Consider the following 143,855-nt stretch of genomic DNA (forward strand, 5'->3'; position numbering starts at 1 on the left):
TGTTAAATGAAGTTCCCAAGTCAAGAATATATATTCTGCTTTCCATTGATATATAGGATTTTACTATTTCCAAAATGTTTTCATGTACATTTTATTTCTTCTTTTTAAAAAATTTATATACATTTTATTCCCCCCCAAATTTCACATTAAAACAATTATTTTAATATTTTTAAAAAAGAGTTTTGAGTTCCAAATTCTATCCCTCCCTCTCCTTCCCTCCTCCCTGAGATGGTAAGCAACCAGATATAGGTAATAAATGTGTAATTCGTATACGTTTTCTGATGTAATGAGATGCAACACACTTTTCCAAATAAAACTTGGTTTTCAAACATTAAAATAATTGTTTCTTTAAAAAATTCTTGAAAGGGATAGATTTGCTATTAAAATAGACCTTACTGATGTTTCTTTTTTAATTATTATTTTCTTATAAATGGAACTAAAGAAAGTTTTAAATGGATAATTTTTTAAAAATAAGAGATGATGTGATTATGGGCAAGTCACTTAAACCCTCTGAGTCTCAGTTCCTCATCAGTAAAATGAAGATATTAGATTAAATGGCCTTTGAAGTCCCTTTCACTTCTAAATTGGGACATAAAACTGCCCTTCCCCAAACAAGACTCCTGTATCAAGAAAGAGGGTAAGAGAGAGAGAAAGAGGGGAAGGAGAAGGAGAAGAAGAAAGGAAGGGAGGGAAAGAAAGGAGAGACAGAAAAGAGAGAAAGGAAGGAAGGAAGGAAGGAAGGAAGGAAGGAAGGAAGGAAAGGAAGAGAAAGAAAAAAGAAAGAAAGAAAGAAAAAGAAAGAAAAAAGAAAGAAACATTGCCCCTGCTCTTCCTCAGGTGTGTATTTTTCAAATCTCAGGATACCTTAGTATCTGTCACTCTGGTCTTTCTCATGATGCACAGTTACGTTGCAGCTTTATCTCTGTTTCAGTCGGTTACTTTGTCCCACTTGTTTCTCCTCTTGCACACAAGTTAGCGGCACAAAATAGCCTGGGCGGCCAGCTAGCTGGTTAGATGCTTCATGCATCATCCTAATCTCACTGGGCAGTGGGACACTTGTGGGAACCCACTAGAGCTTGTGCTCTGCCCAAGTTTTTGGTGTGGCAATTACCAGACAGTTTTCCTGGACTGACCTAGTTTTTTTTTTTTTAATAGTTTTAATTCTACGTAAAGTTTGGTTACAGAATTGTCCATTCATGTAAACATGGGGAGCCTTGTGCTCTTGGGGAAAGGGCACTCTGTCTCTAGAGTGAGAGGTTGTTGTCATTTAGTCATTGTGACCAACTCTTTGTGACCCCATTTGGGGTTTTCTTGGCAAAGGTACTAGAGTGGTTTGCCAGTTCCTTCACCAGTTTGTTTTTCAGATGTGGAAATGGATGCAAACAGGGTGAAGTGACTTGCCCAGAGTCACATAGCTAGTAAGTGTTTGAAGTCAGATTTGAGCTCAGGAAGGTGATTCTTCCTGACTTCAGGCCTGGCACCTTATCCACTGTACCACCTGGCTGCCCTGGAATCATAGGATCTGGATTCAAGGCACTTATTCACCAATACTAATAAGCACAGTGCCTGGCACATAGGGGGCACTTAAAAGATAGTTGATTAATGTGATGGATTAAACATCTGTCCTTTTCTGTAAGTTACTTAATTTCCCCAGGCTTTATCATCTGAAAAATAAGAGAGATGGACTCAGTCTGAATTCTGTGGTCCTTTTCAGCTCTAGACAGATGATTCTATGACGTCTTACTATACCAGGCGGACAAGAGTCAGGCCTGTGGCCAGCCAGGTGGGGACTGTCTCGAAGGTAGAACTCTAAGATCACCTTTTTGAGGCTGCCTCTCTGGTTCTTCCCCTGGGTATTGTATGGCATTGATGAGGGCTGGAAAGGGGATGTGAGACCCCCACAAAGACCGGGGTACCATGGGCAGGTCATCTTGAAAAGAATTCACGAACTCAAGTATTGTTGAAGTCAAGGTAAAGATTTATTACACTTTTAAGCAGGCAAGAGTTCTTGGGGAACCTGCAACCTAAAAGGGGTACAGGGAAAGTTTATATAGGATTGCTTGTACCAAATATGCTAACTAGATGTTTTGGGACAGGATTAGGGAGGGGTAAAGGAGTGGTCAGTTCTTAAAGGAACATGCACTTTTGGTATCTACTGTGCAGGTATTTTACCCGAAATTCACTGGGAAATAGCCCAAAAGGGAGCTACCTGGAGGTGTGGTTTTAGGCCTGAAACATCACTAAGTCAGCCAATGGTCAGGGATGACCAGGGAAAACCAGGCTTCTCTCGTCAATGTCTTGTTAGACAAGATTAATGTAAGGGAGTATAGGTATGTCCAAGTCTAGGATACATATGATTGGTCAGTGAGCAGTAAATGTCGTTATGACCCAGGGCACAGCCCATTAAGCCAGTATGCAGCTGGCTAAGCCTAATGAGTTCTATAGGCATAGCTGGCTACTATAGCAGGAAGGGAGATAAAGGTTGTTGCTAGGGCAGGCTCTGTCCTTGAGGAGGAAACTGCCTGAGATAGCATTTTGACGCTAGGGAGAAATGTGATTTTTTTAGAGAACTGTGATTTTAGAATTGGGGACCAAATACATGCACCCAAGCACCCCATCAGTACCTGGAATCCACCTGGAATGATTTCAAAAGAAAAATGTGCCATCACAAACCATTAGCATAATAATTTCTGGATGTCCAGTGAGGAACCTCCTAATGCCACTCAGTGAAACAAGCTCCCTGAGGACAGGGCCTGCTTATTTTCCCCTTTTTGTTATTCTCAGTGCTCACGTTAACATTTGTTAGTTTCTAAAATCATAAATAGCAGACAATAGTTGATTGATACTGCCCTGACAAAATCACAGGTCTGGTTCACAAATCAAGAGAAAAAAACAAAAGACAAATATAGCTCCAAATAACTATTAATAACCAAAAACTTAGGAATGGAATTGTGATTATTATATTGTCATAATTATATGTAATAATATTATTATGTCATATATTAATAATAACAGTAACCATGAATTATAATCAATTTAACATAAATTATAGTACTTGACAATTGCTTTATTATACATTATAATCATATTTCAATTATTTAATGCATTATAATTGATATAACACTATGAAAATATTGATATAAATTTTGTTAAATTATAAATTTTAATAATTCATCAGGTGGCACAGTAGATAGAGCATCAGGCCTCAAGTCACAAAGACCAGAATTCAAATCCAGCCTCAGACATTTGCTAGTTGTGTGACCATGGGCAACTTGATTAATCTCTGCCTTGGTTTCCTCATCTGTAAAATGGGACTAATAATAACACCTTCCTCACTGGGTTGCTATAAGGATCAAGCGAAATAAAAACTATAAAGCTCTTAGCACAGTGCCTGGAGCATAGTTGGTACTGCATAAATGTTAATTGTGATGATGATTACCAGTGGTGATATGTAGCAATCTTTCTTTTTAATTTAACTAATTTCATAATTAGTAGGAGAAATGCAAAGTAAAATAATTTTATCTCCAACCCTGTAAATTTTCTCTTTTTTAATCATCATTATTTTTAATTTATTATTTTATTTTTATTACTACTACTACCATTTTTTTAAACATTCAGTTTTTTTTTAAGTTTTGAGTTCCAAATTCTATTCCCTCTTCCCTGAGACAATAAGCTATCTGATAGAGGTTATGAATGTGCGATCATGTAAAACATTTCCATATTAGTCATTTTGTGAAAGAAAACTCAAAGAAAAAAAGGAAAAAGTGAAAAATAGTGTGTTTGGGTCTGTATTCAGATGACATCAGTTCTTTCTCTGGGGGCAGATAGCATTTTTCATCATGAGTTCTCTGGGATTGTCTTGGATCATTATATTGCTGAAAATCGCTAAGTCATTCACAATTATTTATCATGTAATATCACTGTTACTGTATACAATGTTCTCCTAGTTCTGCTTACTTCACTTTACATCAGTTCATATAAGTCTTTCCAGGTTTCTCTGAAAGCATCCTGCTTGTCATTTCTTATAGAGCAATAATATTCCATTACAATCATAAAATACAACTTTTTCAGCCATTCACTAGGTGATGGACATTCCCCCAAATTTCCATTTCTTAGTTACCACAAAAAGAGTTGCTATAAATATTTTGGTACAATTAGGTTCTTCCTGCCCTGCTTTTTTTTTTTTAATCTCTTTGGAATATAGACCTAGCAGTGCTATTGCAGTATCAAAGGGTATGCACAGTTTGATTGCTCTTTGCGTATAGTTCCGAATTGCTGTCCAGAATGGTTGGATCAGTTCACAACTCCACCAACAGCGCATTAGTATCTCAGTTTTCCCATATCCCTTCCAACATTTATCATTTTCCTTTTCTGTTATATCAACCAATCTGATGGGTGTGAAGTGGCACCTCAGGGTTGTTTTAATTTGCATTTCTCCAATCAATAGTGATTGAGAGCATCTTTTCATGTGACCATAGACACCTTTGATTTCTTCATCTGAAAACTGCCTGTTCATATCCTTTGACCATTTATCAATTGGGGTACTACTTTTTTTTTTTTATAAATTTGACCCAGTTCTCTATATATTTGGGAAATGAGGCCTTAACCAGAGATACCTGCTATAAAATTCCCCCATCCCCATTTTGTACTTGGTTTTTCTAATTTTGGTTGCATTGGTTTTGCTCTTGCAAAACCATTTTAATTTTATATAATCTACTACCATTTTATATCTTGTAATACTCTCTCATTCCAGCAAGGACCCCAGCATACACAGGAGGGCCTGCTTTACAGGTTCTTAGATCTGCTTTTCTAAAAGGAAAGCAACTTGTGAGGGGTCAACAATCTACTAATGTACTACGGTCATTTGCTAGAATGTATTGTATACCTAATCTTTTCCACTGATCCAACACTTATTTCTTCTCTAGTGCTAGATTTTTTTTTACCAGATTGTTTTGATAATTACTACTTTAAGACACAGTTTGAGATCTGGTATAGCTAGGCCACCTTCCTTCTCATTTTTCTTTCATTGATTATCTTGAGGTTCTTTATCTTTTGTTCTTCCAGATGTATTTTGTTATTATTTTTCCTAGTTCTAAAAATAACTTTGGGTAGTTTGGTTGGTATAGCAGTGAATAAGCAGATTAATTTAGGAGAATTGTTATTTTTATTATATTGGCTCCAACCCAGTAAATTTTCACAGATGACAAAAGAAAGGAATGGTCAATGCTGGAGGGATTGTAGAAAGATACTGATAGGCTATTGGTGGAGCTGCAAATTGGTCTAACCATTCTAGAAAACACTTTGGAAGGATACTAAAAAAAAAAAGTGTTTAAAATGTTCATGGACCCTTAAACCTAGAGAATCCACTGCTAGTCATAGAATTGGATGTAAGTGAGGGAGAGCTGTGCAAAGTGACTAGCTTCATTTCCTCCTCCAGAGCCATCTCAGAGGAATAGTTAAATAAATCGTGACCCATGAACATAACAGAATATTGCTAAGCACTAATTTTTCTTATAGCTGCATATTATTAATCTGTAGGAAGAGAAGCATAGGAATATTTATATGAACTGATCCAGAATGAAGTAAACAGAACTAGGGAAACAACGTATTCAATAGCTATAGCAATGTAAATGGACAGAATTAAAAATGAAATTGAATATTGTATATTTCACTGATGTGTTGATTACTTTGGCTGACTCTCTCTCTCTCTCTCTTACAAGGGTTGACTCTGATGAGGGAAAGTATAAATTATAGATTTATAAATGAAGGTAAAGTAGAAACAGAAGAGATCAATACAAATTGCAAAGAAAGGCAGATATTTGAAAAAAAAATTTGTCCAGTTGCCTTGAATTCTTGACTCTCTCTGACAGGATCCAGGCTACCTGCTGGGTTGTTTGTCAGTGTCAGTAGGCAAGGCTGGAGGCCAGCTACCTAGAGCTGCATGGTTGAAAGTCATTTATAAGTGTCTTTTATGGCCCTGTAACAAATCCTGGTTTCCAATGGGCTCTGCTTTAAGGGTTAAATGCTGACCTCTTTGTATGATCAGGGCAGTCTCTCAGTGGAGGTTTATTCTGCTTTGCCTGAGAGGTCAGAGCTAAGTTACAGGGTGGCAGATTTCAGCTTAACGTAAGGAAAAATTTCCTAACAAACCAAGTTGTCCCACAATCCAGTCATTCATTCAACAAATATTAATTTTTACCTAGCGTACTGTGCCGGGCAGTAGGGGAGATGAGAATTTTAATTAAGACATAGCCTCTGCCCTCAGGAAACTTGTAGTTCATATCTCATACGTGTAGAAGACATAACCCAGGAAGTTATAATGCAAAGTATTATCTGGAAAGGGCATTCAATTTATAGATTTGCATAAGTATATTTATATGTATATCTATTAATCTATGCCTAGTATGTAGTGAGTGCTTAATAAATGTTTATTGACTATCGACATATAGATCCCTTCCCACTCGATTCTATCTTTCCCCTTAGTTTCCAAAGTGATTGTCTTTGTGTGTTTGTCCTTAGTTCTCAAGGAGGACCATAACCATGACATCAAGATGATGACATGACTTGCAGTTGACTTTGATTTGAGTGAGGGAGGGCTGTGCAACGTCACTTTCTCCTCCAGAGTCATCTGGGTCCAGTAGCTTGATATCCATCTCCTATGGATGCCCAGGATGCCTATGAGATGGCCCAGGATGCAACGTGAGACCCTGGCCCTTTCAGGCTGAGGTCTTATTAGACTCCCACTTTGAGTGAAATACACCCATTCAATGAATAGGCCTCTTTAAGTAGTTATTCAAGAGATGGCCCCTTTTAATAACACAAACAAACAAAAATAACCAAAAAATCAAACTGGGAGGAGAAGACTTTTGGGGATTCCTGGATAAAAGAGAAATAGTTACTATTTAGTAAGTAATATCCCTTAAGCCTAGATCTGACTCTGTGGTCAATAAAGGCTGGTTATCTCGAGTAGCTGGAATGTTCTGCTTCCTAACTCCTGCTTCTTAGCTTTCCTGGTTTCCTTCAAGATTCAGGTCAAACCCACCTTCTGCAAGAGACTTTTCCTGGGTCCTTCCCCTTCCCCTCCCCACCCCGCCAGAGTTCTGAATTTACTCTCCATTTTCACAGTATGTTTCTTGTGTATGCATAGTGGTTTGCAATGTCTTCTCCTCCATCAGGCCTGATTTTATCTTTCTTTAAGCAAGTGCTTTGTACATGAATACTTGTTGATTCATTGCTGTGTGTACATGTTGTTTTCCCCATACAATGTCAGTTCCTTGAGGAACAGGCAGGTACTGCTTCATTTTTTACTTTGGTATTCTCAGTACCTAGCACAGTGCCTGGCACATAGGAGGCCCCTGATAAATGCCAACCGTATAGCAAATGGGCAGTCCTCTTCTGCCAAGGAGTAGGCTGTCTCAGCAGCTTTCTATAACTAGAGTGGCAGGGACAAAGATAGTATGGTCCCTTGTCAGAGATGCTCTGGAAAGGATTCGTGCATCAGGTCAGGGACGTGTTGGCTTGGAAAGATCCTTTCATGATTCCATCTTTGTAGCTTGTTCTCACCTTTGCCTTCCTGGGTTCTGGGGGGCCTTCTCATCATAAACACTTGCCAGGTAGACAAAGCTGAGAAGCAGGGTCACTGTAACTCGGGCCTGCACTCATGTGTTATCCCTAGGGGCAGGTACCTGTCCCTCACCTATTACGCTGCTTAGATCCCTGGCTCTCAATGAAATGCTAGCTGATCCCCTCCGGGCATGGTTCAGTGATCCTCTTCACTGCCACCCTGCCCCCTTCCCTTGTTCCTAACTTCTCTCTTTCTCTGCTTCTCCTGTGTCTTCGTTACTTGTGTCATTGCTGGAAAGTGCCTGAGAACATAAAAAAAGAATTTTACAATTTGAAGAGACCTTGAATTGTGGAACAGGGCAGTTGAAAGGGCCCTTGGAACATCTAATTCAACCCCTTATTTACAGATAGGGAAAATGAGGCACAAAAAGTGGTTGGAAACTGATCAGAACTGGTTGAGTTGGAAGGGCACTATCTGTAGCCATATCTCTTCATGATGGCAGGCTGCATTTTCCAGTGAGGTCAGAAAGACAAGCTGGATCCTGGCCATCTTTCTCACGTGAATCGATCATCGCTCATGTACCTGGCCCCTGGAGCTGACTCATCTGACCTTTTACTTTTCACACCATAATGCAGGTCTTGAATTTTGACTTTTTTGGGGGAGTGGGAGTCATGGGAGTAGAAGTGAAAATGTTAAAAATGCATGAGAACCTCTCAGAGGGAGGGACCCAAAAGCCAGAGGTTCTTCCTGCTGGGGCCCTCCTTCTCATCTTTACTCTTAACTGCAGTCTGTTTCCAGCTCTTATGCATAGTTTGCATTCCACACCCAAGAAGGAACATTTATTTATATAAACGACCACCCATTTCATGTCTGTCTCCACTAGGTCACAGAAAGCAGAAGCACTTTTTCCTGACCATTCCCCTTCTGTATTCCCAGACTTTTTTTTTAACTAGACATAGTTTCACATTGACAAGTCTGAATAATTCAGTCACTTCCTGAGGCTTTAACAGGGTATCATTAGAGTAGGCTGTATAATGGATAGAACACTGGAATGGGAAGGAGACCTAGGTTTGTGCGCTATGTATAACATGAGTTGGCTGTGTGACTTTAGTCAAGTCATTTCCCTTCTGTCCTTCATCTCTAAATGACTGGATTTGATGATTTCTATGGTCCCTTCCAGCTCTGACATTCTGGGTTCGAAGGACCCTCCTAGGTCTCATATTCTGTGTTCTAATCTCCCTCCCAGCTCTGATATCTTCTGTTCCTAAGGGCCCTCCCTCCCTGCTCTGACATTCTGGGTTCTAAGGGCCCTTCCACCTCTGACATTCTCTGATATCCTGTGTTCTCAAGGCTCCCCCAGCCCTGACATTGTATTCTCTAAGGTCCCTTCTAGCTCTGACACTCTTTGTTTTAAGGGGAAATTTTCACCAAAAAAAAAAAAAAAAAGGTTAATTAACATCCTCATACCTCTGACTCCAGGGCTTAGGTCATGACTGTGTTTTTCCACTGACAAGTGGTTGTTCTAGTTGGGATGCCCTTTCAGCAGACAGGAAGTTACAGAAGCAACTGACATAAGGAGATCCTTCAGGTGGACTGACTGCTTGTTTCTGTTGCATCTGGTCAGAGAGCATGACCAGGTCACAGTGCAGAAGAGGCAGCCCTGGGAAGGAATGCCAGGTGGCCAGGGAGAATTGGTCAGAGCCTGGGAGGTAGCTAGGGCTCGCTGTCATTTTAACAAATATTAGCAGTCCCTATTGAGAGCCTGTAACATCTCAGGCATTTTTGCATATGAGATATTGAGCAAGACTCCCTTAATTGGTTAACCCAGTGGTTCTTAATCTGGTGTCTGTGACTTTGAGTATATGCATATGTGTATAAATGTATATATGCATGTGTTTATTATGTACAATATCTACATGTGTGTGGATGATGCGTATATACATGTGTTCATATACACATGTGCACATATACACTGTACATTTACATGCATGCAGTACGTGAATGACTGTTTATACATGAATATATAAGCATCTACAGATGTATACCTAGATGTTTAGACACATACCTGTATCTATATAATATATTCATATATAAATATACATATAGGGACGAACCCATATGTCTGTTATGTATATATTTGCATTCTAAATGTATATACTTCATATTTTAATAGAATTTATTTCCTTTGTAACTATGTGGACATCATTTTATACATTTAACAAAATGATTCTGAGGAGTGTATCTACAGGCTTCATGGGGGTCCGGGACCCAGACGAGGTTAAGAGCCTGCAATGGTCCTGCAATAAATTTAGGCAAGAAGCAAAATAAACATATAAACAACAGGAGAAGACAAACAAATCCCGATTGTGAAATATAATTGGCATCTGATTTTGTTTTCTTCCTTTCTTCTTTCATATCCCTTTTCTAGACACTTTATTACTATAAGGAAACCACTAGTGGCATGAGATCAATCAGAAAACTTAGAAAGCAGAATGATACGACAGAAAAAGCACTTCACTGCGAGACAGGACAACCAGTTTCTATTGACTAAATGACACCTGAGGCAATGCCCTTCCCTCTCTCTCTAAAATGACAGGAGGTAAAATTGGAAGATTTTTGAGGCTGTGTTCTAAGGCTCCTGCCAGCTCTGACATCCAGTGTTCTAAGACCCTCCCAACTCTGACATCCTGTGTTCTAAGGGCCCTCCCAGCTCTGACATCCTGTGTTCTAAGACTCCTCCCAACTCTGACATCCAGTGTTCTAAGGACCCTCCCAGCTCTGATATCCTGTGTCCTAAGGCTCCTGCCAGCTCTGACATTCTGTGCTCTAAGGACCCTCCCTGTTCTGACATTCTGTGTCCTAAGGACCCTTCCCTGCTCTGACATCCTGTGTTCTAGGGGCCCTCCCAGCTCTGACATCCTGGGTTCTAAGGACCCTCCCAGCTCTGACACTCTGGGTTCTAAGGCCTTCCTCAGCTGGCATTCCTTGTTCTAAGGACCCTCTGAGTTCTGAATTCTATGGTTCTAAATTTGGAACTTCAGCCTTTTTCTTCAAGAGTCAGGTGGCAGGGACCTTGGGGCAGACTTAATAGGTCTCATGTCTGCAGGATCTCTTTGCATTTCTCTTCCCTCTGTACTTCCCTCATCCTTTTGGTAATGTTTCCCCTAGTAGTCATCCATGAGCCTTATCATGTGCCTAAAATGAGAAGAACTGGGAGATGCCATTGAAATAGACCTGCTCACATGCAAACTGGGCCCTTTCCTTCTTCCTCTGACTGAAAGGATGGGCCCACCAACCTACTTCCTTTCCTCATCATGGCCTGGCTATGTGTTGAAGGGAAAGCTATTTCCTAACTCCCATTGCTTGCCTTGGACCGCACTGTGGGTGGGTGGCCAAGTCCAGAACAGAGCCCATCTGTGCATACACCCAGTCCCCACATGCTCTCCCTACGTTCCCTGCTCATAATGGGAACTGTTCATTCTATTTGAGTCAATGGAAAGTCTTCCTGGACACCATCTCACTTCTGTTCATGAATAAGTCATTGGAGAGGATGAATAATTCAGTGATAATCCACCCAGCATGTGGCACATTTGGACTGAAAAGAGGCAGGATTCCTATCCTTTGTCGAACTCCTTAATCGCATTAGAAACAGTGATGACAAGCCAGGGAAATAGAATCCTATGCCTTTCTGGAGCTATAAACAGCACATCCATATACAGATGGTAAAGCTAAAGAAGATAAAAATTGATTAAATTCCATTTCCAGGAGTTTGGGGGAGATGGTAGTACTGTATTCTACAGGATCTGTTTCAGGATGATTCGGAGTCCAACTCTGAGCCCTCTGATGCCCAGTTCAAATGCAAGATGCTACAGTTAGAGGTGCTCTGAAATTGGCATTGGGGATTTACCTTGTAGCTGGTCACTTCATTTTGTGACACCCACCTTGCACCAAAACATGCTTACATTGTTGTGATCACAATGAGGATGATGATAGTGATAACAGTGATGGTGAAAATAATAATATGTAGACTCCTGGTGAAGACGAATTATTTCCTTGTTTTGTTTTTGTATTTCCAGTTCCTCGTACAGGGCCTTGCAAATAGTAAGTGCTCAATAAATGCTTGTTGGTTGATTAATGCTTAGATGGAACATTTATGGTTTGCAAAATGCTTTACATGTATTATTTCATTGGAATGGAAGAATTAGAGCATTTGAGTTTTTAGGCTGCCAGGAAACTTGGAACAGGGCGGTGTGTGGCAGTGGAAGTCTTACTGAGAGAGTCATAGGTTAAGAGCTGGAAGAGATCTCAAGGACCATCTAGCGCAAACCCCTAGTTTTACAGATAAGGAAACTGAGACCCAGAAAGAAAGCATAACTTGCCCAAGGACATACAGCCAGGAATCAGCAGAGCTGGGATTTGAACTCAGCTCCTCTGACTCCAAATCCAGAGAATTTTGCACCATACTGAGGCCATCAATACCAGCTTGGAGGTAGATCTATCAGCTGACCCTTGATGGCATTTAAATCTGTTTTCTCATTCAGTTTGAATCTGCACAATACCCCTATGAGACGCAGTGCAATTATGATGTCCATTTTACAGATGGAGAAACTGAGTCTCAAAGAAGTGGAAGGATTGAGTTATGGTCACAAGCTGGAGAGGCGGCAGAGCTGCCCTTGAACCTGGGTCTCCTAACTTCAATGACCGTCTTTTTCCTGCTGTGTTTCACAGTGTTCCTCAGATAATAATAATTTAATAAATAATAAAAATTTCATAATCCCTGGGCTGGCCACCGTGGAACATGAGTCTTTTTTTGGTCCATACATTCACAGACTGAAAATATTGCAGTGCCCTAACCAGACTGAGTGTTAAAATTCATCTCAGGTTAAATTTTTTTTTTCCTTTTGACTTAGCCACATTATAGCCAATGTCATCTTTTCTCCATTTGGAGAATTTGTTGTTGTTTAGTTGTTTTTCATAGTGTCTGACTCTTTTGGGGTTTTCTTGGCAAAGATACTGGAATGGTTTGCCATTTCCTTCTTCAGCTCATTTACAGATGAGGAAATTGAGGCAAACAGGGTAAAGTGACTTGCCCAGGGTCACACGGCTAGTAAATGTCTGAGGTCAGATTTGAACTCAGGAAGATGATGAGTCTTCTCCACCACTGCTCCACGTAGTTGCCCCTGTTTGGAAAACAGCAATTTGTAGAACATGTATAGTACATGCCATGTTCAGATAGCCAGCAGTCAGTCACACCAGGTCTGATGGACAGGCCTCTGGCAAGCAGGAGCTGTACATATGTGTTGGCTGCACAGGTGGAGGCCCATGCTCCTTGGACAACCAAGGATAAGGGTAGCAAAGTGGTGGTCAACCTACAAGGCAGTGGACAGTTAAGAGCACGGAGTTGGAGAGGAGCGTTCACAGAACAGCAGGTCAAGCCAAACTGAGTACCCATGAGTAGTCAAACTGCATTTAGGCAAAGAAAAGTGTCCAGAGGATCTGGTTGTTAGACAAGCCAAAGAAGCCCAATTAAGGGAGACTTGGAGCTGGAAATCAGTTGTTTATCAATTTTACTACCTGGCAACCTCTTCCCTTTCTGCTTCCCAAAGGAAATTTTGAACACAGAGCAGTATAATGGAGGCAGGTAGGTGGAGAGAGCCCCAGGCCTGGAGTGAGGAAAACCTGAATTCAAATCCAGCCTCAGACGCCATGTTTACCAGCTGCATGAGCCTGGGCAAGTTTCTTAACTTTATCTGCCTCAGTTTCCTCACCTGTAAAGTGGGGACAATGACAGTACCTACTATATGAGATAATAAGGGCGTAGCACAGTAAATAATGGACATTGGATAAATGTCAGCTATTACTGTTATTGAAGCTGGAAGGGACATCAGAAGTCAACTTGGTCAACTCCTTTTTACAGAGGAGGAAACGGAGATCTGGACATGTGAAGTGATTTGCCCAAGACCACGCAAGTATTAAGTGTTAGAGGCAGGATTGGAACAGATACAGAGAACCATTGCCGGGTCTCTGTTTGAAGTTTTTCCAGCATAAACAGAGATGCAAAGGAAGATAAGCAAAATAGGAGAGGCAAGGATACCTAAATAATTAATGAAAGCATGTGAAATTGATGGATTGAATTTCAATAGGCTAAAGGTCTAGATCCAAGGAAGTATGTTGCAAAGACAGAGGATTTCTTCTTTGCTTTTGTATCCCCAGGAACTAACATAGGGCCTGGTACATTGTAGATGCTGAAAGAGATATCTAGCAAGAGGTGACATCTGAAAGAAACCTAGATGATCCCTAAAGTTCCTTTTGACTCTAAAGACTATGCTTTAAGAACTAGAAAATAATAATAATCACATTTTCAAAACACTTGAAAAACCATGATTAGGGATATTTTGAAAACAGACACAAATTCCTTAAAGAAATTTGGGCTGACCAGAGCTTGAAAATCTGTGACCCGTGCACCAGCTAGCATGGGTTGTTCTCTGTTCCCTGGACATAATTTGTACTTTCTAGTCATTCTGACTGATGAGACTGTTCCATATTTCCCATTCTTCAAGCCCCAACTTGACTGGCCCCTCCTCTAAGAAACTTTCACTGATAACCCCACCCAGAAACGATTTCTCCTGTCTCTGATCTCATAGCATTTTGCCAACACCCTGTTCAAGTCCCCATCACATCTACCTGACAATAGTGTAATGGTATCCTTTTATTTTTTTGAATTTATGACTAGCTTTTATTTTTATATAATTTCCATTTTTCAATGCATCCCTGTACTTCCCACTCCCACTTCCAGGAAGACAAAGCCAAAAAAGTGGAAGATGGAAGGGGAAAAACAGTTCAGCAAAATTAACCAACATAGAAAAAGTCTAAAGTTATAAGAAAAAAAATTTTAATTAAAAATTACATTTGGTGTTCCACCTTTATGATCCTCAGCTTCTATACAAAGACTGTATAGGAGCGGAGCAGCTAGGTGGTGAAGTGGATAGGCTACCTGCCCTGGAGTCAGGAGGACCTGAGTTCAAATCATGCCTTAGACACTCAACTGTGTGACCCTCGATGGGTCAATATGTATGTTATTCTCTTATTTTGGCTACTTCCCTTTGGAACAATTCATGTCTTCTCATGTTTCTCTATATTTATCATCTCTTTAACCTAAAGCACAGTAAAATTCCATTATATCCATTAGTCACAATTTGTTTAGCCGTTCCCCCAATCAATGGAGATCTCGTTTCCAGTTCTTTGCTATTACAAAAATGCTGCTATAAATATTTCGATGTTTACTGGGATTTCTATTTTTTTTTTTTGGCCTTGACCTTCTTGGAGCACACGCCTTCCAGTGGAATCCTTGAGCTAAAGGCGTATGGCCATGTTAGTCACTTTCTTCACTTAATTATGAAGTTGTTTTTTCAGAATGGTTGGGCCAATCCACAGCTCCACCGATAGTGTATTGACATGCCAATCTTTTTCAAACCCCAGCAATGCTGACTATTTCCAATTTTAGCTGTTTTGTCAACTTGCTGGGTGTGGCCCGAAATCTTAAGAGTTGTTTCGATTTTCATTTCTTTAATTACTGATTTGGAGCATGCATGCATGCATAGAGTTGTTAATGGTTTACAATCCTTTTAAGAACTGTTCATTCTTCTCTTTTGACTACTTATATGTTTATATTTGGTTCCTATACATTTGCTAGTTGTCTGTATATCTTGATTATCAGACTTTTATCAGAGATATATAGAATAAATATTTTTTTTGCTGGTTGACCACATTCCTTTTCTTCCCAATCTCTTCAATAATTTTCTTCACACAAAATTTTTCCATTTAATGTAACAAAGATGATATATTTTACCTTTTATAGCTAACTCTATTCCTGGATTGGCTAAGAATTTACCTCTTAGCCATAGCTGGGAAAGATATGATGTGCTTTTCTAAATTTTTAATGGTATATAATCTTGTTGATTATTTAGGTCACATATCTATTTTTGACTTATTGGGTCATACGGTTTATAATGTTGGTCTGAACCCAATTTCAACCATATTCCTTATCCAGTTTTCCCAGGCTTTCTTATCAAATAAGATATTTTTTCCCAAGGTGATTCATATTTTGGGGCTTACTGAATATAGGATTATTGAGTTCAACTATTTCTGTTTCTTCCTTGTTCTGGTCTGTTTCAATCTACTTTTAAATTTTTAACTGGTACCAAATAATTTTGCTTTATCATATACTGCAATAGCCTATTAATTTGTATGCCTTTCTCAAGTCTCTCCCTCTCTCCTCTTCAATTTTTCCTCTATATGTCGGCTAAAGCAATTTTGCTAAACCGTGGGTTTGACCATGTTACCACTCCCCACTCCTTCTCTTGCCCCATGTAAAAAACTTTAATGGCTCTCTGTTGTTTCTGGAATGAAATATAAATTCCTCTGACTCTTAAAGCCCTTCATAACCTGGCCCTAATCTACATTTCCAGCCAAACAGACTTTCTTACTGTTCCTCACAGGGGGACACTCAGTCTTTGGAGACTTTGCAGATGTAACAGGGATTACAGTGACCCCTACTACCTGTAGCCCAGGTTTATTACACTTCACCCCTCCCCCAGGATTTTTGGCTACCCTTAAGAGACTGGGGGAGCATCTTGTCTCTGACCTTGGCTTAAGCCCCTACTTATTATGGTACCCCAGTTTCAGTGATCCAAGTACTTCAGTTCCATTTAATCACTTAACAGTCAGATTGGTTTTTGCAAAGGAACATTTACTTCAGACACAAGAATAAACACACAAACATTTCCTCCCCACCCCCACTTCCTTGGATTCTGGGGAGAGGAGGATTAAGTTGACGGTTTAACTCAGTGCCTACATAGCACAGCCCCACCCAGTTCCATGTCTAAAGCCCCCTCCCCCCCAGTTTTTGTCTTAGCCCTGGTCTTCTTAGGGCTCCCCTGCTGTGCCTGCAGCAACATCCAGCCCAGAATTCTGGCTCCAAGGTGGTCATGGCTTAGAACTGAAAAGGCTAACTGAAGGAGACCAAAACCTCCAATCCATTTCTTGGAGCAGGCCTAAGGGAAGAGGAAAGGTGTACCTTCCCCCACCAAGTTTAGGACTCAATGGCCAAGGTTGCAGATGAACAAGATCTTCAACCGTGGATACTACCAGAAAGAGAGAACAAGCCTCTACCAGACTCAGCCATTCTGGCTACAGCTCATGGAAAGAGGCTATTCTCTATCAGATGAGCTGGATGGTACAATGGATAGAGTTCTGGCCCTGGAATCAGGAAGGTCTGAGTTCAAGTGTGACCTCAGACACTTAATAGCTGTGTAATCACTTAACCCTCTATTTCCCTCAGTTTCCTCAACAGTATACTATTTGTAAACAGAGTGGTACAGGGCCTGGCACATAGTAGGCCCTTTATAAATGCTTCTTCCCTTTCCTACCCATATAGCAGGAAATCGCAGATTATCTTTTCCCAGTGCTGTATGCCACCTGGGAACTTCCACTTTAGATGATCTGAGCATTTGCCAAAGTCAGATCACATATTTACTGCTCCTCATTCTTGGAATTCACTACCTTCTTATCCAGACCTCTTAGAGTGCCTTTTCTTCAAAACTTGGCCCCCCCTTTTCATGAAGCCTTTCCTGATCCCTGTTAGTGCCTTTTTCTCTCAAAATTACCTTGTGGAGTTGGGTTTTTTTTTTTTAAATACAAAGATGTATAGACCATAGATATAGGTATACACCCATTGTCTCAATAAAATCTCAGCCCTTGCAATCAGAAATAGTTTCCTTTTATCTTTGTTTGTCTAGGACATAACTCAGTGCCTGGCATCTAGAAACATTTGACAAATGCTTGTTGATTGATTTATCAATTTATCTGCAATTCAGGTCCTTGCTTCCTATTATGGTTTATATATATATATATATACTTCTCTCCCCTAGTAGATCCTAAACTCACTGAGGGTAGGGACTGTGCTGGATTCATTTGTTTTCTCCAAAACACTGTCTATAGGACCATCCCGGAACTCTGTAGACACAATTACGAATTAGGAATTGTAGTAGAAATCAAGAGAATCTACTCCCTGTTTTTTGAAGGATCAAGAAACCAGTTACAAGGCTCCAAGTGCCCACGGAGTTGACTAGATTTGACTGGAATTCCCTGGGTTGTATTTTGGGAAAAGACAGATGATGTTCCAGGAGGAGATGGTAAGGAATGAGGCTGGCTATTAGATCCAGTGAGCAGAAGCTGAGATTGCTTCCTGAGATCAGGTAGAAGATGAACCTAAGAGTCAGATGGTAAAAAAAGAAAAGAAAGGAGGGGAGGATTTCTTCCCAGAACCAGCAGGGAAGCTAGAGATTGTGTATTAGACCTAATTCACACAGGGATGGGGCTAACACATGTGATATCAACAAGCCTAGTGGGGACCACTCTGCCATTTACAGCACTTTGACACTATCAAAGAACAATGAGGCATCATGGCACAATGGAAAGAATGCTGGATTGGAAACCAGAAAACCTAGGTTCAAGTCTTGGCTCTACACCTTACTATGGACCTTGGGCTAATTACTTAACCTTGCTGTGCCTCATTTATAAAATTAAGGAGTTTGACTAGGTAGCTTCTAAATTCTCTTTCAACTCTAAATCTGTGATCCTAGCAAAATATTAAAAAGTGCTGGCTTAGAAAAGGAATAATCTTTATCATTACTACGGGCATAATGACTAGCATGAGTTCCCTGATCAATGTGATGAATTTGCCCAAGAGGAAACGTAGCTAGGTAGTGAAGTGGATAGAGCACCAGGCCTGAAGTAGGGAAGACTTGAGTACAAATCTGATCTCAGATACTTCCTTGCTGTGTGACCCTGGGCAAGTCATTTTAGCCTGTTTGTCTCAGTTGCCTCTTCTATAAAATGAGCTGGAGAAGGAAATGCAAACCACTCTAGTATCTCTGTCAAGAAAACCCCAAATGGGGTCACAGAGAATTAGATGACTGAAAAAATGACTGAATACCAACTTAGAGGAAAGCCTTTATGTGGCACTCCTGATTCACTTTCCCAGGGAAGGTGTGGCCATACTCCCTTGGTACCTGTTGGAGGACAGGTTTCTTTGAGAGGCCTGTACCCAAGATGAATTGATTGCTTAACTCCATGTGAAAGATGTACTTTTTGAGAGGAGGCCCACCTTTGTGTTCTAGAAAAGGAGCCAACAGACTGCTTTTGACAGTCTAGTGGCTCAGTGGATAGTGCACTACCTGTGTACAAATCCAGTCTCAGATATTTACTATAGCTATGTGAACCTGGGCAAGTCATTTAACCCTGCTTGCCTCAACCAAAAAAAACAAAACAAAACAAAAAAACGAACAACCAAAAATAGTGCTTGGTCAGTGCCTGGTATATACAGTCGGTGCTAGATAAATGCTTATTTTCTTCCTTTCCCTTTTTTCTCCCTGGTTGCCCCCCTCTCCTGCTTTCCATGTTTCTTCTGGAGGGATGCTGAGAATACAGCAAAAGAGGAAGAAGAATTGTAATGAAGGATTATAGATTAATGAGACAGGTAGAAAACCCAGTGGATAGAGGATAGCACCTGAGTCAGAACCTGAGTTCAAATCTAGCCTCAGATACATACTACCTGTGACCTTGGGCAAGTCATTTAACCTGTTTTTCCTCAGCTGTAAAATGGTGATCCCAGTAAAGGAACAAAGAAGATCATATTTGTAAAGCACCGTGCAAACCTTGCTAGCTATTCTTAAGTCCTTTATATGTTTCTGTGTCTGTGGATGAATCCTTTGGTCATCTGCATTTTCTTTTTGTTGTTGTTTAGCCACTTTCAGTTGTCTCAGACTTTTCATAACCCCTTTTTGGGGTTTTCTTGGCAAAGATACTGGAGTGATTTATTCTGAGTTTATTTTTTTTACAGATGAGGAAACTGGGTCAAACAGGGCTAAGTAACTTGCCCAGGGTCACACAACTAATAATTGTCTGAGGCTAGATTTGAACTCAGGTTCTCCTGACTTCAAATGCACTCTGGTGCTCTATCCACTGTACCACCTAGCAGCATGTTCCATAGGATGAAATGTTGAATATTCATGTTAACTTGAACACCTGTATAGTTTCTAGGGACCAACATTTGTGGAAACTCAAATTTACATGCAAGCTATATTTGGAAGTTTCCCTGAGTAAACTTTGGGTGGAGGGGAAAAGGGGCCTTAGCAACCTTTTGAGGTTAGCACCAAGATCATACCTGGTTCATGTGAGTGACCTCAAAGATGGGGGATGGCCATAGGTTACACTAGTATTCACACTTGGAACTGCCAAGACAATAAAAGAAAATCCAGGCCTTATATTTACCATCCTCTCCCCCATCTCTCCTTCCCCAAATTCAAATTCCCCAAATTCCTGCACCAAATTCTAAAGATCTGCTTGGGACTGTGCTGGGGCACTTTAGGACATTGCTTTGTTTTGGGACACCTAGAACTTTCTCAAAATTCCTTCCTTTCCCCAACTCACCTACCCACATAATTCCTTCTGGAGACCCAATACAAAATCCTCCCTGATTTTTCTGAAGATTTCCACAATGATTTAAGGAGAATATTTTCATGACTCCTATTTATCCCTCCATATTTCTACCTCCAGGCTTCCCTGCTTTCCTTCAAATCTCAGTTAAAATCCCATATTTTGCAAGAATCCTTTCCCAGTCCTCCTTAATGTAAGTTCCTTCCCTCTGTGGATTATCTCCAATATGTCCTGGTTCTATCTTATTTGTACAGTTGTTTGTATGTTGTTTCCCCCGTTAGACCATGAACTCTTTGAGGATCCCAAGCACTTAGCCCAAGGCTTAGCACAGAGAAGGTGCTTCATAAGTGTTTGTTGACTGACCACTCTACAAAGCATTTTGTTCCCAACAATCCTGTGAAGGAGGTGCTACATGTATAATGATCCCCATTTTATTAATTGTAGGTTCCTTCTCCAGTGTCTCATTGTGGTGTGATGAAAAGTCCAAGGGCTTCAGCAGGATTTAAGCTCTGATGGCTCCTACCAAATTGAAAAGGCACAAGGATTGAGTGTCTATTGCCTAAAGGCCCTGACTCCCTAATTTGGGTGAGGCTGAATTCCAGATCATTGGACACCCAGTGATGAAATTTTTTTGGCCATAACATGGGGAAAAAAACTCTTTTCCTAAAGTGGTAGAGGAATTGTAACCTATAATGTTGGCAGGAATACCATCCCAAAGAAAGGGGTAGGTCCAGGATTGCAACTCAGGTGTCTCAAGTTCCAGTCCAAGGTTCTCTGAACTGCTCCACATTGACACCAAACTATTGGTATACTGATCATTTAAAAAAAAAGATCCAAATTTTTAAAATTTAAGGGCAAATTCAATCTAATAGAATTCCACAGACATTTAAGTGCTTGCAAGGGGAAGGCACAGTCCTAGGTCAGGGATGCAACAAAAGTTGGGTAAAATGGTTCCTTCAATCCATTTACCTCCTTGGGTCTTTGTACTGGCCAGTCCCTATACTTGAAAGGACCGTTTATGCATAGAATCACTCACTTCTATTCACCTTCTACAGACAGTCTCTTCTGATTTTCCCACCTCCAGCCACCACCACAGTTAGTACCCTCCCTCCCTAAAGGCTTACATTTATTTGGCACATACTTATAATATGTACTTGTTGTCTTCCCCTTGAGGATAAGGACTGTTTCATTTTGGTCTTGGTATGTTCTAATGCCTAATGATATGCACTGTGCCTGGAGCATTGTAGGTATTTTATAAATGCTTGTTGACTAAATGTTTTCAATAAACTTACAGTATAGTATAGCAAGGAGATAAAAAATGTTCACACCCTTCTGGGGCCCCTCCCTCAGACTGCACTTACATTTTGGGTCCCCAGAAGGGCAACTGCTACTCCCTTCATGGTTTTAGTCACGTTGCCCATTAGCCTTGACTCAATCAACAGACACTATTTAACTTTTTAGAAAAGATCACTTGCTAAAAAAAAAAAAAAGTATAATAAGAACACTTGGTACAAAATATTTCCCTAATCCTACAAATATTTAGGGCACACTTTCCCACATGGACACACAGGTCCATGAGAGAGTGAGCTCTAACTATAATGACCACATGTGGTCAAAAGATAAACGTAACGACTGTAACTGTATGTGTCCTTATTTGTCCTGGCTGTGTATCACTTTGCTCTGAGTTGGATACTTTTTCTCCTACTGGTCCAGTCTCTGGAGGACCTGGTCAGTGGTGTGTGGAGGTGGGTCATACTCTTTCATCACTATCCATCCCTTACTGCTCTTTGATATAGGTACAAGACTCTGACTCTTCAAAGTTCTCTTGATCCTGGAGTCTTCTACCAATGGATTATTTTGTTCCTGGATTGATGAAATGTTGAATTTCTTTGGTAAAATCCCCAGCCAGTCAACTAACAAATATTTCTTTAGCTTTTATTTGGTGTGAGGCATTGAACTAAGAGATGGGAATATTAAGACAAGCAAAAACATGGCTCCTAACTTCAAGTGAGAACTCACATTCTAATGACAGAAACAACCTGCAAATAATTGCGCATTCGAGATACATATAGTTTAAATGGAAGGTAATGTTAAAAAAGAGGGACCAGTGACTCGGGGGACTGGGAAATCTCTGCTACAGAAGGTGGGATATGAGCTAAATCTAAAAAGAATCAGGAAAACTGAGGACATGGAAGAGAGGTGAGGAGAGGGGGCAGGACATTCCAGGCATTGGACACAGCCAGTGCAAATGCATGGAGTCCAGAGATGGTATTGTGTGTGTATGCATGTGTGTGTGTGTGTGTGTGTGTGTGTGTGTGTGTGTAAACAGCTCAATAATAAAGTGCATAGAGTATCATATCATATTGTATAATAAGATGGGAAAGGTAGGAGAAGGCCAGGTTGTAAAGTCTTAAAAGTTAAACAGAAGATTTTATATTTGGTCCTAGAGATAATAGGGAGCCACTGGAGAGAAAGGGAAATTTTCTTTATACACAGATACTTTGGAGATGGCAAATAGCATGTGCTTAATATCTGTTTGATTGATTAATTTTTAGGTATGATGTGGGCAATGACTCAAAGGTAGGAGGAGATTGGGTGAGTTTAGGGGTCAGAGAGTAGCTCATTTTACAATGAAATGAACTTTGCATCTGAATGTCAGATGGGGAGGGGTGTCACTCCCAGCTCTACTAATTGCTACCTGTGTGATGATGGGGAAGCCCATTAACTCTTTTAGACTCAGTTTCTTCACCTGGATGAAGTTCTATCTTCTTCTTCATCCCCTTATCCTAAGATAAGAGGATCAGATCAAACCATCCCTAGCATCCTCTCCTATTATCCTGCAAGAAATAAAGCTGTAAAGGTAGGTTGGCATCAGATTCTGGACAACCTTGAATTCTGGATAAGAAAAGGTTAAACATCATAAAATATGAACAAAGTAAAAGATAATTTATTTTGAAAGTAAAGATTTTAAAAATCTTGCCTGTGTCTTTTATATTATGATAGATACCCACCATTGGCGCCTCTCCTATAACAACAAAAGAAAATTAAACCTGAAGTTTAACAGAATCAACCAAACACAACAATGCATCTGGGAGCATAGGCACCATTCCACACCTGTAGTCTCTCACTTCTCTAAGCAAGAGGAGGAAAAATTTGTTATTCATCAATCCATTTCTCAGGCTTGAGATTGGTCATTTTGAGTTATAATTTATGGCCACGCCCCTCTAACTCTGGGTTTACACTGAGTAAACTACCCCCTGGAAACTGACCCTCCAAAAACACTTTAGCTCATGATGCCTCCAGTCAGTTTACTCTGGGAAACTTCTCAGTGTTGTTCATGTCTAGGTCTCCACAAATGCAGATAGCGGCATCCTCTTAGCTCCCATACCAACTCTCTAGGTAACAATGGTTGTCATTCAGTCTTTTTCCAGTTTTTGTGACTCCATTTGGGGTTTTCTTAGCAAAGATACTGGAGTGGTTGACTTTTTCCTTCTGGCACAGAGTAAGCACTTAATAAATGCTTATTTCCTTCCCCATTAAACGCATGCTCCTAGGGAGCAGGGATTATCTTTTTGCTTATATTTCTATCCCCAGAAGTTAGCACGGTGCCCGGTATACAGTAAGCATTTAATAAATGCTTGTTGCATGCTTGCCTGTTGCTTGAAGAACTCATAGTAATAGGAGACAACAAGTCCAAGTTTGGGTCTTTTACTTCATGCCTTTGTCTCTTAACTTTCTTCCTGCTCAGGGGCCACATGGGTGACCTGTTGTTAATTATTCCCTGTTTATCATATATGTAGCTTGCTTTGTATATTCTTCTTTGAATGTTGTCTCACCTTAGATTGTAAACTCTTTGAAGGCAGGGACTATCTTTTGCCTCTTTTTGTATCCCTGGCACTTAGCACAGTGCCTGGAGCATAATAGGTACTTTGATGTTTATTGATTGACTTACTTAGAAAAAGTGAAAAAGAAAATCGAAGGCCTGCAAAAAACTCTGCTCTTAGGACTGGAGGTGTGCCAAAGGAGAGCCACTGATTTCTTCTGGGTGGGGGGTGAGCCCTATCCCCCACCAGCTGCTCTCACCAGAAGAAAAAAACATGGGGAAAAGGTGTAAACTTCCAGAATCCTTGATGAATTCAATCAACAAACATTTATTAAGCTCTACCATCTGCCAGATACTGGGATGATCCTTGGAATGTAAAGAAAGAAAAAAACAAAACACCAACAAAACAGCAGTCCTGGACTCAAGGACCTTATAGTCTAATGGGGAAGATAACATGTAAACAACTGCATGCAGACAAAATATGGACAGGATAAATTGGAGATGATCATAAGAGGGAGGGGGATAATATTAAGGAAGACTGGGAAGGGTTCTTACAGAAGGTAGGATTTTAGTTGAGACTTGAAGGAAGCCAAGGAAGTGAGGAGGTGGAGATGAGGAGGGAGAGCCTTCCAGGCATGGGAAACAGTGAGGTATGGCTGAAAGAACACTGGCTCCGTGGTAGGAAGATCCACATTAGGTTCAAATTCCATCTTTGAAACTCGCTGCTTTTATGATTTCAGACAGTCAGTCTGTGTCTCAGGGCCTCAGTTGCCTCAACTGTAAAATGAATAGGTGGAATTAGATGACCCTTGAAGGTAACTTCTACCTCAAAGCTGATGATTTGATTCATTTAAATACAATTTGGGATTTATTAAGTGCCTGCTGAGTACCAGGCACTGTTCTGGGCGCTGAATATATAAAGTAAAAAAGAAACAACTCTAGCCTAGCCTCTAAGGAACTTAGGTTCTTCATACACACAGATAAACAAATACAAGACACGTACAAAATAAAATCAGTCATTAAGGTTGTGGGTGGAGTAGATGAACAATTGGGGGAATTGGGGAATTGTCTTTTGTAGGAGCTAATCCTTGAAGGGAGTTGGATGTGACAAGAAGTAGAGGTGGAGGTAGGGGTAAGGACAGTAGGTAAAGTGCTGGATTTGGAGCCCAAGAGACCTGAGTTCAAATTCAATCTCAGATACTAGCTGTGTGACCCTGGGCAAGTCACTTAACCTCTGTCTGCCTCAGTTTCCTCATCTGTAAAATAGGGATAATGATAGCACCAACCTCTCAGCATTGTTGTGAGAATAACATGAGATAATTTTAAAATATTTTGCAAATCTTAGAGCACTACATAAATTCTATGATTATTATTATTTCAAGCATGGAGGACATCCTTTATAAAGGTACAGAGGGAGGAGATGGGATGCAGAATAAAAAGAACAGGAAGGAGTTATAGAATGCATGACGAAGAGCAACCTGACCTGTTAAAATGGGATGGAATCAGAATGGAGAAGGCTTTATAAAGATGTCAAACAAAGAAATGGTTATTTTAACCTACAGGTGACAGAGAGAAGCTGAAGATTCTCAAGTAAGGGAAGTAACAGGGCCAGAATTGTGAAGAACTTCATTAGGGACTTTAATAACTTTTTTAAAAATAATAACTTTTTTAAAAAATAATAACTTTTAAAAGTCTTCCCACACTTCTAGTACTTTCTATCTGAGATTACCTTCCACTTTCCCTGTATATTTCATGTGAGGTGTGGGGCTTGTTCAGGAGGACCAGCACCTCTAGCGGGAGGGCTTTGCTGAGCTCTCTCCAGGGCTGTTCATCCACCTTTGGTGTCCATCTTCACCCAGCTCTCACCTGTGGCTCCAAGAAGCTGTAGCATATTCAGTGGTCATACCCTGCTAAAACCATTTAGGTAGATGGGCTAAACCAGGTAGAGGGTAACCGACAGGCATCAAACCTGCTGATAAGTTAGGGGGATGTCTACCCCAAACATTTGAAGACTTTCCCCCGTAGAATGGTCAGATGAGAAGAATTTGTTCCAAAGGCCATGTTCCAAGAAGGTGCTGTGGACCTTGGAGTTTGGTTAGACATGAAAGATGCCAAAGTCATCCATTAAATTCTAGGCCATAGCCAGTCATCTTGACTATGATGACTCCGGAAGAGAGAGAAGGAGGCTGATGACTTTGTGCAACTCTGCCTCACTAAATTCAATTCACTCTAAAATCAAAAACATCACCCATGATGTCATGAGTTCCCTTAGAAAAAAAAGGACAAGAGGTAGCTAGGTGGTGAAGTGGATAGAGTACCCAGCCACGTGGTCTGGAGGACCCAAATTCAAATCTTGTCTCAGACACTAGCGTGTGACCCCAAGTGCCTCAAAGAAGAAAGAAAACAGAAAACAAAGAAAAACAACAAAAACAATATTTCTTGTATGTATATCGTTATTTCCCCAACTGAGACTGTGAGCTCTTGGGTTTCTTTGCATTCTGAGTACTTAGCACATAGTAGGAATTTGACATTATCCCCATCACAGATAAGCAAATTGAGGCAAATAGGTTAAATGATTAAACCAATTAACTGATTTCCATCTAGTAAGTTTCTCAGGCAAGATGTGAATTCAGATCTCCCTGACTCCAGTATTCAATATACTATACCACTAAAGGAAATGGGTTCAAATCCTACCTCTTGTTTCAATTCCTTGTGTAAGTTCCTTAACATCCTTGAGATTCAGGTTAGACTAGATGACTTCTGAGATCCCTTTTTCCGATCTGAAACCAAGATAGGTCAATGAAAAGGGATTCTCCCGAGGACAAGAGGCCCCCAGTCTTCCCACTTCAAGAATTCCACATCTGGAATACAAAGAAAGGCCAAAACAAAGCCCCTCCCTCCAAGGAGCAGACGTAGAAAGGATGGAGGGGGAGGGGAGAGGAGAGAGACAACGTGTAGATAAGGAGGCACGCTGGAGCAATACCAAAGATAATCCCCTTCCAGAAGGTGCTGGGGGAGGGGGAGGGCAGGGGTCCAACCTGGAAAAGCCTCCTGCTGGAGGTGGGAATTTGAACTGAACCTTGTAGGAAGCTGGCAAGCCAGAGGTGAGGAGGGAGAGAGCATTCCAGGCGTGGAGGGCAGCCAGTACAAAGTAATGAATTTGGGACCTGGAGGATTATTAGTAAGCATGTTTGAGCATTAGCAAATAGGCCAGTGTAGCTGGATCACGGAGGAAAAGAGATCAAAGGAAGACTGGAAGGTAGGAAGGACTTGAAAGAGCAGTAGATTTTATATTTGATCTTGGAGGTAAAAAGGACACCCTAGAGTTTATTGAGTAGGGGGTGGGGAGAGGTACATGGTCTGCTCCGTGCTATTTTTTAGCCCAGAATTTGTTCTTTGATTTATAATAATATGCATAACTAAGTACAAATGAGTTTCAGTGGTGTAGAGTTTTTCCCCAAGCTGCACTGTATAGTCAATAAAATAATTCTTCTCTCCTTTCCCCTACCACTCCCCACCCTAGAGCGCTTTAGAGGTTGCAGGGCAATACATATTTTATCTCATTTAAATTTTTGTTTTTTGGTATTGCAAAAAAAATAAAGGCTAGTCAAGCAGTTCATTTTGGGAGCTGCGCCAGTCCCTGAATCCTAACCCAGAGATACTTAGTCTCCTTCACAAGCTTCCCAAGAGCACATCCTCTTTCCCCCAAGTTAGGTGGCTGGTAGACTCCCAAACGATAAATACTTCAAGTGCTGACAAAGAGCTCACCTCCCCGTAGGTTGTTTGGGGAACTCCCATTACAAGCTTAATCAGAGTCAAGTCTGGGAGGCAGCCGCCTTTCGGAGTCCTGGTCACACCGCTGACCCTGACCGGCTACTTTGTTCTGCAGTTTACTCGGCACCAATTCCCACATGCTTTCCCATGTTCCTCTGCACTCCCCCTTTTTGTTGCTTCTTTCAGCCCAATAATATCCCCTTACATTCGTCTCCCACAGTTTGCTCAGCCATTCTCCAATCCTCGGGCACCGGCTTTGTTTCCAGCTTCAAGCGAAGGTTTATTTACAAAGCTCTGCATAGCCCTGAATGCCAAAAGGACCTTGAGCTGCGAGGACTCCGAAACCGCAGGACTGGGAAACCTCCGGCAGACTCCCTGGAGGGCTCCAAGGGGGCTGGGACTGGGGGGACGGCATGGGAGGCCCTTCCCCCTCCCTGAGAGCTTTCAGAGAAGCAGTGTCCCCGGGGCAGTGACCTCCGGGATGTCTATATTCCCCTCTGCAAGTCCTAACAGAGACATCTCTTCTCCAAAGACAGCAGCCTAAGAAAGAAAAGGAAACCGACCATTAAACGTGTTATTAAGGGGAACGTTATCGGAGAATTTGGGATGAAGATATTTGGAGGATCTAGGGACCCACTGTTTATTTGAGGGGGTATAGACTTCTGCCGTTCTACGATGGAATATTCATGTAAATGGGATTCAGCTGAATCTTATTTACCAGCCTTCCCTTAAGAAATAGATTTTTGAATCAGGGCTGGATGACCTCATAAATTTTGTTTTCTCTGATTGATTTATGGGCAAAGAAGAGTTAATAGCTCAGCACAGCTTCCTCATTGCCTTATCAATCATATTGCCTCCTAGGAGGGGTGACTTAGCCACCATTCTCCCCTTCCTTTGCTCCCCCACCCCCATAGATTCCAGGAAGCCTTTTCCTGTTTTTGTCCATTGTGTGTAAAAGGACGAAACAGACTTGGGGACCCTTAGAAGCTGGGCAACCCCAGGAGCTGGAAGCAGTTTGGGGGTGTATTTGTCCAATTTTTCCTTTGGCCTGTATGCAGATTTGCAAGTTCATGAAAGTAAGGGAAGACCTAGAGCTTGTCTTTTCTCCTCCCTTCCTCTGGAATTGTTCCCCTCTGGGCAACAGTCATGGGACTGTGATCAGCTAACAAACATTTATTACTCATTGATCCCTGCCTACTATGGGAATGCAGTGGCCAATATATACTACCTCTTCAGGAATAAGCGGAAACAGGTAAAGGTGGACTTCAAGGTTCATGCCTTGCTGAAAACAGTAATTCAAAAGAAGGATCCAGAGGATCTGGGTCCTGGTAGCTAAAACCTTGGAAGTTGGCTAAGCACCTAGTATAGGATCAGGCACTATCTGTTTTCTTAATTGATCTTATCAACCACCCTGGGAGGTAGGTGCAATTAATATCTCCATTTTGCAGTTGAGGAAAGTGAGGCAAGTGACTTGCTCAAGGTCACAAAGCCAGTAAATGCCTGAGGCTGTATTTGAACTCAGAGCCTCCAGTCTCCTGGCCCAGTGCTCTATCCACCGTACCACTTAGCTGCTCCCAGTTCAAATGGACTCTTGAACACATGAAATCAGGGCTGGAAACTGAAAGGGGAAGGTGCCTCAGAATCTAAACTCTGAGAAGATAGATTCAGATCCCTTCCTGCTTTGGAGGTAGGATCTAATGAACCAAGTTGAAGGTGTAGAAACTGAATGAGATTTCCAAAGGAAAAAGTATAACATGGGGCAGCTGGGTGGTTACAGTGGATAGAGTATGAGGCTTGGAATCAGGGTGACCTGATGTTAGAAGTGACCCAACAAGCCCCCAATAGTGAGAAACATGCTTACCTTAAACAAACAACACTACATGTTGTGAAATCAGAAAAGCTTTTATTAATCTTTACAATGACCTGGTAGCCCCCCCCAAGAAGGTTACAGGACCACTACCACATGTTCAGAAAGATGGGGCTTATACTGTTTTCCAAACTTTGGATCTCCTGCGATACTGTTCCCTGGCCATGTGATTACATATTCTCCTCTCTGATAGGTTTTTCCTCACACAGCTCCTAGAGCCTTCTCATTACTTTCTGACCTCTAACCCTGTTCATGCTAAGTCACAACCCTTATCACCTAAGACTGTGGAAAATGGAACTTTCTTGTTTCCCACACCTGAGTTCAAATTTGGCCTCAGACACTTACTAGATATGTGGCCCTGGGCAAGTTATTTAATGGCAATTGTATTAAAAACAAACAAACAAAAAAGTATAGTGAGGGAATAGGACCTTTAACCAAGATCAGGGGTTCTTCACGGAGGTCCTAGGAATTAGTTGTATTTTTCAATATTTTGATAATTGAATTCCTTTGGGATGCATTTAACACAAGTCACCTGAAGAAGTCCAGAATACTTAGAAAAACAACATAGAATGTCTGATGCGATAGAACAAGGATTTACCGAATGCTTACAGTACGTGCAGGGCAGTGTACTAGGGCCTGAGTATACAATATAAAAATGTGTTTCTGCCTTCAAGGAGCTTATATTCTATTGAGGGGAATGTAGTGTCTAAACAAGTGAGTATATGTGTGATAATTTGAGAATGCAGAAAGCAAAGAGGAAAGACTTGTCCTTGGAGATGGCATATAGATTCAGCCTTGAAAGAAGCTAAGAATTCTAAGATAAGGAAAAGAAGTACCTACAGGAGAGAAATTGTGTCAGGGTAGTGGAACAGAGGATGGTGTGTCCTGTTCAGGGAACAGGAAATAGACCAGTCTGACTGGAATGAGAGACAGTGAAGGACACAAACAGGCCTAGGGAAAGGAGGCTTGTTTCAGAAGGGTTGTAACTGACGGAGGAGTTCTAATTTTATCTTGTAGGAAGCCATGAAGGGGGAAAAACATGGAAGCCCTGTGTCTTAGGAAAGGGGAAAGATGAGAATCCAGCACTCTGACTAGGAAGCTGGTATAATATATTGTATGACTTGGAATTAGATAAATTCAGATAGTGCCTCCAAAACTTACTAGGCGAGTGATCTAGGATAAGTCACTTGATTTCTCTTAGTCTTAGTTTCTTCATTTGTAAAATGGGGTCAATAATAACACCTTTCTCCCAGGGTTGCTGTGAGCAGGTATACTACTTTGCAAACTTTAACATATTATGTAGGCAGCACTTATTAGCATCAGCTAGGTGGTGCAGTAGATAGCGCACTGGGCCTGAAATCAGGAAGACTCTTTCTTCCTGAGTTCAAAATTGGCCTCAGATACTAGCTGTGTGACCCTGGGCAAGTCATTTAATCCTGTTTGCCTCAGTGTCCTCATCTATAAAATGAACCGGAGAAGGAAATGTCAAACAACTCCAGAATCTTTGCCAAGAGAATTCCAAATGGGATCACAAAGAATTGGACATGACTGAACAACAACAAAATTATTAGGATCGTGGTCCAGGGAATAGAACCTGAGCTAAGGTAGTGGCAATGTGAGCAGAGAGAAGGGGTGACTTGCCCAGGGTCACAGAGCTAGTAGATAGTCAAGGATGGATTTGAACTAGGTCTTCCTGATACCAGGTCAGGTGCTCTAACCACTACACCACCTAGTTGCCCAAGGACAGTAATCATCAAAAGAATGGCCCCATACACACCAAAATATTTATAATAGGACTTTTCGTGTTTTCAAACATTTGGAAACAGAATAGATACCCATCAACTGGGGAATGATATACAAGTTGCGGTTTGTAAATGTAATGGAATATTGTTGTGTTGTAAGAAACAACGAATATGAAGAAACATGAGATAATTTATAAACTTTTTAAGTAAGCAGAATGAGGAGCATGCTTTAAGGGGAGAGGTCTTGGGGCAAAGGTGTGTCATATATGTTTAATAGAGTCTGAAAAAAATTTATCTAGGATACACTTTTAAGTTGAATCTGCATTACTAATAAGTAATTGAAAAACAAAATAAAACAATATAAACCAAGCCCTGATTTGTAGTGTTTGCTGATTTCAGAGGTTTAAATACTCACCCTGACAATTCAAACTGGTTTCAGCAGAACCCTGAAGGTTGGTCCTCTCTCCAAAGGACAGATCTGTGGCCATGTGAATACAGGCCTTGGTTATCTGTCTGGCTCAGCTTTTGTTTTTTCCATTGTAGGTAAAGGAGATTAATCTGGAGGTTCCAATCTTTCGAGTTTTCAAAGGTCAGGAGACTGAACTTCAGGGAGTCTGGGAGGCCAGTAGGGCAGTGGAAACCCTTCCTGGTTTTGGCATGGAGCTAGGACGCAGTCAGTGATAGTTGAAAGGACTCTTTTGACAGGCATTTGGGTGTGGACTAGGTGAGACGAATGCTATGTAGAAATGGTGCTAAGCCGATTCTCTATAGAGAGTAAAGGTCAACTAAGTGATGCTGTAGATGGGAGTTTGAAAGACCTGGATTCAAACTGTAACTTAGATATTTAGCTGTATGGTATTCTCAGCCTCATTTGCCTTATTCCAAAATGTAAAATGAAGACAATAATATCACCCATCTCCTTGTGAGGATCAATTGAGTTAACATCTGTTTGGCACTTTGGGTAACTTGAATACCTATGTAAATGTTAGATTTTCTTATTAGGAAAACAATATACATTTCACATTGTGCCAGTATAAATAGAAAGTACAATAACTGTTGAAATAATTAACAATGCAAACTGAAAGATTAGAAATTACAATGACCAAGTTTGACCCTGAAGAAGAGATGTGGATAGGTACCTCCTTCCTCTTCCTTGCCAGAGCAGGGGACTGCGGGTATGGGACACTGCATATGTGACACTTTTTCAGATCTGTTGGTTAATTGTGCTGGAAATTTTTTTCCTTCTTATTTTCTGTATAAGGGATAGCAAATGCTCACATGGTGGTCAGAAGAAGTGATACAAGGACATTCTCAGGGTCTCTCTGAAGAACTTTAGAATTGTTTTCTTCATTTGGGAGATGCTGGCACAGGACTTGCCCAATATGGCATACCCTCATCCGAGAAGGTGCTATGAGCAAAACAGAATTGAAGTAGCTCAAAAAAAACTCTAGATGCATAATATGGACTATTTGTGCCTGACCGGTGATAGGACATTCCCAGTTCGTATTGGTCTGATCAACCATAGTCAGACATTGTAACTTGACTTTAACATAGTGAGGTCATTTTGGTCCTCTTCAAGAATGAAGGACAACAACCAACCAATGAGAAATGACTCTCTGGGAGGGGTAGGAATAGATAGGAATAAAATTTATTTTTAAAAATTATTCATACCTTCTGTTTTTATATCACCACCATTTTCTCCCCAACCCCCCTTCCCCAGATACACATCTCTTGTATAAACAAGACTGTATACTGGGACATAGGAACAGACCTGGGTCTGGGCCACTTCCAATAACATGTGCTCTCTGTTAATGGTCTTGGTACTTTGGGATGACTCAGTAAATCTTGAGAAGTCCACTGGTTTCCCCTAATTCCTCATATTAGGGATGTTGGGGGAGAGGGCTGCCATGCTAAAACCTCATCAGAAAGGCTTAACTACTGTTGTAATAAAGGAAAAAAGAAAGATTGGGAAGTAAAAAAAAAAAAAGAAAAAGCAGTTCATCAAAATATCAGGATCTTCAATATTCCGCAAGAGTTTCACCCTGTGTCTTTGTATCCACACTGCTCCACACAGTACTTGGCCCCGTGAGAAAACTTTTGTGAATAGTATTTCATTCATTCTATAAAAATGAAAGGGAGGTAGGAATGTTTTCTTAGGCTTATCATTTCTTACAGCAAAATTATATTCCATTACATTTGTATGCTACACTGTATTTTGCTATTTCCCAACTGACGGGCAACCACTTTGTTTCCAGGTTTTTTGCTACCACAGAAAATTGCTGTCAGAAATTAAAGCTCCTTGTCTCAGGCCTTGACCTCCTGGGCTATCTATGCTCAGCTGTGGTATCTCTGAGGCAAAGGATATGGACAGTTCAGTGATTTATTTTTGAAGGGGAAAGGCAAGGCAATTGGAGTTAAGAGACTTATCCAAGGTCACACAGCTGGTAAGTGGCAAGTATCTGAGATCAGATTTGAACTCAGGTCATCCTGACTCCAGAGCTGGTACTCTACTCACTGTACCACCTAGCTGCCCCAGGTTAGTGATTTTTTGAATGTAATTCCAAATAATTTTCCAGAATGGTGGGTGTTTCTTTTAACTTTAGAGAGTAAGAGCCTTTAGCACTGGTGAGATAAGAGATAGGAAAAAAATGACCAACAATGGTACAAGGGTGGGAAAAAATAGCAGCAGGGTAGAGAGTTGGGAGACCTGAGGGCTAATCTTAGCCCTACCACTGACTTTCTCTGTGTAACCTTGAGCAGCTTGTCTCCCTTTTCTGGTTCATTCTCTGTAAAATGAGGGAGTTGGAGCAGATCATCTCTGTGTTCCCTACCCCCTCCGACATCCTATAACTCAATGGCAGACTGTTTGCCTGTGCTAGGCAATGTAGGGGGATAGGAAGCAGTAAAACACCCCCACCCTTTGCCACTGGGTTCTTATAAGTCAACAAGCCAGACATACATGGAAGTAAAAATAACTAAGAAATAAGACAATTGTCCACTATGTGTTGGCTCATGGTGCAAATAGTAAGCCCAAAAATAGTTTAGTGGGAATGCTTCTTGTGTGCTAGAGTGGTCAGAGAATTTTAGGATTTCATAGCTGGGAGGACCCAACCTTTTTCATGTACAGAGACAGAAATTGAAGCCACTATACAAAGATGCCTCTTCGAGGATCCAGGGGTCCTGGGGCCAGGTTGGGGGCTGTTTTCATTTCAGTAGGCTGGGCCTTCCAGGCTTCCTGGGGAAGATGGGAGTTGAATTGGGCCTGGAAGGAGGCAAAAAGCACAAGAGACTTCATGGGAACACAGTTTAATGGTTAGCCTAGCATCTGGGGTTACCGTTACACATTATCAAGCTTCCTTCTTACACAGCGTTTGTCCTGTCCACTGATACATGTATTCCAAAGTGGGGTCTCCCAACGTGGCCGGATTACAGAAGAGGCCCAGGAAAGGTTAGTTTAGTCCTCCTATTGCCCGATAGCCTGGGGAGTACTATCTCCGCCCATGACTTCAGCATGTTTCTGTCTCCACTGCTTCTCCCTGCTGACTCATTTCCTGTGCTGGAGAAGGCAGAGTTCAGTTTTGCCAGTGAGACTCAGCAACTCATTTTTTTTCTTAGGGATGGAAGAGATGTGGATCTCTGAGACACTGACTCTAAGGATATATTTGTTCATGCCTTTTGAATTTGGAATGGAGGGTAAGCATGCTGTAAGTCCTGAAGGTAGAGAGGGAGGAAAGGACTGAAGAAAGTGTCAGAACCTAGAAGAAAAGACCTTGATTACTAGCTTACTATGAGCCAGGCACAGTGCTTAGGGATGTGGACAAAAAGAAAGGCAAAACTCGGTCCCTTCCCCCTTCTTAGAGTTCACAGTCTTGGGGGGTGGGGAGACCCCTATACATATACAAGGTTCATATTCCATGTAAATAGAAGGTAATCTACAAGAGAAGGCTCTGAGAAAAGCTTCCAGCAGAAGGTGGGATAGGAACTGAGTCCAGAAGGAAGTTGGGAAAGCCTGGAGTCAAAAACTAGGAAGGAGAACATTCCAGGCTTGGGAAACCACCTAGGGGAAGAAGACAGAGTTCCACAGTTAGTTGAGTTCAAGGAAATGTAAGAGGGCTAGTGTAGCTGGATTTTAGACTATTGTAATGCGTGGAGTGTTGTAAAGTGTAAGGAGACTGGAAAGGGAAGAGGGCACTAGGTTATGAAAGGCTTAAAAAAAGATTTTATATTTGATCCTGGAGGTGATGGGGAGTCACCAGAATTTATTGAGTAGGAATGGGAGGAGATGTGAAGCAGGCAGACTCACCATCAGGCTGTTGTCAGCTGTGAGGTGGTAAGGGCCCGAACTAGAGGGGTGGCAGTATCAGAGGAGAGGAGGGGGCCTTAAATGGGAGATTCCTCAAAGGTAGAAAGGACGGGACTTGTCATCTGATTTGCTCTGTGGGGCAAAGTCTCAAACTTAATGTGAATGAATCAAAAATCATTTATTAATCAATTACTATTTGTCAGGTGCTGTACTAAGTGCTGAGGATACAAAAACCAGATAAATTTTAAAAAGAACAAGCTTGGGTTCATTGAAGAGATAGAAGATTCTCCCCTTTCCCCTCAGTCCCCAACCTTAGCCACCCCCTACACTTCTAATCTTTTGCAAAAGTCCAGATCTGTGGGAATAAAACATTGTTTATAACGCTGTATAAAATTTTTTTCAGTGCATTGATAGGTTTTACTGAATTTTTTTTCTATTTTCCCTCTTTTTCTTAAAAAAATTATTTGTTATAATGGATGGCTCTCAGAGGATGATGGGGAGAAGGATACAGGAGAATATCTGGGTAATGTGAAAAACAATAGACTGGGAGCTCCTGGAGAACAAGGACTGCTCTTCCTCTTTCTTCCCAGCAGATGCTTAAGTAAATGCTTGCTAATTAATAAAAATCTTAAAAAAAAAAAAAGATAACCCCTACCATCAAGGAGTTTTCATTCCAAAAGGGGGAGATAGAGTTGAGGTATATGAATGTAATGGAAGACTATTGTTCCATAAGAAATGATGAGTAGGCAGACTTCAGAAAAACCTACAAAGACTTACATGAACTGATGCTGAGTGAAGTGAGCAGAACAGGAGAAGATTGCACACAGTAATAGTCACGTTGTGCACTGAAGAACTTTGATAGATTTGGTTCTTCTCAAGAATGTAAGGATTTAAGACAGCTCCAAAAGACTGACAATGGAAAATGCTATCCACATCCAGAGAAAGAACCATGGAGTCTGTGTGCAGAGGGAAGCAGACTATTTGCTTCCTCTCTCTTTTTTTTCCTTTTGTTTCTTCTTTCTCATGGTTTCTGCCATTGGTTCTAATACTTCTTTACAACATGACTAATGTGAAAATATGTTTAAAATGAAGGTATAGAGCCTATATCCGATTGCATGCCTTCTTGAGGAGGGGGTAGGGGACAGAAGGGATACAATTTAGAACTCAAAATCTTATGGAAATGAATGATAAAAACTAAAACTAAATTAATAAAATAAAACAAACATCTTCAAGATGAAAAAAAGAAGTATAGAGTTGAGGTAACCCTAGAAGGGTGATACTGGAGCAATTGATAGTTCTTCCTAGCTGTCAATGGAACATATTCTTTAGTTTCATTTAAGCTTTTTCTGACTCTCTCTTCCAAACTTGCCCATTAGTTCCATTGTCTTCTCAGTTTTTAAGGTCTGCAATTTCAGAATCATGCTATAGTCTTCTCTTTCCTTCATCTCCAACTTCTAATCAAGTTGTGAAGTCTGATTGAGTCTATGTCCACAAAATCTCTCCTAATAAAGATTTCTTTAAAAATGAACTCAACTGTCTTCTCCAAGACTGCCACTGAAGTCCTGTCACCTTTATCTCTGGGGTCAGAGTTTCCCAGATTTAGAGCTGGAAGGGACCTTAGAGGTCATTTCTTCCTCCCTCCCCCATTTTACAGATGAGGAAACTGATACCCAGAGAGATTAAATAAATAACTTGCCCAAAGTCACACAAATAGTAAATGATCGAGCAAGGATTCAAACCTGGGTATTCTGAGTCCTGAGACAGGGCTCTCTCTAGCTGGTGAACCTTGATGTCTTGCTCCCAGATCCTCAGGTAGGCATCTAGAGCCTCTCACCTACCTTTCCAGTCTCATTTCATATTTCTCCACTGTCTCCATCTGTCAAACTGTTCCTTGTGTACCAGATTTTATTTCCTGATAATGTTTCCTCTTCTTCTTCCCCTCTGCCTCGTTGATTGCCAAGGTTTCCTCAAAGCCAGGGCTCAGGGGTCACCTCTTACAATGGACCTTTCCCGACCCATTCCTTAAACAGCTCCCAACACACGTCTCCCTCTTGAAATTTACGTTTTCTTTAGTTGTGAACTTGTTACATTCTCCAGTCAATTAATCAATCAACAAACATTTAGCAAGCCCTGCTTTGTACCAGACACCATACTAAGTGCTGGGGATAGGAAGACAAAAAAGGAAACTGTTCCTGCCCTGAAGGAGATATTTTCCAGGTGAAAATGGGCTACTAGAGGACAGGGCCTATTTCCTTTTTGTCTTTGAATTTTCACCATTTAACACTGTGCCTGGCATATAGCAGGGCTTCATAAATGCTTAAGAGAAGCTTAATAAATGTTTGTTGCATTGAAACATCCTCAAAGAGGAGTCAATGGATCAAAAATCCTAGAAATTTCCCTTTCTCCCTTAAAGAAACGTGTGTCAATCATCTGAATGTTTCTGGAAATGAGTTGACCAGACTACTCCTTCCTAAGCATTCTTTTCAGTCACCTCAGTGAAGAGGTCCATTGTATAGTTAGGAAGCTATCTTTTAAAGCCTATATACATGTTAATAATGACTGTTTGCAATTTCAATGACTGTGGATTCTTCCTTTACAGCCTCTCATTGCTTTAATAGACAGCGGTTTCTTGAGCCTGTGTAACTAAAAAAAACAATCATCACCTGGTGATTAACCTGCTAGAGAAGAGTCTTTTGACTTAGGCTGGTCCTCCGACAATAATAACTCTCAGTTACATCGAGGCGACTTGTCATGGAAGCTGAACTGGGGGTCTGACACATCTTGGCTGTGTGATCCTGGGGCAAACTGCTTCAACTGTAAATGTTCAGGACCATAGGTGCCACACATGTAGCCTCCAACCCTCCTGAGTGCTGCCTGAACCACATTAGAATGTAATTCCTATCTGATTTTAAAGTGTTGGTGTGGTAATAATAAAAGAAATGTATGAGCATGTGTGATTCTCTAAGTTGTACGGCCCTCAGAATTCCTTATACATGGTTTAGTAGCCCCCATTTCTGTTTGAGCGCAACATCCCTGCTCAAGGCAACTTTCTAAAACTTTCAGTGGCAGAGGTGTCTCATTCTGCATTGCTTAGGGAGAATTTCCTTACCTGGAGCTCTTTGTGCTATGAAATCACAGGTCTGATTTTAAAAATTATATAGACACACACCTATGTAATACATAGCACACAAAACACCCACTATGTACATAAATGCATTCACACATGTACACATACATGTATGTGTTTATGTCTACCTATAACTTTACATGTCATATGATCACCACAACAACCCTGGGAGGTTTGTACTATTATTTTTGTAAATAAGGACACTAAGAATCAGAGAAGTTATGGAGCTTATCCAATAATACAGCTAGACAATATCCTAGAGAAGATTAGAACTCAGGTCTCTGATTTCATTGGTCTCTCCAATATACCACACTGTCTCCTGACAATAGTCACTAACTAAGCTTGTTACCTTGTACTGCCCTCAAAGTTTTTCCCAGTTTGGTATGACCTGAATTCCCCATAATATGGGCACAAATAATTAAAATCCAATATAGAAAGGACAAATGAATAACAACAACATACTGCCCCGAGTCGGAGGAAGGAAAAATAATTTCTGATTCCAATCAGAGTCAAGGGGAGTTATCAAGAAATACTTCAAGGCAGAGGTGGCCTCCATGGTTACATGCTCCAGAGCTAGTTCTCCTTCTTTCCCCAATTTTTTCACTGATTTCAACTGGGGACAATTCTTGTTAGGTCTAGACTCAAGGTCTCCCAGAGTGACAGGATGGCCAGGAAAGCATTCTTAGTACTTTAATGGGGTTTCTTATCAGTGCTCCCATCTCTGATGAAGTTCTCTTGTTTTCTGCATCCAAATAGCCAAAGTACCAAAATAATACTGTTACTACTTTTACTCTGGCATTTGAGATGTGGGGTTGGTAGTGGATGCAGGGAACAAGGAGAAAGCTCCTCTGAGAGGAAGAGCTGGCAGACAGACCTCCCAGAGTGAGCTCTTTGTAGAAAAGATAAGAGACCTTTGTTGGGTATACACATGAATATTGACCCTGGGAGTTTTCTCCCTTCCTATCTCCCCAAGAGAGGTCTGTTGCTAGGGTATGTGATAGATAACCTACATACTACCTTAGTTTTTTCCTGAAATACCTTTGCGCCATTTTGCAACATTTATGAAAAGGGAGATATTTTGATACCAAGACAAACTGTGAGCAGAGATGTAAATGACATCCTTGAATTAAGAGCTACCTTGGCCATTCTGGAGCGAGAGGGCAGGAGGGAGGGAGATGTAGAATTTCAGGGGAAACAGAAAAATCACTAAAGGACAGGACCCAAATAGGGTGGGGAAAGAAACTGGAGCTTGGCTATCCTTGAAATAGGGTGTGCCATTTTTTCCCCCTAATATACAGTTAACATCTGGACTAAAAGACCCCTGGGGCGACAGAGATATCATTGAGCATAAATAGTTTATAGAAGGGAATTCGACACCTTTATCTCCACTGGAAAGAGCTAGAGACTCAGGTAACCTGTTTCAAATCCCCTGTCTGGGGAAGCCCAATATCTGTAAGAGTCAGAGTGGAAATTGAATTTCAGTTTATATTTAAAATGAAGGAATAAACTCACCTACTGGAGGTCCCTCGTTTTATAGGTGAATACATTGATACTCAGAGATGGAAAGACTCTGCTAAATGCCAAGGCAAGTTAGTGGCAGAACAAAAAACTTGGGTCTCTTTGTCTGCTGGTTAAGTATTGTCTCCTGCCTCAACTACAAAGTTGAGGCCAAGTTAAAACTCTTCTCTCAGGACACCACCAGTAATGATGATGGAGCAAAGTGCCCCGTTGGAGTATACCATGGAGGAGCTTTGGGAATTTTGGTACCCCACAAGCACAATCCTTCAGGGTGAGGGTTCTCACTTTTAGGTGCTCAGCTGTTGAGCTGCTTAGGAAAGCCCAACATAAGCAGACCTCAGAAGAGGTGAGAGTATTAGGCTACTGCTGATTTTTTTATAGGATTTGGGCCAGTCCTCTCCTGGTTCTCAACTTCTTCTTCTATGAAATGAAGAAATGAAGTTGGATTAGAAGGTGTCTAAGATTTATTCCAGTTCTGACTTTCTATGTTCTGTTAGAGAGGAAGCATGACTGGCCTGGTGGGAAGAACACCAGACCTGTGGTCAAGCCCTGGGTTTAAACCCTTTTTTGGACACTAGTTGTGGAACCATGGGGCAAATTATTTAATCTCTCTGAGACTTACTTTCCTTATCTGTAAAATGGAGATAGTAATAGTATTTTTACCTGTCAGTCAATAAACATTTATTAAATGCCTGCTATGAGCCAGGGCACTGTGGTAAGCACTAGAGATAGATAGACTATACTCTCAAGGAGCTCACATTCTAATGGAGGGCCTCCCATTTGCTATATACACCTCACAGGGTACAAACAAGATATATACAAAATAAATTGGAAATAAGCAAAAGAGGGAAGGTCCTGGAATTAAGGAACTGGAAAGGTTTCCGTAGAACAGAGTTGTCAAACACTCAGGCCTCATATAGCCAGTGACACTTTTGATTGGGGCTTGAACCAGATTAAAATATAATTGGGAAATATTTAACAAAATAAGTAAAAAATATGTAATAATACATTTTAAAAACTGTCAATATAGGTTCCTCAGGGATCCTTGTGTATGGATTAGTGGCTCTCATTTCTAATTAGAGTTTGATACCACTGCTATAGAAGGTGGGATTTTAGCTGGAACTTTTAGGAAGCCAGGCCAATCAGGAGTTTGAGATGAAGAGGGAGTGTGCTCCAGGCATGAGTGACAGCCTGTGAAAATGCCCAGAGTCAAGAGAGTCCTGTTTGGGAAACATCTAGGAAATCAAGGTCACTGGATTGGGAGGATATAAGATATAAGGTATAAGAAGACTGGAAAGGGAAGAGGAAGCTAGATCATGAAGGGCTTTGAATGCTAAACAGAGCATTTTGTATTTGATCCTGGAGGTGATGAGGGAGTTTTTTGAGTTGGGGGTTCTGTGTCTTGGTCAGACCATGGTTAGGAAGATCTCTTTAGTTGCTGAATGGAGGATGGGTTAGAGGGAGACGAGGTAGGCAGACCCAGCAGCAGGCCATTGCCATAGTCCAGGTGGGAAGTAAAGCCCTTCACTGGAGGGATGGCCCCGTCAGAAGAGAGAAAGGGGAGTCCTTAAGAGATGTGGCAAAGGTGAAATCTGTAGGCCTTGGCCACAACTTGGAAAAGAGGGGTGAGCTTGCGAGGGTCACATGGAAGTACTGTGAATACCAAGGGCTATACAATGTTAAAGCATTATGTAAGTATGTTATTATTAAGGCCCTCCCAGCCCTGACACCCTGGGTTCTAAGGGCCCTCCCAGCTCTGACCTCCTGGGTTCTAGGGGCCCTCCCAGCCCTGACCTCCTGGGTTCTAAGGGCCCTCCCACCTCTGACCTCCTGGGTTCTAAGGGCCCTCCCAGCCCTGACCTCCTGGGTTCTAGGGGCCCTCCCAGCCCTGACCTCCTGGGTTCTAGGGGCCCTCCCAGCCCTGACCTCCTGGGTTCTAAGGGCCCTCCCAGCCCTGACCTCCTGGGTTCTAGGGGCCCTCCCAGCCCTGACCTCCTGGGTTCTAAGGGCCCTCCCAGCCCTGACCTCCTGGGTTCTAAGGGCCCTCCCAGCTCTGACCTCCTGGGTTCTAAGGGCCCTCCCAGCTCTGACTTCCTGTGTTCTAAGGGCCCTCCCAGCTCTGACATCCTGTGTTCTAAGGGCCCTCCCAACTCTGACCTCCTGTGTTCTAAGGGCCCTCCCAGCTCTGACATCCTGTGTTCTAAGGGCCCTCCCAACTCTGACCTCCTGTGTTCTAAGGGCCCTCCCAGCTTTGACCTCCTGGGTTCTAGGGGCCCTCCCAGCCCTGACCTCCTGGGTTCTAAGGGCCCTCCCAGCTCTGACACCCTGGGTTCTAAGGGTCCTCCCACCTCTGACCTCCTGGGTTCTCAGGGCCCTCCCAGCTCTGACCTCCTGGGTTCTAAGGGTCCTCCCACCTCTGACCTCCTGGGTTCTCGGGGCCCTCCCAGCTCTGACCTCCTGGGTTCTAAGGGCCCTCCCAGCTCTGACACCCTGTGTTCTAGGGGCCCTCCCAGCTCTGACCTCCGGGGTTCTAAGGGCCCTCCCAGCTCTGACATCCTGGGTTCTAAGGGCTCTCCCAGCTCTGACCTCCTGGGTTCTAAGGGCCCTCCCAGCTCTGACACCCTGTGTTCTAGGGGCCCTTCCAGCTCTGACACCCTGGGTTCTAGGGGCCTCCCTGAGTTCTCCTGCCCCTGGACTTTACACCACTGCCCATCGGTGTCCTGGCTTGGCTTAAAACCTTTTCACAAGCCAACTTTGCACTTATGTCTCACAAACCAACGGCCTCCAGACTGTGTGCCCGGGTCAGGTCTTTCTTTGACGCGTTTTAAAATAGGGAAGGGGTTGATGGAGTCTAAAGACTTCTTTTTAGTCTGCTTTCCCACAAGGATGATGGCCACAGGGTAGTCTCTTGCCCATACATAAAATGGCCACTGCACGGATTAGAGACGAGACCTTGCTTTCTTAGCACCCAAGATGGGGAACGTTGAGCTTCCTGCCCCTAGACAAGATGGCCGCCCTAACGGGCACCACGCTTCCCGCTCTCTGAGCCGCCACGTACCCACTCTCAAGATGGCTACCGTTAACCCACAAAACCACACTCAAGATGGCCGCTCAGTGGCTCATGAGCGATCACGTGGGTCGACCTTTTTTTCGTTCCTACAGGCTGTTTCCGCCTCAGAGATTGAGAGGCAGCCGTCTGGTCTAATAGTTCTCTCTATTTGCTCTTGGTCCCACCCTCCAGGAGACACATCAACGAATCGGCAATCCTGGCGGGTGTCTGCGAGTCTCGCCCCGCCCCCTCCCCCCAGTCAGAGCCAATGGGCAGGGCGCGCGGGGGACGTGGTCGGGGCGTCTCCGCCATTTTGTGAGTCTATAACACGGAGCCGTTGAGTCGGTTCCTGCTATTCCGGCGCCTCCACTCCGTTCCCTTCGGGTCTCCTCGTGTGCCATGGACGGGTAAGCCTTATTTTCACCCCCTGGAATACTTCTGTCCGCCGCTGCCGTGTTCTTGGCTTTTGCCGGGCGCTCCCTTCCCTCAGCCGCCCGAGCCGCGGGCAGCGCCGCGGGGGCCGCCTCCGCTCCCTCCTCATGGCCGCCCCTAGTCACGCTCCCGAGGCGGACCGGGTGCCGCCGGAGTTTGGGACGGGTGCTGTGACCGTGGGAAGGCGGGGATCTGCGTGTGAAGGGGCGCGGGTCACCTCGCGCAATTCGGAGTTGGGGGAACAAACGGCTCCCCTCCCCCCTCGGGAGTCGGAGCGCGCGTGCGTGGTGTGGAGGCCAGCGCGAGCCAGAGCTTAGCTGCAGGCGCCCTTCTTTACCCCTCATTCCTTGGGTCTCGTTAGAGGTTTTTCTATTCCTCACAGCCCCCCGCTCGCCTCCCTGCCCCCCTCTTCCGGTTGCGTGCTCTTGGCGCCCCTTTTCGCGAACCCACGCGGTGGCTGCCTCCTCGTGCCTCGCCGCGGCCTTTCCCGCTCCGCTCCCGCGCTCGGGGCCCCTCCCGCCTTCCCGCCCCTGGACTCTGTCCCTCCCCGCCCCCACCCGCCGGCGTGCGCCTTTCCGGGGTGGAGGCCCCGGCTCTCCCCCCACCAACCCCCCCCTCCCTGGGGCGGGTGGGGTTGGGGGCGACCCGCCCTGCCCGGAAGGAGACGGGACCGGGGCGGGGCGGGTCGCCGCTTAAGCTGGGCCTCGAGGCCGGTACTTGGCCCGCCCGCCGCGGCAGCTCCGGGGTGGGGCTGCCTTCCTTCCCCCTCCATTCTTAATCTCGCCGTTTTCCCAGAGAAGGAAACTGAGGCTCGGAGTTGCGAGTGGCCGAGAGCAGCCGGGAGGCCCCGAGTCTTTGTGCATTCAGGCCCCCCCACGCCCCCTATGGAGCCTGTCGGGCTCCAGGCTTGGGAGAGGCTTTTAATTTTTCCAAGATGGAAGCCCTTCATATCCATTTCATTACCTTTGACCCGGACAATCAGGTTTTCAAACTTAGTAAAATTCAATCCCTCTGGATAGGTGGGATAGCTTTAGTTGGAATGCCTTCAGTCGTGTCAGTTCATTTTGTGTGGGGCACTTTGTGACCCACTATAACTTAATAACATTTTCATTTAGTTTCTGGAGTACGAAGAACTGTACTTTCTTCTTTTTGTAGATTTAGGAAGAGATTTGACACACAATTCTGCCACTAATGAAATGTTGGGCAAGCGGTCTGATCTCGAAGTCTTCAGTTTCTTCACCTATCACTCGAGGGGGGTGGAACTAGAATTTGATTTCTGAGCTGTAAACCTATTTTCTAATGCAACTTGCCCAGAGATTGGGCAAGTCAGCTGGTACAGCCGAAAAAGCCTTTGCCTAGGCGTTGAGTTGAAGTTCTTGAACTGGTCCCATACTTTCTTTCATGGTAGGAAATCTGAAGCCCTGAGAGGTTAAGGTGACTTCCTTAAGGTCACTCGGGTAGTGACTTACCTAGTGACAAAATTTGCATTAGACTACCACCTTAAATCTAGGGTTCTTTACACACCACGTGGTCCCGAGGTGCTTTTTTGATATCCGTGGGTCCTTTTACAGTTTTTTTTTTTTATAGGGGGAAGGGAAAGAGGCTGCCATAGTATAAGTACTATCACTATGTCACTATGAACTCGAAACGTTGCAAGGTCTTTAAGAAACTGTTCGCTGTACTTTCTGAAAGAAAAAATACTCCCTTTTTACTCCTGAGCTGTAACCGTACTGGGTAAAGAATCCTGATGTTTATGTAGCCAATGTAGCATTTCCAGAGACTTGAATAAGCCTAACTTAAACAAATGATGATAAAGCAAACACCGTTGTGTTGTGGGAGAGAGTGGTATTTTAAATTCACTCATAAGTGAATCGGGTTCAGCGTTGTTCCAAGGTTAAACTTTTATTTATGACAGTTATGTGGTGGGAAAACTAAAAAAGAAGTGTTGTATTCTTGTTAAAAGTTAAAAAGTAAACTTTTGTCAGTAAAAAAGGAAAAAAAGATACATTGACCAGAGGAAAGACATTTTGGGTAGGTAAGTTTTGAAAAAGCTTCTCTGCTTATCTTTGCAATCTGAAAGTATTTTGGCCCTTCTGCTATTGTACAGGATAGCTTGTGTGGGTCTGGAGTTCAGCCAGTTTGAGTTGCTTCAAGTTTTTGCTACACTTTAGACAGACTAATAATCTGACAAGTAACTTAAAGTTAACTTGGACTTTGAGAGATTTGACTTAAGTCAAATTCATTTAAGTGAATCTTTTATATATCTTTTGGAAGAAAGACCATTGTAATTGACTTTTTGGTCTTGTATTTTGTATGCTAATTTGAATTAAGCATCCTTGGAGAAAGTCACACCTCATTCATGGACAATTTTGGATATCCAGTTTTGGACGTTCTTTTTTATTTTTGATCTTTTTCATCCAAGACTTTTTCTTCCCCCACTCAGTTTTTAAACTCATTTTAAAGCTACTGTTGCTTTTCGTGTATGTGCAGAAAGTGTTCTATTTTGGGAAATTTAATATAGTGAGCTCTCCTTTGAGAATATTCCAGGGCTGAAAAAGTGCAATAAGTCTCTAGAATGAGAAATTTCACTATATTGTTTTGACTGGAGTCTGGAATAGGTAGACTTTTTAAAAAAGGCTTTGTGAAAATGAAAACTGGACATTTTTGGAGGGTCCTAAAATTTTTTTTAAGTGCCTAAATGTTATAGGAAAGTGAATGTGACTTAATGTAATTCTGATATTACATGAAGCATCAACGTTTGAGTTTATCTTTTGACATAATGTACTGTATTCTGTGGTTTGTTAACAGATGAGTCCAAGCAGCACTTGGGGTGGGGGATAAATTTGAAATCTCTTCCTGTTGAAACAATTGGAATATTTTCTATAAAGGCTATTTTATATAAAACATTTCCTGTGTCTGAGGCCCTCCTGAGGAACAGGAAGCTGAAAGAAATGGCCCTGATAACTTCCAGTACTCAGGAAACTTCTTTGGTTTTTTCCAAGGCTACCTCCCTGTTAATAGTTCTTTTGAAAACAAAATGAGCCATCTATGGCCGAACCTTCCTATTGGAGAAGAATGTGCTAAGTGTCCCTAGTTTAATGTAGGAAACACAGTGCTACAAATCAGTTTCTTCTTGTACACACATCTGTGGCACAAAACCTGTTAGTAGTTTCTCAGGTGAATGAACCCCATAAGGTTTAATTTGAAGATGTAATTTCAATGAACTTTTATAAATTTTTAATGAACGTTTTTTAAATTGGAAAGAAATTATTAATAAAATAAAGAAGTTGTTGGGTTAGGATGTTCTACAAGGTCAGGCGGTCTTGAGATATGGCTATTATGTATAACAAAAGATTTCTCTGTTGAGATAAGTTTCTATTTCTAGCTTTGCCATCAACTGGTTGTGGGTGCCTGTGTTTAGACAATTTAATGTTTATTCTTCTCAAAAACATAATATGCCAGTTATTTCCTAACAGGAATAATAAATGCATGTTGATCGAGTTAATCAAACCCAACATTACCTGCCAAGAGAAAGGAAGTAGTTGATCCAATTCAGACCTCAGTTTCTTTTTCTGTACAAAGAAGTTGAATGTGTTTGTGTGATTGGACCAGATATCTCCCTTCTCCCGCTCTCCAGTTTGTCACTGAAGGGAAGTGATAAAGTGGCTGGTCTATATTCCCTGGAGCCTCAATATGCTAGTGAGGGTAGTGCTAAAGGCACCTGGTTGAAATCCCTAAACCAACCACCTTTGTGACTTTTTGGAAAGTTATTTAACCTTTATGCCTTGGTTCCTCTTATTTTAAAAAAAGGTTTTTACTAAAATCTTATGTTATAGGATCATTTATGATACAGACTTCACAGAATTTATGGAGAAGGGCATGGAGGAGTCTTGGATATGATGTTAGATAGCATCATGGTTGAATTGTTGAGTCAATTTTAATTTGGATAAAATCTGTACTACTTTTAGTAGATCAAATGGTGGTTGATAGAATTATCATAACTATGAACTTTACTTGCCCTTCCTTTCAGCAAGGTTCTGGTTATATTTCTCTAGTGGACTTGGGTACTTTTTCCTCACTTTGTCCCTTAAGAAAAAGAAAAATGCAAGTTCTGCGCTAGGTGGGGTATTCAGGATTTCCTTTTAGTTTTTGATCTTGGGTCTCCCCTTCCCATCACCTAAACATCTGTGTTACATTTTATGCTCTTGTGTAAGTTCTTCTTTGCTCCTTGTGGAGACAACTGTTCACTTTGACTAGCTTTTTTCCTTACTGCTGTGACTATGCTGATGATTGTGGCAAACCTATCTAACTTTTTTATCCTTTTCTTTCTTTTTTTCCTACAGCATTGTCCCAGATATAACAGTTGGTACAAAGGTAGGCACTTTTCTCACTTTTCTCTCTGTTACACTTGCTGAGCATCTGATCTAGTTTAGTATTAGCCTTCAATTGAAAAGACTGAGAACTCTTTATCTACCTCTCCATTATTTAGGTAGACCTCTTGTTTTATTTTCTAATCCTAAAGGAATGTTCCTGCTCTTCAGCAATTTGAATCTGGGAAATAAGGAATTTTCAAGTCAGAATCTTTTAATTTCAGAAAATGTCACCTGAGCACTGAATCAGCATCATATATATTGGAGTGTTATTCTGTTTGGCTGAACTACATGTCATTTAATTCTTGACTGTATGTTGTACCTTTACTCCTACAATACCTGTTAATTCTTACCTTTTCTTTTTAATTGTAAATGCAACCTTTAGCCTTATCCAATATCTGGAGAACATTTCCTAAAATTCAAAGTGCTGACAGGAAATGCCTTTATCTGTAAGCACTATACATGCTTAATTATTTTTTTTTTTAACTATGAAGGATGAGTGTTCTATCTTGCAATCCCTTTAAAAATGAATAGCTCTTTACCCTGTTATGGTTCATTCTTGATTTTTATCTGAAAAATGCTGGCATTAGTATTATTGTGATGTAGTGAAAAGAGCACAGGTTTTTATAATTCAGTCTGTCACTTAGTTGCGTGATTTTTGTGGTGTCATAAGTTCTAGATCTCAGTTTTCCAGGAAAATAACTTTGTACACTAGATTACTCTGAAGCACAGATTTTTAAGTTTTTTTTTTTTTTTGTGGGGAGGGGAAGAAATTAGGAATTGGGATATCTGGAAGAAAAGACATTTAAAAATAAGGGGGAGCAACTTTGCCATATTTTCATAAACCTGACATTCATGAACATTTTGATGATCCTGACCCAAGGGATTTTCCAAAGAAGTGCTAATTCTGAATTAGCCAAATAACAACTTTTCACTTCAGCACCATGGGGATATTTTACTAGTTTCTTACCCAACAGTTCCATCTCCTTGAAGAATAAGGAATTAGGAATTAGGGAAGGGGCATTCTTTCACTGGTTGGCAACTTGTGGAAGTGAAAGAAAGGCCTGTTTGAGATAGTAAAAGAAATACTGCTGCCCCTTCCCAACTTTTCCTTGTGATTGAATGAAAGAAGCTAAAGGCAAGGGAACTCCTTAATTGTGGATATTCTAATGATTTTACTGGAATGAAGGATCACTAGTTATTTTCACTTTTGTTCAGCCTGGAATACGATTAGAGCCCACTTCCAAATGGAATTGGGGTGTTGTTTTCTGCTCCTCCCTTCATCTTTAGGATTTCTGCTTCTTACTCTATAACTTCAGGGAAAAGACATAATCTACTTAAAGGTGTTCTTAAGAAGTAACAAGGGGGAATGGAAGTAAAGCTTAATGTCCTAAATTTTGTCCAATCAAAAATAATTTAGAAATGACTTTAGAAACTCTTCCAGCCTCATAATCCTCGTAGACTATAAGCTTCCAGAGAATATTTTTGGTTTCATTTCCCTGGTACTCATTAACACCTAGTAGGACCTTAGTGTTTATTGAATTCAACTCCTCAGGTGAGCCTCAAAGAGAAGGGAATGGTTGGAAAATTTTTCATTTCCATTTGATAGGGGAACTTAGGGGTATTAAGGTATGTTGTAGGGGAAATGATTTGGCAGTTAATCAGCTGTTTTGATCCATTTGTGATTGATCCACTTTTACTGGTATCCTAACACAGCTTATTCTAGGCCTTTAGTTGGAAGGATATATCTAGGACCTGCTACAGAGAGGTCAAATAAAGCATTCTACAAGTGTCCAACACTGTATTTTTTTGTTAAATATTGATGCAGTCTAACTTTGGTTTTGAAAAAGAATACTAGTGTTTACATGTTGCACATTCATCTTGCTGCGTATTTGCAGATGCAAACTTCCCTTTGAGTATGGGAGAAGTAAATTATGTCCACTGAAACACTTGTCCTGGAGTAGTCTTAGTCTGCTGTTTGGACTTGGATTCAGCTACTTCTTTGTCCTTAATTGAACTCTAGATACAGTGACCTGGCCTTTATTGTTTTTGTAAAGGGCCAAGTCTCAATTCTGCTGACTAGTAGAATAACAGTTGGCAAGTCATATATAAATTGAGCTAATTTGTTAAATGTAATATTGTGGAAAGTTGTGTTATCTTATTGGTTTGAGGGGGTGAAAATTTTTTTTTGTAAATAAGGAAATTTAAGTGAGTTATATTGTAGCAAAAAACGTGTTAAACCTTATTTCATGTAATTTGGCCAGGATATAAATGCTGGCCATAGTACCACAGTAAAAAATACTGTGGATCCCATAAAAAGTATGTTATTAAAAGCCATGGTAAAATTCTCTGGTTGCACTTGAGGTATATGAGGTGGAACAAATTTTAGAGATTGTATTTAGGTGGACAAGCCTAGAACATTATTTAAAAGGGGATCAGCAATTAACCACAGAAGGTCTGACTATGTGTAGGTTGCCCTAGAAGGCCTAAGGCATAATCATAGACACTTGGTATAGTGAAAAGAAGAAAAAATGACTGGACGCTAGGACACTTGGATTCTAGTCCTAAGTGCATCCAGGGAGGTGGAATGGGTTTATGTATGTCTGTTTTTCTGGAGTAGTAAATCTGGGAAATACCTCAGACAATTTTAGACATAAATACCTGGATTTTGAAATGGTGTTAGGATGTTGCTGTTAATACATTTTAATATATTAATGTAGTAATGTATTATAGCTTTATGATCTTTAGTTCATTACTTGCTTCTGCTTATAAGAGGTTTCTGCTATTTTGGAAATTAAACATGAAGACTTTGGAAATATTTTAAATACAAAAACCACCAAACTAAGGTGGTTTCCTAAGAGCACATAATTGTGAATGAGTCACTGGACCTTGGTGGAACTGTTCATAACTACTGAGGTTACATTGAATTTTGAGCTATTTGAAAAATTGGGAAGACTAGGGGAGGTCCCACAGAACTTAAAGAAGGGCAGTATAGCCTACATTGCTTGGCTTATTTCTGGCAATAGGCTAAATAATGTATGATTTTTTTTTTTAACTCTTAAAATGGGAACCTGTGAGTACATAACATATGCCAGCATGACAATAATGAATTGCCAGACTTACTTAGCTTTTTACCATTTTGACAAGGTTACTAGAGAAAGGTCTTAACTATAATATGCTTGTATTTTGGCAGCCTATTTGACAGTTTCATGATATTCTTGTGGGCAAAATGTGGGTTGTATAACCTGATTGAACAGTTCCAGAAAGGATCAGTTTCAATCTGGAAGAGCTTGTCTAGGAGAAGGCAGCATGAACTGTCTGTGGTCTGGTTCTATTCAAAAGTGTAATTTGAACTTCAGCAAAAGCATGCTTATCAATTTGCAGATGATGTGAATCTGAGTATGATGACTTTGCATCCAGAAAGAGCTCAACAGATAGAACGCTTGAATTTCATGAGATGAAATGTCATTGGGACCAATGTAAAGTGCTTCATTTGGTTTTAAGAATCATTTATATCAAATACAGAGGTTGAAGGGGGGAGGGGCCTGGAGGAGGTGTGATCAAGATTTCTTGAAAAAAAAAAGTACAGGATTTATTATGAGTCAGCAGTGTGACATGTCAGGTAGATAAAGCTCATTTGAGTTTTAGTCTACCTTAATTGATGCATAGAAGCAGATTGTAATATTGCTCAATTGTTAGTTAATTTCTGCCATGTTTTACAAATATCTTCAGTTTGGACGGTGACATAAGGGATAAGACTAAGGAACTGTAAATACTTAGGAAGAGAAAACATTAGTTGAAGTACTGTCATGTGGAAAAATTATTCCTGTACATTTGTTTTTGATTGACCCTCAGAGAGCTAGAATATTGAGTTATATATAGTTGCAGGAAGCAAGGTATAGGCTATGAGTACATTTTCAAATTGGAGGTTAAATTGCCACTAGGGTTCCCAAGAAGAGATTTCTGCAGATGCACCATCTGAGCTATCTTCTCAGTGAGTCATACATTAAGCACTACTTATGTGTATTACAATTAGCTAGCTGGTTGGGAGTGTCAGAGCCTGTCTACTCTTTTAATCAGTTGACTCCTATGCAAAGAACAATGGAAGCTACAAAGATAACTGTATGTAGGCATTGTGCCTTCCTGGAGGTTCTAGTCTAGTAGAGGGGAGGTTTTAACTAAATTACTTGACTTTTGTTATCCTTAATTGGTCTTGTTCTTTTGTCCTTTGGAAGGAATCGAAGTTTCTTGAATAAACAATAGGGGGCAGTATTTTTAAAATATGCTTAGAGGGCAACAGTTTTAGGATAATTTCTTATTTTCAAAATATACATTGTTGATAAAATCTCTGCTTCCAGAGAGGCTGACGGTGGCTGATAGCTTGAGCTCAGGAGTTCCTGGGAGTTGGTGGCCTAAGCTAATTGGGTCTTTCTGGTACCAAGAGAGTAAACTTTCCTCCCCTTCCCCCTCCAGCAGCAGGATGTTGCCAGGCTGTCTAAGTGGGGTGGAGGTCTGAGACAACAAAGCACTGAGTGCAGCTTGCACTTCTGGTGTAGGCATGAGACCTGGGGTTTCTAGCAAAGACTTCTCATCAAGCCAGTCAGACAGAATTGCACTAATGTGACTTGGATGGAGAAACACAATCCTATACTCTTGTTCTCCCTTTTATTTAAACATGTATCTGAAAATTAGTTCATGGTAGTAAGTCTTGTTGCTAACATTTCAATGTATTAATGTAATAATTTTTTATAATAGTTGAAAGATAGAAGCTTAACTTTGTCGAAGGCATCTAGCCACAAATTATATATTTGAATTTTGTTAAACTGGCATGAAAGTTGTCAAATTAAGGGACTCCTTTTACATGATAGTCATCACATGCTATTAAAATGTGATATTACTGTACCATGTACTAAATTTGATTGTTAGGACTTCAGAAAATGGCCCTTTAAAAACACCAAAACAACCAAGGCACTTCATCTGAGTGTGATGTAGCCTAGTTGCATAGAAATGTTTTTGTGATTGAGCCAGGATCTTTGCCATGGGAACAGCAATTATGGTTTAAGGCACTTGGCCAAGAATGCTGTGAGGAAATTCCAACCCTTCTTCTCCCCCCACCTCCCCAATCTCCCCCTTATTGCTGTAGTTCAAAGACTGAAACTTTTTTTTTTTTAAAGCTTGCTGCTGCTTGCCTGATCACACATGTATGCCACATGTTTAATATAGCTCTCTCCCTTCTCCAGATACTTGCTAATTACTTAATTTACAAGCAGTAACCTGTTCTGGGTAGAAAGGGGAGATGTTGAAACCTCTGAAAGTGACTTCAGTGGCTTGAAGTCTGCTTTTTCTTTGACATGTGCATGTTCATTTCATTCTGTTAAATAGAGTTTATAAATCAGTTCATTACAAACTTGGGGTAGAGGATTCCTAGTTTATGAAATTTTTTGATCAGAAAATGTTACTAGACATCTAGTTTTAACTCTTCCTCTATATTCCTCAACAGTTTTTAACAGGTGAAGAAAATTAAGGTCCAGACAGAGAAACAACCGGCCCAAACCAATGAATCCCAGGTTTCCTAGTATACCTTTCTCCTTCATGGTGCACCTTGGTCAGTTATAACTTGGCTTTCAGAATTATCTTCACCACAGCTGGCTTTTTGAAATTTCATACTCCTTTTTGAACTGGAAAGAATGTTACAGTTTTACATTTTGTTTGCCAGTGTTTGTCTTGTGAAAGGAAACCTGTTTTCTTTTATGATGTGTGTGTGTGTATGTATGTGTATGTATGTATGTATGTATGTTCTTTTCAGGACAGGATGGACAAACTCTGCTTTATAAAGGAAGTTTAAATTGAAAGGAATTTTTTGTATCCTGTTGTGCTTAAGGAAGAGTGAAGGGTGAGAGTTTACATCAAACCAGTTAAATCATTAATCCTGTAGAGGTTAAAATGGCACTTGATTCTCAGTGCTCCTGACTGTAGGCTTGGGTGTGTGGACAGAGCAGAAGAACTACATTACTTCACTTTTAGGCTCCAGAATTTTTCTGGCAGTTGAAGGGCCACCACACCTTACATTTGTTCTTAACGGCTGGTTTATTTCATAAGGTGTTTCCATAGTTGCTTAGATTGGGCTTGTTATACTCTTATATTGGAGAACTAGCAACTAAATACTGAAACATGCAAAGATGATTTTTTTTTCCTAAATTGAAGACTTTCTATTACAGTCAGTTCAGTTTTAGAATTAGTAAGGGGATGAGGAGCAGATTTAAGTCAGATTTGGACCCCTACTCTTTCTAGGTTGGTATGAGGTTCAAGTGCTGAAAAAGCCACTCTTTTCAATTTACCTGGAAGGAAGGAGTTTTATTTTGTGACAAGGGAACACTCGAATCGATAGAACCCATGACTGATCTTTTTTCCTGGAAAGGCAAAATTGATTTCAAGGTCTCATTCTATAGTGAAGATTAAAGTATTGATTGCCAAATCTTCACAAGTTTCTAAGCCAAAGTTGAAGGGAAAAACCAAAAAGGAAAATACATTTTACTCTTTCTTGTAATTTCCTGTATGTTCCTCATCCTTCTTGTGCTATATACTATGTATTTGATCACTTTTCTCCTCCCCTGCACCATGCTTCTTTTCCAGTAACAAATTTCTACATCTGACAATTCTTTGTAAGTTGACCTATTAATGGATTTGGTGTGTAACCATAAAAGGCCCTGTAAATCAGCTAGGTTGACCCAGTGGATAAGAGTCTTTGATCCAGGAGTTAGGAAGACCTGAGTTCCATTGTGGTCTTAAACACTTAATAGATGTGTGATTCTGGGCAAGTCATTTAATTTTTATCTGTTTTCAGTTTTCTCATCTGTAAAACAAGGATAATAGTATTACCTCCTAGAGTTGTAAGGATCAAATGAGATATTATTTCTAAAGCTCTTAACACAAGGCTTACTTAGTCATAGCTGCTTTTACTACTCCTTCCCTTAGAGGAGGGAGAAATAAAAGACCAATGATATATCATTGACCAAATATAGTACCTTTGTTTTTATCATACAACTCTTTGGGAGTACAAGTGTAATCTTTGTTTGCCTTTTTAATGAGAATTCTCTTAGGAACCTTATGCTTCTGGCATACTAGATGGAAAAGGTGTGCAAGATTTGAATTGGGAGAGATAAGGATTTGAATTTTGAGTTCTGTACTTAGGAGACACATGGCCATGGGCAGCAAATAGATGTGTTGTATTGAGGGTATATAGACACTACATCTCCTTGTGGGGAAAATGCTGCATAAATGTTTTGTTTTTCTACAGATAGGCCACATCCTAGTTTACTTTATACTTCTTAGATATCTGCAGGAGTTATAAAATAGTATCTGTTCCCTCCCAGAAAAAATATGGCCATTGATTTTAGAATACTGTATGAGCATTTGATCTTAGATTTGATTCTCTGGTTATGGTGGGGTTAGTATACGTAAGTTTTTTGACTTGTAGACAGATTTAGCAATTTCCACTTGATGTATTGCACATTAGCATCAATTGTAGAATCCTAAACCTTAGCTTTGGGAAAAGCTAAGCTGTCACTTCCTAAATACTTTTTTTTTCCAGTAAATGAGGAAACTGAGGTACAGAGAGATGAAGGACTATACAGAAGAATCTTCAGAGGTTAGATTCAAATCCAAATCCTCTTTTCCATTGTACATCAGCACTTAATTCTGACATTTTTTGGATCAGGAGTGGCCTTAGGTGGACTTAAATAGGAGGGAATAAGATAGTTTTTTAATGCTGAGATTTAAAAGTATCAGATGTCAGTTTTCTAATTTGGCTATGAAGTTCTTACGTCCTTGGCTCACTGCCTGCACTTATGAATTAATTTTAGGTCAGAATGTTGATGTTTCATTTCATTCAGTAGTTCTTTGAATTCCTGCTTCATGTATTCCTACCCTCCCAGGAATCCCAGTACTAGTGGGACATGTAGATTATTTAATTATTTCTTTAGCACCAACAGATGCATGAAGGAACAAATTAGAAGGATTGCTTAGCTAATTGAACATTAACTTGATAAATTCTGTGAGAGGAACCCTGAAATTCCTAGGATAGAAAAAGTGCCCTTCAAAACAGCAGATTTCTTCCATTCTGTAGTATTCTGAACTGGATGATGTATCAGAATTCAATTTTGCTGGTATATAGTGTTTGTCACTGTCAGTATAAATGTAAGGGCAGGTTGCTGGGATTTATTTTTACCATAAATGAAAGCTAATGTTTCCTGTGCTTTTAATATCCCTACTAGAATGAGGTCCATAATATGGAACAACTAAGACTTTTTAGTTCCTCTTTCCCTTTTGATAGCATTTGGTGATTTAGGAATGAAGTAATTTTATTGAAGCAACATCTAATATAACTCTCTGCAGATCACAGCTTTCTTCCCTCTTCAAAAACAGATTCTTAGTTGGAGGTAGGGAAAGGTTAAGGGGAATTCTGCCGAGGACGTTGGCAGATTTGACATGTTATAGACATATGTAAAGGTGTAAGATCTGATTTTAACAGAAATTATGCATACGTCCATGCCAGTGTCATCTTTTTTAGTTGCACAGTGGTTTGGTGTGGTGTGGAAAGTACTAGATTTGGAGGCATAGAAATTGAAATTGCTGATTATTTCCTCCTAAGTGAGACCTTAAAACCCCTAATCATCCCTAGCTTCATTTTCTTTATCTGTGAAATAAGGGGATTGTAGTAGGTAACGTTAAAGGTCACTTGGAAATCTGATCATGTAAAGGATTGAATACATTTCTCCTGAAACGTACCTTAGATGGCCCATTTTAAAAGAAAAAAAAAAGCTGCCCTTCTATGGAGATAATGGATATGGTGGAAAAAGGTAGATTTGGAGTCCAGGGATCTCTGCTAGTACCATCAGTTTCCTCAAATACAAATGTAAAGTGAGGGCATTGGACTAGATTTCTTTAGTCTTTTTCATTTTTAATTCCTGGATCTCATCCTAACCTTGAAAGTCTGGATCCACATAGTTGGTAAAGACCAGGATTTTTCTGAGAAAGTGGTAACATTTCGCATTGAGGAAAACCTCAAGGCTTTGAAGGACCTGTTTGGCTTGTTGCTATGGTTGAATTTATTGGTCCTTGTCTAAGGATGCCTGCCTAAAACATGGAAAAGCTCTCTGCTTCTAAGGGGCTCAGTTCCAACTAAAGCTAGTTAACAGCTGTGTTAACAGTAAAAATTGCTAAAGATTTAACTGTATGTAAGATATTTAATAATTACTTAAATATTTTCATCTAGTCATCTTGGTTAAAAAGTTGGTTGATATTCATCCTATTTTCACTTTTGAAAGCTTTTTTTAAAAAGGAAGCTTCCTTTGTTTCCCTTGAAATAAAATTTCACTTATAAAAAGTTTATGAATTTGATAAATTATGACCCTGGTAAAAAGTAAGGCTTTTGGGTTTTTGGGTCTTGGTGTAGTAGTAGGTACAGACCTCAGATAATTCTGAGTACAAGTAAGTAAAATGACAATAAAATTGAATGAGGAAGGATATTGAAGGGAGGTGTGAAGTTGCCCCATGGACTGTGCTTATTTATGTTATGTTCCATTCTGCTATTGACTGAGAAAAGCAAGCACACTAGGCAGTCCTTGACTTCTAAATTGTTGACCCTGCTTTTAGTTTAGTTATTGTGTTAATAAGTTGATGGGTACCCTTTATTCTCAGTGCACAGGGGTAGCTGTTTTGTAGATTTATGACCTCATCTGCTTTGTTTCATAAAACTATGGACAACTTTTAAACTATGGCAGTAACTTTTGAAGGTCTTTTAAGGGAATTTAAGTTAAATTATTCTTAACTACATTAGATACTCACATGTGCTTATCTTACTCTCTTTTTTTATTCCATTTGATTTTCTGTCACACTGAAGACATCTTGTATAATTTGTAATTGCTGCCAAGTGTGTCATGTGTCCACCAAGGTAATACTAATAGTTGGAGTGGATTGGGTGCTTTTTGCAAAATTTTATCAATTATCTGGTAGGCTTAAATGATCTTGCTTTTTCTAAATAGTTAGCAGTAACTTTAAAATAGTGCATTTATGGAAAAAGAAGTAACTTGGAGTGCAAGTGTGTGTCTTTTCTACAACAATTTAAAGAAGCTTTGTAGGAAATGTGTTATAACTTAATCCAAAAGGTAATAAATTAGAATTTAACTTTCTCCCAGTAAAGTCTTTGAATAGCCTTCAAAGTAAACAGGTACTTTATTTCATTCCAGTTTGATTTGTGAAATGATAATCATTTTAGTATTCTCTCAGATTTAGGGAGAAGGGTGGAGACTTTCTTTGCTTTTGCTTAGTTTCTGTACTATTCTATTAGTAGATATTTTCTTCTCTTTATCATTTTCTCAATCCCAAACAGCTTATTTGGGTTAAAATTGAATTAGTGAAAAAGAAGTAAGATGTATTATCTTTTCCACACATTTGAAGGTAGAAACTTAGTTTCTCGGTAGACAAGCATGAACTTGCTTTTTTTCTTTTTGACCTAGTTTGTATCCTAGACACTGGAATGACTATTGAATAAATAGTACTTGTATTTTGAAGTGATACAGTTACCCCACTTGTCACTGGATAGTACTTGATAAAAGAGATAGTGTTTCGAGTAATCTCTGAAAGTGTGACAAAGCAGAGGGTATGGTTTCATTGGAGCTGCTGGAAAATAGGGCATCTTCCTGTTGGCTGCATTGCAGGCTATGGAAATGAAGGTAGCCAGCTTCCTATTCACAAGGAGTTCTTTGTCCCCCATTGGATCTCTGCAGTTTAGCTTTTTATGTGATAATTCAAGACAGCTAAAATCTTTGCATTTTTAACAGAGCATTGGTTATAAGTGGACAAGTGTTTTTTGCATCGTGGCTTGGAACCTCATTGTACACTAATTTATATACCATAGGGCGGAATTTTAAAGAAATTCCAGTGGGTCAGAGTTAGGATTATTAGGAACTTCTGTTGTGGACCACAAATATAGTTGACTTCCAAAACTGACCTGGGTGCTTCAAGCGAATTTTAGCTACTTTTCCTCCCAGGTCATCCTCTGGTCACATACAGGAATACCTGTTGATTCTCCAGTAAGTGCTAGCTAATCACATCATTTTTTAAATAGTACAATGTTACCCACTTTCATTGTCATGCTTACTTTAGCCTCCAAAGAAAGTCTATCATATATTGGGACTTTGGGGAAAATGTTTTTAAAATATTTCTTTTGGAAGTGTCAGTCTTTCTGGCTAATCATTTCCTCTCAGGGAACCTGCATCCTGCTAATCCTTGTGGCTAGTTGACACTTCAGATAACATGTTGAACAAAGGTTTTGGAATCCATTGAAGTCTATTTCAGGGTTTAAACTAGTACTGCAATAAATGCTGTATCTATCTCTTGGTCCTGTACATCTGATTTCAGAATTGTTCTGTTCTCCAAGTACTTTAAACATAATTTAGTAAATACAACTCACCCTTTTCCTTTTTTCTTCCAGCGGGGATCTGACGAGCTTTTCTCTACTTGTGTTACTAACGGACCCTTTATCATGAGCAGCAACTCTGCTTCTGCAGGTAAAATTGCTAGCCAAAGTATTTGGAAACCTATGACCAGATATTAATATGGAGAAGATTTCAATAGCCTGTTTACTCTTTTCATTCATTCATCATTCCAGTTGGTTTGCTGAGAATCTCTTTCTAGTAAATAAGAGCTGCCTTTATATGGCTACTCTCATTTGTTCTTAGCTCAGACTCTTACCTTAGGAACTGAATTTGGAGCATTCAGATATCAGTTTGCTGAGAGCCCACAGTTGATCTAAGAAACTTAGGAAAGCTAAAGGAATTACTCTGTAGAAGCATATAATTATGAGCATGGAAATTAATGAATATTTTGTCCTTGATAAATCACTTGCTTTTTTCTTTTTTTTTCTTTACTTGAAATTCATGGTTTGGACTTATTTCACTAAACTAGATGGTGTAATCTGTAGTCAGTTTTAGCTGGTCCTTTGTGGTCTTAGCTGATTTAGGAATTGTGCTTTGAATTGTACTGCTAGTTTTGTGTAGTTTGACTTCTGAACCTTGAACCTTGAAGGGTGAAGCTTAAAGGGGAAGGCTTTGGTTTTTATGGGATACTGAATCTTAAGATGTTTCTTGATTCTTGTACTTTAGGAAATTTTTAAGAAAAGTTCTTGTACTAAATTTCTTTTTTTTACATGTGAGTAAAGGATAACTTTACATATTCTATCATCTTTGGGTTTTCTAAATAGGTATCTAAAACAGTTTGGAATTTGGTTTGACTATTGGATCCAGAATTTTTCAGTTTTTAAAGAAAACAAAGGAGGGAGAGGAAAACTAGTATGTTGCATTGATTCTTATTAATTCTGGACACCAGGAAGTTTTCATCTAAATGGGGTACTTTCTGGGATATCCACAAGGCAGATTGGGGGATGGTGTGGTTAGACACTAAGTCTAATCAAATAATGGTTTAGACTAACCCATTATTTGAGAATGGGTCTCCTGCCTCAGGATTTATTCTAGTCACAAATGGAAAGGGCTTTTGTGAGGAATGATTTATATGAGCATTTCAGGTATGAAGAAGTATTCTGAAGGATGTATGAGGAACAAGAAACAGAATGTTCTATTTAGTTCATGGTATTAAATTCACATTGTACTGAAAGCCCCTGGAATTTGAGTCCTAGTCTAGAATGGACTGCTAACAGGAAAAAAACCAGCTTTTTTTTTTTTTTAAATAAAACTTCATGTGAACTAAGAGTTGGTCTTAATTGTAGTGTAGCTCACTTAATATTCAGGGCTACAAAAACATTTCTTTTCAGCTAATGGAAATGACAGCAAGAAATTCAAAGGTGATAACAGAAGCACAGGAGTCCCTTCCCGAGTAATCCATGTGAGAAAACTCCCAGGTGACGTCACAGAAGCTGAGGTTATTTCCCTGGGATTACCATTTGGCAAGGTCACCAATCTTCTAATGCTGAAAGGCAAAAACCAGGTATTGATGCTAATGTTCAGTGTATTTGGAATATAATTATGCTGATTAACCTTAGATTTAAGACTTAGAACATTCACCAGATCAATTTAAAATTTCAGCAAAAGCTGTAATTCTGGCTGCAGTCAACTTATTACAGTATTTAGTGGGCCTAATAGCACTTCAGATGCTCCCTTTAACCTGGATGTGGGCATGTGTGAGGGCAGATGATAATTCTTTTCCTCAAACAAGCCTTTTCAATTTTTCTTTAGTCCTGGGGAGAAACTTCTTAGAGCATAGCTCTTCTGTTCTTGGCTCTGCTCCTGACTTTCAAATGTATATCCTCATGTAAATTTTTCTGGGCTTCAGGTTTATCTTAAATATGGTACCTGTAACATTTAAAGTTAAAATCAAATGAGATAATGTGAACATGGTGAAAATATCACTTTTAACAACTGATGCATACTATTAAACTACTTTTCTCTTCCATTTTTGACCTTTTATGTGTCTTTCATTGTTGAGAAAGGCATGGAATCTCAATAACTGTTAAACCTTCTCCTGTCGTCCCCTCCTCCCCCAATGGATGAAGAAACGGAACTAGATAAAAAAGTATACCAAAAAAAACCAGGGTCAGTTAGTAAGTAGTAGGTTCTAACTTAAGTCCTCTTGGCTCCAAATTCAGTATTCTAGCTTAAATCTTCCCTACTTTTGATGTTCAGATAGCACATGTTTTTCTTTCTAAGTGTGCAGCTCTGCTTGGTGGTAGTAATTGTGGAGTTGAGATAGTCATCTCAAATATGGGAAATAGATATAATCCCAGGAAAATTACTACTTTCCAGCCTTGATTTGAAGGGACATGAACAATACCAGTTTTACTGAGTAGATTTTGATAGTGAACCTTAGATTACTATTTTATCCTCTACCAGGTAGCATTTCGAACTGTGGGCCACTCAGTTTTTTAAATTTTTTTTTTTTTTTTTTTGCACTTCCATTCTATTTTCTTTAAAGTTTAGCAAGTGGGAAAGTTTTCTTAAGTCCTGCCACCATGTTCTATCCTGGTGTGGAAGTAATCTTGGCTATACTAAGGAAGATAAACCACTTGTGACCCTCTCTAGACTAGTATAGGCTTTTTCAGTCTAGGCCCTTCTGACTTTTTTCTTATTTGGGACCACCAGGTTACCTACGTGGTGGGGTCATGAATCCATTAGTAAAATGAGTGTCCATGAGTTTTGTGAAGATTTACTTAGTAGTCAGTAAAAATAAATGTCATAGATGTTAAGAATTTTTATGATTTTGTTTTTTTCCAGTGTTAAATAATCTTATTCTCTTGGCTTTGAGATCTGAGAATTGAGTTCTTACTCATAGTCCTGCTATTAAAACACTTTATCACCTTGAGCAAATCTGATCACTTCTGGGCCCCAGGAGTTGATAAGGCCATCTCAAGAAAACATTTCCTCCTCCCTCCTTTTCCCAGTGCACTTGATTGATTAGTTTATGATATATAACCCTGACTCTTCAAGAATAATTCCCTAATACAGCCTTGAGCATTACCAACTCACTGAAGGATCCTTAACTTTTAGGCTTTCCTTGAAATGAACACAGAAGAGGCATCAAACACTATGGTAAGTTACTATACCACAGTGACTCCTGTCCTCCGAAGCCAGCCTATCTACATTCAGTTCTCAAACCACAAGGAGCTGAAAACAGACAACTCTCCAAACCAAGCAGTGAGTATTAATTCTCATTACTGTTGAGTCTCGATCATTTCTCTCCCACCCCATTCACATGTCTAGGTCTCTTACTAGGTATTCGTGGGAATATGTGTTCCACACACAAAGAGAAGGATCAGTGTTCTTTCCCTCCCCAAAACACAAATGAATAGACACAAAGCAAATCAAGGCAGTTGATGAAAGTTTTACCAGTGTAAGGTTTCTGAGAGAGCTTTTGAGCTCTAGCTTCTTAAAGTGGATTTGAGTTGTACCTTGGAAGGATAGGGTAGGTAGCATTCAGATGGTGAAAGCAAGTATGAGTGAGTGATCAAAGGTAATCTCATGAACTCAAAAACCAGGAGCAGGGCAATAAAAAAAAAAGAGATAGGAAGAAGACTTAAACTCTGAGAAAGAGATCTTTGCACTTAGCAAGGAGGGTTGAATAGGTTGGATAGGATCAGATTATGGAAGACCTTGAAAACCATACAGAAGAGTTTAGAGAAATTATGTAGTTGGGGGATTTCCTTTTGGAAATTTCTGTTGGAAGTACTTTGGATTGTAGAATAATAGAGAGGACTGGGAGATTATCCTGAGGCCTTGATATAGGTAAGTGGTGGTGAGATAGCAGGGGAAGGAGCAAATCTAGATAGTTTGGGAATAAGGAAGATTTTGGTCTTGTTGAGTTTGGAGTGTTTGAGTGTTACCCAAACTATTAAGGAATAGTTTGCAATAAGATTTGGAGGCAACAAAAGGTCTGAAATTATTTCAATGAGCAATATAAATTGAGCAAAGAGGAGGGTGGATGCTTGTTTCTTTCAGGTTCCAATACATTCTCTGGCTTGCTGCTTAAAATTCCAAGATTGGTATTGATTGGGGAAGGAAAGATATTTTATTAGAAATACTTTTCTGAAAGATCGGGGAAATGCTATATTTGATTTAGTCTTCCCACCACAATTATATCATGTAATGTTTGACTATCAGATACTTAATTTTTGCTTTGAATTTACATTTATCTGTCTGTTAGACTTCATGCTAGTGAATAAAATTGTAATGGAAATTCTGCAGTTTTCTCCTTGTATCTCCCTGTGCCTTTGACAGGAACAATGAAGAGACAGTGTGGAGCCTCTGTATGATAACAATGACTGTCCTGTGGGTCTACCTTGCTAAAGCTCTCTTATACTTATAGCCTTGGATGAACCCAAGGAAAACACTGAAAATGAAAAGTGATTATGGAAAAGTTTTTGGTGTATTATCTATCTTACGTTTGGCATATTGACCTTTAAAATAACTTTGCCGGTATAGCCTTGAAATTACAGCATTAGAAAGTGTTGCTGTCTGTCCCTGAGGACTGCCTGTCAAATAAGAAGCAGGAGCTGTGTTGTTCAGCTTGGTAGTGGTTGTAGTAGCAGTATGCAAATGAAGAATTGGCTACACATGATGAAATAGTATGAATACCCTGTAGGTTTTGGACATAGTACAAGGAAAGTACTAACCAGATGGGAATGTCTTCCACAGCGTGCCCAGGCAGCACTTCAAGCTGTAAACTCTGTTCAGTCAGGAAATTTGGCCCTCTCTGCCTCTGCTGCAGCAGCCGATGCAGGAATGGCAGTGGCTGGCCAGAGTCCAGTTTTGAGGATCATCGTAGAAAATCTCTTCTACCCAGTCACTTTAGATGTGCTTCACCAGGTGAGATTGAACTATGGGTAATAGTATATTGGAGATAAAGACTACCATAGGTTTTGTTTGTGTTCTACTTAGAATTCCAGGGTTGCCCTTGGGGCACTGCTTCAGGTATGTTTTACCTGTTTAATGCTCCTAGAATAAAGACTGGTGCTGATCCTGGCTTCATAATCCTTCATAAAGTGAAGTTTTTGCGGGGGAGGGGCATCATTGACATATTTGGCAGTATGCTACAGCTTATGGAGCCCTTCTAAGAATATTCATAAATGACTGAAATATTATGTGATTATGAAGGAAATATAGTTAGCAAACATTTAAAAAAATTCTCACCTCAATTAAGAACCACTAGAGATGATTATTTAAAGAAACTGTGTAGTGTAGTGAAAGTTTGCAGATTTTTGCACAGGGCTTTTATTGATATTTCGGAACATTTCTTCTGCTATTTTAAACCAACTTGCTTTCTTTAAAGAATTTAAGATTAGGTTAGGGTTTTCAAGTTTGAATGCAAGTCATAATTGGTCATATCTAGATATTCTATAGCAGATGTAGCATTTGAGCTGTTGGGATAACTTTCTTTACAGATTTTCTCCAAGTTTGGCACAGTACTGAAAATAATAACCTTCACCAAGAACAACCAGTTCCAGGCTCTGTTACAATATTCTGACCCTGTGAGTGCCCAGCATGCTAAGTTGGTGAGTGTATCCATTGTTTAGTAGTGCCTTCTTCCCTCTTCCTTTGAAATGGTTTGACCTTATGATAGGACTTGGTCTGCTTATTGCTCTTTCTCTGTGACTTCTTTCTCTAGTCTCTTGATGGGCAGAATATCTACAATGCTTGTTGTACACTGCGCATTGATTTCTCTAAACTCACCAGCCTCAATGTGAAATACAACAATGATAAAAGCAGAGACTATACCCGCCCAGATCTGCCCTCTGGTGACAGCCAGCCTTCTCTTGACCAGACTATGGCAGCAGCCTTTGGTAAGGATTCTTCCCCATCTTAGCAGCTTCTTAATCTAGCCTGGTGGCACACATTCTGGACTGAAACCTGCTGATAATTGTTTTTATGTGCTAAGTATTAGTAAGAAACAACTTGCTGATATCTGTCACTGGCTAAAAAGTTCCCTGCTGCACAGCTGAAAGGAATGTTTAATATATACAAGAATAAGCCCTGTGAAGCACTTAAAGCAAAAAAAAAACAACAACAACAACAAAACCCCGCCACGCTTCCACTGTCACATTTCAGTTTGGGCACAAAAATTAGGGTTTTTCGGAAGATGAACACCTAAAGAACCCTTGAGCCTAGGCAAGGACAACTTTTGTACTTTATGACATACTGACTTTTTTGACATTTACCTAGGAATTAACGGGGGAAAGAATGTTTAATTTTTTTACACAAAGCAAAGAAATAAACAAGGGCCTGGATAGATGTCTTTATATCCTATACATGACTAGTGATTTTAAATGCCTTCTCTCATTTGAGGATACAATAATAGCCCCCTTCTAATTAGCTGTGTCTAGTGCGCTCTAGTACCATTAAGGATCCTAGAGAAGTTTTATTTTGACTCATTGGTTATTTAAAAATAATACACTGGGGGGAAAGCGTATGGAGAACATAAAAAAGGTGCTTTAAAATTTTGAGCCTCTCCCTTTAAAGCAAAGCATGGTGTATATTCAATACAATCTCTTGTTGTTTGGGATTCATTCTGACATTTTCTCCTGGAGGTTTGTGGGTGCGATGATTAGTATTTCGTTTATTTCTAGGTGCACCTGGTATAATCTCTGCCTCTCCATACGCAGGAGCTGGTTTCCCTCCCACCTTTGCAATTCCTCAAGCTGCAGGTATTCATGAATTTTGTGATCCTCACCCGTAGTTTGATTATGCATGCCCATTTCACTGTAAAAGCAAAATAAAAAACACAAAAGAAACCCCCTCCCCCCAATATACATATACACATACAAACACCACCACCACCACACTAAAAAAACCCCATCAAAACCATGTCCATGACAGTTTAAAAAAGCCAATTTAGAACTATTCCTAATTAAACAGTCCTGAGTGCACAGGTAACTGAGGGAAAGCCAGCTACCTGGGAGGCCTTGCTTAGCACCAGGGTAATCATTGAAATGGTAGGAAAATATTATGGAGGAGGTTAACTTTTATCTTTTTAGTGATGACAGTAAGTGAATAGGAGAGAGCCTTGAAGATGATACTGCTTGTAGTCTCATGTTGGCGAGAGCTTCCTCGCTCACGCCAGTTAACTTGATAGTTTCTGTGGTTCTGGTTCCCTTTCAAGCTTCCAGGGGAGATGGCCTGAACTGAATGGTTGAAGTTTATTCATAGTAAATTGAATAAATGGCCTGGTAAGCAAACAGCATACATGAGATTAAGAAGCATGATGACAATGGGCACATCTAAAGACATTTTCATTCAAGTAGTTTGTTTTCCGTGTGGCAATTCCTTACGCTTTCTCCCATTTGTCTTTGGAAATCATTCTGGTGCCCTTTGGGTGGTTTATCCATGCTGTTGCCCATAAAAGTTGAAGATTGTTTTACTTACATGACAGTGGACCAAGACTAATTGACTCATTTGGCCTCCAGAGAGCCAGTTGCATAATATATCTGTGTTAATGTATTTGATTATATGCATGGAAGAATGGCGTACTCAGCATGCAGTTGGTCAGTATGGTTTACAGACACGCTGCTTGTAATTCTTTTATTTTTCTTCTGTTTTTGCACTCATGGACCCAAAGCTTTGTGCTGTTTGATCGCATGTAGAAATTAAGAATTCTGAAGCTAGTAAGGTTGTGTCTAAAATTAAACAGTAAGCATCATTAAAAGAGTTTTAAAGTAATGGAAATTACTTAACAACCTTAGTATTAGCGTTTTTTATAGGAAACCGGGCTTTTAACCATTATTGTTTGCATGGCACTAGGAAGACTTAAATTACTTCCCTCAGCTGCAGCCAGGGAACAGTAGACTATGTACTGGTTTTATATTGGTTTCTTCTTTTTAATTTCCAGGACTCTCCGTTCCAAATGTTCATGGAGCTCTTGCTCCACTGGCGATTCCATCAGCAGCTGCTGCTGCTGCTGCAGCCGGGCGAATTGCCATTCCTGGCCTCACAGGGGCAGGGAATTCTGTCTTGCTGGTTAGCAACTTGAACCCAGAGGTTAGTGAAGTTTTGTTATCCCTTTTTATTCCAGTGAACTTTTAACTTTCACTTTCTGGAAACTTTCAGAGAATGTTTCACCTTATCTTAAATCTCATTGCCTTTAAGGAAAAAGCCAAACTAGAAAAGCCAGTAGGGTTGGTCCTGCTCATCTGTGAGCAGTAATTTCCTTAGAAATGGGGCAATATCACAAAATCCTGGATCATTGATTTTCATGATTCCAAGGAAGGGGAGCCCTGACCCTTAATTTTATTCTCTTTAATTTTCCAACTGGTGATGGTTGGGACCTCTCAGTTAAACAAACTTCTTTTTCATTACAAGACTTTTTTAAAAAAGTAACATTAAATTAAGTATGAAGAGAGTCTGTTCTGCCCTCTACTCTCTGTAAATGTCTTTAAACCTTGACAGCTTGGCTTTTGTGTACTCCTACCATGTTTTTCCCCCTCTGGTCATTTGCTCACATTTATTTTCCTTTCCGAAGATTGCTTGAAGTTTTCTTATTCTCCCCCTAACACTTTGAAATTTACATTTTCAATTCTATAATTTTATTCAGAGTTGAAATATTTTTTGTTTTTCAATGAAGGCAATCTTTAAAAACAAAATTGAGATTAAAATCAAAAGATGCAGTCTAACCAAACTATGTTATTTTACTTGGTGGCTTTCTGTCCAAATAAAACTTTGGATTGGAAGTCTTAGATTTCCATTAGCACTAGGGGAAGAGACCGAGAAATGGTGATATTTGAAAGTATATAGACTGCATATGAAAGCAAATGTTTTAATTTTATGTCAGATTAATATATTGCCTCAAAGAGCTTGGATGAGAGTAATGCTCAAAATATTTAACTCTTGATGGAATTAACATTTAATCATTATTTCAGACCATTCTTTTTCATCTGTCTGACACGCTTACACTGTTTCCCATAAGGCATGAGATAGGGCAGTTGCTCTCTCTGAAGGACACACCTTTCTTTTGACTTTACCTTTCCCCCTCTCCCAATTGATCTCTTTCCATTTGAGATCATGACTTTATGCACACTGTAGGTATGGAGTAGAAACAATTTTAGAATAATTAGGAGTGCCAGGATTCCTTAGTGATAAGTGATTGAAATTCATTGTTCCTAGTCATTTATTTGGTTCAGTGCTAGATTGGGTTAAATATCTTGAGTCCAATCTGTTAATAGATTTCAAGCAGCTACTTTTTGGTGAAAGGAACCATTGACTATGTCATGCCTTTTTACATTTTTGATTGAGTTCTTTACTACCCATCCAGCTTATCTTGGAGCTAGAAAGTCTGATACTTGTAGTGAAGCTATAAACTAACAGACTGAACCTTGTCATTCATTGCTTGTGTAATCAGTGTTTTTAGAAGCTTATCTTTGTAACCAGTTAGTAAGAGACAATGTTTTTGTGGAGTGAGTTTAATGATGTAGGTGGAATTTATGGGAACCCAAACTGGAAAAATTAAGTTATAATGAAGTATCAGAAAGGGGTCTGGTTATCCCTTTCTCATCCCTCTTTTCCCTGTAACTCAAACTTGACCTATTAGTGGGATCATCTTGGAACTGAGTTTGCTTATGTAGTGACCTGTTTAAAACATTGTACTTTGGGGGAGCTAAAGGAGGAGCAAGCTAGTGCTTCCTTATTAATTGACTCCAGTTTTTCTCAGCTTGCATTGTGCAGTTGCTGCATGCAAAATCTTAAGAGCACTGCTGTTTTAAAACTGTATTCTTTCAGAATCAAAAACCCCAAGAAGCCAGATTTATAGCAGAAATTGTGCTTTGGGCCACTTTTATGAAAAGCAATTTGACATTTTAGAAGTCACTCTGCACCAATATTGTTTCTTGTCCTCTGTGTATATCAAGTAAAGATACTTTTCTTTATCATTGTGTTCCACTAGGAAAAACCTAATAACTTCCTGTAAACAAGTATTGTATAGAGTATTCTTTATCTTACTGATGGAACACTACATATTTCCTTATGTATTTACTGACCTGTGTTTTTTGCTACTTTTTTCTTTTCTCCCCTTCCCCTTTCCCAATTTTTTTTCCTACCCTTGATCCGGAATTTCTTTGCCAACTGACTGCACGGTACTTCTGCTTCCTGTTGTTGCTTGAAACAAACAAAACAAAACAAAACAAAACACACAATAAAAATTCCCCTTCCAAAAAACCCTGCTCTTCGGAAACCAACCTGCCCTTCAATATTAACCATCTTGAAAACTTCATCATCCATCAACCAATTTCGCCATTTCCTGCGGGGACTGCCCTTCCTCGTGGTGGACGATTTGTGCAACCTCCGCTCTCCCCTTCGATTCCTTACCTTCTCCCCTGTCCCTCCGCTGCCTTGCTCTGCTGTTCTCTAAAGAGAGTTACACCCCAATGCCTCTTTATTCTTTTCGGTATGTTATTATTCACACTTTTTATTACTTTGTTTTCATTAATTTGAGATTACTTTTGATGCCTCAAATGTCCAGTTGTTTGCAGTTTGCCATTTTGAATGCATAATTTCATTTGTATTATCATAGTTTGCCTTTTATATTTATTTTACTTTGATCCTTTAGATGTGCATGGTTTACTGCTTTGCATGTCTTTAAGAGGAATATATTGGTAGCATGTTAGATTGACAGTCCTCTTGTAGTTAGGCTTACATTTTAATTTACTAAAATCCAGTATTGCACAGTTCTGCTACATAAAGGTTTCTACAACTAGCAGAATAAATAGTAAAGTTCATTGAAAAGAGACTCATCATTGTGAGTGGGATTTTCTTTTGGGGTTTTTATTTTCCTTTTTGGGCTAATTCATAGATGTTATAATTAGTTTTTCCTAACCTGCTAATTACCTAAGGATTGTTTTTTTTTTTCCTGAATTTTTGAAGGCGTTTATGGTGATGTCCAGCGAGTGAAGATCTTATTCAATAAGAAAGAGAATGCCTTGGTTCAGATGGCAGATGGAAACCAAGCCCAGCTTGGTAAGGTTGCTTCATTCATTGTCCTCATAATCTGGAAAAGCCTAAGAAATGAACCATAATAGGGTAGGAGGGGAGGGTTGCTTTGAGCCAAGGTCTTCTATTTTATATGAAGGGCTTTTTGAAAATTTAAATCATGACTTCATAAATTTAGGGCATTAGTTATTGTAATGACTTATTCTTTGAATTTCTGAATTGATAATAAAGTAGGATTGGTAATGTTATTGGTAATAAAATATTTTGAAATAACCTTCTTATTGGACAATGATCAATCGGTACTTTAAAGTTAGAACCAGGAGTCTAATGTTTAAAAGGTACTGAATAGCATTTCCATATTGGAAATAAAGGGAGGTGATAAAATAACCTCTCATCTCACCTTTTTCAGCTATGAGTCATCTAAATGGACAGAAACTTCATGGGAAACCTATCAGAATCACTCTTTCCAAGCACCAGACAGTTCAACTTCCCCGTGAAGGACAAGAAGACCAAGGTTTGACTAAAGACTATGGAAACTCACCTCTCCACCGTTTCAAGAAACCAGGCTCCAAAAACTTTCAAAATATCTTTCCTCCATCTGCTACCTTGCACCTTTCTAATATACCGTAAGTATACAGCAACATTTGGTGGAATGTCTTGAGTATCTGTTTCAGTGCCTTTTGTTGGGAAGGTGGTTATAGAATTGAATTACAGACCATAGTTCACAAAACATCATTTATATGCAATGGAGTGTTAAAATTCTGGGATATAAAAAGATGACTATGCTATAGTTCATCTATTTAGGAATAGCTTTTCTTTGAGGAAAGGATTTGTAGTACAAGATTAGGAGAGGGCAGTCTGGGAAACTATGAGATTGAGAGCATCATTATTGTGAAGATTTAGAAACACCAGAAATTTAATTTGCCCATCAATAGTCCAAACTGTTTTTTTGGGGAAAACCAGACTGAAAAGCAGCATGGTACGATACTTGATTTTATGTATGATGTAATTGACGTTCTGTTTTATCTTAGTAGAAATTAGGAAATGTCTTTTTCAGAATTTGGTGTCAAAGTAGTTTTGAAGGAAGCATGTTTCTTATTAATGGTCTTCTGCTGATGTTTGATTTTGTGAGGGCTGTTTTCACCTTGCAGCTGGGAAAGGGCTTTGAGTTTTGAATAGAATGAAGGCTTTGTGTCTGACCAGGTGAATAAAAAAAAAAAATCATGAAATTCTCACATTAACCACTGTCCCAGCCACCCCAAGCAAAGGGTTCCTTCTTTGGTCCTCCATTTCCCCCAGTAGAGCCAAAGAAAGCAGCATGATTCAGTGTGTAGTAAGCAGCCAAGAGACCAGTTCCAGTCTCCTGCTATCTGGTTCTTTAACCTTGAATAAGTCAGTTAATCTTTCAGTAGTGGAGTCAATTCTTCAAGGTTATGTTTGGGCTCATTGGAGGACTTGGACTTTTTGTACCAACGTAATCCCAGGTCCTGGCCATCTTGTCAGGGATGGGAGATAATCTCTTGTTCTCTCTTAGGTATTTGTCATTTTCCTCCCAAGATAGAGAATGGGAATGAAGTAAAGGTGACATATGGTAAAGTATCCTTTTTTTCCCCCCCACTTTCAGGCCTTCTATATCTGAAGAAGATCTTAAGATGTTGTTCTCAAGTAATGGGGGAATGGTCAAAGGATTCAAGTTCTTCCAGTAAGTAAATATTAAAATTACTCCTTCAAATTAGATATTAGTATATTGGGAGGAAAACACAGTAGGGAAATGCGTTATAATCATTTCAATTCCTAAAATAGCTTTCCAAAGAAGGTATAGTGGAGGAGTGCTGGACCCCTGGAGTCAGGAAGACCTGAGTTCAAATACAACCTCAGATACTTAGTAGCTGTGTGTTGATGGGCAAGTTACTTAATTTCTTCTTGTCTCAGTTTCCTCATCTGTAAAATGAGCTGGAGAAGGAAATGACAGTCCATGCCAGTGTTTTTGCCAAGCAAACTCCAAATGGGGTCATGAAAACCACTAAATAATAATTTCTGAGCTCTCTAATAATTGGAATCAAAGCTCGTAAGTGCTTACCTGTCCTAGGCACTGCTTAGGTGCAGGAGGAAACAGGTTTCTGAGATTACCTTCCCAACATTTTAAAATGCAATGAAGCAAATTGGTTTTTTTTTTTCTCTTGGCAGAAAGGACCGGAAGATGGCTCTGATCCAGATGGGCTCAGTGGAAGAGGCCATTCAGTCCCTTATTGACCTTCATAACCATGATCTTGGAGAAAACCACCATCTTCGTGTGTCCTTCTCAAAGTCTACCATTTAAAATTTGGGAAGGCACAAGACAGAATGAACCTGACTGACAAGAACCCCAGGGTTTCAGCCTGGTCTGTAAAGGCTGAGCACCTGGAATCACTTCCATCATTCCAGATTTAAAAAAAGCCACTTTAAAAGCAGCTGAAGTGACCTTAAAAGACCAGAGATTTTATTTTTTTAAGTGAATCAGTTTACCTGTTTTTAAAAAAATTAAATCTAATTCACATTGTTAACCTTGCGGTGGTGGGATAACAATCTTGGTGACTGTACAAAAGCTACATGATGAAAAAATCACAAGTTAAGTTTACGCTTTTTTGGAAACTGCTCTGGGAATTTTCTCCCCATCCCCTTAAAAAAGAATCCTAACAAGTTTATCAGGTTTCACATTGATGCCTTTTAATTTTCTTTACCCAGTCAAGCCTTTAAAGACCCCAAACCACTGTGTGATCACTCTGTCGCCTGAGAGTCAGGATTTTTCAAAGTATCTGATGGGTCCCCTATAGCCCATCCTGTCCTGGATTTTAGGATAATGCTCCTAATCCTAGATTCTGCTATCCTGTGCCTTAAACTTTTTTTTCTTTTGGTTGAGTGGGGAAGCAGGGAACTACTGTGTGGTATATCAGCAGATAGTTGTTGAGCTTGGAGCATCTAAGGGGATTAGAAGCTCATTCTGCTCAGAGCAGATGAGAAGTTGGCCAAGTGGATAAAGAAAATATTGGGCATTGTCTCTACTGTCCGAGAATTGTCTCATAATCTGCAATAGTATCATGTATCTTTCCAATGTGTCTCCATCGGTATTCTGTTTCCAGCAGAAGTAAGTGGGGTTGGTTAGAAACATTCAACTGACCAAGCAAATAGGTCTGAGCAAGTCAATTTCCCTTGTCATACATTTTTATTCCAGTGTTGACAGCAGTTGAGCCCCCCTGCCTTTTATGACTTGATCAAGCTTATACTTTCTTCATCATTGATTGAACCCTTTTCGAGATGAATCAGCATGAATTTTTCCAAATTTGTAGGTGAATTTAGTGATTTTTTTTTGGTTTTCTTTTGTAGGGGTAAAGTCCCTAAGTTAGTGATATGTTAAGCTGAGGCATATTTATGACCCCAGTTTGACCTTTATTAAGACCAAGTAGTTCCTACCATCGTCCCTGTTGCTTGTCTTCAGCATTTGTTTGAATTCTTGTATTATACTTTTGATGCAGTTGCTGTCATCTGTGCCTAGCAATATTCCAGTTGACCAAATATTCTAATCTTTTTTTTCATTTATATGCAAAAGATAGTTTAAGTAACTTTTATAGAAAGAGGATTAAAAATGGTATAAGTGTAATCTAAATTTACTCTTGTGGTATTACCCTTGTATACTGTGCTTTTATTTTATTCTTTGGTAATTAAGTGAAATTGTAGGGCAGGAATTTAGTTTTGATTTATCAAGCTGCGGTCATGGCTGTGAGGTTGATCAGTAAAGGGAAACTAATTGGATTGGAAGATAGATTGGGCTAAGGAGATGTAAATGTTCAAAGCAGCAAACTACAATGGCTACTGAAGAGGTGGATTGAGTGAATGGACCCAGGCTAAAGTTATCTATCTCTCTTTTTAACCCACCCCCTCAGATTCAGAACTTAGGGAAGAAACATCTGCAGCAGATGAGTACATCTAGTGGGCTGAGCCAACTTGTACTGTGTTCAGGTGGCCTCACTGCATGGTCCTTGCTTCTCCCCACACCATTCTGCCTTCTATTTTCACAGAATCCAATGTTGCCTTACATCTTCGTTTAACCTTTAACCTGTTTATCTGCAAAACAGATCTCTTAATACATTTTTCAGGGTTTTTTCTGCAAATTGTGGACCAAAGTTTTTTTTTTTCTTTTTTTTCTTTTCTTTTTAAATTGCCTTTTAGTGCTGGTAGTCATGATATCCCAAAACTCTTGGCTGGCCCAGTACTGAAGGTTTGAAGTCTTAACCTTTTTTAGTTCCTCCCTTGAAACTCCTGTGGGTGTGAACTGTGCTGGAAGGAAGGATATGATAGCTGAGTGAATTTGTCTTGGGTTGCTGGCATAAATGTGGGTAGTAGTTGTCTCTCCATCTATCTTGCTGGAAGGAAGTAGTGGGATATTAAATATGCCATAAGAGCAGTGATGTTTTATTGTGACAGTCTTGAAAAAAATTGTTCTTTAATCCCCTGTTCTGGTTTAGCTGAAAGACTCCCAGGAGCAATCAGGTCATCTTTGGGAACTGATGTTTGCAAGAATCTGCATTAGTTTTGTGTGTTTTTTGTTGTTGCTTGCCCCATCACCAACACACATACACACACATATACACATACCTCTCTACTTGGGAAGTCTCCTGCCTTCCTAGGAGGGAACACTTTGGTTGGCCTGCTCTTCACTCACCCTCCGCACCCATGCCCAAGCATTTATGTGAACCCATGTGCACAGCTGGGACAAGATCTCAGACCTCATTTTGGCTTTACTATAGGCTATTTGTTGGAATGCAAGTGAGGAGGTTGGCCAGGGGTATTTTTTTTTTGCCAGATACCGAGTGAATCTGTTGCAAGCCCAGCACCCAGGCGACTTCGGGTCTGTCTTTTGGATCCCTGTGTTTGCATGTAAAGAATGTGAGTAACAAAGGGTGTACATATTTATAATTTTTTTATACCTGTTGTAAGACATGAGGGGGCAGCAAAACCCAGTTTTTTTTTATGGTGAACAGATGTATTGTATATTTTGATAACAGCTATTCCAGGTTCAGTATTGTGAAAGTGGGGGGCGGGTGACCACAAACAAATTCCATTGCCTGTTTCGAGAATGTTTGTAATGCAAAAAGAATTGAATTAAAACTATTTTATAACAAACTTTGTACCTTCCTGTAGCTCTATTATTTACTGTTGGGATTGTAGAAAGCAGTTATTGGCCAGTCTGTACTTTGTGCTTCAATAAATTTCTTCTGTATTCTTTGCTTCTGATTTTCCTATCTTTTTATTGTGCCTGTTTTTGTTTTTGTTTTTTTGTTTGTTTTTTGCTACTGTTCTTCTTCTTAAATGTAAATCCAGCTGCCTCCCACTTAGTTTAGTGGATTTTTAAACTATTTTCTGACATTGTACAATTTTGCAGTCAAGGGGAGCATATTGTTACTTTTGCCTCCCTCGTTTTCTGCATCTGTTGAACTGTTTGTTTCTGCTTGAGTGCCACCAACATTGCACTACTCTCACGTGACAAAAATCAGACGTAGAGTCATGAAGTAATTAGAGTGGATTTTTAACTGACTTGTCCATCTAACACTTCTTAGCTTCGTGATGTGTATGTCTTAAAAATAAACTAACACGTTAGCAATGCAGTGTGATTTAGGAGAAAGGATTCTGTGTCTGGTACCATATTACCAGCTTGGTTTGGGTACTAGTCCTCCCTATTAGTCACTATTAGTGACATTCAGTGAGTCTTCAGAGTCCTCTTCCATGTCTGGAATAAAGCTTCCTAAGCAAGGAGTGTATTTCCTGCTTCTTTTTTTTGTCCTGGTAATTCATATTAGAGATTAATGAATTCTGGGAAGTCTTCATTTTTAGATAGAAATTTTCGAGGGCAGTATGTGGGGAAATATTACCCTTTTCACATTAGTTCTTGGTCTCTATCTTTCTAGCCCCTTCAGCAAGTCCATCTAAAACTCCACCATCTTGATGTGCATTTCATATATGCTTCGTGTGGGCACTGTTTTGCATTCATTTATTCAGCAGTGTTTTGTGAAGCTCCACTTTGGATCTTCCTGTGTTGTTGATTCTCTCAAATCTTGATATTTCACTTTGAGTATCAGATAAGAACTTATTAAAGTACCTTAGTATTTCAAGGGTCTGTAAAACGAAAACGTTGAGTGAGATGACTTCTTTGGCCTCTTCTGGCTCTAAATCTGGTCCTAAATGAGAGCTTTCATTCATTTTAAAGGAAATGTGCTTTTTGAAGTAAATGCGTGAATTTTAGGATGAAGCCCAGAAATGTACCATTAAGGACTAGCATAGAATCCTAGCAGAAAAAAATTCTGAGGCCATCTAATGTCCCTCTCAGTCATGAGGAAGTTGGAATACCTCCTCTACAAGAAGTAATGGTTTACCACTGAGAAGGGATGTGAATCAGTAATTCCTGTGAGCAGATATGGCTATGACAGGTGAGCTACATCTTAAAACCTGGGAAGATGATAAGTGGTCCTTTGATGGCCTATCTCCTTTGAAGGGAGATTTTATTGGAGATTAAACGTTGCATGTTTGCTTTGTAGCTCAGAATGAGTCTTCATGCACCACGTGTGTGGTGCCTTTTTAGTCTTAGGGATGGTCTAGATGACCAAGCAATAGTAATAGTTACAGGGGATATTTTTTCCAGATTTAAGCACTTGCCCTTTTTTTTTCTAATGCTGTTAGTATTGCTCTGTCCTAGCCTCTACAGAAGTCTGTAGTACCAACATTTTGTCCTGAAAAAGTGATAGTAGGAGTAGTGAGGGTTGGCTACTAATTTAGTAGGGGAAGAGTAGTTTTTCTCCCAGGCTTTTCCCAGTTTTCTTTCTTATGAATGATCCTGGAATTCTAGCTATAGAATAACATCTCTTTCTAGACATTACTTCAGTGATGGTTTTTCCATCAGCCTTAGATTCTGGCTCCTAATGTTAAAGACATAGTCTTCATTGAGGAAGCACAAATTTCACATTCCACATAAATCAGAATTTCCAAAATAGATTCTGTCACATATGCAGCAAAGTTTACCAGCAGAGGTTGAGTAATAGAACTACCTGTGTAACTGCTTGTAATGTTATGTAAATCATTTGATTTAATTAATTAAATTATTATGTATGCTAGGTACTGTACCAGGGAGAGCAGGTTGGTATTATGGGGATCCTGTAAGGGAGTGATATAACTACTAGGATAAAGGGAAAGGGACTAGTTTGTGAATTTTAAGTGTCAAGGAGTAGTGTATGTAGCATCAATTAACGGGGTCCCTTATAGTCTTCAGTAGGGGTGATAATGGTCCTATATGATTCTGGAAACTCACTAAGCAGATGTTGAGATGGATGAAGCTGGGATACCAATTCAAAGAGGTTATTGTAATAAATCAGGTCTCTTCACACTTTAAATCTAGAGGTCTCCGAGCAAAGGTGGAAAGGGTGGTGTTTGCTGAACGGGGGTGTCAGCTATCCGTACAGCTTTGCTAGAGAATAAGGAAGGAAATCAAGCATTTATCAAGCTCCTACTATGTGCTAGGCCCTTAAGCTCAAAGCAAAAATGAACCTGGTAGAACTGAACAAAGATTGTGCATCTGTTCTATGCATAGCCACATGCCTTGTGTTGGGCATTCACAGATGAGCAAAAGAAATAAGTGGTCCCTTTCTTCAAACCACAGGTTATCCAGTTGTGGGAAATCAGACAAAATTAGCAGAAGAATTCGTCCCTGACTTGGTTAACCAAAGGGGGAGTTAGTTAATGAAGATGAGAAGAGAAGCAGCATTGCTCCTTGTGGATAAGGGAGTGTCCTGGCAGCTAAGTGAAGATCAGCCTTTGATTGAATCTGCCTGGTACTCACATTGGTACCTTCTCTGAGGACAGCATCATGGGCTCCAGGGCCTTTCAAAAGGAGACTTGGCACAATCTTGCCATTTCTTTATGCTTTTGTCCTCATTCCATTATTCTTTGATAGATTCTCATCCTATCTCTGCTTGAATATATCCAGTAACATACTCAATACTTTACAGGTAATGTGGGGAAAAATTGTAGAAGACAGGACCAACTGAACTATATGAAACATCTACATGTATTCTTTCAGTTTGAACTGAACTCAAGGTCAGGCACTCTTTCAAACTTGCATTTTTATCAACAGCACAGCACCTGGCACATAGTGGGTGCTTAACAAACGTTTATTGACTGAATTGATTACAGGGCTAAATCATGTAGGATATATGTGTGCATGTCACAACGCAAGCGAATATATGTAACAGACAACTCTTTTTGTTCAGTTGTTTCAGTTGTATTTTAGTCCTCGTGACCCAATCTGGGGTTTTCTTGGGAAAAATAACTGAAGAAGTTTGCCATTTCTTTCTCCAGTGAATTATGGCAAACAGGTCAAGTGACTTACCCAGGGTAATATGAGTAGTGTCTGAGGCCCCTGATTCCAGGCCCCAGTGCTCTTATCCACTGAGCCACCTAGTTGCTCCAAATAACAGTAGAACTATGTGCAAAATAGCTAGTTTATATGTGAAGATAAAGCTTATAAGTAATAGGTGGATTACACCCATGATTTGTGCTTTGTAGTCAAAATTAAATAAACATTTAAAAAATACGCAATAACTAATGTGCAGCATTGAACATGCAGTTATATGTGGGCATGTTGACTTGTGTATATCAATATTAGTTTACTTACCTGCCAAAGTATAACCCCTTTACTAAACTCCCCAGCAACGTTATACTGTTCTGGTCAATATCTATAGACTGAGCATTCCTGTGATCATCTGTATTTCCAAAAAATGTTTTTTCCCAATTACATGCAAAAACAATTTTTAAAATAAAGTTCTAAATTCTCTCCCCACTCCTTGAGAAGTACTTTGATAGATTATACATGTACAGTCATGCATGTTGCAAAAGAAAATGCAGGTGCCCTCCCCCCAAAAAAAACCCAGGAAAAATAAGTGCTTTGATCTGCATTAAGATTATCATTTCTTTCTCTGGAGGTGGATAGCATTTTTCATCATGAGTCCTTCAAAATTGTCTCATATTGCTGAGAATAGCTTCGCAGCAAGCACAGTGTTTGTTACACAGGTGCCCTAATGAGTGTTGACTAAAATTGTCTGATGGAGGCAGTCTGCACAACTAGTAGACAGTTTTTTGCTTTTTGTTAAGATTTCATCAGCCTCAACCCTCCAGAAGTCAGTATGTTTATGGGCAGCTAGGGGGTGCAGTGGAGTGCCTGATCTGGAGTCAGGAAGATCTGAGTTCAAATTTCAACTCAAGACACTTAACTATAGCTGTGTGACCCTGGGAAAGTCATGTAACTCTGTTATCCTCATTTTCCTCTTCTGTCAAATGAGCTGGAGAAGGAAATGGAAAACCATTCCGATGTCTTTGCCAGAAAAACCCAAAAAGGGGTCATGGAGAGTTGGATATGACTGATTGAAAAGTGTATTAAGTGCCAACTAGGTGCCAGGCACTGAGGATACAGGAGGCAGAAGACAGTCCCTACCTTCATGGAGCTCACAGTCTATTGGAGGAGACAAGCAAACAATTATGTACAAACAAGCTATATGCAGTATAAATAAATAATTTTGACCGGATGCTTGAATTAAGAAGGGTTGGGAAAGCCTTCCTGTAGAAGGTAGGGTTCAAGTTGGAACTTTAGGAAATGCAGAAGGCAGGAGTGGGGAGCATCCTAGGTGTGAGGGGCAGCTAGTGAAAATACTCAGAGCCTTAAGGGGAATGTCTAAAAGTTTTAGAAATAGCTAGGAGATCAGTGTCACTGGATTGAAAAGGAGGGTGCAAGTGTAAGAATATGGGGAAGGTGGGAGGGGGAGTCAGTTGTGAAGGGCTTTGAATGCCAAACAGGATTTTATAATTTGATCCTGGAGGTGGTTGGGAGCCACTGAGTGGGGGAGGTGATGTGGTCAGATCTGTGCTTTAGGAAAATCACTGGTGGCTGAGTGGAGGATGGACTTGAGGCAGCCAGGCACACCAGCCACTGCTAGCAGTCATCCAGGCATGAGATGGTGAGGGTCTGCATTAGAGTGACTGCAATGTCAGAGGAAAGAAGGCAGCATATTAGAGAAATGACTACAGAGGCAAAATTATCAGGCCTTGGCAACAGATTGGGTGTAGATGGGGAGGGTGAGAGTTGAGCTTGATACCTAGGTTTCCACCCTGAGGTACTCATAGTTACCCCAAATAGGAAGTGGGGGAGGGTTTAGGGGAAACACAATGAATTAAATTCTGAACATGTTGAATTAAAGATGCCTACTGGATATCCATTGTCTGAAAGGCTGTTGCAGGTGTGAGACTGGAGGTCAGCAGAAAGTTTGGGGCAGGACAGGTAGATTTGAGAATCATTAGTATAAAGATGATAAATTTATGGGAGCTCATGAAATTGCCCAAGTAACAGAGGGAGAAGAAGGGGGGGCGTCCCAGGAAGGAACCTTGTGGGATACATGGTTAGAGGACATGACTTGCATGAGGGTCCAGCAAAGGAAAGCAGGATGGTCAGATAGGAGGAGAACCAGAATTGTGATGAAAACAGAGATGAGAGTACCCAGGGAGGAAAGAGTGATCAAGTCTGAAAGGCTGCATATTTACAGTTGAGGAAAGGCCAAGTAATTCACCTGTAGACAAGAAGAGGTTACAGTTTATTGTCTTTATGGGACCTCCATCAGTCTTGGATTATTTGGGGAAGTTGTTCAGTCTCTAAAACTAGTTGTGGGATAACTTTCCATTAGTCTGCTAACTTTGGCAAGGTTTAACTTTACCAAGATTTCTTAGCAAAACCTGTTTTATTGAAGGCCTTAGCAATATATTCAGACATCATACTATCAGTTATATACCGTTGAATTTTCCATTCAAATCCACTTTGGAAAAGATCTGACCTTCTAAGTGTTGTTAAGCAAATTGTTGTCATCTAAGCCAAAAAAAATACTGATACATTTAGGAAGATCTAAGTCCAAGATTCTGTCTCTGACCTCTAAAGTTGGAAACAAAAACACAAGTGAAATATACTTCTCTTTTGTTTGCTCTTAGTCTTAAACAAGAACAACAGGGCTTCAACCAAATGCCAGTTTTAAATCTTCTGTCCCAGGGAGGGAAGTCTTATTATCTCTCTGCTACAATTATGCAGCGATAGGGCCTAGTAACTAGAAATGTAATGGTTAACTACACTTATTGTACTTAAAGAAAAAGTAAACAGAAAAGCTTAAAAAGCAAACAAATTGAAGAAGTGGAAATTTAGGAAACAGGTACCTGGTCTTCAAGGAAAGGAGAAGCAAAAGACCAGCGGGAGGCGGGGGAGGGATTAGCCACCAGTTTTGGGTCTGCCCCTGAGTGAGCCCTGCAAAAACAGGATTTGCCCAAACATGCCTTGTGGCCTTGGAGTCTGGCGTTGGCAACCTCATTGCGATATCGCTATTCCTGCTTCCATGGTGATCGCTCTCCATGGCTTTTGCTTTCTTGGTCTCCAACCAAGCTGTTTGTTTGGGCTGATTCCTCCTATACACTTTGTTCTCGTATTTGTTCACTTTCCTGGTTCTCTGCCTCATATCTCCTTCAGGGTGGGAGGCAAGTTATCTCAGCCCTTTTGTCACAGTCTTCTGTTCAGGGTAAAATCCCAGAAAATAAGGGGGATGTTGACTGTTCTGTCTACTGCTGGACCTAATGTCCTGTTAGAAGATCGAAATGTCACCTAATCTGTTATCCCACCAGGTATCTACTGGGTATACATGAAAGTCATACAAGATTCTTTGAAAGATATGAATAATGGAGATAATATTGTTCAACAACTCTCTGATTAATAACAACAGGCATAGCATGAAATAGGAAACTAAACTTGCCAAAAGGGTTTGCACAATCATGGAGGAAATCCAGCACAGAGTCCAAATGGGAAAGGGATTTCCAGTGGCAAGCTCCTTCACATTCTTCTTTTGTGGATGACATTCACCAATGGCATAAAGCCCTGGAACATGGCTGAACCTCCTAATGGAGATCCATAATTTCTCAAGAACTCATTCAATCTTAACTATCCACCCTGAAAAAAAACATGGATAAAGAATGCCCGTTATATAGACATATGCAATTAAATGGACAACCCAGAGATTTGATCTCTTTCATACATGTATCTAGGATGGACACCAGGGAAGGACTGTGAACTAGACAGTGAATGAATCCTAGAAATGAACAGGAAAAGCAAAGCAAGTTGGAGAGCTGTTCAGTACTTCTAATGACCTCAAACTTTGTCAAAGAAACAAATTCCCACATTTTTTGTTAATATTTCCTTGATTTTGTCAGTGTGACCCTGGTCAAATCTCTTAAAACTATAAATTTCATGGAGGCTATGTGAAGCATGAACTGCAGTATCCAAAGAAAGAAGGCTGGATGTAGCCCAAAGGGCAATGAGAAGGTCCATGGTGGGCAAGAATGGAATGCGACATTTCTCATGAAGAATTTTCCAGGAGCTCTAGTCACACATTGCCAACTACCTATTGGATATTTTGAAATGCATACTCCGCATGCATTTCAAGCTTAATATGTCTAAATATGAAAGTATCATTCCTGTAGAACCCTGAACTCTTCTGTGTTGAGGACCCCACTATCCCTCTGGTCACCCAATTTTACAACCTCAATGTCATCCTTGATTCCTCTTATTTCATACATTCAGTTAGTCATGTAGTTTCTGCCTCCCTTCACTCACACATGTATCACCCTAGTTCAAGTCTGCCCTTATCACTTCTCACCTGGATTATTGAAATAGCATCCTAATGGGTTTCTCTGACCCAAGTCTTTTTTTTTTTTTACTTCATAGCATATTTTTATTACACTTTTCACTTTCACGTACAGTCATTTTGTTAATGAATTAAGCATCTTCCATATATACTGATGAAGACAAACATGATCCCCATCCCCAATTTAACAAAATGATAAAATATATAAACAAGTAACATTTAATCATTTAGTTTTAATTACAAATGAAGACAAATAGGCTCAACTTCAGAAACAAAATAGGTGACCTTTGAGGACGGTGCTAAGAAACGCACATGGCTTTAGTCCTGTTTTGCAGACCACATTTGCCCACATAGAAAAAGTCTTGATCTCTCTGCCAAACAATCTCCTTAGGCTTAAAAAGTTCACTTGCCCTCTTCATTAATTAGGTAGACTAAACTTGAGATATCTGGACTGTTATAAATTAGCTTTTCTTTTTGCATGCTCACTTCTTTTCCATGTATATAAAACCATAACTGAGCGAGGAATGCTTTTTTTTTTTGGTCCCTAGAAAATTTTAGGCATGCCGTAATAAATTTGATCCAATTCTACCAGATACAGCCTCTGCTAAAATATTTTCTAGAGAAAAGATACTACTACTTCACAAAAATTATTCCACTATTGAGCAGTCCTAGATATTAGAAGGCTTTTTTATTGTCTGACTCAAGTCTTTCGATTCTGTTACTTCTTTACACAGGGCTAGTGTTTCTAAAGCCTAGGTTCTATTCTCAGTGAACTCTAGTGATTCCATTTTGCCTCTGGGGCAAATCTTTTTGTGCCTCACGCAGCCCTTTCCCAGCTCTCTCTTATATTCCTGAGAAAATGGAGGCCATTCTCTATGAGCTCCCTCTTCTCATCTTTCAGCCCCTTGATGGTGTAATATCCCTTCTAGGTAACTCCCTAAACTTGTATTTGCAGTGACCAATTGAGGTCCTCAGAGGGTGCTTACTACTATTCAGTGTTCTAAAGATAGCTACAAGGGTGTGGAGTTTCTACTACTGTTGTTCATGAGCCCCCACCAATGTGCTTATTAATGATTATCATCTAGATTTAATTAGCTTTTAGAAAGGATATTTACTAAGCAGATATAACAACAGCTGTTACAAAAACATTCCCTTAAAACTAGGGGCATGCTGAATATACAGGAAATCCTTGAATATACAGGAAATCTGGTCAGACTGGGCTCAAATTTAATAAAAACCTAGTAAGGTCCATTTGCAGAAAACATACATCAATGGGTAACATAGTTACTAACTAGTCTCTAATGACTAAGGATCACATTCTGTAAATGCTGTTTCCTCATTGTACCTCATTTGAACTCAGTGTGACTCAGCCTCCAATGCAGATGGTACAGCTTACAAAGTTGTCACCTGGTCATTTGGATATGGACCAGGAGAAAGAGAGAAAAACCACATTATTCTCTATGCCATTCCCTTTCGAGTCCTTCACTGCTGGATTTGACCACCCCTACCCTGACTAAATTGGCTTGTTCTTTCTGTATGGAGCCCAATGGTGTGTCTAATTCTTTTAGCTAATTAGAAGGTTTCTTATGCACTGTCATCTGTCTTTATTGAATGATCTATATATTTTATTCCTTTCAAATCTGTTAGAGACAGGTTCTAATTTAGTTTTCATTTTTGATTGATTGATTCAGTGGAGCTTAATTTACATTATTTGGGGGTGGTGTAGGATCCTCCACTCTTACAACATCATCACCCACTACCTTCTAAAGAAGTCTCCAGTCTTTGATGAAAACTTAATGGCCTCTCTTCTTGTTTAGACCAGTCTCTTTAAATTTACCCTTGGTCATATTCCCTTCTTACTTCTCCAGCAGATTGGTGTATTATTGTCCACTTGTAATCTTTATCATCTCCTTACCTGCTTGTTCTTTTTTCTTTCTGCTGATAAACATCAGTCTTCTCTGTCTTTAAAAAAATTCCTCACTTAGATCTCTCATTTCAGATAGTTATTATCCTTTAACTCTCCTCCCTTTGTTAGTCAAACTCTTGGGGAAAAAATAGTTTTCACTCATTGCCTTAACTTCCCCTTTCTCTCATTCCTTCCTAAAAACTTCCACATTCTGACTTTCCTAATTGACTCACTATCCCACTCTGGCAGTTTTTTCAAACTTTTTCATCCCTCCACAAAACTCCCATGGCTCCCCCACCCCCAGCTCTCTCAGTTGAGAAACTTGCCTCGTCTTTTTGGTAATTTTTTAAAATTCATTTTAAACTTTAATGCAAAATGAGAAAAAAACATTTTCATATGCACAGTAGAACACAGAGGATTCAATATAATACAAATTTCCATTTCGAGAAAACATAATAAATAATACACATGGTTTTCAAAGCTACTCAGCTTTGCTTCTTGGTAGGTTTTCTTTTGTTCTCTGCTGTGCACTTTTTACTTTGTTTTTCCCTTCCTCCCCTCCCCCCATATTTTACAGAAACAATTGAGACGTTTGCTTTTTCTCCCCTACTAATCTTGGCATTAGCCTTTGCAAAGGTGTAATGATGGGGGTAGGGTGGGGTGGGAATACTGCCATTTACCTAGCAGTTTGGGTGAATTGGGTGAAATGGAGGTTATGTGAAGAAAAGGGCTATGAAATAAGTCTAGAAAAATGGGTAGAAAACAATTTATGGAGGAATTTTAATACCAGGCTGAGCATTTTTTATTTTATCCTGAGTGCAAGCCATTGAAGGTTTTTGAGCAGAGGAATGACCAGTTAGACATGTACCTTAGGAAGAGTGCTTTTGGCGGATTTGTAGAGGATGATTGGGTAAGGATGCAGTCTTGACTCTGGGACTCTTAGGAACCAGAAGTCTAGAGGCTGAATTAGAAAACAGAGACTTTTCTCAGCTTTCCTTTCTTCAGACACCTTCTGCCCACTGGATCTCACAGATAGAGCTATCAGTAAATATTTGCTGAATAAATGTAAGGAAAGCACTACAAGTTACCAAGGCAACAACTAGCTCCCTGGTAAGAATCTTTAATAATGGGCTGTCCTAGGGTACTTGGCTGTCAGAGATAGAAGGGCTCTTAGAATGTAGTATATAGAACACAGAGTGTCAGAGCTAGACTGGCACTTAGAACAAAGGATGTCAAACCTGGGAGAGTCCTCAGGACACAGAATTTCAGGGCTGGGAGGACCCTTAGAACACAAAATGTCAGAGCTGAGGGGGCCCTTAGAATACAGGATGTTAGAGCTGGGAGGTGACTAAAGATGAAATTAAATAGGAATGAATTTAAAATCTTGTTCTTGGATACAAGAAATCAGTGTCACAAGCTTATAAAATGACAGAGGCATGAAAAGATAGCCATTGTTCTGAAAAGGTTGGTGGATTTTCTGTGGAAGGCAAGCTTAGTGAGTCAGCAATGTGATATGGTAGAATATACTCAGTAACATCAAAGATCAGTTATTAGGAACTTCTTACACTTTAGGAATTAGTGGGTCCTCCTACCTGAGGGTCTTTCAGCAGAGGCTGCATCACCCATTAAGAATAATGACCATTTTGGTATACTTGATCAAGAACAGGCAACATTTTCAAGTTTCCTTTCAGTCTCTGCTTCATGTGATGGACTTGGTTGTCTCAGATCTGAAATTCTCTGATTCCATGAATGTTTCCCTTACATTTTGTTTAGACCTGCTTCTCTGCAATTCCTACACAAATTTGCCCCACTCCCTCTAATAGTCCCCTCCCCCCACAAGTAGAACAATCCAATAGTCCAATCTGACAATTTAAGAATTGGAAGGAACCTTGGTAACCATCTAGTACATCCTATACACAAAGGACTCCCCCATATAACCTACCCAACAAGTGGTCATACAGCTTCTACTTGAATACCTCTAAGGAAAGTGACCCCACCACATCCCAAGACAGCCATTTCACATTGGGGCACCTCACTTCTGGTAAATTTTCCCTTATATTAAACCCAAATTTCCTTATTTGAAGCTTTTACTATTGTTTCTGGTTTTGCCTTCTGGGGTCAAATGGTTTAGTCCCTTCTCCACATGTCAAACCTTTGGATACTTCAATTCCTGAGTTTTCTATTCCCAGTTCTATTAACTGATTCTTATATGGCATGGACACAAGACTCTTTAACAACCTGTCCACATTCCTGGACACTCTCTGGCTTATCCACGTTCTTCGAAAATTTTGGCCCCCAGAACTCAACATTATCCTCTAGATGAAATCTAATAGTGCTAGAGTATAGGGACATGATCACCCCCTTGTTTCTGGAAGTTATGACTCCTCAAGTAGTCCATGGTCACCTTAACCTCTTTGCCTGTCACATCTTACTAGTATTGAGCTGACCATCTACTAAAACCTTCCAGATACTTTTGAGAACAACAGATGTCCGTCTGTGCTATCCCAATCTTCTACTTGGGTAGAAACTCTACTGAGTTTTTTGTATATGTCAAGACTTTACATTTATCTCTGTAGGATTTCATTTTCTTCAATTGATCCCAATGTTCTAGCTTTTCAGGATCCTTTTAGAATCTGACTCCATCATCCACTGTGTTAATTATCCTCCTTTTGTGCCATACTTAATGAAGATGCCATCCATTGTTCAGTGACAAAAATATTAAGTAATAGAAAGTCAAGCACAGTTCCCTGGGACACTCCACTGGAGAGCTCCTGCCATGTTGACAATGAATTATTAAACAACTACCCTTTGAGTCCAGCCATCCAATTATTGCTAAATCCATCTGATTGAATTATTGTATAATCCATCTCTCCACCTTCTTCACAAGAATAGTGTGAGATGCTTTAAACAAAAGCATTGCAAAAATTCAGGTAAACTGTATCCACAGCATTCCCTTCATCAACTACTTTATTGATCCTGTCAACAGGAAATAAAGTTAACCTGAACTGACTTGTTCTTAACGAAGCCACCCTGCTGAATTTTTATAATCATTGCTTCCCCTCCTAAATTTGCCCACTATCCCTTTAATGACTTGTCTTTGAATTTTCCCAAGAATGAAAGTCAAACTCAGTGGCTTATATGTAGTTGGCAGAGTGTTCTCTTTCCTTTTTTGAAATTCAGGACAACATTTATCATTTTCCAATCATGTGGATTTCTGAAATCATTCTGATTTCCATTATCCTTTCTTCCCCCTGTATCTTTAGGATTTACTGAGGTCATAATTGACTCCAGGTGGTCACTGGCTCACGTTTGCCTGCAGATTCAAGAGAGTGAGAGGGATGGGGTATTTTCCAGAACTTCTGTTTATTTGAAGGGATGACTTTCAGCACCTCCTCTTCCATAGCCTTTGGGCCCAGTTCTTAACATGACTGTATAGCCCAGGGGGCTATATTAATGCCTTCCTTCATGCCTTGTATGACCTCCTGATTTTTTCCCCATTTCTCACATTTCAGGCAGAAGGGATACCAGTCCTTCCCTAGGCATGTTACTGTTCAGCAAGATAAAATTCCTTCTCACACTTGGGACATTTGGTCATGTTGGCAGGAGGGAGATGAAGGGGATGTGGTAGAACTCCATGATCTTTCAGATATCATTGACAGGGGCTCAGCTATCACACCTGCCCATATTTCATGATCTGAGGATATAGTTCATCTGGGCTAGGTTATTTGAATGCACCAGCAGCAATTAGGTAGTCTCCTACTCTCTGCTTAATTGTTTTGTTTATCAATTGTCTGTTATGTTTATTGTTATGTCTCAGTGCTTCAGGCAACTCTGTAGGTTGCAGAGAAACCACTGCTTTGCATTGGTAGGAAAGTTTCCTTACCTGAGCATACTCTACAGTGATGATCATAGGTCTAGCCCCTACAAAAACCAGCCAACAAACCAACAGCTTCCTTTGTCCTAGTGATAGTCCTTCAGATAAATGAAGATAACTTTCATGTCTCCACTCTATCTCTTCTCCAGGCTAAACAGTCACCATCCCTTCAGCTAGTCTGTGCATGGTGTGATCTCCAGCCTCTGCCATTTTGGTCACCCACCTTTGGATACAGTTCAGATTGTCAGTCATCCTCAGGAATTTCTTCTATGCCTATGCACTGCTGTCTCCTCTCTTGGAATCATCGTTTCCCATCTTGGACCCAGAGGGGATAATAATGGCAATGGTTCAGGGAGAGAGAAGCTGTGTCCTTCCTCCCTCCTCTCAACAGTGCTCTTGGGGAGCACAACCCTACAGCAGTTCAAGAGAACAGAGAAGTAACAAGGCCTGGGAGGGTGTGCATACAGATCTGGAGTTCCTTTATTTCTCGCTTTGTCCTAGAGACAGAGACTTCTTGGTCAGCAAGCAGGTGATTGGTTTCAGGGAACTACAGCAATCTACCTGGTGCTTTCTGCCCATCAAGTAGTTGAGTTGCAGCTTCATTGGGGAGGTGGGATTGCTGGGGCATGGTGGCTTAAGGCTGCTATGGCCTGAGACTTTCTTTGATGACCAGCACCAAAGGAAGAAAAGAGGCTAGCGCTACAGAGGTATCTGGGAAGGTGACATGGAGGAAAGGACTGGAATATGAGAAGGCAAAAAGGCCTCAAATACCTAGGATCTGTATCCAGTACCCCTGATGGATGGACAAGAACGATAGGGAATTTACAGTGGGAACTTGAAAGTTAATCATTTCCTCTTTTTAATCATGTGGAGTCACATTTCACACAATCCTTTTGTTTAAACTTTGAAGCCTACAGGTCCAACAGTGGTGATAATGGTAGGTGTAGTTCATGTGTTTGCAGGTTGAGTGACCTCTGGTGGCCAGTGGAAATACTGCAGCCTTTTTGGGAGGCTGCACCATGCATGACCAGAGAACTAAGGGGACTCCTGAGCTGATGGCTGAAGGAGAGTGTCAGCTGGTGGGCAACTCAGATATCACACTGTCTTCTGGATTGATGGAATGATGCATTACCTTGCTTTCTGTTGTTGTGTAGGCTTAAGGAAGGCAATATATGAGATCAAACAATCAAAAAATATTTATTAAGCGTCTATGATATACCAGACAGTGTGCTAAGTAAGCATTGCGCTAAGGATACACAGAGGCCCAAAATAGCCCATCTAGGTCTGAGAGCACTCTCATCTGACATCTGGACAATGGGTCAATCAGCAAGCCTTGATTAAAGCTTCTGCTATCTTCCAGGCTCTGGGCTAGGTCCTGAGGATATGGATATAAAAAAGATAATCCCTGCCTTCAAGGAACTTACATTCAAATATGTTATACAACATGTTCACAGATGATTGGTGATACATTTAAAAATACACAGTAATTAGAGGGGTTGCTAACAACCGGGGAAATCCCAAAGGAGATAGCGCTTGAGCTTTGAAGGGATCTCTGAAGGAGGCCGGAGAGTGGGGAGAACTACAGCATTCAAGAGGAGGAGGATTGGGAATAAAAAACGAGCTGTGATGCCTCTGGATGTGGTCTGTGACGATAGTTAACATTTGTATACTGCTTTGAGGTTCAAAAAGTACTTTTACTAATACCTCATGTGATCCTCACAACAGCCTCGGCGAGGTAGCTGCTGTGATTATCTCTCTTTTACAGATGAGATAACCGAGGCAGGCAATTAAGAGAGTTCCACTTGGTGCCACAGCTAGTTAGTGTTTAAAGATTTGAACTCATGTCCTCTTAACTCTGGGATCATTTGTCTGTCTACTGTGCTGCCTTTCAAGCCATCTCTTTTGGGTTGCCATGTTGTACTTCTGCCTGTGATTTTTTTTTCTTTCCCTCCGAATTATCTGGCCTCTTCTCTTTCTTAAGATGTCTTAAAAAAATCCATCGTTAATGGTTTTTCACAATCTTTTTATCTCCAGTCTGGATTTATTCTGCGTATACTTGGGTAGGCCAAACTTCTCCTTCACTTGAGTTTCTTAATGGCCATTTTGACTTTCTTATGTAACATAATAAGTATTACGAAAGTAGAGTCCAGGTGTGCTTAACTGGTCAGGATAGATCATTAAGGCAATACTCAGAAACCCATTACATTTTCTGTTTATTTTTCTTGACGTCATCTATAAATGCTGTTAGGCTGATATGGCTTAGTTAAGTTTCCTTCTTAAGTTAGCTTTCTCTGGAGATTCATTTTCCTTTTTTCTTTTCATTACTCTCTGAGCAATCATGCTCTTAATCTTATGATCCTTTTCTGCAATGCTTTCCTAATGAAGCTTGAACATAAAATTAATTTAAAGTTAAAAAGCTTTTGTATGAACAAAACTAATAAGGCTAAAATTAGAAGGGAAATAGCTAGAAAAAAAATCTTTGTAGAAAGTTTTTTTTTTTAACAGAGGTCTCATTTCTTAATATTTAAGGAAATGATTCAAATCTCCAGAAATAAGAACCATTCCTCAATTGATCAAAGCTCAACACATATGAATAGGTAGTTTTCAAAGGAAGAAATCCAAACTATTAACAACCATTTGAAAAAAGGTTCTAAATCACTAATAATTAGAGAAATACAAATGAAGGCAACTCTGAGTCCCATTTCACATCTATCAGATTGGCAAAGATGGCAAAAAAGAAAAATGACAAATATTGGAAGAACTTCAAGAAAATAGACTTATTAATGAACTGTTGATAGTGATGTGAATTGGTTCAGCCATTCTGGAAAGCAATTTGGAATAACCACCCCCAAATTACTAAACTGTGCATACCCTTTGACCCAGTAATACCATTACTAAGTCTATACTCTAAAAAGATTGAAGAAAGAGAAAAAGGATATATTTGTACAAAAGCATTTGTTTGTAATGATGGCATTTTTTCCCTTTACTTTTTACAGGAAGTCTTTCCCAACCCCTCTTAATTCTAGTATATTCCTTCTGTTAATTATTTCCTATTTATCCTATTTGCTTTGTGTATGCTTGTTTGCTTGTTGTCTCCCTCATTAGATTGTAAGAATCTTGAAGGCAGGGACTCTTTTAGTTCTTTTTGTATTTCTAGCGCAGTACTTGATACATAGTAAGCTTTTAATAAGTGTAGATCGATTGACAGTAGTAGTAAAGAATTGGAAACTGAGGGGTTGCCTGTCAATGGAGAGATGGTTCAATCAATTGTGGCAGATGAGTATAATGGAATACTGTTTTGTCATATGAAATGATGAAAGGAAAGGGAAATCTGGGAAGACTTTTAATAACTGAAGCAGAATGAGGTAACCAGAGCTAGAAGAATAAATGATACAACAGCAGCATTATAAAGATAAACAACTTTGGAAGAGTTAAGAGCTCTAATTAATGCAATGACCAACTAGGACTCCTGGTGGTACATGTTCTGCTTCCCCAGGTAATGGATTCAGGATGCAGAATGAGACAATACGTTTTTTGGACATGGCTAGTGTGGGGATTTGCTTTGTTTCATTATGTATATTTTGTTATAAGGGTTTTTCTTAATTCTTCTTTTTCCTTTCTCCCCCTCCCTCATACCAGTGGTGGGGAAGTGAGTAGGAAAGAACATGTAATTCTTGTTAATTGGAAAAAAAAAGTTAAATTACAAAAGTCAAGCTTGTACTCCAATCTCTGAAGGGTCTCAATTGTCAGTTGCTCAAAAGGCAATGGGGAAAATGTGTTTGCAAGTAGGCTGAACTTGGCTTCAAAAAGTGGTGTTGAGGATAACATAAAGGAAACAATGATTGGAAAAAAAGGTGGTTTGTGAGTGAGGGATAACATAGCCAACCTGAGGTTTGGAATGGTACCCAAGAAAGGTTAAAAAACTTATAATCAGTCGATCAATAGGCAAGCACTTATTAAGGTTACCAAATGCCACTTACTATGCTAAGTTCTACAGATGAACTGAAAAAATAAACCTGTCCCTGCTCTTTCTAATGGGAAAGATATGATATATAAAACAGAACATAAAAGTGTGTGTTCATCCTTTGTTGCCGAAGAAGACCATGTCATCAGAGCAATAATGACATGACTTGCACTTGACTTTGTTTTGAGTGAGGGAAGGCTGTATAAGGTCACCAGCCTCACTTTCTCCTCTGGAGTCATCTGGATCCAGTGACCAGATATTCATCAGGATGAGTAGAGATGACCCAGATGAGGCAATTGGGGTTAAGTGACTTGCCCAAGGTCATTCAGCTAGTGCGTGTCAAGTGTCTGAGGTGAGATTTGAACTCTGGTCCTCCTGACTCCTGCACTGGTGCTCTATCCACTGTATCATCTAGCTGCCCCCGAACATAAAAGTACATACTAGGTGGAAGGTAATCTTGGAGATAGTATGCCTATAAAATATGGGGTAAATCCTCTATGGAGCTAAGGATAAGAATCATATAGGATGACAAGCAAGCATGGAAGCCTTCCCACACTGTTGGATCATGGAATCAAGTGGCATTGTTGATTCAATCAGCTTGTGGTCCACTAAGATCTCCAGATCTTTGTCATGCGGACTTTTACCCAATTCTATACTTGGTATCATAGAACTGAGAGCTGTAAGGGACTTGCAGCGATTATCTAATTTAACTTCCCCTTCCTGATTACACAGATGAAGAGGCATGGATTGTTAGAGAATGAAGGAGCCTTAGAGACTAGCTCAGTCTCCTCATTTGACAAGTGGTAGAATGAAAACCAAGAGAGGGAAAGGGATTAGCCTAAATTTAGTGGCTGATTTGGGACTAGACCCTGGTCTCCTGATGACTTCTCTAGGACTCTTCTCACTGTCCCTCACATCCTCTTTAAAAATGCCTGATTTTCCCTAGAATTAAACTCTAAAGCAATGAACTGGAACCACAGACTTCCAAGCATGGGAGGGAAGGGAAAAAGAGGGGGAAGGGTGGAAAAGCCAAGGCTCACTCATGAACTTGACTGGATATGTGTAGGGAAAAATAGAAGGGACACCAGTCAGTAATAGGATTTGGTGGGACTGGTTCTACAGGGCTATAGGACCTGCCAGGGAAGGCCCAGCCACCTGGGAATGTCTGAGCTATGGGCCATAGTAGGAAGGTTGACCTGGGATAACATAGATCAGCAGGTTAGTCCTTGACCTTGGACCAAAGTGACCGTGGGAAAGTCCCTTCCCCGTTTTGAGCCATATAATTTAAGCCTCAGAATATTGAGAGCTGGTCCCAGTCAGAACTAGTCTGTCATTACAGAAAAATCCTGAATGTTCATGGTATCATAATTTTTTCAATGAACAAAAAGCTATTTTTTCTTCCTCCTCCTTCCCTTTTCCCTCACTGGAAAAAGAAAAACACAATTCTTATAACATGTATGGATGCTTAAGCAAAACAAATTCCTGCATTGGCCATGTCTTAAAAAAAAGAATGTCTATCTTATTCTGCACTCTGAGTCCATGGCCTCTGTCAGGAGTTGGGAAGGTTTCCTCTTTGGCTCTCTGAAATCATCAGTTCACTATGTCTTTTTTAAAACAGCCTAGAGAAATGGGAGTAATCCAGGGAGCTCTTCCGGCAAACTTCTTGCCTATGGCCTGTGGATGCTAACCTCATGGAATATTATGAGTCTGAGTATGCATTCCTGATATTTCTGGTGACATGTGCCCTGGCTCTATGCCCTGAAAATGTGGCATTTGTGGTTAGTCCCCAGGGGGTATGATGGGGATATGCCAAAGAGGATGAGAAACCATCTACTCAGTGGACTTAAGAGGAAAAATGGTTCTCCTTCCTTCCCTCCTTCTCCCTTCCTTCTTTCCTTCCTTCCTTTCTCTTTCTCTTTTCCTTCTTTCTTTCTAAACTTTTTCTCTTTTTTTCTCCCTTCTTTCCTTTCTTTTTCCTCTCTCCAATCTCCTTTCCCCTTTTTCTTGCTCCCTCTTCTCTTTTTATTTCTCCTCTCCTCTTGCTCTTTCTGGATTTCCAGTTTGGAGGAGGGCAACCTTTTTCCGTCTTTCCAGCAGTAACGTGCTCATCTAGATGAATCTGAGATTGTACTGCAAGTTAATGACTACCTCTTCTGCTTTATGAACAGCTTATAAAACAACTCTGACCATAGACCGATTAGTGATTGTGAGACAGATATTTCTAGCCTTGGCAGCTACCTCATGAGCTTGAGCATTCTCCAGCTCCTGGATCCAGGTGCTTGTTGGCGAGTCCTAGATGCTTCCTGCTGCTACCCTTTTCTTTCTTCTCTTCCACTGCCAGGAGGATGAGCCACACACAGGCAGAAGACATGGACATGAGTGAATTACTTGGACAGTGCTATGTTGGGTGAAATCTGTATGACAGTTTAAAAAGACTCCCAGGAGAGAGAAATGGAAGCAACGAGCTTTTGTCTTTTGTCTTCTGTCTCTTTTGTCTTCTTCATCTCATGATGATTTCCTGTGAGCCCTTTGTGATGGGTAACTATAGGAAAAAACCGGGTTAAGAGACCAATAAGATGGTGAACTAGACATTTTCTCCAATCCTCACACCTCTCAAACCTCTCCAAAATAGGAATTATGTGCAAGAGATAAAGCAGTTTCAGCTATCTCCATGGTCTGGGATACCAAGAATGCAAATGAGGTAATAATTCAATGAACTAACAGCAAAGAAGGCTGTTTAATAATCCCTAACAGGCTCACTCAGCATCCCTCCCCACTGCCCACCACACAGCACTTGGGCAGGGCTGCCAACTCACTCAAATCTACCCACCCTCCTCCCAGTGCCTTAGAAATCCAAATGTCGGAAGCTGGGGAACCTATAAATTGCTGGGTATAGGAGGGGGCTGAAATGACTTTGAGATCCAACTCCCAGAGAAATCACCATCAAAGGAAGGGGGAAGGAGGACAGAAATCAGTACTTCTATCGCTTACGTGGGCTGCATATTGTGGTAATTAATCTGATCTCACAAGAATCCTGTTGGGGTAGGTTCTGTTATTATCTCCATTTTACAGTTGAGGAAACTGAGGCAAATAGAGTTTAAATGAGTTGCCCAAGTTCACAGAACTGACGAGTATTAGAGGCTGAGTTTGAACTCAAGTCTTTCTGATTCCAGACTTAGTACTCTGTTTCTTGGGCCAACCAGAATATGAGCAATAGGGTAAAATAAGGAAAAAAGACTGAAATTATAAAAGATCTCAGAAGGAAGAAAACTCATTTAAGGACCTTGAACATAAATAGCTAAATCAATAGGGAGGATATTAATAACAGAAGGGAATATGGTTTTCAGATCTGGGAAAAACCTGCCCTCTCCCATCTTTCCAGTTTTCTTACACCTTATCTTGTGCTCTTCAGTCCAATGACACCAGCATCCTGTTTGATGATGGAGCTTAAGAAACTCCACCTCCTTACTTGGAGGCATTTTCCCTGGCTCTCTCTCATGCCTGGAATGTTCTCCCCCTTCACATCCCCCTCCTGGTTTCCCTGGCTTCCTTCAAGTCCCAGCTAAAATCCCACCCTCTACAAAGACTCCTTAATGCTAATGCCTTCCCTCTGTCATTTATTTCCTATTTATCCCATATATAGCTTGTTTATACATAGTTGAGTGCATGTTCTCTATCTTGTTGGACCATAAGCTCCTAGAGGACTTTTGCCTGTCTTTTTTTTTTTATTGTACCTTTGGTGCTTAACATATTGCATGGCACACAGTAGGCACTTAATAAATGTTTGTTATCGTTATCATTCTCAGAAGAGGATCAAGGACATTATTCGAGTGATGTCTTGACTTGTTTATTGACTAACAGACATCTGTGAGTAAAACCCTCAAGGAAAATGAGTCAACACTTGATGAACAGATCACAGAGAGTATGGAACAAAGAAACACTATTCCTGAGTGGTTGAAAGGAGAAATAAGAACTGTGAAAACAAAATGTATGGCAGAAATAATTGGCAGAAGAGAAAAAACTTGAATCCACCGTGGCAAGTCTCATCAAAGAAACAAAAGGGATTATAACTGGTTGGGAATGCAAATGAATGAAGTCAAGGACAATCGGGAAGAAGAGAAGCAAAAAGAAAGAATTTTCAGAGAAAGCATGATCTTCATGCAAGCAAAACACTGACCTTAAAGACAGGATGCATAGAGACAACCTAAATCAGTCAAGGAAAATTTATGAAATGCCTACTCTGTATCCAGCGCTGTGCTGAGTGTAGGGATCTTAAAGATCATAGGTCTCCCAAGGATGGGTTACTGTTTCACTTTTTAAGTTTCTGTTAATACATGCTTCTTAATCTTTTGCTTTAAATTTTTCTTTTGTTGTGGAGGTGGTAAGTAGTTGGAACTACTTTTTATATTGTGTATTTCTAGAAAAGACCTTTTAGTACCTTTTGGTGGAACCCCAAGAACGAGCCAGACAAGTTTTAAAGGGTTTTTCTCAGACTTCTACTCCCGTATGGGGAAAATGAGCCAGAGACAGAAACAAGAGCCTGATGCCCTTGCTTTGAGATCAGCCTCTTTAAGGACACAAACCTGAAGTCAGAGGTGGAACCCCTTACTGTGACAAGGGCATTCCTTAAAGATAATGGGGATAATAGGATAGCATTAATTTTTTTATTTTTGGGGTTTTTTTAGCTGCCATGATGCCATTGACTCAAACTGAACTTGTGGCACACTAATACCTGCAGATCTTTTTTGAGTGAACTATTTCTCCATCCTATATTTGTGAAATTGATTTTTTTGGAAGGAATATTGGAAGAAAACTATTAAGTGCCTGCTATGTGTCAGGCACTGTACTTAGAGCTTTACATTTATTATCTCACTTGATCACAATATCTCTGGGAGGCAGGTGTCGTTATAATTCTCATTTTACAGATGAGGAAAATGAGGCAGAAACTTGTCCAGGGTCACACAGCTAAGTAACTGTCTCAGACTGGATTTGAACTCAGATCTTGCTGATTCCAGGGCTACTGTGCCACACTTAAATATGCTTGACATTTCTCCTTATTAAATGTCAGCTTACTGGGTTCAGCCTATCATACTAACCTATTGAGTTTCTTGTGAATCTAGACAGGGGTAGGGGCTGTAACCTGCGAAGAAAGTGTTGCATAGGTCTCCTTCTAAGATCCTTGTTCCCCTAAGGCTTACAGTCATGGAACAAGGGTCCTCCATCTCCATGGAGGGTTGAGTAGTGGGCTGAGTACTCTGTGCACACATGTAAAGTACACATGAACACTGTGCATGCTTTAGAATGTATTGGAGAAACATGTGGGTTCATGTGTACATAGGCATGCCCATGTAACTGGGACTCTTTTGAGGGGATGGGTTGGTAGGTGGGGATCTCCACACCCTTTGCCTTTTGCTGGAGGGGATTTGGGAGGTCAACTTAAACCTTTCTCTGACACTGATGGAGAAAGTTGAGCCCCTCTAAGTCAAGAAGGCTGAGGAAAGGCTCTATCCACCTGACTAGTGTTGGAAATAGAAGACCCCAGGGTCTCTATCCCCAGCATCCTTGAGGTCTCAGGACCAGGATGCAAGGGAAATTTCTCCAGACACAGAACCTGGTGCTTGTAAATCTTTATTTTTCACCAAACCCTGTATTATATAGTATTTTACAATCAATGCTGGACTCTGCCTTCTAGCCCCCATGTCCCCTCACCCACCCAGACCCATGCCACCCCAGGAGCAGTGCTCCAAGTCCCAACTCCACCCTCCCCTTCCTCCCCTCCCCACCATATTCTATTTACAGTTATCCCTTTGATAGAGTCCACTGTGTTCCCTCCCACCCCGTCAGGAGGTTTGGTATCACCCCTTTCCTCCATGCCGCTACAGGCCCTAAGGGTTAGGGAGGCCAGTGGTTGAAGCAAATTCCCCTCCCCAGTCTTCTTCTTTGTCCCCTACCCAATCCTTTACCATCTCCTGGTCCCCTGGGCAACAGGTCTGCCCATAGCATGAATACCTGATTCTGAGCCCTGAGCACCAAGAGAGAGAGTCTCCCTGGGCCAGGGAGAGCAAGCCAGTGGATAGTGGCTGGGCTTCAGGCCACCAGGGTGGGTTCTTAGTCCTTAAACCGGCGGCCAGCTGGGATCTTCTTGTAGTAACTCTCAGCCTCAGCTTCTCCGTGCCCATCCCTTTCGGACAGTGCTAGGCTGCCAGGCTTGTGCCGAAGAGTAGACTCTCTGCTGGCGGGTCCCAGCACCCCTTCGCCTGGGGTCGGCATCCCCTCTCCTGTGGCCAGGTTGACAGTGGCCACACCGGTGAAACGTGGTGGTTCATCCTGGTCCATGTCACTGATGGAAGATCCAGGGGACACACCAGGGGCCTTGCTGGCCCGGAAGCTGCCCCCAGACCGGTAATCACGGCCTGCCAGCTCCCCCAGCTCATAGGTGTCACTCCCAAGCTCAGCACCTTTAGCCCCAGCAGCTGCCTTCCACTCCCAGGGCCCGTTGCCAGAGGAGAGGTGCACAACGGGGTGGTGGGGGGCATGTGCATCAATGGTGACTATGCTGCCACTGTCACGCTCAGAGGGCGAGCGGTATTGGGAGGAGTCAGAGCTGGCACTTGAGGATGAAGCTGTTTCAGCTGCCTTTGGGCCCGGCGGACCCCCAGGCCCTATGCCTGGTGCCTTGGACATAGCAATGACCTGCAGGAGCCGGGGTGGATTGGCTACGCGTGGTGGGGCTGTGACAGAGGCTCCCCCTTTCTCGGCCATCATGAGCCACTTGGCCCGAACGGCTGAACTGCTCTTAGGGGAGAGGCTGGCGCTTGCTGGGCTACTGGCTGTGGCCTGACTTTCCTCAGGGATATGTACTAATGGAGGGGCACCAGCCCGTGGTGGCAGGAGTACCCGGGGCCCCAGCCCTGCCCTCTCAGCCCCAGCCCGGGCCTGTACGGTTGGGTACAAGGAAGGTGGGATGGGCCCTCCCTCCTCCTCTTCTTCCTCTTCCTCCTCCTCCTCTTCCTCTTCTTCCTCTTCTTCCTCAGCCATGGGCTCTGCAGCCCCTCGGAGATGGCCTGGTCCAACCTCCTCAGCCAGAGCCAGGGCCCGTCCCCCCTCCAGCGACTTTTGCTTCCATTCAGTGATGAGCTGCTTGGAACGAGAGGCATCCAGGGGCACATGGATGGTCATGTGGCGCCGGGCAGGATCATCCAGAGATGGGGTGTTGACCCGGGGCAGGGTGTTGCTGAAGGTGACCATGTTCTCTTTGCCCATGGGACTCCGAGGGGCCAGGAGGTCTACATCGACACTGGCTCTCTTGAGACTGCCCAGCGATGTCTTTTCCCGGGGCACAGGCCGAGGCATGCCTTCTAGTCGGGTCTGTGGGGTCAGCTCATCTGTGCTGACTGACTTGTTCTGATGGTAGACTGAGTCATGGCCTCTCTGGGTCAGAGCCCGTAGGGCATCTTTGGCTGGTGGTGGGGCCAGGGGCTTCTCCAGTGGGGCCCGGAAGTTACCCACTGCATGGCATGCCTGTGGAATACAGAGCAAGTGCCAAATTTTGGGGGGGCTCCATGAGGGCAGGTTTGTGTCTTCCCCTCAGACAAGGGCAGGACCATGTCTTCTCCTTCTCCTTCCCACCCCTTCCTCCCAGACTTACCAGATAGGCAGCAATGCCAGCGCCGATGAGGAAGCCGCTATAGACGTCACTGGGGTGGCTTCGGTGCTGTGTGATCTGGGTGAGGCCGCAGACCCCGGCAGCAATAGCAAAGGCAAAGACTAGGATAGGTTTGAGAAGCTTGGTGCTATCTGAGATGATGGAGTTAAAGTACATCTGTGTGGAGAGATGCTTGTCAGAGCTGGCCCTCCAGAAGCCTGGGGGACAACAGGCCCATGAGCCATGGACCCTCACTCCCAGATGTGCACACCTGTGCACCAACATGCAGAGGATGCTGGCAGGGGCCAGAGGGCTGGGAGGATAGGGTGGTGGTTGGGCAGAAGCCCTGTGCATTCAGGGGTAAATGGTTGGTGGGTCCCTTTGGAAGGGGGGCAGGTCAGGGGCTAGAGAGGGGTACATGGGTGTTGGGGGAGAATACGAGATTTCATGCGGATGGGAATTGAGGCTGATATACCTGATACCAGGAGACTCACTCACCGACACATACACAGCTGCGAAAGCCGAAAGGGTAGCATGCTGGGATGGGAAGGTCTTCCTGCCAAGTGAGTCAGTACCCACATCAGGCTCCCACATTCCCCTTTCCCCAGTCCCTACATCTGCAACCCAAAGAGACTGACCCACATGGCCTTGGAGGTTCATTTCAGTTTGAAATCTAAGATCCTATGATTTGCAGAGTTTTGGATGGCCAGTCAAGAGCCCTGGGTTCTAGTCCTGGCTCTGCCCCTGACTTCCTGTGAGCTCAGTGAAGCACCGTGGCCTTTCCAAGCCTCAGTTCTTCATCTATAAAATGGAAAACTGGGCTTGCTCATCTCTAGGGACCTTCCCAGTTTGGCCTGTCTTTGTTCTGAGCTCGTGATAGGAACATAGATTTGAAACTGGAAAGACTGTTCTGAAACAGAATGTCTGAGCTAGAAGAGACTTAGAGGTCCATCTGATTGGACCTCCTAAATTTACAGGAAAGTGAGGCCTAGGGCAGGGAAGTGATTTGCCCAAGTTTACCCAGGTACCCAAGTGACAGAAACAGAATCTGAATCTAGGTTCTCTGATTGCAAATTTAGAAAATCCCACTGCCCCCTTCCCATTTTCTTTGTTGTACTATGTTATCTTAAAGGTTCTTTGAAATCACATCATAAGGTGCAGTGGAAAGAACACTGAGTTTAGAGTAGAAGACCTGTATTCCAATTCTGACACCAGTACTTAATACCTGTGTGAGCCATTTCACTTTTCTTGGGTCTTAGCTTCTTCATCTATAAAATGAAAGGATTTCAAGGTCCCCTTTCAGGTCTGACATTCTATTTTCAAAGGCCCCTTTCCACTCCAAACCCCATAGTTCAGAAGGACATGTGACTTCATCTCTTTAGGGATTGGTTCAGAGTTACACAGCTGAAAAGTGTAAGATCTTGGCTCCCAGACCAGCACTCTCTTCCCTTTGCCAAGCTCTCTCTTAAAGCCTGAGATATCAAAATAAATATACACAGAGTAGGTTGGGTTTATACCCTCTGCCAGAGAGTAAGGTCCAATCAAATGAGATTTAAAGTCAAGCAGTACTGGCTCCCTGCTCTTGGGGCACAGATGGCCCCTGGCTCGCAGGCCCCACCCCCCCAGGGCAGCAGCTCACCTGGCAGAGAGGATAGCGTGGGTATCCTGGCCAGAACAGATGTCCTGGGTGATGTAAGGGTTGGCATCACAGGAGATGCCTAGCAAGGTATAATTGGGCTTGCAGACCGTCAAGAAGAAGGGGGCATGGTAGCCTGTAGCCAACTGGATGATGTCAGTGACCAGTGCTGTGGCACACAGGCCAAATACATGGACACCTGTGGAAGGAGGAGGGAAGAGTTGGAGGAGGGAAGGGTCAGAGGGTTTGCGTGTGAATCCCACATTGTCCCAAGAAGCTGTCCCTATGTCCATTCAGACCCAGGAGGAAGGAGGCAAATGGAGAAAGGGAGAAAAGTCACAGGAATGTGGTATGGCTAAACCAAGGGCGATCAGAAATCTAGTCGTGACCCCGTATGTGCTGGGGTGCCTCTCTCAGAGGTGATAGGGAGGGAAAGAGGGAATAAGCATTTATTCAGCACCTATTATGTTGCAGGTACTGTGCTGAACTCTTCACAAAAATTATCTCTTCTGATCCCTACAACAACCTTGGGAGGTAGGTTGAGAAGAGTTGCTGGAGTACGGATCTCAGGGTACGGATGTGAGGGGGGAGTGACCTTGGCTCGTTGGACAAGGGCTAACTCTGGCTTTTGCCACCAGGACTCCCCTGCCTGCATCCTCACCTACAAAGCGAACGGTCCGGCGCAGGAAAGAATTGAAGTTGCAGCCCCCAGCATTGATGCTGCCCTCTGCGCTGGTGCGGCCCTTCAATTTGGACTGGAGACAGTACACGATGCCTTCCCCAACCATGATCTGCGCCAGGGAAGAGGGTAGGGGCAAGCCTCAGCTGGCAGACTCTTCCCCAGCCCTTCCCAGCTCCTTCCACTGAGTCCCATCAGGTGTGAGGAAAGGGAAGGTGATCCCTTCCTTTCCAGGTTAAAACCCTCAAATGAAAGAAAATTTCCTTCTTCAAATTCTCCCAGAGCACTTTGTCTGGATCTCTCCTGGTTTGTGAACATATTGAATCCTGTACCTCTTCCTTTCTCATCATTTCCCCTCCTATGAAAAGTTAGGGTTTTTAAAAAATTTTTTTCCCTTTTAAAATTTTTCTATTCCATTCATTTAAAACAGTGCCCTGCACCTAGCAGGCACTAACAGTCTTCGGTCAAGTTATGTTGTTGAATCTCTAAAAGGAAAATTGGACTCGATGATTCCTAAGTTTTTTGTTTTTTCCCAGCTCTGACACTATAAGGACTTTCTCAGCTTTGAATTTCTATGTCCTCAGGTATTCTAGAACCCTGACGTTCTCAGTTCTACGACAACCCTTTCCAGATTTGAATTCTGTGGATGGTGTTCTAAGGTCCCTTTAAGCTCTGTTATTTCTGTGTTCTAAGGTCTTTTCCAGCTTTGACATTATGTGTTCTGAAGCTCCTTCTAATTCTGACATTCTGCATTCTAAGGGCTCTCCCATCTTTGGACATTCTGCATTCCATGGCTCTTCTCAGCTTTAAAATTCAATGTACTATATTTTAAGGTCCCTTCTAGCTTTGACATTCTATATCCTAAAGTCTACTGAAGCTTTGATATTTTATGCTCCATGTTATAAGGTTCTGTTTAGCTCTGACACTCTACTGGGGATGGGGAACATGTGGCCTTCTAGGTCCTTGGGTGTGGCCAAGTTCTATAGAACAAATCTTTTTATTAAGGGGATTTGTTCTGTGAAGTTTGGACCTAGAGGGCCACATGTGGCCTGGAGGCTGCAAGTTCCCCACCCTGCATGTGATAAGGTCTCTCCCCTGTCTGATATTCTCTCCTCCAAGCTCTGGTATCTATTAGTTAATTAACCACCAAGGGCTCTAGGTACACTTACATGTTGCCTTCATAGGTATGTGGTTCTTACCTCTCTACAGGGACCGGTGGGCAACAGAACTGGGTATTCTAGAGAGGTTGTATGAGTAGCCCACTGTCACACATTGGAGTCAAAGGACAAGTGGATGCTAGAACTGAAGTCTCTCATGTCCAAGTTCAGCTGTGCTCCAGTCTCCATCCTGCCAGTCTCTAATCCTCCCAATCCCACCCCACCACAGGATATCCTCAAGACTCACAGATGCCGCTGGGGCAGCAAAGGCCAGGCTTAGGAGCATGAGCAGCGGGATGAGCTCCTCACTGGTTTCCACGTAGGGCATGGACAAGGTCCGGTCGTAGCACTGGAAGCCCACCTTGGCTGGCTTGAAGAGGTCGGTCAGTTCCAGGAAGTACAGGGTCACAATGGAGGAGGCGACAATGGGGAGCTGGTAGATTGGGAAAGAGAGAGGGCTTGGGGTGGGGAAGCTCTAGATCCAGGTTCTAATGCGTAGATTCACTCTAGTCCCTCCATTCTCTCTCTACCAACATCCCAGCCCCTTCCCCCTGCCTTTACCTTCCACTGGGAAACACCATAGACAGGATCTGGTCCACACGAGAAATCCTGTCTCATACATCTACTTCTACATCTCATTATCTCATTAGATCTCCTTTGATCCACACACAAACCCTGGGAGGGAGATGCTATTGTCATCCTCATTTTACAGGTAAAGAAACTGAGGCATAGCTTAAGTGACTTGCCTAAGATCATACAGCTATGCAGTGTCTGAATCTGGACTTGATTTTTGTCTCCAGGTCCAGCAGTTTATCCACTGGGCCACCTCTCTGTTTCAGGGATACAGTATTTGTAAAGTGTTTTGTAAACCGTGAAGCACCATATAAATGATAGCTAGTATTCTTATTGTTGTTTTATTATTATCATTATTATTAATGCATGTGCCTGTGAGGCCCCAGGTACCCTCCCGTCTGTGTTCCCTCTCCCTCTCTGTCCATCCCAACACATGCCCTTCTATTCTACTGAAGCTAGTTTTCTCCCCGTCTTTCACACTGTGGGCTCCTTGGTGTTTTTTTTTAACCTCTCCTGGCCAAATCTGAGCTCAGAGAAGGGAGAAATTCTGGTGGTCAGGGCAGACTTCCTCACACAGGGCTCACACAGGACAGAGGTGCTCACTAAGGACATGGCATTCTCTAAACTGGACCTTTCTATTTTCTCCAATGGCATTGTTCAAGGATTAATTTTTATAATGAAGACCAACCGGTAAACTCTTAACATGTCCTTAAAGCCTGGTTTAAATCAGAAATCCTTACATGACTCTGGTCATGTCACTTGGCATCTAAGTTTCAATTTCCTCACCTGTAAAAAGTACATGTCGGGGGAGGAGTTACACTCTATGACCTCTGAGGTCATTCCCAGGTCTAAAGCCTGAGACCCTTTTATTCCATGATCTGACTGATCCAGCTGCTGATCTCCCCTCTCCTCATTCTGGCAACTGACTGGGTTACTTGTCTTGCCTCCCATTCCTCTGAGGATGTGGTCCTGCTCCTCTCGATCACAAGCATCCTGACAATCTTTCTGGGGAACTGAAGGCCAAATCCTGTGGTGAGTGCCTGGCCACCCTGATGATGTCTGGCTGCCTGCTGGCTGACCTGCCTGACACCACCATTTGTCTGGTTTCCAGGGCCACTACCAGCTAACTAAGTGCTCTGACAGATTTTCTTTCCACCTGCTGGAACATCAGATCTTAGAGGCCTTGGAGATGCTGGAGAACAAAAGACCTCTAAACTAGGGACTTGGGACACCTGGCTTGTAATTCCAGTTCTGCCTCTCACTTGCGTGGGCATGTCCCTTTCTGTTTGTGGACCTCAGTTTCTTTCTCTGTAAGGGGGTTAAACTTCCAAACATTTTTTGGTCCACGTTCTAAGGTCCTTCCCCACTTTTCCATTCTGTGTTCTAAGGTCCCTCCCAGTTCTGACAATCCATATTCTAAAGGCCCTTCCAGTTCAGACATTCTGTGTTCTAAGGTCCTTCCGAGCTCTGAAATTCTGTGTTCTATGTTCTAAAGCCCCTTCTGGCTTTGATATTCCATATTTTATGCTTCAAGGACCCCTTACAACTGCTCTTTTGCAGGAGGAATGGCTGCCTGGGTGGGGTTGCAGTGGCCCCTTGCTGGTCTGAGTCTATCTATCAGTCCCCAAGTCCCATCACCTCCACGAAGTAGAAACACGGTAGGAGTGTCATGCTGTCCTTTGGACCCTTGGCCTTCTCCTTGGCTGAAAGCATGATGTTCTGGGGGCTAGGGTCAGGGCAGTCGGATCAAGGCCCCAAGGCTGCACAGGAAAGAAAAGGGTGAATGTGTGGCCTCCTCCAGGGGACCCAGGAAATGTATGCATGCATGTATGCATATGTGTGTGTGTGTGTGTGTGGGGGGGGGGGACTAGACTGAGTGGATGGTGATGGCAGGCAGGGCAAGGCCTGCTTCTCTGGCCCCATCCCATCTCCTGTTTAGGGATGCCCCATTTTGGGGAGGCATCTCAGAACTGGGAGGGTGAAACCTCAGAAAAGGTTTGATGCATGCCTACCCCAACCTGGCCCAGTTTTGCGGGGGATGGTATGGATGATGGGAGAGGTCCTAGAGCAGCGGGCTAGCAGGGTAGAGGGGGCGATTAGGTATGTGGGAGGATCAGGAGGGTGAGAAGCCCCACGGCATCCCCAAGCAGAGGGCTCTGAGGGAAGGGAGCGGGAGCAGGGGGAGGGATTGGGATGGGAGGGCGTAGCGTCCCATCCCGCGGACCTGCATCGTCGCTGACCTGCCTCCTCGGGTCTCCCCACTTACCTCGGGGGCTCCGCAGGGACCGGCGGGGCCCTCCCAGTCTAGAGGCGGTGGCGGCGGTGGCAGCCGGGAGTTGGAGCTGGAGCTGAAGCTGGAGCCCGAACTGGAGCTCGAGCTGGAGCCCGAGCTGGAGCCCGAGCCCGAGCCCGAGCCGGAGCGCAGACAAAGCGCCCCTCCCCGGCGCGGCCCCTCGGTCCCCGCGCCCCGCGCAGCCCCGCGCAGCCGCTGCGCATCCCAGCCCCGGCGTGCCGCGGGCCTCCGGGATGGGCCCGAGAGACAGGGACACAGGCAGAGGCAGAGGCAGAGGCAGAGGCAGGGGCAGGCGCGGCGGGGCCGGTGGCGGCGGCTGCGGGAGCCCGGAGGAGGGGCTGCGAGCGGTGGAGGCGAATGCGGCGCGGTCGGGGCGGGGCCAGGCTGCGAGCGCCAGGCTGCTGCGGGGCGCGGGGGCCGGGGGGCTCCCTCGGGGGGTGTGGCCGAGCCGTCCCGAGCCCGGCGCCGTCCCAGCTCGCGAGTACCGCGCCCCTGTCTCCGGATGGGGCTGCCCCTAGCTCTGGGCCCCCGCCGCGGGGCTCCCCCTGCTCCTCTCTGCCGGGGTCTTCTGGCCCCCGGCGCTCCCAGGGGCTCGTTTCTTTCCATGTCTCCTCGCCCTGGGCATCGCGCCTTTGCTTTGTGGTGGTGCTCCCAGATCTCCCCACCCAGTGTCACCGTGTCTCCCCTGTCTCTTCCTGGCTCCCCTCTACTTTCTGTGTCTCCCAGTCTCTTCTGGCTCGGTCTGTCTTCATATGTGTTTCCTTAGGATCATACGTTCAGAGATCTAGGTGCCTTAGTGGCCGAGTCCAACCCCCTTATTCCACAGAGAAGGGAACTGAGAGCTAGAGAAGGCATCTGATTTGAGCAGGGTCACACAGAATAAGTGGCAGGGTTAGGATTTGAACTAATGTCCCTGGACCCTCTACTAGACCCCCTCCCCGGGTCTCTCTGGCTCACCCCATCCGGTGTCTATGACTAGCTCTGTCTCTATATGTCCCTTCTTAGAGAAGAGGGGTACAAAGGGCAATAAATCTGGAATCTGCTGACCCTGGGGTTGAAATCCCACCTCAGTAACTTAGTAACGTGGGAAGGTACCCCTCTATGTTGGGGAAGTCACCTCAGTTGTTTGGCTCCTGTTTTCTCTTCTGTAAAATGGACTAGAGTAAACCCCTGAGTAGTCTACGTATAGCTTCTCCTATCCCGTATCTATGTCTCCTGTTTTCTTGGGATATTTCCTCTCCTGGTCTCAATGGCTGGCTCCGTATCTCTCCCCATCTGTTCACAACTCTGTGTTGTGTAAAAGGGAATCTCCCTGCCTGCACTCTGGCTGGCTCTGTTTCTCTCCTGCTTCTTTCCCTCTGTCTTTTCTCATGCCTCACCATCTCTCAGTGTCTCCTGGGGGATCTCCTTGCTCCTCTCTGGCTGCCTCCTGGCCCTGCCAACTCCTCTTTCAGTTTCCATGGTGAGCTCCCAAGGGCTGAGAGACAAAGAAGATAAGTGATGGCTGGGTCTGTATTGAGTGTGTGTGTGTGTGTGTGTGTGTGTGTGTGTGTGTGTGTGTGTGTGTGTGTGTGTGTGGTGTGTGTGTGGTGTGTGTGTGGTGTGTGTGTGGTTGAAGCCCCTCCCCTCCTAAAGGAACCTAGGATGGCTGGCATCCAGGGTGTAATGCAGCACCGCACAGCTTAGTGGTGGGGAGTTATTCAGGGAGTTATTCTGATTTGGGGAAGACTTATATAAGCTGATGCAAAGTGAAGTGAGCAGAACCAGGAAAACAATACATACTACAGTGTATACTGCAGTATATGTATATATATGTATGTATACAAGAGACAGGAGAATGTACCTCTTTCTTTTCTATGGGGACTACAGTACAGAACACTGCATCTGCTGTTGATGTATTGTTAGTTTTGTAGTTTTTCCTCCTCTTTCCTTTTTATTGTTTGTTAGAAGGAATGACTTTCTGAGTATGGAAGGGTTATATAGATTTGAAAATGAAATTATATACTGGGAAATGAAGGTTATATAAAAAGAGAAAAATAATAAAAATTTAAAAGTCATTTTGATAGAGGCTTCCCATTTTCCTCTTTTCTTACTCTGTACTCACGGGGCAGCTAGGTGGTGCAGTGAATAGAGCACCAGTGCAGTAGTCAGGAGGACCTGAGTTCAAATATCACTTCAGACACTTGACACTCGATAGCTGTGTGACCTTGGGCAAGTCACTTAACCCCAATTGCTTCATCCTGGGTCATCTCCAGTCATCCTGATGAATATCTGGTCACTGGATTCAGATGGCTCTGGAGGAGAAGTGAGGCTGGTGACCTGCACAGCCCTCCCTCACTCAAAACAAAGTCAAGTGCAAGGCATGTCATCATTTCTCTGATGGTGTGGTCTTCTTCAGCAATGAAGGATGAACACACACACACACACACACACTCTGTACTCACTGGGGATATGAGGAGAGGTACCCACGTTCAACCCTCACCAATCCTTCCCTCCCCTTGCTTCCTTTCTTCTTCCTTCTTCCTTCCTTTCTCTCTCCCTCCCTTTTTTTCCTCCCTCCCTTCCTCTCTCCTTCTCTCCCTCCCTCCTTCTCTTCCTTCCTTCCTCCCTTCCTTCCCCCTTATGCTTTGACTCCAGAAGTGCCAGGCTTCTAGGTTCAGCCCAGCTGGCCAAGGAATGTGCTCTCTTTTGCCTAAGGGCCTGAGCTATTCTTCCCCTCCTCCCCCATTAGAAATTGTGGGGCTGCTCACTGATGCGGGGGAACCTTGCCTGGCATACCAGCATCCACCTATCACCTAGCAACTGGGAAAGAGGCGGGGACTCATCTGCAGCTGTTGTTATGGTAGCTTGCTCATCATGTCAGGGAGTGAACCCTCAATCCTCCCTCCTCCCACCCCAGGATTCCAATCCTTCCCCATGGGGAGGACCTGATCTTGCTGCTTGGGAAGCTGCAGGACAATAATCCATTTATCCTGGCTCCTGTCCATCTTCCCTTTGGATGCCCACAGCAGCTCTGGGACAGAGGAATCCTAGTATAACCAACCTAGAGAAGTTCAACCTAGTTCACCCTCCTCCATTTTCAGATGGGAAACAGGCCGAGAGAGTGACGGACATCATTTGTCCAAAGTCACATAGCTAATAAGAATCTGAGGAAGAGTTTGAATGTGGCTCTTCCTGACTCCAAACCTGGCTCTTTATCCACTATATCAGGCTACCTCTCAAGGTACCACAGGGCCAGGGGAGGAACATCATCTTGCCCTTAGAGGTCATCTCATTCAATTCTCTCCTTTTACAGATGTGAGACTCATGCCCAGAGTGCTTCACAGATTTATCCAAGGTCATTGCACAGGTATTGAGGAGAGCCAGGACTCACCCCCAAGTCTTCTAATCCCAAATCTCTATTGCTTTCAACGGTGTTCCTCTCTGCCTTGGGAAAAAGACTTCTGCAGAACTCAGTATCATAGCTCGAATGAGAATTCGGTTCCACTGCTTCCCAGCTGAAGTATCAAATTTTAGCAAATCATCTAACTGTGTTTAATTCAACAAGCTTTTATTAAAAGTGCCAAATCTAACACGGTGGAAAAGGGCCTTTGAGGCCATTAAATCCAACCCCCTCATTCTTAAAGATGGGGAAACTGAGGCTTGGAGCTAGTGAAAGATCTGCCCAAGGACACATAATGTGTTAATTGTAGATCTGGGATTACACTCAAGGTTTTGACTGCCTTGCACTGAGCTGCCAGTCTGTGATTCACTAGGGAGCTAGAAGGCTCATGCATAGCATATAAGCAAACACTGAATGGTGTGGTGAGAGAGAATTTAGTTAGAGCTGTGTGAGACATTTCCAGGATTATTATTTGTTGCTTCCCCTTCAGGCACTCAGCTTCCAGCCAACCTGGGCTCCTGACTGTTCCCTGAACTCTGCACTCCACCTCCTGCTTTTGTCTTTTTTGCATGATCCGTGCCCTATATCTGGAATGCTTTCCCTGTGACCCTCTGCTTCTCAGAAATCCTAGCTTCCCTCAAGGCTCAGCTCACCCCCTTAGCTGTTAGTGATTTCTCCCTCCGGAAGTTTTCCTCCCCTCCCCTCCCCTCCCCTCCCCTCCCCTCCCCTCTCGTCCCCTCCCCTCTCGTCCCCTCCCCTCCCCTCTCGTCCCCTCCCCTCTCGTCCCCTCCCCTCCCCTCCCCTCCCCTCCCCTCCCCTCCCCTCCCCTCCCCTTCCCTTCCCTTCCCTTCCCTTCCCTTCCCTTCCTTTCCCTTCCCTTCCCTTCCCTTCCCTTCCCTTCCCGCATAGGGCCCTACACTTAATATATGAGTATTGGATTGGATTGGATTAGATTCTTTTAGTGGGTAGGATGAGAATCCTAAAGTCAGGGAAGGTTCTTGGAGGAGGGGCATCTTGCTGCAGGGAGAAGAGTTTTGGTTTGGAAATAAGATTCTAGTTAGAATTTTGTCCCTGACTCACTGGGGGTCAGTCCTTTCCTCTCTATGAGCCTTAGTTTCCTCATCTGTAAAATCAGGGGTTTGCATGGAGTTTTCTTTGAGGTTTGTCTTTCTCAGCTGTGAAAGTCTCTATGCTAAGTTCCTTTGCAGCTTTGACAATCCATGGTCTGAGTTCTATGTTCTAAGACCCTCCTTCCTCTGATATTCCATGTTCTGAGGTCTCTCCCAATTACAATATTCTATGCTCTGAAGACTTTTGTTTCCTGTCAGTTGATCTGGGCTTGATCATTCTTCAGAAAGTCATCATCCTGCAAGGTCCTATCAGCTCTGAAACTCACATCTCTTTAGCACCCTCTACCTTGGGTCCCCAGCTCCTCTGCATTTCCCATCAAACTACCCCAACATCTTCTCAGTTTCTGACACTGTGTTGTCCTCCCTCATTAGATTATGAGCTCCTTGATTTTTTTCTTAATTTTTTATTTTCAGTTCCAAATTCTCTTCCCCCTACAGCTCTTCCCCTACCTATTGAGATGGCAAGAAATATGCTACCCATTATATGTGAAGTCATGTAAAATATGTGAGCTCCTTGAGAGCAGGTTCTGTCTTTGACCTTTTTGTGTCCTCAGTACTTAGCAGAGTGACTGGCACATAGCAGGTGCTCAATAAATGTTTATTGCTTGTCTACCAGGGAATTTCATATTCTAAGGGCCCTCCCAGCTCTGACATTCTGGGTTCTAAGGGCCCTCCAAGCAACTCTATAAGAGGTGGGGCTCTACTCCTTCACTGACCTGGTTGTCCAGGCCACCAACAAGCCCCACTTCCTGTCCTTGCTATCTATGCTTCTAGTTTCCATGCACTGGGGTGCATATCTACCTGGGCCCCACAGAAACTCCCCATATTTCTCCTAGACTCTCAAGTAGACATCACCTTTCCCTTTCACACCAGGCAGGCAGGTCCCAGCTTTGCTGTTAGGCAGGGTGTCTTGGGCTGAGACTTCCTCTGTTCTGGAGGTCACAGGGCCTGGTTCCCTTTCCACATTCAGCCATTGTCCTTGGGGGGAAGCTCCTTTATCCCTTGTTCCTGTGAACTCTACTTGACCTGAGGAGATGGTCATCATGTGCACAGTGCTTCCCTCCTCTGCTCCTTCCAACTTTGGGATGGATGGCAGGTAAATTTCCCATATCAGGCAAACTTCCTTAAAACAGGTTTCCTAGAGTCCTGGGTTAGGAATCAGGAGAGCTTTCCCAGCTCTATAACTGACTCCTTGGGTCTCAGTTTCTCTAAATGATGCTTTAGACTAGATGATCTTTTAGGCTACCTCCAGCAATGATACTTTATGATTTATGATTGGAGGGAGAGTGCTCATCCAAGTATCTCTTTGCTCCCTCCAGGGACCTCTTCCCAACCCCCTCTTTGCAACTGGTTCTTCTTTCCATAGGTACTCAGCATTCTAAAATGCAGACAGGCCCCTGTCCTGGCCTGGGGCTTTTTCCTTTCCTGGACTCCTTACAGGATTAGGGGCAACACATCTGTGGACCCTTATCAAACCCTAATTTATCTTGCAAGTTTCAGGCAACTTCCATGAACTAGTGGTCTGGGGGGGGGTGGGGGGGGCGGGTTGGATTCAATTTGAAAGGGAAGTCTGTGAAGTAGATAGCTTGAGAGGACCAAAGGTTTGATGAGAGAGATGGGGCTCAGCTGGGATGCTGTGGAGGAGATGGGGGTGCTGAGCAGGGGAGATGTGGGACTCAGTGAGGGGGCCAGAGGACTGATGATATGGGGACCAATGATCAGATGGGAATTGAATGAGACAAATGGGGACTTAGTGAGGAGGTTGGGGAGGTCTGTAGGTAAGACTGGGACTCATTAAGGGGATGGGGAGGCTTATTGGAGGAGATGGAGACTCATGGAGACTCCAGTAAGAGGTATGAGAGAACTAAGAACTTGTAGGAGTTTCATTAAACTCACAGGAGGATGCAGGCACCCCACTGCAGTGGCCTGGCCTGTGGTATTACTTCCTTCTCTAAGATGTTCTATGGCTTTGGCCTAGACTCCTTTTCCAAGTTGCCAGTTTTAGAGCATGGATCAATTCTATCCTGATGATAGCTAAGGATATGAAGGAGGAAGAGATGTCAATACCTCTGGGGCTTGCAGTTGGGAGCCCCTGATACAGTCCCCCTCTGTTCCAAGGATGGGAGAGCCCTTACTACAGGAAGATAGATCTGGTGGGGCCCTCCCTGGAGCTTCCCCTGTCCCAATCTTACAGAAAGGGATGTCAGCCCCTTCCAACTCTCTTTCTCCCTCTAACTACCTTAACCCCTGCTAAAGTCCCTCATTTACCCAAGATAACCCTAATACCTCTCCCTGCCTCAGAGAGGGGCTTGGCCGTGGCATCAGCAAACTCGTCCCTGATCTGTGCCTGCTCTCAACCCAAAGGATTATGGTTCTTATTTGCTGGTCCATGCCTAGCCAATTTTACTCTAATAGTATCCTAGGTGGGTTACAGGAGCATAGGTTTAGAATGGGAAGAAACCCTAGAGGACACTGAGTCCAACCCCATTATCTTTCATAATAAGAGAAAGTTAAGTGACTTACTCAGGGTCACCCAAGCAGTAAATGCCTGAGGTGGGAGTTGATCCCACTTCTCCCTGACTTAGGAGTCAGGGGTCTACCACTCCAATCACTCTTATTTAGTCTTTCCCCTGATTAGGGGAACTAAGTTCATTATTCAGTTTCCTTGAGCTGAGTCCCCATACTGTATCAATTCTTCCTGGGTTCCATTTTCTCCCATATCTACCCTTTTTCTTATGTTGCCATCTTGACTTTCTGGCCTTTGCAGAGGGAAAGAGGAGAATTCCCTCATCATCTCTGTTCTGTGTCCACTTATCTTGAATTCCCTCTATGCCTTTCCTATCTCCCACCTTCCCCTAGTCCTTCAGTCTCAGGGCTTCACTGTTATTATCTTACCTAGCTCAGCTGGAAGGCCCTCTCTCTCTTTTGTATCACCCTCAATCCCTTTTCAAGGATTCAGGAGCCCCCATACGCATTAGCATGTTAAAAAGGATTGCTTTATTTCCCAGAGAAACAGCTGCTATCTTCCATGAAAATACTCATTCTTTCATTTGCCAAGGATTTATGAGCATCTATGACGTACAAGGCCCTGAGGAGGAGGAAAAGACAGTTTTAGCTCCTCCTATTCAGATAAATTTTAACCCCTCTACCTCCAGGCTCCCATCAGCAATCCTGTCCCAATGTATTCATTCCTAGGCTGACAGACATATGGTTGGAAGGGACTTCAGAAACTTTCTTGTTCAACCCTGTCACTTTGCACATGAGGAAACTGAGGCCCACGGTAGTTAATGACTTGCCCCAGGTCACACAGGTAGGAAGCCACAGGGGAGAGTTTGGAGTGCCCGTCCTTAGATTCTAAAGCCAAGTAAGGACTCTTTCCAGGTAAGCAGAGAGGAGTCTTTGAATTACACTCAGATGATCTGGGTTCCAATCCTGGTTCTGAGAGTTACTAGCTGTGTGACTTGGGTAATTCATTAACCTCTCAATTTCCTCATCTGTAAAATGGTGGTAATAATAGTGTCATCCCTCTGTTAGTTATTTCTAATTTATCCTGCAAATACCTTGTTTGTATACAGTTGTTTGCATGTTGTCTCCCCCCAATAGACTGGAAGCTTCTAGAGAGCAGGTACCTTCTTTTACCTTTTTTTGTAAATCCTCAGTGCTTAGCACAGAGCTCGGTACACAGTAGATGCTTAATAAATGTTTACTGACTGGCCAACCAGCACAGGGCTTGGTACATAATAGGTGCTTAATAAATGTTTACTGACTGACTGACCACCTACATTAAAGGTTGGTGAGGAAAGTCTTTTGTGAACCTCAAACTGCTTGAGATAAAAATATTCATAGTCAGAAGATGGAGTCCAATTTCTTCCTGAAGCTGAGAGAGAAATGCATCCTAATAAGGTCACTCAGCTATAAAGCAGTTGAAATGGGCTTTGAACACAGGTTTTCTGGTAAATCCAGTGCTCATTCCCCTGCACCATGCTGACTCCACTTTCTTTGTATCATCAGTGCTTAACGTAGTGCCTGGCATACAGAAGACATTTAATAAATGCTTCTTGACTCACTTTCCCTACCTTGTTTATTCTTCTTTGTAACCCCCTAGCTGACACCTGTTCCTTTTTTAAGTGCATAGTCAATGCTTGATAAACACTGGATCAAGTCACTTCACTGATGGGATTTTTATGTGGTAAAAATTCTCTTCTGGTTAATAAAGGCTGAACTGCCCCAAAGAGTCAACATATTCTTTCTTCTCATTTACTTTTTCACTGGTCTAGACTTTTGTGCCGGCTGAGCTGAGGTTAAATAGGCCTCTCGTCATGTACGCTGTCTCTCTTCCATATGATTTCTTTGATGCGTAATAAAGGACACTCTGTTATTGAAGGTTTTCTCGCACTTGGTGCATTTATAAAGTTTCTCTCTAGTATGAGTTCTTACATGTTTGGCCAAGGATGAGCTCTGACTCAGGGCTTGGCCACATTCATTGCATTTATAACGTTTCTCTCCAGTATGAATTCTACTATGTTTTGTAAGGGATGAGCTTAGGCTGAAGGTCTTCCCACATTCCTTACATTTGTAAAGTCTCTCTCCAGTATGAATCTCTGATGTCAAATAAGGTGTGGGCTCTGGCTGAAGGCTTTGCCACATTCACTACATTCATAGGGCTTCTCCCCAGTGTGAATTGTCTGATGTAGAGTAAGCTGTTCGTTCCATGTGAAGGATTTTCCACATTCATTGCATTCATAAGGTTTCTCTCCAGTGTGAATCCTCTGATGCTTGATAAAGAATGAGCAGTCACTGAAAGCTTTACCACAGTCATTACATTCATAAAGTTATTCTCCAGTATGAATTCTCTGATGTAGAGTAAGGTTTGGTTTCTGTCTGAATGTTTTCCCACACTCATTACATTTACAGGGTTTCTCCCCAGTATGAATCCTCCTATGCTTTTTAAGGAGTGAGCTATGGTTGAAAGCCTTCCCACAGTCACAACATTCATAAGGTTTCTCCTCCATATGAATTCTCTGATGTTTTGTCAGGGATGACCTATCACTAAATGATTTCCCACATTTGTCACATTGATAGGGTTTCTCTCCTGTGTGAATTCGCTGATGTTTAGTAAGGAATGAACTGTTACCAAAGGCTTTCCCACACACATTACATTCATAGAGCTGCTCTCCGGTGTGCATACTCCAATGAAGAATGTGGTGTGAGCTCTGGCCAAAGGTCTTCCCACATTCATCATACTGATAAGGTTTCTCACCTGTATGAATTCTCTGATGTGTAGTAAGGGATGACTGGACACTGAAAGTTTTTCCACAGTCATTACATTCATAGGGCTTTTCCCCAGTGTGAATTCTCTGATGTGTAGTAAGGGATGACCGGACACTGAAGGCTTTCCCACATTCATGACATTCCTAAGATTTCTCCCCAGTGTGAGTCCTCTGATGTTTAGTAAGGGATGAACTATCACTGAAGGCTTTTCCGCATTCGTTACACTTATAGGGTTTCTTCCCAGTATGAATCCTTTGATGCTGGATGAAAGCAGAACAATATTTGAAGTCCTTCTCACAAGCAAGGCACTTCCACAGTTTCCTCTGCTGCTGAACTATGTCTGAGTTCTTCTCTCTTAAGCTCTCTCCATAGGCACCAGATGAGAGATGCCTCTCTCCTTTGGTAACTCTTGTCTGGTCAGAAATGACTGACTTCATATTGGTGCTTCCTCCCAATTAATGGGCTGATTCCCCAGGAAAAGCCTTCTTGTGGGTGACCACCACTTGCCTCAAATGTCTATCTTGGTTTCTCCATTGCACTTGGTACTGGTCTTTGCCTTCTTATGCTTCTCTTAATATAGCATCCTGTGGACCACCTCTTTTGAATCTTTCCACAGTTCTGCTCTTGTATGATTTTTCTTCAAGAATATCCTTTATGAGAGATGACATATTGGTCTTAGACCTTGTCTCCCAACCTAAAAGAAATGGGGAAAGCAAATTAATTCATTCATTCAACAAAAATTTTTTATACACCTACTGTTTTAGAGAATTATGGCAACTATATGGGGATAATAACATAAACCTAGGTAACCACAGTATACAATATTGCATGATAAATCATTTAAAGAGTATAGTAGCCAGGAGTATGCTGGAGCCAGCCAACACTGGTTATCAGTGACCAATTATAAAATTTTCATTTACACCTTGGAAATCAGCAAATGCTATAAATCAGCATTGATTTATTATTTTGCTGATTGTCTCTAGACTTAAGAAAGTGATGCAGAAAATATTAATAATGCCAGTGAGGTTGTACCCATCTACTTCTTTTCCCCTTGGAAAGATGATTGTTAAGCCAAGAAACCCCTGATGTCACTGCTCTGATAAATGAAGAAGTGTCTAGAGAGCTGATTGTTAAACATTTACCAGCTTACCCCTGACGTACTAAATGAAATAGTCCCAAGGAAGCTCAAAACCCAAGTTCTGCTGACACAGCTCCTTTTTCTGGACATCAGGTAATGTGAATATCACCTGCCTCCCTCTGCTCTTCTCCCCCCATCCCCTAGCATAAATCATCCCCAGTCCCCAACCTTGACTTATACTTCAGGTCAGAGTTCCTTGCTCCCTGCCTCCACTGCTTAGTCCTTAGACCCAGCGAAGAACACCATTAAAACCCACCCTGCTTCACCCATGTTGGGCATTTAACTCTAACCAGGACCCTAGTGGACTGCCTTGGATCCATATCCCTCTCCACCTTGGTCCCCTTGTGTTCGGCCTAGAGGCCGAAGGGCTACCCAAGCCCTCTTACCTTTCGTCCAGGTCTTCGGTGATCAGCCGGATAAACGTGTTGAGAGAAGAGACTTTCCAGAGTCGAACAAGGGTTAGGCTTTATTCAGGGTCTTAGTTACATATGCAGGGTGAATTCTTCCTCAGGAGAGAGGAATCCTCCTCCTCCCAAGGGGCAAGGATCATACAGCAAGAGGATGGGAGCGGAAGAGGGGAGGGACCCTCTTCCCTCCAAGGGCCCCTCAGCAAGAAGAGCGGGGAGGGACCCCCAAAGGGGACTCCGCATCCAGAAGAGGGCCTTCAGGCTTTCCTGTCCCTACTTAAGCTCTCCTGCCACATAGTTTGCACGTGAATACTGTGCGTGCTCTCAACCCCTAGCTAATCAACAACAGGTGTGCTCAGACCACGGACCAATCTCAAGGGTGGGATGCTCTCCCCAGCAAGTTTCCCACTGAGAAGAGGTGGAAATGCATGAGATAGCCCGTGTTTCACGCCTCAATTCCCAGCTGTTCCCTGGGGGGCTTTGTGAGAACTCTGAGGTTTAGAGGTCCTCACTTTTACCTGCCCGAGACTGTCCACGTGAAAACTGAGCTTACACCCCCAACACCCTTGGTTTTGTCTCTCCTCTCCATAAAGCTTGTTGGCTTTATATTCTCTTGATCTGCCTTTGCCCTTGTGATGGTGGTCTCCCTCTCAGATACACTAGTTCTCCTCTTAAGAGCATAAGTCCAAGTTCAAGGTCAGAATAACCACTTTAGGAGATGCACCCACATACCAAGTCTTTCATTTAGGGAATGGAGAAGGCAGGGGCTGGATTGGAATGAGAACCAGAGAGCCCAACGGCAGGGACTCCCACCTCTCTGATATGAGGGTGGTGACTGGGGGCCCAGAACCATACCTTGTGCCCCTGGGACTTTTTCCCCTGGTGACACAACTGACAGATAGCAGAGACTACTGGTATTCTAAACCTTCCTAAATCTACATTAAGATACTGTACTTAGTATATAGCACTTTAAGGGCTCTGAAAGTCACTAGTTTTTTGACCTGGGGTAAGTCACTTCACCTATTTGCCTCAATTTCCTCATCTGTAAAATAGGGATAATAGTAACTAACACCTACCTCCCAGGGTTGTTGTGAAGATTAAATGAGATAATATTTGCAAGGTGTTTAGCAAAGTGACTGGCACATAGTAATAAATGTTAGCTATGATTATTATTATGGCTTATAAAGCGTTTTCCTCAAAACCCTGGGATGTACATAGTGAAAGTATTATCATCTCCATTTTACAGATTAAGAAACTGAGGTGGTAGGAATTTACCCACAGCTAGCAACTCTAAGAGACAGGACTGGAGCTTAGTTTGGAAAACAAAGTTTTTTGTGGGATCTAGGTGGGGGTAAGTCATTTGTAGTTGCCTCTGATCAGAGAAGGCTTTTGGAGGAGGTGGTATGTGAGGTGGGTTTTAAAGGATGGATCAGAATTCAATAGGTGGAGAAATGGAGGGAGGGCATTTCAGGCAAATGGGAACAGAGGGAGTGAAGGCATGAAGGTGGTAGGTCTCATGGTGTGTTTGGGGGACAGAGAGCAGAACAACTTGGTTGGTGAACATGGAAAGTAATAACATGAGATAAAGCTGGCCAAATAGGGCAGCACTAGATTCTGGAAGGCCTTGACTACTACGGAAGACTGGGAACTTTCCTTGGGAAATCATAGGGAGCCACTGAAGATTTCTGAGCTGAGGAGTAACATGACCATCAGAGCTCAGAGAGTTTATCCTGGGAGCAGTCATCAAGCATTTATCCAGTGTTTACCATGGACTGGGCCCTGGTAATACACACCATGGCTCTTACAACCCCTATGATCTAGGGTATATCCCTTTTCTTCTCAATTTCCTTATCTACAAGAGGATGTAGGTAGATGAGATAATCTTTGCAGTCCTTTCTAGGCTGAGGTCTTCTCTGATCTTGAACTGGGCTTGGAGCTTTGGAAAACCAGGAATTGAGCCTGAGACTTTGTGATTCCCCTTCACGCACAAGAAGAAACCTACTGCTGCTGAATATACAGGGAAACTGAGGCAGAGGATGTCTGTTGGGAAGAAAGTCACATGGAATAATTAAAGAAGGAGGAGGGAGGGAGGGAGGGAAGGAGAGAGAGAGAGAGAGAGAGAGAGAGAGAGAGAGAGAGAGAGAGAGAGGGAGGAGGGGCAGGCAATCCCTACCCTGCCTAATCAACCTTCCCTTGAGGGAACTGCCAAATCAAGGCACAGAAACTAGAGATTAATTCATCTAATGACAAGGATGTTTTGGGTTCAAGCTCTGCCTCTGATACATAGTGGTTGTATGACTTTGGGTAAATAACTCTTTAGTGGCCCAGGCTACTTTCCAAGATCAGAACAGGGGCTGGCAGATTTTTAAATGCCAAACAGAGGACTTTATATTTGATCCGGGAGCCCACAGAGTTAACTGAGCAGGGGGAGTGATATGGTCAGGTTTATGCTTCAGAAAAATTTTGGCATCTGGGTAAAGGATGGCCTAGATTGAGGGGAAACTTTAGGCAGGGAGACTAATTGATCCAATAGAATAAAAAGTAAGTGCCTATGTGCCAGGCATTGTGCCAAGCACCGAGGGTGCAATTAATAAAAAGAAAGTCATTCCTGCCCATTGCTTACAGTAAGAGGCTATTGTAATAGTCCAGGCATGAGATGGTGAGGTGGGTGTGAGTGCAGAGAAGAGATGTGAAGATAGAAATGACAGGATGTGGGGGATGGGCTGGATGTGGTAGAGTGAAGCGAGGTGAAGATGACACGGCGGGGCCCAGGGCAGTGCAGCAGGGAAATTCAGAATACTGCAAGGCTTGGAGTAGAAAATAATGAGTAGAAAAAATGATCTTGGATGGGATCAGTTTATAAAAGGTTTCGAGAGCCAGAGAGGGAAGTTTAAACTTCAGGCAATAAGGATTCCTTGTAGATTCTTGAGCAGAAGAGTAAGACGATAAAAGGAATAGCTTATGTAGATTCACCTGGTGGTTGTGTGTTGGAAGGGTTAATAGAAGAAGAAGCTGGAATGAGGTGGGAAGGGATCTTTAGAATGGTAATGGTCTGACTAATCTGAAAATATGTTTAATAACAATGCACAAGTAGAGCCTATATCAGATTGCGCATTGTCTTGGGGAGGGGGAGAAAATCTGAAGCTCAAAATCTTATGGAAGTGAATGTTGAAAACTAAAAAATAAATAAATTAAAAAAAAGAATGGTAATGGTTTAGAGGATATGGAGATGAAATTGCCCATCCAGTGTAAATGTCTCATAGAAAAGACTGACAGAATTCAGTAATTAACCAGATAAAATGAAGCAAAGAGAGAAAAGATTCAAAGAACTACTTAATGATTTTTCTAGCCTCAGACTGGAAGGAAGGTGGTACCAGTGATTGAGAAAGAGATTTGGGAGGAAACTGGCTTGGGTGGAAAGAAGAAAAGGGTTTCTATGAGGCAAGAGTGGTGGCACTGGAGTCAAGAGATCAGGGTTCTAACCTCAGCCTCACAAACTTTCTGGCTATATGACAATAGTAGATCCCTTCACTTGTCTGAACCTCAGTCTCCTTCTCTGTAAAATGGGCATGATAATTTTCTTTTTTTGCCCTACATTTCAAAGAGTGGTTGAGGAAAGTTCTTTGTAAGCCATGAAGTCATAAAAAAAAGAGAGCTACTCTCTTCTGTGCAAGGTCCTGGAAAAAATTAGTTTGAGGGAAGGGGGTTATCGAAAAGCAAAAATACTTGTCTGGAGAAGTGAGAGACTGGAGCTGGCTGGGGTGCAGGGGGCACTTAGTGAGAGCAAACCTGATCATTTTCTTATATTTAGGACACACAATGGGCTTAATACTTGATGGCTGTGATGCAGAACCATATTTCCTTTAAATAGTTGGGTGGCTGAGTGAGACCAAAGCCAGCTGTGGATCTTTGAAACAGTCAGTTCAGCTCCCTCAGTCTCCAGTTTTATCTTCAGAATACTGATGAAGAAGACGATTTCTGAGGTTCCTTCCCAATTCCAAAATTTCCTATTTCTATGGTTGACTCACCAGTCTTTTGGAGTGGTATAATTAGGAATAGCTGTGGCAAACCACAAGCCCTGATCTAAGGGCAGAGGAGAAGCAGAGGGAGGAGTGTGACCCATCATGACTAGTTCTAGAAGACATATGAGAATTAGAAAAGGGATTTTTTTTACCCTCCCAAAACAGTGCAGAGTTCAGCAGAGTTTGGCCATGGTGAGAAACAAGAAAGGGTGAGCCCAGGTAAATCTGGCATTACTAATGAAGACTGGGACGGAAAGTGGATGAAAAAAGGCTCCTTAGTCTTAGGCAGAAGAAAATATAAAATGACTCTGTGACTAATGTCAGGGAAGAGAGAGTCATCACTGGAAAGAAGGGAATTAGGTTGGTTACAGGCAGAGGAAAACAACATAAAGTCATGTGGGTTCTTGAAAGACAAGGGAGGAGATATTTTCAAGATGAAGGTAAGGTCAACACAGTTATATACATGGCAGAAGAGCTGAGGAAAGTGAAGACTATGGCAAAGGCACTAGGGAGGGCAGAGATGTCAGTATTATGTCTCCTAGTTAGCTAAGTGTCCTTGGGCAAGTCCCATATGGTTTATGTCCTAAGAGCCCTCCCAGCTTTGACACTCTGTGTTCTAGGGGCCCTCCAAACTCTGATACTCTGTATTCTAGGTGCCTTCCCAGCTCTGATATTTTAAGGGCCCTCCTTGCTTGGTGCTAAGATTTTTCTTAGCACCTACATTCTCTGTTCTATGGTGATATCAGAGAATGGGATTTCTATTTGTGGATCATGGCTTATAGTCTGGTGTTGACAGATTCCTAGACACCAAAAAGAAGATGTGCACAAGGCTACCAACTACAGCTACAAAGAGAAGGAATAAGCAGCTGAGACATCACAAATTCAGAGGAGATAAATTTGAGAAAGGAGTCAGTAGTAAAACCCATGACCTCAAGTATCTCTAGACAAATGTCCAAAGTTTAGGCAACAAATGAGATGAAGTAGAGGTCCTGATGTGATAGGTCAAGCTTGGCCTCAGAGGATTAAATGAAACTTGGCAGAATGAAAAGCACAACTGGATGATGGCTTGGCATGGATATACTGTGTCTAAGATAATAGGTTAGGTAGGAGGGGAGGGCTGGGGTATCTCTATATTAAGACAAAATAATTATGTAAAGAAATCTAGGAACCAGAGGAGGGAAGCATGATGGCTAAGTGAAAATCAAAGGAGGAAAAGTGATCTTGTTATTGGAGTAAACTACAAACCACCTGGACAGAAGGAGGAAACCAACAAGGAGTTTGGGAAAGAGATGACAAGCCTGGTACAGAGCACAGTATAGTAATGATGGGACCTCAGTCATCCTGACCTCTGCTAGAGCTCTCTCTCATTGCCAAAAACAAGGAGTATCTCACAACTTTTGGACTTGCCTTAATTATCATTTCATTCTTCAAAAGGTGGATGAACAACAAAGGAAATTCTACCCAGGATCTGATTCTCATTAATGAGAAGGAATTGATTGCTGGGATGGAAATGATGGGAACCTCAGAGGTAAGTGACCAATGCATCCTAAAGTTTGTGGTAGAGGTGAGGAAATCATGCACCTTAGATTTTGGGAAAGCAGATTTCAAAAGAGTTCAGAGAAAAGATACATACATAGGATCTCATGAAGTAAAATGTTCTATAGCAGTGGTGTCAAATTAAAATAGAAACAGGGGTCACAAACCCATCCTGAAGGTTGCATATTGACTTAGAAAACCACGTTTACATATTTCATTTTTAAATTAATACATTAAAATCAGATAGGAACTATATTTTAATTTGGTTCTGGTCACACCTGGGAGGACTGTGGTATGCATGTAGTCGGTGGGTCATGTGTTTGATGCCTCAGCTGTAGGGGAGGCCATGCTAGGAAGGATGAAAGATTCTCAAGAATAAAATTCTGAAGACATGAAAGGAAACAATTCTAATAATGAGGAAAAATGAGATTTGTCCTCAGAGAGCATTGTGGATGTATAGGGAACTCACCAACTAAATAGGAGGTAAAAAGAAATATAAAAAAGATGGAAGCTGACATTCAAACTCTACTGCAGAGATCACAGCTCTGTTGTTTGAATACCAAATGTACACTTGCCAAAAAGATTATTTATGGAGAACTCGCCCAGAGCAAGCACTCATATGGTGGTTAGAAGAAGTGATACAAGGACACTCTCAAGGTCTCTCTTAAGAACTTTGGATTTGATTGTGTGACATGGGAGACACTGGCACAGGACTGCCCAGCATGGTGAGCCCACAACAGAGAAGGAGCTGTGTGCTCTATGAGCAAAGCAGAATTGAAGTAGCTCAAAAGCAACATGAGATGTGCAAATTTAGAGAATCCACCCCAAATGTTCACACGGACTATTTATGCCTGACCTGTGGTAGAACATTCCGAGCTTATATTGGTCTGATCAACCACAGTCAGACTCACTACAACTTGATGTTAACATAGTGATGTCATTTTGGTCTTCTTTCAGACTGAAACATGACAACCAACCAACCAACCAACCAATCAGCCACTCACTGCCCTCACTCACCTGGCCAGATGACTCTAGAGCAGTCTCTCTTTCTGGCCCAAGGCTCCTTCCTTTGCTCCAACTGGCAGATCACATCAGGTTTAGAAACTAGAAGGCCTGTTTGTGGGACAAGAAGTCAGGCTTGGGACACAAAGCCATCCCATAGCTTTGCCCCATAGCTATTCCATTCATCCAACAACATCATTTGGTAAGTATGTTTTAAACACCCACTGCATGCAGAGCACTATGCTTGGAGCTTGGGTGAAACACAACTGAAATAAGACAGCTCCTGCTCTTATGGGGCTTATAGTCTAGCCCAGCAGTGGGGAACCTGTGGCTTCCAGGTCACATGTGGCCCTCTAGGTCCTCAAGTGCCAAGCTTCAAGTGACTGAATCCAAACTTCACAAATTCTTTTATTAAGGGGACTTGTTTTAGGGGCTAGACTCTAGCCCCTTGCTCTTCAGGGAACAGAAGGTAATAGGGAAGCCCAGTGGAATGTGGGAAGACTTCTGAAGGAGCTCAACCAATGACTTCCCTCTCATCACCAATGGGGGCAACACCTTTGGCCCCTTGGGGGACTCATCAAATTGAGGAAAGAGAAGATGGGAAAACTACAGGCTACATAGTGAAAAATTCTCACTTCTACCCATACAAAGCACAGAATGGGAATAGGGAAGAAGACTGGGCATTTTCACTGCCCTCCACACTTGGAATTCTCTCCCTCCGCACCCTTTCCTTCTGGCTTCTCTGACTTCTTTCAAGGCTCAGCTAAATTCTCAATGTTAATGTCTTCCCTCCACTGATTATCTTCAGTTTATCCTTATATAGCTTGTTTGTACATAGTTGCCTGCATCTTGTTTCCACCACTGGATTATGAATTCCTTGAAAGCAAAGGCTATTTTCCCTCTCTCTTTGTCCCCTGTGTCTAGCAAATAATAGGTGCTTAATAAATGCTTGTTAACTTGATGGAAATGCCCTGGTTCTGGGCCCCAAGGGGATTGGGAAGGTTGGAGCCTTGGTCTCAAGCTCTTCTCCCACTTCTCTGTTCTCATTAGCAAGAGCAGAGAAGAAAGGCCACTAAAAGGAGTGACTTGGGTGGGCCAACAGTGAGTAGTGAGAAGTTCTTCCTACCCAAGGAGACCAGATTCTTGAGGTTCTCCAGCATTACTTCCCTGTACAGCTCCCTCTGAGCAGGGTTCAGCTGCACCCACTCCTAGGAGGTGAAGTCCACAGACACATTCTTGAATGTCAAGGATTCCTGAAACACAGACCATGTTTCTTCTCACCCAGGGGCCCCAGGGGTATGAGGGAGAAGGCTGAAGGTCATATCATGGTGGGAAGTTGGGAGGAAAGAGGACAAGCCATATGGGAAGTGGTTGTGCTTATCTTGTTAGGGGTGGTGTCAAGATGGGGTTCCTTCTCAGGCAGGAGGTCCCTTCTGACTGAGATTGATTCTGCAGTTCTCTGTAGAGCTGGGCTCTCTTCTCTTTTCAATGGGGGAGAAGTCCTCCCCTCCATCTCTCCCTCCCCCTTCCCCTGGAACATGAAACTCTTAGAGGTTAATAAACACATATATTTAAATAATCAAGGGATTCTGAGAAGAAAAATGAGTTGAATTAGCAAGGAAAAGCTTCTTAGGACAATCAGATAATCTTAGATTTTGGAAGACACCCCAGAGCAGTCAAACTCATGGCCCTCTCTCTAGGTACCAAGTATCCTTGAATGCTAGAACCAGACTACAATGTAAATGGGAAATATTTAACAAAATAAGTAACATTAGAATTCAACACAGATAATGTTAATTTTTGGTTTTCTAAGTCAACAGGCACTTGAAAAGATTAGCTTCTTTTTGAGTTTGACACCACTGCCCTATAGACTGCTTAGTCCAGTTTCTCCCCAATGCACTAATCAATCATCAATCAATCAATAAATGTTGACTGTGTTGCTGGGCATTATGCTTGGGGCTAGGGCTGTACATCCAAAATGACACAGTCCCTGCCCTCAAGGAGCTTACTTTCTACTAATCTCATCCTTGCCATCAAAAGGAGCTCCCTGGCTCACAGAATCTCAGTGAGGAAGGGTTCCCAGAGGCCCATCCATGCTGGGGTAAGAATCCCCACTGCAATATACTCAGCAAATGGACATTTAGCTCAGAGGCCTCTGGTGGGGGGACCACGCCAACGCCTGAAACTGGCCATTCCACTCAGGGCCAGTCACTCTCACAGTCAGGAAGTTTCCCCTGATATCCAGCTCAGGTCTGCCTCTTTTCCTCTTCTGCTCCCAATGCCGCTTTCTGGGTTTAAGCAGAACAGTCCAGTACCTTTTTTTACATGACTGACTGTTAAACAGTTGAACTATCATGTTCATGGTGTAGTGGAGAGACCACTGGGCCTGGAGAGTTCAGATCTGGTCTTAGACACTAGTTATATGACCCTGGCCAAGTACTTTAACCCATCTGCCTCAATTTCTTCAACTGTAAAGTGGGTATAGTAATAGCATCTACTTCCTAGGGTTGTTGTGAAGTTCAAATGAGATATTTATAAAGCACTTAGAATAGTGCCTGGAACACAGTAGGTGTTTAATAAATTCTTGTTTCCTTCCTTCTTTCCTTCCCTCCCTCCTTTTTTTCTTTCTTCCCTCCTTCCTTCCTTTCTTTCCTTCCCTTCCTCCTTTCCTTCCTTCCTTCCTTCCTTCCTTCCTTCCTTCCTTCCTTCCTTCCTTCCTTCCTTCCTTCCTTCCCTCTCTTCCTCTCTCCTTTTCTTCCTTCCCTCCCTCTTTTTCTTTCTTCTTTCCTTCCTTCCCTCCCTCCCTCCTTTTCTTCCTTCCTTCCTTCCCATGAGTCTTATTTCCTGAAGGCTAAAAAGTCCTAGTTCCTTTAATTTATCCTTATCTGGATTGTATCTGTATCTCCAGTTCCTAGTAAATGCTTAATAAATGCTTTTTGATGGATGATTTCAAGATTTTTTGACATATCAGTGTCCTTAGTTTCTCACAAAGCAGCTGATTCTATTTTTGGAAGGAGGCTCTTCCTTTTTAGAAATAACCTTAGCTTCCCTTCCCACTTTACCAAACATTTATTAAGTATTTACTGTGTGCAGAGCACAGAGTGGGGTGCAGGACAGTGTATATGATACAGCCTCTACCCTTAAGGGACTCACATCCATCATTCATTGTTCTGCTCTATGGGGCTAAGGAGAATAAGCCTAATCCCCTTTCCACATCCTAGCCCTACATGTACCTGCAAAGGTAGAGAGAATGTTGGGCTTGGAGGCAGGAATATGTGAGTTTGAATCAACCTTAACATTCAGGAAGACTTGAGTTCAAATCTGGTCTCAGTCACTTACTAGCTGTATGACCCTGGGCAAGTCACTTAACTCAGTTTCCTCATCTGTAAAATGAGCTGGAGAAGGAAATGGCAAAGCACTCGAGTATCTCTGCTAAGAAACCCCAAATGGGGTCATGGAGAGTCAGACACGACAGAACAACAATGTAAAACATTTTGCAAACCTTAAAGTGCTATATAAGGGCATGCTACTATTCCATATCTTCTCTCTATTAAATATCCCCAGTTCCATTAGCTGATGATCATATGGCATGCTTCTTTGACCTTTCCTCTTCATCCTCTTCTGGATAATCCTAAACTTCTCAACCTTCTTTCTGTAACTTGAGGTATGTTCTGACCAGAGCAGGAGACAATAGGATTATTATGTTCCTTGTTCTGGGCTCTAGGCTTTTTTAGTTAAGATAGTTGGGGACTCTGAATGTTTTTGTCTGACACACTCTGCTGTTGGTTCATGCTAAGCAGCAGGCAAGGAAAGGTCTAGCTTGCTGCTTTCTCCACACCTGGACAGGACAGATGACCTTTTGAACCCATGAAAAGAATTTTACATTTATCTCCATTAGACTTTATCCAATTAGTTTCTGTCTCCTTGTTATAGACTGAAAATATTTTGATCCTCTCATCCAATGTATTAGTTTACTATCTCTTCCAGCTTTGTGCTATTCTACTGGTGAGGGAGTCTGGCCCAAGAATGAAGCTTTGTTGAGGACAGAAGCCCTGGGATAAGGAAAGGACATGCCCTGGAGACATGAGAGGGCATCTCAGGACATAGAAGCCCAACTCACCTGGGATTGGACTGCCTGGAGCCCAGCATTCCTTTCTGCCTCCTCTGAGGGATGGATAGAGTCCAGGGAAGGCATAGCTGGGGGAAAAGAAGGAAACTATGAGGGAAGAGTCTCTCTTCAAGTAGCTATCCCACACCAGTCTAGGCTGGAAATCCCCATGATACAAAACAACAATATACTATAATAAATATTTATTAAGGTCCTACTAGGTGCATATCACTGTGCACAACATTTAGCTAAGATATGGTATATGGTTCCACAGAATTCAAAGATTTCTTTGGATAAGTCACAAATAACTATGACAGATATTAGAGCAGTTAGGTGGCATCGTGGTTAGAGTGCTGGGCCTGAAGTCAGGAAGACTCATCTTCCTGAATTCAAATCTGGCCTTAGATATTTTACCAGCTGTATGACCCTGGGCAAGTCACTTAACCCTGTTTGCCTCAGTTTCCTCATCTATAAAATGAGCTAGAGAAGGAAATGGCAAATAATTCCAGTATCTTTGCCAATAAAACCCCATGGACAGTACTAGCATGCTGTGATCTATGGTGTCATAAACGGTCAAACACAACTGAGCAAAAATAAGCTGGAGAAAGACATGGTGAACTTTGCCAAGAAAACCCCAAATGGGGTCACAGAGAGTTGGACATAACTGAAACAACAACAAATAAGGGAGTAATATGGGACAGGTGTGTTAGGGAAGGACATGGAAAGTGTTAAATGAGGTGTGTGTGGGGGGAAGGATATTATGATTTTGGGGAACCAGAGAACGCTTTGTGGAGGAAGTGGCATTTTGGGGTGCTGCTCTCTCTTTCAGAAATAGACAGAAAGAGGTGGAACCAAGATGGCAGAGTAGAAGGATGGACCTGCTAGAGCTCTACTCCCAAAGCCTATAAAATATATGTAAAAAAATGACTCTAAACAAATTCTAGAGCATCAGAAGCCACAAAATGACAGAATGAGAGATTTCCAGTACAAGACAGCCTGGAAGGCTGACAGGAAAGGCCTATCGCACTGGGCTTGGCGCACAGCACAGCCCACCATGGCTCAGATAGGAATGGAGCAGGCTTCAGGGCATAGACTCCAGGCAGCAGCTGTGGTTCCCAGATTTCTCAACCCACAAATGCCAAAGACAGCTCCAAAGGTCAGTGAGAAAGCTCTTTCACCTAGGTGAGAAGGGAATTGGGTCCAGCACTAGCCCCAGCCCCAGGGTAGTGGAAATCACTGTAGCAGCGTCCCTTTATGGAGCCCTCGGCCTACAGACCCTGGGGGAATCAAGCTGCTGATATGAATCTCAGCCCTGAGTGGCAGTCCTGGGGTGAGGAAAAGCGCTAGCCTGGTGGAACTGGAGGCAGTTGTGAAGAGGGAATCCTACTGACAGATCCTGGGCAGTTGCTCTCAGAAAAGAGCACAGGACAGGAGGGGAGTAAACTCCTCTCCCTTGATTGTGCCACCTTGGAGGAACTGAGAACTTATAGGTCCCTAGAGTACACCCTCTACTTGACAAAGGACTTAAAAGTCAAGTAATTAGCTGGGAAAATGCCCCCAAAAGGGAAAAAAATAAGACTATAGAAGATTACTTTCTTGGTGAACAGGTATTTTCCTCCATCCTTTTGGATGAGGAAGAAGAAAGCATATCATTAGAGGAAGACATCAAAGTCAAGGCTTCTTCATCCAAAACCTCCAAAATAAAATCGCAATGGTCTCAGGCCATGCGAAGAGATAAAAAAAAAAAATTGAAAATCAAGTAAGAGAAATGGAGGAAAAACTGGAAAGAGAAATGAGAGTGATGCAAGAAAATCATGAAAAGTAAGTCAACAGCTTGCTAAAGGAGACCCCAAAAAATGCTGAAGAAAATAACAACTTGAAAAATAGACTAACACAAATGGCAAAAGAGGTCCAAAAAGTCAATAAGGAGAAAAAAAATTAAAAAGCAGAATTAGCCAAATGGAAAAGGAGTTTCAAAAGCTCACTGAAGAAAACAGTTCTTTAAAAATTAGAATGGAGCAGATGGAAGCTAATGACTTTATGAGAAACCAAGAAATTACAAAAAACCCAAAAGAATGAAAAAGTTGAAGATAATGTGAAATATCTCATTGGAAAAATAACTGATCTGGAAAATAGATCCAGGAGAGACAATTTAAAAATTATGGGGCTACCTGAAAGCCATGATGAGAAAAAGAGCCCAGAGGCTTGGAATAAGATATTCCAGAAGTCAAAGGAACTAGGATTAAAACCAAGAATCACCTACCCAGCAAAACTGAGTATAATACTTCAGGGGAAAAAATAGTCATTCAATGAAACAGAGGACTTTCAAATATTTTTGATGAAAAGACCAGAGCTGAATAGAAAATATGATTTTCAAACACAAGAATCAAGAGAAGCATGAAAAGGTAAACAGGAAAGAAAAATCATAAGAGACTTACTAAAGTTGAACTGTTTACATTCCTACATGGAAAAATAATATTTGTAACTCTTGAGACTTTTCTCAGTATTTGGGGAGGTGGAGGGACTATATACATATAGACAGAGGGCACAGGGTGAGTTGAATAGGAAGGGATGGTATCTAAAAAAAAATTAAAGGGTGAGAGAGTAATATATTGGGAGGAGAAAGGGAAAAATGGAATGGGATAAATTATCTGTCATAAAAGAGGCAAGAAAAAATTTTTCAATGGAGGGGAAAAGGAAGGAGGTGAGAGTGAAAAAGTGAAGCTTACTCTTATCACATTTGGCTTAAGGAAGGAATAATATGCTCACTCAATTTGGTATGAAAATCTATCTTAAACTACAGAAAAATAAGGGAGAAGGGAATAAGTGGGGTGTGGGAGGATGATAGAAGGGAGGGCAAATGGGAGGAGGGAGTAATTAGAAGTAAACACTTTTGGGGAGGGACAAGGTCAAAAGAGAAAATAGAATAAATGGGGTGGGCAGGCTAAGATGGAGGGAAATATAGGTAGTCTTTCACAACATGACTGTTATGGAAGTCTTTTGCGTAACTACACATGTATAGCCTATATTGAACTGCTTGCCTTCACAATGGGGATGTGCGGGGAGGGAGGAAGGGAGAGAAGTTGGAACTCAAAGTTTTAGGAATGAATGCTAAGAATTGTTTTTGAATGCAACTGGGAAATAAGATATACAGGTAATGGGGTACAGAAATCTATCTTGCCCTACAAGAGAGAAAATGGGGATAAAGGAGGGGAGGGGTGTGATACAAGGGAGGGCAGATTGGGGGAAGGGGTATTCAGAATGCATGGTGTCTTGGGGTGGGGGGAGGGAAGAGATGGGGAGAAAATTTGGAACTCAAGATCTTGTGGACGTGAATGTTGAAAACTAAAAAAAAAAAAAAAAAGAAAAAGAAATAGAAAGAGCTCAGGAAGGGCTGAACTGACCACTGGGATCTAAGCTATGAGGTTCATGGACACTGTTCCCTGGAATCTTACCTCTGGCTCTATAGACACAGCAGGTCTGCACAAAGGAGTAGACCTCTAGACTGGGGGAAAAGCCCAGAATTCTGAGAAGTTTTCCCCTTAGGCTAGAGGTCTGCCCCCTTGTGCAGTGTTGTAGGACCCTATTAAACTCAACCTTTCTTCTAGCTCCTCACTCCATTGGCTCACACTGGTGAGTTGAGTGAGCTCACTGACCTCTCTGAAGCTCCACTGTTGTAATACATTTACTTTACCCTCAGAGAGACCAAAAGGTCAGGACAGTTTAGAACCTGGCATTAGGAGGCGTGGGTCTTGATCTTAGCACTAACATGAGCCAGCAGGGAACTTACTGCAGTAGTTACCCTCTGTGCCAATCAGGAACACACAATGAAAAGTCGGGAAAGTGCTTGGACAAGTTCAAAGTGAAAGCCTCAGATGGCCTGATTGAAAGCCAGGAAGAGCCCTTTGGAGAGAGTTTACCAGGAGGTGGGAGGTAACTGGATTGCTCTCCCAACTGTCATAAGGGGTAGCCAGTGGAAAAAGATGTCCCTTCTAAGATCTCTGTAGGAGATGCGGGGCTGGAGGATATATTGTAGCTGAGAGCCCAAGTTACAGCTCCAAACCTTCTTCTTCTTTGGGTGAGTCTTCCAGATACCTTATGTCTCAAAGGAGTCTCCTCTGAGATAGGTCGGCCTATGGCCCCTGTAGAGTGTATCACTTAGTCCCCAACCCTCCTGGAATTCTCACCTCTCCCTTCAGGCATTTTGGTTCAAACCTTCCAAGTCACTCCCTCCTGTTGGTATTTGAACTCCCAGGCAGGCTGCTCAGGGATGACTCCAGCACCAGCTAGGACAGGATCCACTCCTCCTTTGACTCTCCTGAAATGAGGAGGGACCTCAGGTCACTGCTGTCTCCAAAGACATATTCCTACCCCCAGAACTTATTTCCTAATGCTTTGAATCTAGAAGACTCTGAGTCCAATGCATGCCTGAAAAGAACCTCCCTCTGTAACTAATGATTGGTCATCTATACATCACTTGGAGACTTCTACTGATGGAGAGCTCACTACCTTTTGAGGATCATAGGACCATAGATTTAGAACAGGAAGGCACCTTAAAAGCCATCTCACCTGTTTTTTCAGGTGAGAAAACAGGCCCAGAGAAGTTAAATGATTAGACCAGTACTACACAGACAGTAATTGAGAGTCATGATTTGAACCCAGATTTTCTGACTATAACTCCATTGCAAAAGGTAGATGCTCCTTCTTGAGCAGTTCTAATGGTTAGCAAATTCTTTCTTTTGTGAAGCCAAAATCTTACCCTGTAACGTCTTCCCAGGGCTCCCACTTCTGTTCTCTAGGAGTCAAACATAACAAATCTCTTCCAAGTGACAAATTTGACATATGTGATCATGTTCCCCATAGGTCTTCTTTTATTCAGGATAAGCTCTCCCAACCTTTTTATGGCCCAGACAACAGGTTCTTTACCATCTCACAGTGGATATGGGCACTACAAGGTAAAAGTCAACGTCTTTCATTAACTGGGCCCTTTTTTCTGAGACCCCTATTTGTCTTCTAGGTAAGAAGCCCTTCAGAGAGCCTCAGGCTAGAATCTGTAAACTCTATCCTAGGCTGCTGGGGCAGTGTGGATTCTTAGAAAGATTTTTCATTGGGAGAGTTAGGACACCTTGTCCTGGCTTCGTCCCTGTGTGGCCAAGGGCAAACTTTCCCTTGTCTGAAGCTTGGTTTTTCCTTTTGTAAAATCAAAGAACTCGACTGGAATCTCTTAGTTTCTTCAGCTCTGAGCTTCAAAGTGCGTTCAGAGCCCGCTGGTTCCCAAGGAATGTACCGGCCATAGGATGGTGCAGCAAGGCATTGACCAGGGCAGAGACCCTGGAAGACCATACAATGGTACTGTGGTCAAAGAGGTGAGAGGAGAGATGACCCACGTACATACAATGGTCAATAAGCCAAGGTTGGAATAACAAAGCTGAGAATGGACCACAGTGCGCAGACTAGCCCAAGGATGGGTGTCCTGGTGGTTGCACTAGAATCCCAGGACATGCACATGGTGGCACTTAGGGTTTGCAGGTTAGAAAACTTGACAGTGTCCATGTGGTGGCACTGGAGTAAGGACACGTGCTCAGGACTGCCAAGGCTAGAAACCTGGGAGAGCTTAAGGTGGAGAGACCACGTGGTGATGCTGTGGCTGCAGAGGGATCCAGTGACCACACGATGGCGCTGTGTGCTCATGTCAATTAGCGGAGAGCCTTAGCTCAAGCGCATTTAGCTAGTATAGAACCTTACCACATACGCACATTGGCCACATGATGGCGCTGAGGTCGTACTGGTTAGACTAGATTCCTAGGGTCTGACCATGCACACAGCGTCCACATGTGGGCGCTGCGGGTCACACAGACTAGAACACGTCGGCACGGTGGACACACAAATTTGCTCAGCATCCCCTGGTGGAGGGCCTGCAGGGATGGGGGAATGGAGAGCCGCCCCCAGCCAGGCAGGGCCCCTTCCCCTGTCCACGTCCTCACCATACCCTCCGCCCCTGCACCTCCGGGGTCGGTCTCCAGGTCCACCCTGACCTGACCGCGAGGTTGTTAGAGTGACCGGAAGCAGGACGATGCAAAGCGGTAAAAGCCTAGGCTGGAAGCGGAGGCCTCTGGGAAATGTAGTGTGGAGGTGGACGCCTTTGACTCTCAGTGCATTCTGGGAGTGGTAGTTCGGCCCCAAGCGTGATGCTAGAGACTTTTTTTCCTTTCCCTCCCAGTCGCAACAGTATTCAAGTCAGTATAAACAGTGACCAAGAGCTTGCTGGCTCTGTGTCAGGCGAGAAACCGCTTATGCATTGGACAGAAGGCTGGCTGAACCTAGATGACCTCTGTGGATACTTATTAGCAGCGTTGAGTGTAGGCAGTCTCCCCTGAATTCTCTAAGCCTGCAGAGTTGCAAACTGCTCCATTTTCCGGATGTGGAAACTGCCACCCAGAGAAAAGAAAACTTCATCTCTGAGGGTCATAGACTTAGAGCTGTACGGGGTCTCGAACATGCTCATTTTCAGATGAGAAGACAGGTTCAGTCCCGTCCATGGCCACAAAGCGAGGACCCATTTGTGACGCTCAGGTGCTTCATTCGCAGCTTCCAGGGGAGGCGAGAAACCCCAGGGAGTGACCAGATCCTTTCCTGGGGGTCTCATACAGCTGAGGCTCCCCCCAGCTTCCTGCCTCCAGTTTGCCCATGAAAGTGCACCTCCCTGCCTTATTCAGCACAGGCTACCTAAGGTTCAACCCTGGTGGCAGAACTGAGAAGATATTCTGAGACATGGTGCTGGAAGTCTGGTTCCCATTGAATCAGTCTCCAATCTCTTCTGGGGGCAGGGAATGGGTATTCTGACTCAGAGAGCTTAACCCACCGCCCCCTGTCACAAGACCTTATGTTCTTGTCATCTCTGAAGACACACAGTCCTCCAGAGTCTTAGATGGAAGGAATCCCAGAAAGCATCTAGTTCACACCTCCTGGGCAGAAATCTCAACAGCCCACATCCATTTAAAAGCTTCCAGTGATGGGGGAACCCCATGATTTCCAGGGTAGCCTATTCTATTTTAGGATATCTCTAGTTATTATTCAGTTTTCCCTTTTTGTATTATACCTAAATGTGTACCCCCTATGATCTCCCTCCTCTGACCTACCCTCTAAGGTCAAATAGAATGATTCTAATAGCTCTTCCCTATAGTCCTCCCTTCTGTGCTGTATTTTCTCCTCTCTAGGATAAACATTCCCGTTTCCCTCAGTTGATCTTCATGTGACATGATCCTCAGGAACCTGATAGCCCTGATCACTCTCTTATCAATATGGCCCTGTTTGTCAATGTTTTAATTAGACATGACTAGATTATGACTCCCAAAATGAATAACAAAACATTTGTTAAGCATGTACTATGTTGTATGCCAAGCATTGTGTTAGGCTCTGGGGATCCATATAGAAAATTGAGGCAGCCCCTGCCATCATTTTCCAATGGGGCAGATGACAGTACCGAAAATTTGGTTTGATTCTGACCGAAAATAACAGCTATATGACCTCTCCCTTTTAAGAAACTGTGCCATTCTTATTTTGATCATCTTTTTATTTTTTTCTCTTCTGTATAGCACTGAGTCTTATACCAAGTTTGCAGCCACTGAGAGAACCCAGAGACTTTGGCTTCCCTTGGAATCCCTTCTCATCTCATCCTTCTGACTTTCCTTGATTCTTTCAAGTCTCAGCCAAAATTCTGCCTTCTGAAGGAAGACTTTCCTCATCCTCCTGGATGCTAGCACCTTCCCTCTGAAATTAGCCCTAATGGATCTTGTGTGTATGTATATATAAATACATGTGTGTATACACATATGTATCATTTGTGTAAATACACATAAATTATATTTAATTATAAACTGCATCTTATATATTATAATATGTAATTATATATAAATAATTATGTAGTTGTTTGCATGTTTCCTCCCATCCCCCCACAAATTGAGAACAGGGACTGTCTTTTGTTGTTTTCTCTAGTGCTTAGCACAGTTCTGATTAATATAGCATATTTAGTGAATGCTTATTGACTGACACACTCTGCTAATTATAGCATTAGAAAATGGCTTTAGAGAATGGGATGCTGAAAAATTAAGTGACTTGTCCAGGGTCATGCAGCTAGCTACTAAGCGTCAGAGGAGCTCAAAGTCACATTCCTGATTCTGAAGGCTCCCCCTGTCTCTTCTGACATCAGCTTGCCCGGACAAAGCGCTTAAGATTTTGCAAAGTGCTTTGTACACATTTTCTCCTTTGAGCCTCACAAAAACTCTGTGAGGTGTTATAAATTGTAGTTTTACAAATGAGGGGGGCAAAGAGAAGAAGGAGCACTGATTAAGTGCCTGGTTAGGTGGCAGGCACTGCACTAAGTACTTCAGAGGTATAACCTCAAATGAGGAAGCTGAGGTTTGCTTGAGGTGACGTAGCTCTTCCTTACAAAAACCACGTGCTCTTCCCGGTCCTGAGCTTCTTAGTAAGAAAACTAAGTTACTGGGGAGAAAGTCACCCTTTGGGAGCCCTAGTAATGTCCCACTCAGCAGCACGACTACCACTCCCAGAATCCTCTGTTCTGTGACCCTGCCTATTTCCCAGAGGGCACAGCGGCCCCGTTCCATTTCCGCCTTGGCAAAGTTAGCTCTTTGTCCTTCTTTACGGCTAGCCACGTGGGCGGACTGTAGCCTGGCCCTGACGGGGTGGTGGGTTGGCGGTGGTGGTGCGCTGCGGGGGAGGAGCCTCATTGTCCCGGCCCCCCTTCCCCACTCTGGGGCTGTTCTCTGCAGGTGTGGCCACAAGACTTTGTCCTGAGATCTCCCGGGGGTGGGGGGGAGGGGGAGAGCGCGTGTGTGAGAGTTATAAGCTCGCTTGGGAAATAGGATCTAAATACGTGGCCATAGCGCCCTCCTGTGGCCTCTCTTTATAAGTGTGGGCTAGGTTTGTTTTTATTTGTTTCGCTGCAGCGCCCCCTCATGGCTGCTCTCGCTAAATCCAGGGACTTTATTCCAACAGCGACTGCCTGCAGCATCCCTATAGTCTGGTTAGCCACAGCGCCACCGCGTGGCCGCTGTCTGTAAACTCGTTTCTGTAAAACGACCGCTAAAGAGACAGCGGCTCCCCACCCCTGCGTGAGGGACACAGTGAGGCTGCGATAGGGTCTGCCTGGCCCCCCACTGCGCGCCTGGGAGCAGGGGGAGGGGGTTACAAAGATGCGTATTCTGAAAATTGGCTACAAATTAGACTGAGCCAAGAGTGGAATGGAATTCTATGAGAGGGGAAAATCATAATGAATAATAATATAAATAATTTTGGCACTCATAATAGTTATAGTGCCCGTCGGGGATATCAGAGGAGGGATTCCCCTCAAGCTTACGTTCCTTTCTGCTCTGAGATTGGTGAAGGCTGGCTCTGGGGACTGGGAGGAAGGGCAGGGCATGGGGGGGGCAGGAATGTGAAAACCTGAAGTTCCCCCCGCCCCCCAGCCATCTCAGGGCTTTCTAGGCACAGGAAGGAGTCATTTCTGGGCCTGAGAAGATGCTGACGATGTGCCAGGCGCTGTCCTAAGTGCTGGAGATGCAAATACAAGCAAGAATGACAGTCTCTGGCCTCACAAGAGCTTACATTCTAATGAAGGAAGACAAAAAAAATAATAAGGGGAACTGGGGGGGAGAGAAGCAGAGTGTGGGACTGACTGGGAAGAGCGTTCATGCACCTTCACTGATGACTTTTTTAAAGTTAGTTTATTTATTTTTAATTTTCAACATTCACTTCCATAAGTTTTAAATTTTCTCCCCCTCCCCAAGATAGCGTGCAATCTGATATATACATTTCTATTAAAATATTATTACATTAGTCATGTTGTATAGAAGAATTAGAATGAACTCTTGACCTAGGCAATATGTGGGTACAGAGACTTGAACCCAGCTGTTACTGACTGACTCTATCTATTCACCACTGCAGGCTGCCCCCCCTCGCTCTAGCTCTGAAGGCAGAATTTTCTTTGACTTTGATCTGTATTTTCTTCTCCCTTTACCATGTTTATTAAGGGCCTACTATGTGAGCTCACTCACTGGACATAGCTCAGGGGCAGATGCAGAGGGCACTGTGGCAATATTTTACTGTCTGGAAGTTGGGAGTCAACATTATAACAAGAAATGACCTTTTTAAAAGTTGTTTCAGAGCTGGTCTTATGGTGTCTTATGGTATCTCAGAATTGGGGGGAGATGTGAGGTAGGCATCATGTCACAGTGGAAAGAGCACAGGCTTTTGAGTCTAAGGACCTGGGTTCGAATCCTGTCTTTGGCCCTTATTACATATATGATCTTAGATAGTTGCTTAACATTTCTGGGTTTCAGTCTTCTCAACTGCACAATAAAAGGGTTGCATCAGATAGGTTCTCAGGTCCTTTCCTGCTCTGAGTCTATATAGGCTTTATTACCTTTGTCAAGTCACTTAATCTCTATGAGGCTCAGTTTCCTCATCTGTAAAATGAAGGTATTAGACTCGATGACCTCCTAAGGTCTCTTACAGCTCTCAATCTATGTTCTTATGATTCTGTAGTCTAGAGCATAGTTTTTTAGATTGGTAGTTAATGGTCAGCTTATTGTGGGGTGGGGAGAAGGGGCCTGGGAAAAAGGACTCAGGGCACCTGGACTCACATGAGGCTGTTTCAGTTTAGCAAATAGTTAGAATGTTGCTGTGCTCGGTTGAACATACAAAGGTGAAGAGTGACATGTTTTCCACTTTTAAGTGGTTTACCTGAATGTAGGGAGGTGGCAGGGGAGGATAAAGCCTGGGCCCAAAGAATGAGGTTATGTTGGAAGCAGGTTAGACTGTGGGGTAAAGAGTGGGGATGCAGTGAGAGACATTCAGGGCCTTTCCACTGCAGTGGTGGCAACAGTGAATTACCAGAACAGCCCAGAGATGTTCCCATGCCCACCCAGCATGCCGGTACATGCACGAGGCTGGAGAGGAATGGGAGACAAAGCTTTCCATAAAAATCTACTCTTCCTGTTAGGTCTGGTGGGAATTTAGTGTTAATACGCAATTCTCCATCCCCTTATTTCTTATAATGTCATTGATTTTTAAAAATAAACAAAACTGTAATGTGAAAAAAAGAAAGTGTGTGTGAACCTGGGTTTCAATCCAGATGTTACTTATTTAAAAAAAATCCTTTATTTTCCACATGACCTTCATTTCCTGTTCCCCTACCTGGTGAGCCAGCCCCAGGAACTGTTGATGCCAACAAAGTGAGCCCCACAACTTTGTGTTTCCTGATCTGATCTCTTAGAAAGTGTTCTTATTTATTACATAAGGCAGCTGTTGGAAGTCAGTCCCCTGATCAAGGGATCCCTCTCTATGGACCATGTATCCCAATCTGCCATAAGAAGTTTGGGTCTTCTGTGTTCTGGTAGAAATGGTGGGAGAAAAGATTTAGAAATGATCAAATCCTACAAGGTTTCCATTAAAGTTACAAGTTGAGAACAGAATATGTGACTAACAGAAAATGAAAACAGGACAAAGATACAATTTGCAATGTTAGATTGAAGCAGTATTTGACTCCAAGGATGAGGGAAAGATATTGCAACTCCAAGTTTCAGAGAATAGTAATTTTATGACAACAGATGTAAATGTGTCTAGTCAGCTAGAAAAAGCATCTTCTGATATTGTGTAGCTTATGCTTGCATTTAGGCCAGGGGTGACCAGACCAGGGGTCACCCACCCCTGATTTAGGCTATTTTATTTTGGTCAATAACCAAGAATGTTTAAAATGTATTTTAGCTCAGCCCTTTAAATTTGGAACTTCAGAATTTTTTCTATATACCAAAGATTTAAAAAAAAAGTTATAGGAAAGAGCAGTACGACAGAACCAAATGATACTTTGATGAAATGTGTCTATGCCATGTCCCACATCCATGGTCTCCCACCTCTGCAAAGAAGGGAGGAGGCTCTATTACCCTTTAGCTGTATGACTTTGGGCATGTCTTTTCAAAGCAGTCTGTGTGTCTCAGGTTTCTGTCCCTGTACAATGAGAGAGCTGGACCAGATCAGAGAAATCAGACCACATAGACTGTGGACCATATGTAGCTTGAGTGCTGTCTGAACCAGGTTAAAATATAATTAGAAAATATTTAACAAAATAGGGGGAGGTCTTTACAGCCCCTTTCCTACTTGTCCCAGCACAGAAGGGTAGTTTTGTTTCTTAATGGAAATTATGGATTAAGCGAGTCGATCGGACGGTGGTCTTGGCTAATTAGCTCACTGACCTCTGGGAGCAGGGGAAGGGTGTAGGGGGGGAATGATTTGAGAGCCTGAAAGCTTGAAGGTTCCTGGGTAAACTTGGAACTGGAGCAAAGGAAACTGAATACAGTCTTTTGAAATAACTTGAACAAGCTCTGGGGTGGCTGGTGATCTCTTGCTGAGCTCACTGGACACTATGATCACCAGGCAATGAAACTTGTCCTTTAGATGGGACTGAAGAAATCTGGGCAAGTCTCATTTTCTAATCCTCATCTTTCCAGGCCTCATGAAGACCACATTCTTTAGTGTTATTATGGATAATGGTAGAGATCCTATAGGATCATAAATTTAGAGCTTGGGTTCATGTGTGGAGGGTCAGAGGGCATCCAGTACCCACCCATTTTATACAACCCTCCTCAGGTGTTGTACAGAGAAATTAAGTGACTTGCATAGGGTCACACAGCCTTAGCACACAGGACCTAAACCCAGATCTTTCTAACTCCAAGGCTAGCTCTTTAGCTGCCATATCCTGTTGCTCCTCTTGGGATACAACATTTGAACCTGTAAGTAAATATAGTATAATTTGAAGTGGAAGAGAGCAGCTGGGGGATTAGGAAAGGCTTCCCTGATTTGAGCCTTAAAAGAAACCAAGAATTTGGCAGGGGTGGAGGTGAAGAGGGAGTGAATTATAGGCACGTGCGACAGACTCCTGGAGGTGGGCAGTGGAAGGAAACTAGGGAAATACCAGATAGTATAGTTTGGCTAGAATGGAGAATGCACAAAGGGAAGTGATATGAAATAAAAATTGAAAGGTAGGTTGGAACCAGATGGTGAAAGATTTTAAATACCAAACCAAGGAATTTGTATTTTATCCTAGAGGCAATCAGGAGCTCCTGAAGATTCTAGAGTAGGGTAGTGACTGGTTAGATCCATGTTTTAGGAATTGCCTCCTGTGGTGCTCCACTCACATGGTTCCTGGGTAAGCAGAAATAGGATTGGCATTTCAGGAATCATCAGTTTTCTTCTTCTTCATCTTCTTCATCTTTTTCTTCTTCTGCATTATCTTCATCATCATCATCATCATCATCATCATCATCATCATCATCATCTTCTTCTTCTTCTTCTTCTTCTTCTTCTTCTTCTTCTTCTTTTTTTTCACATGTAATTTTTATTTTTTAAACCATGCCTTCCTGTTTCTTGTTTCCTGTTTCCAGGAAGAAACTGTGTTATATGGGAGTGGGCAGATTCTGTCCATTGTGTAACTCCTGGATCTCCAGTTTGCTTGTCTACTGTTTCCTAGTCTGGATGCCCCAGTGTTCCAGTGTAGAAGTCCCAACTTGTTATTCCTGTCTTTCTAGTAGGGAGAGGGGACATATCTGAGTGAAGATCAGCCCTCTGATTTGTGCCCCCATTTATCCTAGGTTATGCAGCTCTGAACATCCTTCCCAACTTCCTCTTGGCTTTCCTAATATCCTCTTATTTGATCCTCAGTCCAAGGGAACTGAGCTGTTTTATGTCCTTAGGACCATCACTAAAGTCCCATTTCTTTTCCAAGGAATAGGACTTTCAGTTTTCACATCTGAGATTTTCTCAGATGAAAGAAGAGCTGGAGAGAGATGAATTGAGAAGTACTTTTCCTAGTGAGCAAATGGGGACGAAGCATATGGGAGTCATTAGCAAGAGTAGCTAAGGTCCCTGGATCAAATTTGGGTAGTTAGGTGGCACAATGGATAGAATGCTGGGCCTGGAGTCAGGAAGACTTATCTTCCTGAGTTCAAATCCAGCCTCAGACCCTTATTAGCTATATAACTCTGAGCAAGTCACTTAACTCTGTTTGCCTCAGTTTCTTCATCTGTAAAATGAACTGGAGAAGGAAATAACAAACCACTCTAGTATCTTTACCAAGAAAATCCCAAATGGGGTCATGGAGAGTCAAACATGACCGAAAATGTGAACTACATGGATAAAATTAGATAATATTTATAAAGAACTTAGCATAATGCCTGGCACATAGTAAGCATTTGATAAATGTTAGCTCCTTTCCCTGCCGTTGGCATGATGGCCTTTTGGACATTTGGAATTGGATGCCTTCTATCTTAAACTCAACATGTCAGAAACTGAACTCATTATCTTTTCCTTCAAATCTTACTTTTTCTAGTTTTCCTGTTAATGTCAAGAATACCAATACCATTCTGCTAGTCACTGTGGCTTGCAATCTAGGAATCATCCTGGATTCCTCACCATCTCTCACTCTCCACATACAAGCTATTGCCACAGACTCTTGATTTCATCTCTGTAATATCTCCCGAATATGTCCCCTTCTCTCCTTGCACATGGCGACTCTCCAGTGCAGGTCCTCACACCTAGTCATCTAGTGATGATATCTCACCTGGACTATTGCAATCCTGGGTCTGCCTGTTATGCCACATTGCCTTTAATATGGTATATGAATGTAAAGGAACATTAAGGGCAATGACCTTCTTGCTTCCTTCCTTCCTTTGAACATGTTTCCTACTAGACATTTTCAGTCTCTACTTTGCAGTTCAGAAGTCATTCTGCATGCCAGTGAAAATAGAAGTCAAATTAAGAGTTGCC

The 143,855-nt window shown here is 42.1% G+C and overlaps 2 protein-coding genes, 2 long non-coding RNA genes and 1 pseudogene across 8 annotated transcripts; 2 read left to right on the plus strand and 3 right to left on the minus strand.

Moving 5' to 3' along the window:
- Positions 1-22,987: 22,987 nt before the first annotated feature.
- Positions 22,988-28,035, minus strand: LOC140499851 (uncharacterized). Its single transcript, XR_011965563.1, has 3 exons — positions 27,865-28,035; positions 26,580-26,665; positions 22,988-24,662 (listed from the first exon to the last, which is right to left on the minus strand). It is a non-coding gene; the product is annotated as an uncharacterized lncRNA (long non-coding RNA).
- A 6,770-nt stretch (positions 28,036-34,805) lies between these two features.
- LOC140499850 (uncharacterized) lies at positions 34,806-38,521 on the plus strand. Its single transcript, XR_011965562.1, has 2 exons — positions 34,806-34,961; positions 38,171-38,521. It is a non-coding gene; the product is annotated as an uncharacterized lncRNA (long non-coding RNA).
- Positions 38,522-43,487: 4,966 nt separating this feature from the next.
- Positions 43,488-75,705, plus strand: PTBP1 (polypyrimidine tract binding protein 1). Of its 4 annotated transcripts, XM_072601745.1 has the most exons (15): positions 43,488-43,672; positions 48,041-48,071; positions 59,562-59,637; positions 60,897-61,069; positions 62,626-62,772; positions 64,270-64,440; positions 65,016-65,126; positions 65,240-65,414; positions 66,198-66,275; positions 67,457-67,605; positions 69,970-70,003; positions 70,480-70,572; positions 70,955-71,171; positions 72,170-72,247; positions 72,733-75,705. In XM_072601745.1, the coding sequence occupies exons 1-15, from the start codon at positions 43,665-43,667 to the stop codon at positions 72,863-72,865; spliced, it is 1,674 nt and encodes a 557-aa protein (XP_072457846.1). In that variant the 5' UTR covers positions 43,488-43,664; the 3' UTR covers positions 72,866-75,705. The 4 variants fall into 4 exon arrangements, with proteins under 4 accessions (XP_072457846.1, XP_072457847.1, XP_072457849.1 ...); XM_072601746.1 differs by lacking the exon at positions 66,198-66,275 and having other exon boundaries at positions 43,556-43,672; XM_072601748.1 differs by lacking the exon at positions 48,041-48,071 and having other exon boundaries at positions 43,556-43,672; positions 67,457-67,609; positions 69,974-70,003.
- A 22,942-nt stretch (positions 75,706-98,647) lies between these two features.
- PLPPR3 (phospholipid phosphatase related 3) lies at positions 98,648-107,332 on the minus strand. Of its 2 annotated transcripts, XM_072601743.1 has the most exons (9): positions 106,992-107,101; positions 106,364-106,485; positions 104,714-104,827; positions 104,400-104,585; positions 102,978-103,107; positions 102,320-102,515; positions 101,179-101,236; positions 100,684-100,857; positions 98,648-100,556 (listed from the first exon to the last, which is right to left on the minus strand). In XM_072601743.1, exons 2-9 carry the CDS (start codon positions 106,436-106,438, stop codon positions 99,144-99,146), a joined length of 2,346 nt encoding a protein of 781 aa, XP_072457844.1. In that variant the 5' UTR covers positions 106,439-106,485; positions 106,992-107,101; the 3' UTR covers positions 98,648-99,143. The 2 variants fall into 2 exon arrangements, with proteins under 2 accessions (XP_072457844.1, XP_072457845.1); XM_072601744.1 differs by lacking the exon at positions 104,714-104,827 and having other exon boundaries at positions 106,992-107,332.
- A 7,176-nt stretch (positions 107,333-114,508) lies between these two features.
- Positions 114,509-125,990, minus strand: LOC140499852 (uncharacterized; annotated as a pseudogene).
- Positions 125,991-143,855: the final 17,865 nt, after the last annotated feature.

This window comes from Notamacropus eugenii, chromosome 4 (genome assembly GCF_028372415.1).
Source record: "Notamacropus eugenii isolate mMacEug1 chromosome 4, mMacEug1.pri_v2, whole genome shotgun sequence".
NCBI classification, from domain to species: Eukaryota; Metazoa; Chordata; class Mammalia; order Diprotodontia; family Macropodidae; genus Notamacropus; species Notamacropus eugenii.

Excerpts from the sequence above, each read along its gene's own strand:
- PTBP1 (XM_072601745.1), top strand. Across the intron at positions 48,072-59,561 it reads ATATAACAGTTGGTACAAAG|CGGGGATCTGACGAGCTTTT; the intron begins GTAGGCACTTTT and ends TTTTTCTTCCAG. Across the intron at positions 61,070-62,625 it reads TGCTGAAAGGCAAAAACCAG|GCTTTCCTTGAAATGAACAC; the intron begins GTATTGATGCTA and ends CTTAACTTTTAG.
- PLPPR3 (XM_072601743.1), bottom strand. The coding sequence starts at position 106,438 with ATGCTTTCAGCCAAGGAGAAGGCCAAGGGTCCAAAGGACAGCATGACA. Across the intron at positions 104,828-106,363 it reads CGTGTTTCTACTTCGTGGAG|GGTTTGTGTGTGGATCAAAG; the intron begins GTGATGGGACTT and ends TCTCCCTCCCAG. Across the intron at positions 104,586-104,713 it reads ATGGTGTTTCCCAGTGGAAG|CTCCCCATTGTCGCCTCCTC; the intron begins GTAAAGGCAGGG and ends CCAATCTACCAG.